Source organism: Benincasa hispida, chromosome 2, assembly GCF_027475165.1.
Source record: "Benincasa hispida cultivar pf3 chromosome 2, pf3_genome.v1.1, whole genome shotgun sequence".
Classification (NCBI taxonomy): domain Eukaryota; kingdom Viridiplantae; phylum Streptophyta; class Magnoliopsida; order Cucurbitales; family Cucurbitaceae; genus Benincasa; species Benincasa hispida.
This window is the reverse complement of record NC_143479.1, coordinates 6,991,763-7,135,941: the sequence shown is the minus strand read 5'-3', so window position 1 is coordinate 7,135,941 and position 144,179 is coordinate 6,991,763. Positions and strand designations below refer to the sequence as shown.

General features: G+C 34.7%; 4 protein-coding genes and 2 pseudogenes across 6 annotated transcripts; 5 read left to right on the top strand and 1 right to left on the bottom strand.

Annotated features, from left to right (window-relative positions):
- Positions 1–28,019: 28,019 nt before the first annotated feature.
- LOC120071055 (DNAJ heat shock N-terminal domain-containing protein) lies at positions 28,020–56,045 on the top strand. The gene is made up of 20 exons (XM_039023062.2): positions 28,020–28,501; positions 28,607–28,676; positions 28,863–28,905; positions 42,178–42,255; positions 42,325–42,409; positions 42,491–42,573; positions 43,978–44,035; positions 45,566–45,676; positions 45,893–45,950; positions 46,346–46,442; positions 46,800–46,835; positions 47,009–47,145; positions 47,365–47,435; positions 47,543–47,596; positions 51,639–51,781; positions 52,956–53,096; positions 54,265–54,486; positions 54,630–54,689; positions 54,963–55,247; positions 55,456–56,045. Exons 1-20 carry the CDS (start codon positions 28,348–28,350, stop codon positions 55,582–55,584), a joined length of 2,115 nt encoding a protein of 704 aa, XP_038878990.2. The 5' UTR covers positions 28,020–28,347; the 3' UTR covers positions 55,585–56,045.
- Positions 56,046–58,294: 2,249 nt separating this feature from the next.
- LOC120071830 (putative invertase inhibitor pseudogene) lies at positions 58,295–59,127 on the top strand (annotated as a pseudogene). The gene has a single exon (XR_016527864.1). The product of XR_016527864.1 is annotated as a putative invertase inhibitor pseudogene (transcript).
- Positions 59,128–60,714: 1,587 nt separating this feature from the next.
- Positions 60,715–64,776, top strand: LOC120071829 (protein NEN1-like). The gene is made up of 6 exons (XM_039024222.2): positions 60,715–61,481; positions 62,045–62,202; positions 62,756–62,802; positions 62,890–62,953; positions 63,381–64,120; positions 64,379–64,776. Exons 1-6 carry the CDS (start codon positions 61,202–61,204, stop codon positions 64,608–64,610), a joined length of 1,521 nt encoding a protein of 506 aa, XP_038880150.1. The 5' UTR covers positions 60,715–61,201; the 3' UTR covers positions 64,611–64,776.
- Positions 64,777–70,081: 5,305 nt separating this feature from the next.
- On the bottom strand, positions 70,082–75,866 carry LOC150037618 (uncharacterized; annotated as a pseudogene).
- Positions 75,510–80,647, top strand: LOC120070820 (Pentatricopeptide repeat (PPR) superfamily protein). Of its 2 annotated transcripts, XM_090310634.1 has the most exons (7): positions 75,514–77,453; positions 78,470–78,521; positions 78,844–79,562; positions 79,645–79,791; positions 79,871–79,901; positions 79,984–80,130; positions 80,210–80,647. In XM_090310634.1, the coding sequence occupies exons 1-2, from the start codon at positions 75,929–75,931 to the stop codon at positions 78,511–78,513; spliced, it is 1,569 nt and encodes a 522-aa protein (XP_090166760.1). In that variant the 5' UTR covers positions 75,514–75,928; the 3' UTR covers positions 78,514–78,521; positions 78,844–79,562; positions 79,645–79,791; positions 79,871–79,901; positions 79,984–80,130; positions 80,210–80,647. The 2 variants fall into 2 exon arrangements, with proteins under 2 accessions (XP_090166759.1, XP_090166760.1); XM_090310633.1 differs by lacking the exon at positions 78,470–78,521 and having other exon boundaries at positions 75,510–77,453.
- A 10,635-nt stretch (positions 80,648–91,282) lies between these two features.
- LOC120071442 (putative xyloglucan 6-xylosyltransferase 5) lies at positions 91,283–93,646 on the top strand. The gene has a single exon (XM_039023734.2). It carries the CDS (start codon positions 91,846–91,848, stop codon positions 93,223–93,225), a length of 1,380 nt encoding a protein of 459 aa, XP_038879662.1. The 5' UTR covers positions 91,283–91,845; the 3' UTR covers positions 93,226–93,646.
- The last annotated feature ends 50,533 nt before the right edge of the window (positions 93,647–144,179 follow it).

Sequence of the window (144,179 nt, the reverse complement as noted above, 5' to 3'; positions counted from 1 at the left end):
TTAACCTAAAATCTCTCTCAGATGTGCGTTAGTGGGAAAACAACGTCGATTATTGTAACTGAAGAATAAAAATGAAATTGGCTTTCATTTTGAGAGGTTCGAAAAAAGATCGAAGGTTTTTGCATTGGTGTGGAAACGTAAACGATCGCTTAAAGTTGAGAGCCTATACAATAATCGCTCAGCGCCTAAACTATTGCATACCTCGCGCCTAAACGATCGCCTACCTAGCGCCTAAACGATCGTATAGTGTGTTGTGTTTGCTAAACAATCACCTACCTTTTTCTAAATGATAATTCAGTAAAATCTACACAATCATGTAGTTTCTTCTAAACGATAAGCATCTACCTATGCGATAGCTTCTCATTCTCTCCAACTTGCTTATCGTCTACACGATCAATTCTTCCTTCTACCTCTATCAAACTCACCAAAGACCACGCTTTGGGTTCTCACTTCGAGAATACCTAGGACTTTTTTCTGGTGGTGTCGTCACTGCTGCATTCGTTTATTTGCGGTTGTTCGTTCTACTGTAGCCGACGTATCTGTTGGGCGTTTATTGATCGGGTAGAGGTCTTCCGCTGCGTTGAGTTCCATAGCTTGAAGAGCATCTTCAAATGGTATGAGAACTCTCTCCCTTGTTATTTTTGTTCAAAGCATGCCATTAATTATTGTATATTTGCATAACTGTATGTTCAAATGTATTTGGTATATTTCGGTCACGATGAAATTAAAGAGATCCGACAGCGCTCATGGAATTCTTCGTTAAGAGATCCTTCACATAGTCCAACTATGTGTGAACACCTCTCGGGCCAAAAGAAAGTGTGTGTATGACACCACATTGTTCACGCCCCTGGAATCAACCTTTAAGAGAGCTATCTATCTACTTGCCCTTACATCGGGGAAGGAGTGAATTCCATCTTGTGTAACTGAGTTCCCAGCTCCCAAATCAGACGAATCCCCAAAATGGTAGGTTTAAGTCAGCGAACTGGCCACTCCACCTATACAAATCAAAAGACATCCCTCAATGGTAGGAGTTCCCAACTCACTTAGGATTGAGGTCATGTTAACTATGATGATCCTAGTGAAGTGAAGTCTCTGTCATGAATGGTGTTATATAACGAGACGTTAATACTTTGTGGTCAGGTCTTATACAAACTCTTTGTATAGGACGCCCCCGCTCGCATGTCCCCTACATGAATGATCAAGATCAGACTATCTGTGACAAATCACAACACTTGTGACCTTTCCACAAAGCGGTCGCATTCGTAGTGTTACCAAGATAAGGTTTCCCTCCTATATCCATATACTACAAACCATTTTGGTTATCACTTAAGACATGATCCACTTGTATGTCACCACATACATGCTTAAGTTACATCCAGATAACCAGGGATTTTAGGTTTATTGGTTTGTGGTAAAGAAAATAAAACAATTAATTGAGCAAAATCAAGAAGTTGAAGTAAGATATCATATATTACATCACAAGCATTTGTACAAACAGTTTACAAACTACAGGACACGAGGCTTTAGGACATCAACCCCAACAAAGCAGTAATGAGGTGCCAATCAAGTTGGATAAATTCGATTTGTACAACCCCAAGAAAACCTGTCTGTCCAGCGTAGGGAATAATATGTTGATCAAATGGGATAGTATGTTGTGCAGATGCCTCCCTTCTCCGACAACTCAAAACTACGGTAGAAGAACTATTCCATATTGATTGTGAAAGATGCGTATTTTGTTGATATAGTTGTACAGGATTAGAAGGACCAGGCTCCATTACCTAAGAAGTTCAAATTAAATTACATAATAAAATCCATCATATAAAAGATATATAAAAAGTACAGAAAAAGATACAATTACATGAAAAATAAATTCATTACATAAAAAGTACAATTACATAAAAAAATACAAGTATATAAAAAATATAAAAAGTACATAAAAGATACAATTACATAAAAATATAAAAAGTACATAAAAGATACAATTACATAAAAAATATAAGTACATAAAAGATACACCTACTGACCCAAAGAAAAAACACCTAATATACGTTGCGGATAAGTACGTCTGTTATGTCCTTCTCTCTTGCAAATTGTACATCGAACTTTTTGGCTTGCCTCTTTTCAATCCATTTCATTATGAATGTGCGTACTTTTTGGCCGACCCTGTTCTCTTAGTAAGTCCGCATTCAGACGAACTTTTGTAAATGATAATTCTGACCAAAAATCTTGGTGTTCTATTGGATGGAAGCGACCTTCGTAACATCGCTTGAAATTGGAAAATTTGTAGCATTCATCAATAAGAGATTACTATGTCAAACGCATGTAATTACGAACTGCAAGTATATGAGAGCATGAAATCTTGAATGACTGCCACTTATTACAAGAACAAGTTCCTTCTTTCAAGCTCAAAACTTCTATGTGTTGTCCTTTGTAGGGATAAATCATACTTATGCTAGTTTATACTTCAAAAGTTTGACTTTCCCTGTCAATAGATGTCATTGTATGCGCAGATGCTTATTTTTCCCACCTCTTAAGTTTTTTCAGGGCATATTCTGTATACATGTCTCCATGTTCGAGTGTTTCACTGATCTCTTTCTTCGACGTTCAAAATATAGTATTGTGCGATAATGTTAGCCTAACCAAAGAAGTAATTGGTAACATTCTAGCACCTTTAAAAACACCATTCATGCATTCAGTTGCATTGCTTGTTATCCACCCATAGCGGTACCCACCGTCATGTGATTAGGTCCATTTTTCCAAGTCAATATCTGAAAAATATTCAAGGCATTCAGGGTTCAATTGTTTCAATTCTTTCATGCACCGAATGAACTTGCACCTTTAGTGTTGATTTCCTGCCTTAAATACCAAATCTTTTAGTTGCTTTGATTTATATTTCATATTGAAATTACTGGCAACATGGCGAAGACAATATCAATGGTACACTCTAGGTTCACTCCAACCAATTTTCTCATTATTAATTGCAACAATAATGCCCTTATGTCTATTGGAAATCAAGCAAATACCATCTCTTTGGGTAACATATTCACGCAATGCCCATAGAAACCATGACCAACTGGACGAATTTTCACCTTCAACAATAGTAAAAGCAAGGGGAAATATATGCCCGTTTGCATCAATAGATAAGGCGGTCAATAATTTCCCCTTATACTTTCCGTAGAGATGAGTTCCATCGATCTGAATTAATGACCTACAATGTTTGAACCCTTCTCTTGCAGAACCGAAGGACCAAAAAACTCAACCCAAAATAGTCATACCTGGCATATCAGACGGAAGGAAATACCAATCTGATCATGTTCCTAGATTGTAATAAACAAGAGCACTCAACCAGTACGGAAGCTCTGAATATGATTTCTCCCAATAACCAAACACAACAATCAACGCTTTTCTCTTGGTTTGCCACATCCGTCTATAATTAACATTATAGCCATCTTGTTTTTTAATTGCTTCTTGGAATAGGGCCACAAATACCCCAGGATCAGCTCTAACCAAATTTTGGATTTCAATACTCATAAAATTTGAATCAAGCCGTGAATGATCGTATGTCAATTCTGAAAACAAACATGAGTGTTCCCCTTGAAGTTTGATGATTTCAAACATCCCATGAGTTTTATGCCGACATACCCGTAACTCCAATCACAACCATCCTTCCATGATTTACATCTGACATACCAAAGATCTTGATTTGGTTCCACTACAATAATCTCGTAGTGTTATGTCATACAATATTTTTTTTTACAGGAAACTCTAAATCTTCTTTATTTCTAAATAACATTCCTTTCTGTATTAAACTACAATTATATACACATATACTCCTTTCCTCCAAAGTTGATCTTAGTTCATATGTTGAATTTGTAATTTTCCAATCTATTTGGGTGAACATATCCGACAGTACCAATTCAAGATCATGTTCCCCACTACTATCGTTTCTAAATAATTCATCAACTTCAACAACCATCATTTCCAGGTTTAAGAATAACTAAATTTTCAGGATGCATAGACATATTTATTATGATTTTTTCAACTGTTATAGTTGACAAAAAAATATATTAATATGTACCCAACAAAATCCAATTTCTAAGTTTAACATATAAGATCTAAATATTATACATTTAAATCAATGCAAATCTAAGATCCCTAAACTATACATTTAAATCAGTCCAAATAAAAACAAAATAGTATATCCATCAATCATACATTTAATTCAGCCCAAATGCGAACAAAATGATATATAAATGAAGCAATCTTTATTTTTATAAACCTATACATATATTTTCTTAAATTAACCCAAAAAATAGGCCAACATAATCATACAAAAAAAAATAGTCCAACAAAATCTAATTTCTAAGTTCAACATATATCCAAAAATAAACCATAGATCCATAAACTACACATTTAGTCCAGCCCAAATGCAAACAAAATTATATATATGAAGATTATATATTTGAATCATGGCTCCATAAACTATACATTTTCGAACTTGATCCTCATTTTTATAAACAAATAAATATATTGGGAAAAATTAAAGAAAAAACTTTACCTCAGTCAAAGAAAACACTTCGGATGAAGAAAACCCTTCGGTAGATCGACTCACGGTGGCAACCACAAGAGAAAAAGCTCACGGCTGGAGGAAGAAATGGGGCTACAGTGGAGGTTTTCGAATGGAGAAGGAAGGATTCGGACGATTTTCGGATGGAGGAAGAAGAAGAGGCGTCACGGTTTAATGGAGAACAAAGTCGTGTGTCCGGTACACGACTTGAGGTAATCGTGTACCAGGTACACGATTACCTTAGTCAAAGCTGCATGACTGCCACATTGACAGTCTGCGATGCTAGATCACAGGCACTCGTGTACTGGGTACACGATTAAAAAAACCTATTTTTGTTAATCTTTTCAACCCTACCTTATTTTTGTTAATATATATTAAAATAACATTATTTAAAAAAAATCGTAATTTGATTGCATGACATCTTGACACCAAATATGTCAAGCTATAGTGGGAATTTAGTGTCCAAAGCGGGAAAACCCCACTATGAAATTTATTTTCAAATTTTGATTGATTAAAACCAAAATTTTTATTTAATTTTCAATCGAATTTAAATTTAATTTAATTTTCTAAAAAATCAAATTAAAAATAAAATTGATGTAAATCTTTGAATTTTCATGAAAACTCCAAAATTCAATTTCAAATAAAATTAATCAAATAATTAATTTTAAATAAAATTTATCTAAATAATTAATTAAACAATTTAATTAATTAAAATAGTTTAATATCAAATATTAAATTATTATATCACCAATTTCACAATCATGAATCCCTCTTCATGTAAATAAACTAAATTTAAATATTATTCAATTCTCCAATTTCGTTTAATTCAATAACTAAATGTATAATTATATCATATATAATTACTTATTCCCTTAATTCAAATTTGAATGTTTCAAATTCTCTCATCACGCTATTCTAAGGTTTGATACGTTTGTGAGTTAGTAGGGGGACCTAATGGACCTACAAATCATGGGCTCCAACAATCATTACAAGAAAAAGAGGCTTTCCCGACACCTAAAACCACCGTCGGAAGATCCATCATCAAGAGATAAGGTCTCGCCCAACTACGTAAGAGTAGCGTCAAGAGTTAACAATAACTCCAACGTCATATATTAGTCATCGGGAGATATTTCCAATCTAGCAATAACTCCCGATGGCTAGACAATATGCGTCAGGAGTTTGTTAGGAACTCCCGGCAGATCTCTCGATGGCTCTCGATAACCGTTAGGAGATCCGATATAAAATTCCCAAATAGAAAAAGGAAGATCAGATTTGCCTTCTTCTTCAAAACCTTAGATCGGCCAGACGAGAGAGTGAGTAGGTCGTTGTTTTTCGTCTTTGTCCATTCTTCGTCCACTCGGCCAGCCCCGCCGTCGCCATTCTTCGTCTTCCATCAGTAATGTCTTCTTGCTATTTTAAACTTTTTCTTTCTTACTTTCACATAATTCCATATCAATTGTTCTCACATAATTCCATATCAATTATCATTCCATCCTTATTCTCACATAATTCCATTTCAATTATCATTTAAAACTTTTTCTTCCCATAGGTTCTTGGTTAAACTATCACAAAGCAATTGAGTATAACCAAATAAAAATGTATAGGAAAAAAAATCATTTTTTTGGTACGAAATTCTGGTTTTTGCATTTCATTTGGTTCATTAGCTTCAAATGGTTACACTTTTGATTGTGTATAATTCCAATTTCATATTAATTCCAAAAATATATTTTCTACAAGAATATATTAATTCCAACTTCATATCAATAATTTCTTCGACTTTAAATATAAATTTGGTCTCTATACTTTTAAAAATAACTATTTTGACTTTTATTCAAAGATTTCAACAAGATTTTATATATTTAAGAAGCCATTTCTTATAAATTTATAATTATATTTTAAGAAATTTAGTGAACATAGTGTCATGCTCATGCCAAAACTAAAAATTAATGCACCAAAATAATCTTTATTAAAAAGGAAAAAAAGAGGTCTTTGTTAAGAGTACATTGACATGAAGGCCCTCTCTCACTCAATTATAACAATAATTCCATTTTTTTTTTGGATTGTGATGTCATTTCGAAGGTGCAAATCCTAATTTGAAATGAGGAATTAAGATATAACGAAATAAAAGATGGCATGCTAGATTTTATCAATTGAGAACTTCTTGACTATATTTCAAAAGTTTTTAATACTTTCGATTAAAATTTCAAAAGTTCAAATCTTCCATTTATATATTTTTATAATAACAATATATCTAATAAAACATAAATGTAATAAAACTTGTTGAGAATTTATTTTAGATAAAATTTAAGAAAAATAAAAAAATAAAAAAAGGTTGGTATTTACTATCTTTCAAACTTTAAAGAATTAGAAAATAAAAAGATGCAGAGACGATATTCAAACCTTTGTGCTAATTGTAACTCTCCACCAATTTCAATTGTTTTCAATGTATGGCAGATGTGATGATATGAACTTTTGACATTTTAGTTAATACAGGTTATTGTTTTGGATAACAAGTTGGTCAGAAAAGATTTATTTATAAGGATGAATAAAAAATGGATCAAATTAAGAATAAGTTATTGGTGGAGTATAGAGAAGGAGTATCCCAATTTTTAGATGTGGCGAAGTTTCATGTTAATGATTCCAAACGAATAAGATGTCCATTCAAGAATTGCATGAATTTAAATTGGGAAAATTAGATGTAGTGGAACGCCATCTATTAACATATGGAATATCTCCCTTATACTGTGAATGAGTATATCATGGAGAGCCACTTAACTTAACTCATTCAATACATAATGTTGAAGTAAAAAGTATAGAGGGTAATGTTGTCAAAGAAAATGAGATGTTGAATCTTATAAACTATCTACAAGTTCCAATTGAAAAAGAAGATACAAATGAAGAAGGGATTGAGGATGAAATGTTATCTAATGGTCAAGAAATAGATACCACGAACTTATTCGAGGATTTAATGATCGAAGCACGTAATGAACTATACCCTAGTTGTTCACAATTTTTGTCCTTGAACTTTTTAGTGGAGTTTATGCATATTAAAGTTCTCAATGGTTGGAGTAACAAATCGTTTGACATGTTGCTACAATTGTTAAAAGTAGTGTTTCCAACCGGCACCACTGTACCTACTTCTTTTTATGAAGCTAAGCGAAAATTCATTTAGGCTTAGGTTATGAGTCTATTCATGCAAGAAAATATGATTGTGTTGATGGAATTGGTGTTCTGATTCTCCCAGTGGTCTCGTAGTTCGTAAACTTTGCACATACATTGTTATTAATAAAATAAGTGTTATTTTATTGCATTTACTCATATCTAATAAATTAAGATCCGTGTTATTTCATGTAACTTAAGCATGTATGTGAGACATACAAGTGGATCATACCTTAAGTAATAACCTAAATGGTCTGTAGTATAAGGATAAATGAGGGATACCTTATCCTGGTAACACTACAAATACGGTCCGTTTTGTAGATATTTACAAGTGTTGTAAAGTGCAACAAATGGTTCGATCCTGACCATTCATATGGAGACATGCAAGCGGGAGTGTCCTATACAAAGAGTTTGTATTGTTGGGGTTTGTGCCTTCAAGTCTTGTGTCTAGTAGTTTGTAAACAACTTTGTACGAACACTTGTGATGTATAATATAAATGATATTTACTTCACTACTTGACTTTGCACATTTAGATTTTACCAAAAACCAATAAACATAAAATCCCTGGTTATCTGTATGTGACTCAAGCATGTATGTGGTGACATATAAGTGGAACATGTCTTGAATGATAACCAAAAGGGTCTATAATATGTGGATATATGAGGAAAACCTTATCCTGGTAACGCTACGGATGCGACCCACTTTATGGAATGGTCACAAGTGTTGTAACTTGTCACAGATGGTCTGATCCTGATCATTCGTGTAGGGGACATGCGAGCAAGGGCATCCTATACAAAGAGTTTGTATAAGATCTGACCACAAAGTGTTAACGTTTCGTTATATAACACCGTTCATAACTGAGACTTCACTTCACTAGGATGACCACAGGTAACATGACCTCAATCCTGAGCGAGTTGGGAACTCCTATCATTGAGGGCGGTCCTTTGATTTGCATGGGTGTGAGTGGCCAGAACGCCGAATCAAACCTGCCATTTTGGGGATTCGTCTGATTTGGGAGCTAGGAACTCAGGTACACAAGATGGAATTCACTCCTTCCCTGAGGTAGGGGTAAATAGATAGATAGCTCCCTTAAGGGCTGATTCCAGGACTTGAACGATGTGGCGCCACGTACCTTCTCATAGCCCGAGAGGTGTTCACACATAGTAGGACTATGTTGTATTGTTCATTAGAGGGATCAATGGTACTTAAGGAGGAAGATGTAATTACAGGGGAAAAGCGGTAAATTGGCCTGCTGTAATTACGAACATCTGTGAAAGGTCATTGTACTGATGATTGGTTATATGCAATGGACATAGAAATATATCTATGGCAAAAAGAGTTCAACTGTCGGTCTTTAGTGGAATGTCTGGCAGTTAACGGATGGTAGATATCATGATTAAAGAGTTTAGTCAGCTATTCACATACCGTTGGAGCTTTGAGCCATAGGTCCATAAGGTCCCCTTGGTAGCTTAGATACAAGATAAGAGTCAGTTTTTGGGTCAATTTGAAATTTTCAAATTGATAAGAGGGATTTCGATTATATATGATATAATTGAACGAGTTAATTAAATATGATATAGTTTAAATTTATGTATGAGATACATTAATTTGGAGAAAATTAGATATAAATATGATTTATATCTAGTAGAGAAAAAAAATTATAATTAATATTTGATATTAATTTATAAGTTATGAATGTGATAAGATCACATTCATTGGACGGTTATAAAGGAAATGGGAAGGCGCCTCTTCGTTTAAAATAACAGATGAGAGCATTATAAATAGCAGACAGTGTCTTGATGTTGGGGTGTGCGGGTATTGTGTAAAAGATAGTGTCATCGTTTAGAAAATCAGTGCCTATACGATGACGACTACACGATCACTTACATATACGATATTGTTAAGCGATCGCATACCAATTACACCATCACGCACAATTATCTAAACGATCGTTTACCTTCTTACTAAGCGATCGTTTAGTTCCTGGTATTTACTAAATGATCGTATAGATGATCGCTTAGTTTTTCCTATACGATCGTTCGGACGATCACTCGCCCTTTTCCTACACGATCGTTTACCTTTTCTTATACGATCGTATAGACGATCGCTTGCTTTTACTACACGAGCTGCATCTCCCACTTATTTGATTGTTGTGTACGATTGCTCTTCCTCCTTCCCTCTATCAAATCCGAATAAAGCTCACCCTTTGGATTCTCACTCCAAGAATACTGAGCGCTCTAAGTGGTGTTGTCTTCTCTGTTTCCTTCTATTCGAGGTAGACGGTTAGGCTTCAGACTCGCTGTGAAGAAGAAATCTTCATCTGGTATGATTTCTTGATCCCTTTAGCATTATGAAAGTATGTTTGAATGTATTTGCAGTAATTCTGTCACAATGAATTGGAAAGATCCAATTTTCTGATATTCCAATTCATTGCTGCAAAAGAATTGCAAATACGTTCTTGGTAGGTGCATTTCTACACTATTTAATCATTAAATTGCTGTGGATGTGTGGATTTATGGATATTTTCGTGGATGTTAGCCTCGGTTTATTTTAATTCTTTTACATTTACGGTTGTTTGTAAAGGCCCCAGCGTTTTTGGGCATTAATAATCGTTATCGAGTCTGTATTCAAAGTCTGTTTGAGTTTTGAATCGTTCGCGAAGAAGATCGGAGCAAGTGTTGTGGTTCTTCGAGGAAGGTATGCGATCAAGTATTGATCGCATCGTGCAGACGATAGGGAATGTGATCAAGTGTTGATTGCATCGTGCAGCCGATGGAGTACGCGATCGCTGTTGATTGCATCGGTTAGACGATGGAGTACGCGATCGCTGTTGTTCGCATCGGTTAGACGGTGGAGTACGTGATCGCTGTTCATCGCATCAATTAAACGATGGGGTATGCGATCAAATGTTGATCGCATTGTGCAATGGATGGGGTATGCAATCGCTGTTGATCACATCGGTTAGATGATGGAATACACGATCGTTGTCGATCACATCAGTTAAACGATGGGGTATGCGATCAAGTGTTGATCGCATCGTACAGCTGATGGGGTACGCGATCGTTGATGATCGCATTGTGTAGACGATCGGGTAAGTGATCAAGGGTTGATTGCATCGTGTCAAAGATTGGTTACGCGATCACTGAGTATCGGGTTGTGTAGACGATGTAATGCTCGTGTATCGCTTAACACACGCGCGCACTGGATGATCGTTTAGGTCAGCAAGCTTCATCGCTCAGTAACTGGCTAAACGATTGCTTAGTAACGCAAGGTAAATCGTTTACCTGATGCCGCATTAAGTGATCGCATAGACGATCACTTAGCAACGCAAGTTAAATCATTTACCTATCACCGTGTTGAGCAATCGCATAGACGATCAGGCTTCGTTGCCTCGTTGTAGTCTACGTGATCGTTTAATTTTTCTCCTATCGTCTAGTTCGCGCTGAACGATCGTCTACCTACGACATTTACTACACGATGGAGTCCTCCTGGCAGTTCAGGACCCGGTTTGCTCGATGAAAAATGTAATAGATAGGGTTATTTCATTCCGATTTTGTAAAGGCTCATCCCGGTCCATTAATCCTTTATTTATTATATCCGATGTATGTTTTTTAATATGTCATATGGTATGCACATATAGATAAATCCCACCTTAGGTAATGCATATTCTTTTTATTATAAGTTATAATTTAGAGAAGCATGTTTTAATTTATATAAATGCATGCTCATGTATCATATAATATAAGGGTTATATTTATGTATGCTTTATTTATTTATTTGTTATATTTATATGCATTATAAATACTTCGTTATGTGGGATGAGTGTTTTAGTTGTTTATTTTATAAATGGTTATAAAATGAAACTAGAACTAAAATAATCAATAAAAGATTAATATGTAGCAAGTCTATCTATAGTAGACCTTTTGTTGAAGGCGAGTTCTGTCTAGGCTGGGGTATTTAAGATGACGGCAACAGAACACCCCTACCTGGGAACCTACCCGGAAAGGTAATTTAGATAGATTTGATGCATGCAAACTAAGGCCAGTCCATTAAAGAGTTTGATGTGACTACTTGGATTTTTTTTTTTTTATTTCAAAGACAAAATTTTTTTTTGAACAAACTTTATAAATGATTTAGATCATAATCAGTAGCCGGATTGTCTAGGTTAATAAACCCCTAGGTAGAACATTTAGTTGGAGGTTCTTAGGGCATTTGATGCCTCATTTTTACCTCTCGCGTTTCTCCCTCATAGTTCACACCGTGAGATCTACCCTCGGTCTCGAGGCACCTTTGGCGTGTCCCCCCAACAGATGGTGTTTGGGTAGGTAAATATCAAGGTGGATGGAGAAAGTGTTCATAGTAAGTGGGAGCGGGAAGTGCGACAGCATATCCCTCGGTCTCCCTCGTTGGATTGAATAAAGTTTCTACGCATCGCCTCGCAGCGCCCTGGGTGTGTTCCTCTATAGGATGGATGTTTTGCGCGTTTCTTTATTTGATCTCCTGTAAGAGGGTAAGGTTACTTAGTCTCTTGTCCTAATTTGTCTTTTCCCTACGGTGAGCACATTAGGGCGGAACTCTGGGGCCGAAAACAAGGAGTTATACTTACGCGGGATTGTTAAGGGTTAACTATTCTGAACCAAACAAATGGTGGCTATTAGGTTTAGTTCCAAGAGTTGGTTCTGCCTAATGGTTGATATTGTCTCATCCTAGTGAAGGGCCATCCGATCACCCCACCGGTGACGTTTGTCCTGCCTCACTGGGGCATCATTGCAAAATAGAAGTCTTTTCACTTAGGGTACTAGGAATCTGTTTTGCTAAAAATTAATTGGTTAATTAAAATGTGGTTTTTGGAAAGTCTTATAAAAGGTTATTCGTTTTTTAATGGCATTAGCCACTATCAATTTGCTTAGCACCGAAAAACTGAATGGCCAAAAATATTCAAGTTGGAAATATATGCTCACGACGATACTCATCATCGAGGATCTGAAGTTTGTCCTTATGGAGGAATGTCCTCCTATTCCACCTCAGGATCTGAAGTTTGTCCTTATGGAGAAATATTAAAACTATAGGTTATAAATATAATATAATAAATTGGTTATCATATTTATTTATAATATATTGATTATATGATAATTAATTCTTTTTCTTTAATAACCGATTAAGTTGAAGGTTCTTGGAAGTTTTATGGTAACCGTGAGATAAAAGGAAAATTGTTTTCCAAAAATTACAGAGTTGATTCATTTAGGAAATTCTCATGGAAAAAGGCTATCAAGTAAAAAGAGTTTTTTACTAAGCGATAGCCATTGAGAGTCTACACGATCGCTTAGGGTTGACTATACAATAGTTACTCAGCTAATCGTTGCTACATGATCGAGTTGCAAAGTCTATGCGATAGGCTTCCATTATCTAAATGATCGAGTACATCATCTATGCGATAGACAGTGTTCATATCTCCCACTTACTCGATCGCATAGGGAAATTGTTTTCCAAAAATTACAGAATTTATTCATTCAGGAAATTCTCACGGAAAAAGGCTATCAAGTAAAAAGAGTTTTTTACTAAGCGATAGCCGTTGAGAGTCTACACGATCGCTTAGGGTTGACTATATAATAGTTACTCAGCTAATCGTTGCTACACGATCGAGTTGAAAAGTATATGCGATAGGCTTCCATTATCTAAACGATCGAGTACATCATCTATGCGATAGACAGTGATCATATCTCCCACTTACTCGATCGCATACCTCCTCTTTTTCTCAATCCAAGATCATACAGAGCCTGCAACACCTTGATTCTCACATCGAGAATACCAAGGTAGTACTTGTGATGGTGTTCTAACTCAATTTGTGGATCGAGTGGGATTCGATTGGGTTCGAGGTTGTTCGTGCTGTTAATGTTCCATTCATTGCGTTCAATTGCTGTTATGGACACATTGGAGACTAATCGAGGGATACTTGAAGAATGGTTCTTAAAAGGTACGCATACTCTATCTCTTGAATCTTATTGTAGCATATTGTAATTTCGGTTTATGCATAATCTGCATGTTTCCGTTTGAGACTGTAATCGTTGTGTTCATTTTGTATGAAATTTGGAACAATCCACTTCCGCTGCTCATGGAGATCTCTGTTTGTGATTTCCTTCATGTGTATTGTATTGGAAAGATTTTGTAAATTTGCAACAATGCCTCACTTGTGGTGAATCTCGGTATAAAGTTAATGATGAAAATGGTAAAAAATACCACACAAGGTATTACATCATTTTCCATCGATACCAAGATTAAAGTGATTGTTTGCATCAAAAGAAGGCGCTTTCGACATGAGATGGTATTAAGCGATTTGAAACAAATGATGTGTTATGACATTCGGTTGATGCAGGGGGTGGAGAAATTTTGATCGTGAATTTCCTCATTTCGATTTAGATCCCCAAAATGTTCATTTGAGATTAGCTTCAAATGGGTTCAATCTGTTTGGAAATATAAGTACTACGTATAGTATGTGACATGTGGTGATAATCCTTTATAATTTGCCCCCTTGGAAATGCATGAAGGAAACAAACTTCTTCATGCCTTTGCTCATACCTGGCCTAAAATCTCCTGGAAAGGAAATTGATGTTTACTTGCAGACATTGATTGAAGATTTGAAAAAATTATGAACTATTGGTGTGCGAACTTATGATTCTATTACCGGTGAGTTTTTTCAACTATATGCGACCTCATTATGGACTATTAATGAGTTCCTTGCGTACGATAACTTATCTGGGTGGAGTACAAAAGGTTATCAAGCATGTCCCATATGCAAAGAGGATAATTCATCCTTCGAGATAAGAGGGAAAATATCATTTATGGGACATCGACGTTATCTTCCATAGAATCATAGTTGGCGTCGAAGTAGGCAACACGATGGAAAAGTTGAACGTAGACCTCCTCTAGTCATAATGAATGGAGAAGAGATCTTACAACAAATAAATATGTTGAACTTTCCTGTGCTTACATCCATCAAAGCAAGATAAAAAATAAAAATAAAAAAAAAAGAAAACGAATCCTAAACTGGACTAAGAAAAGTATTTATTTTCCAACTTCCATATTGGTCCATACTATTGTTACGGCATAAATTGGATGTAATGCATACTGGAAAAAAGACATGCGACAAGTTGGTAGGCACATTGTTAAATATTGAAGGAAAGATAAATGATACAACAGACACTTGATTAAATTTACAAGATTTGAAAATAAAAAATGAGTTGGACTTGATACAGGTCGATAACTGATGCGTATTTTATGCGGTGAAAATAGGGGATAAAATGCGGTGATGGAAATGCATTGAGCAACAAGCTTTCTCAATGGAATTCAAGTATAAACCCCACTGAGTTTCTTGGTAAGTCCAGGGTCGAACTTAGGGACTAGGGATAATGGTATGTGGTGGTAATTTTCAAGAAGACTTTGCGGTAACCAAGAAATCAAATAGTTGTTTTGGGTTGTTGTTTGCGGTAATAAAAATAAACACATACGGCGGAGTTATGAATAGAGTTGATATTACGGAAGATGCGATGAGTATGCGGTGAACGGGTTGAGAAGGGGTTCAGCTAACACTTCCTAGGATGTGTTCATGTTATGCGATCATGCAACACACATACAATAGCAAATCATCTCTCGACGCAGATGCTACGGCTTCTAGTATTAGAACGCATGCGATATATGCGATGAGACTATAAGACCTACACATAAGCCTCTGTTCTTATTTATGCGATGACAAAATGACACACACACAAGTAAAGCGACCACATAATATCATATCCTATCTCTAGGGTGCATGTGATGCATGTTGGCAAACAGAGCTTATCTCTAAGTCCCTATCTCTCGTTTATGCATATCTAATCTTGCTCTCTCGAATCTAGATTCTAACCTAGCTCTCTCAAGTCTTAAGTTATTTCTTTAGACTCTCTCTCGAGTAGCTCTAAAGGGGTGTTGGGCACAGCATAAAACAAGATAATCGCATGCAATGACTGGGTCATGTTAGCTCAGTTCTTCTCAACCCATTCGATAAATTTGGCTACTCATGCGTGCTTTCAAGAGAGTGAACAAATGTAGATAAAGAAATTCCATTGTATAGATATAGAGTTGAAATACAAAATAACAATGCAAGATGAGAATAAAGAGCCTAGTAGCAATCTATTGCTTCCCAAGGCTTTTATACTGTCTACTATGTTTAAAAGATAGTCTCGCTCTCACGAGAATCGGCCCGCTATCTGCTTTTCCACACCTTTGGGTTCTCTCTCGAGTTGCCCTGAGCGATCATCCGGCGTCTCTTCCCTTCTCTCGCTCCGGTGAGTCCGGTGAGTTACAGTTGGATGTATCCTATTGAAACAATTTGTATAGAACAAAGCACGTCCTGAGGGGTCTATAGCAAAAACATATGTAATGAATGAATCATGGAACTTTTATTCGCGAGATCTAAGTTGGATTGGAACGACATTCAATGGAGATGAACGGACTGATGATAATATTATCGATCATGAGATATTTGGTGAATTTGAATATTTAGGTAGAGGGTATGATCATTAGGGGCATCAACTTTACGGACACCATCGATGGAGGAACAGTGTATTGCACATTGTACATTCTCAACAATTGTAAAGAAATAATAAATTAGTGCAAGTAAGTTTCAAAATTTATAAATTTCTAAGTTCTAAGATAAATTCATTGATATATCTTTCTAATGATCAATTCTAGACAACACTTGAGGTTAATTCCTCGTGAAGCTCAAAGCGCCTCTGTCTAAGATGTGTTTTTATGTTCAAGTGTAAATGGTTTGACACAGAGAACAACAAAAGTAATAGGACACATGTGGATTTAGGATATAAATCGATCAATACATCGCACTTTTGGTATGTTGATGAGCCTTTCATCTTTGCTATCCAAGCACAACAAGTCTTTTACCTTAATGACATAGAATATGATAGCAATGGGAAAGTTGTTCAAACAGAAAAAAGTAAGCGAATATGAGATGTACCAGAAATGGATGAAGTTGAAAATAAACAACTAGATTTAATAGAAATTGTCGGTGGAGTTCAAGTGGATGAAACCATTGAGAATGTTGACTTATGCAGAGTCGACGTTGATCCTACAGTTGTGGAACGACCAATTATTCGACATGGCGATGATGACTTCATAAACGATTATGAAAAACAATTATCTCCCAATAACAGTTCCAATGGTGATGAATAATTTGATTTAGATGACGATGATGAGTAATCATGTATCTACTCAATTTTCTCTCTCTGTTTACACATATTTAATATTGATTTTATATTGTTTTATCTTTTTTGTGTTTTTATAGATACGATGTCAACCCCTAATAGGCAACATGAGGTTGATGAAGAATTCCGGGAGCAAAAAATATATCTAGACAACACGGGATCTTCTGTGGGTGATACTTCAAATTAGTATTCGTACACATCTTCGGTTGACTAAAATACATCCTAAATTGTTTTAAATTTTTTATTCCTCAGATAGTAGCTCTCCATCCACTCGGAGAAACCACGAGCATTTGCGGAACACCGAGTTAGAAAAATACGTCAAAAATCATGGGAGAATTTCAATCGTGATCAATGAGGGGGAGAAAAAGTCGATTTGTCAACATTCGGTACGATTTAGTAATGCGATTGGTGTCGCTGTCAGATTTGATTTTCCAGTATGATGTCGTACTTTTGTTGATGTTCCAAACGAATTTGTAGAATTGGCTAAAAATTAATTGTTGGTAAGTTTATAAGTTTGTTCTTTTAGATTGTCATGAACATCATATATACTAATTATTCCTTACTTCTTTTGTAGTCTCTTTTCGTGCTTGATTTATCCCATCAACCACTTGATAATTTTATAGAACATCAAATGCAATCGTTCAAAAAATTCAGAGCAGATTTGCACAGACATTACGAGAAATGTAGCAACCCTCAGCAAGCACGTGCCAACCCGCCTAGCTGGCTTAAGAATAGACCAGAAGATTGATATTTTTTGTGTGACTTCGAAAGTGAAGAGTTTTAAGCTAGAATAATTTAGGGTGTGTATCATTTATTTCATTTACTATTATAAAATATCTTTTTTTTTTTTTTATTCAAATGTAGAAAATTTCGGAGACGAACAGGAAGAATAGAGAGCAATCACTATTCGACCATGTAGGCAGATCAAAGTCGTTCCTACAAATTCAATCTGAGTTGTAGGAAAAGCACGATAAAGAAGTAGGATGTGTTGACCTATTTAGAGAAACACACTTTAAAGGTGGCAAGTTCGTGAATCAGGCAGCTAAGGATGCACATGTAACCTAATTTTGTTTTATTTTCATTTGTAAGTTCAGTCGCCCATACTTACACACTTAATTAATATGTGCAGAATTAAATGTAGTATTACAATCCAATCCCACTCCAGAAGGTTCCCAACCACTAACAACGGGTGAAATCTGTGAGATGCTTTTGGGTAGACGACCCGAATTTGTAAATGGCCTAAGTTGGGGCCTTAAACCTGATTAAAAAAGGGGTAACAACTCATCGAGTTCATCATCTACTCAAGGAACAGAAAGTAGGAAGGTGAGGGAATTGAAAGCCATCGAATAGTCTCAATCGAGGATTAAGGAACTTGAAGACATTAAAAAACAAACGAAAGAGAATCATGCAAGACAAATGGAAGAAATTAAAAGAAAAAAAAGATTGAAGATGTGATACGATCACAGAGAGGAGGGCAATCGAATTAGGTATGATTACTTCATTATCAAGTTGTCTAATATGTTGCTATCCTGCAATTATGGTAACAAAGTAGTTGTGTCTTACTAGTAGCTTTATGGTAAAAAAAATTGTTGGTTGTCCTGCAATTATGGTAGTCAACAACTGGATTTTGATGTGTTTTTTTTTTGTCGTTATTGTGTGTTTGTCGATGTTTATGAAGTTTGAATATTGTGGGGGGTGAGTTGAGTTTGGTTATAATTGTGTTGGGGGGAAAGTTTGAGTTTTTTGTGTGTTCGTTGATGTTTATGAATTTTGAATGTTGTGTGGGTGGGTAGAGTTTGGTTATACTCATTTTGGAGTTGAAGTTGGAGTTTTTTTTGTGTGTTTTTTTATGTTTATGAATGTCGGGAATGTTGTGGGTAATGGGTAGAGTTTGATTATACTTGTTTTGGAGTTGAACTTAGAGTTTTTTGTGTGTTTGTGGATGTTTATGAAATTTGAATGTTGTGGGGTGGGTAAATTTTTGTTATACTCATTTTGGAGTTGAAATTGAGTTTTTTTTTTTTTTTTTTTTTTTTGTATTTTTGGATGTTTATGAGTGTTGAGAATGTTGTGGGGGGTGGGTAGAGTTTGGTTATACTCGTTTTGGAGTTGAACTTGAAGTTTTTGTATATTTGTGGATGTTTATGAAGTTTGAATGTTGTGGAGAGAGGGTTGAGTTTGGTTATAATTGTTTTGGGGTGAAAGTTGAAGTTTTTTGTGGATGTTTATGAAGTTTGAATGTTGTGAGGGTGGGTTGAGTTTGGTTATACTCGTTTTTTAGTTGAACTTGGAATTTTTTTGCTTATTTCTGGAAGTTTATAATATTTGAATGTTTTTGTTTTGTTGTAAGATGTTGTTTGGAGATGAGGTTGGAATGTTGTTATTGGAGATGTTGTGTTACATACGTTGTTTTCATGTTCTTTCTTTTATGTATTTGTGAAGACATATTTCTTGACGTTGTTTTCATGTTATTTCTTTTATGTATTTGTGAAGACATATTTCTTTCGTAAACTATCTTGTAACTAGGGGTGGACAGCAAAACTGCTTAAACCGAACCGAATTGCAAAATCGAATTTTTCGGTTCGATGTGGTTTGTTGGACTGTTGAAACCAAATTTAAATGGTTCGGTTCTGTTCAAAGCTTGAAAACCGATTTTTAAACCGAACCGAACCGTTTAAATATAAATAAATATATAATATTAATATTTATTTAATAATAAATAACTTAAATTTAAAACTAAAGAGAAGACCTAGACCACATGACAACGCACGCAAGTTCTTCCTTTCTGTCTGGCGTCTGCTTTTGATTTCTTCCTTTAGAACTTCTAGGGTTTTTTGTTTCCGCTGTTGTCGATCCGAGTCCGACGCAGGATGCACGAAAGACTTTCGTCGTTCTTCTTTCGTGAACCAGAGGAAACTTTCGTTTGAGACCGCCAGTGAACCAGACCGCCGCTTCCGTTCGCTTCGTGCTCAGGAAAGGAAAATAACACCGCAGGCCGCAGCTTTAGTACATGTAAAAATTTTCTCCCTTGTTTAACTCTAGTACCACATTAATATTTTTCATTTAAGAATTCTTAAATACATGTAAAAATCAGGTGTTAATGATTTTATAATGAAATTTTAGGTAAATAAAATTTGGTTCGTGCTTAGATCGCCACCCGCAGGCCGCAGCTCGTTCGAGCCAGTCTCATCCGATTGAATTATTGAAATTTTAGGTAAATAAAATAAAATTTTAGATAAATAAAATAAAATTTTAAGTAACTAATGAAATTGTTAGGTAATCTTTATCTTATTTTAGCACAACTTTTGTTGTTGTTGTGTTTGAACAAATAAAATCTTATTGATGTTGTCTTGTTGTTGTTGGTTGTTGTTGTTGTGTTTGAATTTTTAGTTTAAGTAAATGATTTTGTTTGATGGTAATAAGTTCTCACTATTTTCCCCTTTATAGGTACCCTCGGTCTATCACAATGAGTTTGAGCAAGAGTAACGATTCCTATGATGATGTTGTTGTGATGCCATCACTACCACCACCACCATGAAAAAACGAAAGTGAGAGGACAGTTTCAAAGCATACAAGTGGACGAAAGAGGAAAAATTCATCTATGGTATGAGATCACTTTACTAAATGTTCTGAATATAGTGATGATGATCCGCATGCTAAATGTAACTATTGTGGTATGGTGTATGCATGTCATCCTAGAAGGAAGGAAATTCAACTATGAGAATGCATATTAAAACACTACTGTAAAAAAAATCCTTATCAGATTAAGAAGTCTAAGTTAGATGTAACACAAACTAAGTTTTTTTAAGAACGATGAGGGTATTGGAGATAATTCACAATCACATTCATCCCTTAGTTACAAGATGTTTACTATTGAGAGTGCTCGAAGACTACTTGCTGAGATGATTATTATAGATGAGTTGCCATTTAAATTCGTGGAGAACCAAGGGTTTAAGAGGTTTGTGAATGGGACTTTGACGTTAGTAGAACCTAGTTTTGTTCTTCCTTCTTGAAAAAACAATTGCTAAGGATATTTTAGGAACTTATGATAGCGCGAAAGAGATGTTGAAGGGCATTTTTTTAAAAAGAAAGATATAGAGTGTCACTGGATACGTGGTCATCAATCCAAAATATGAACTATTTGGTTTTGACTGCACACTTTATTGATAAAGATTGGAAATTACATAAGAGAATTCTTAATTTCACCTAAATTGAGAATCATAGAGGGGAGACAATAGGAAAAGAAGTTGAGAAATGTCTAAAACAGTGGGGTATTGAAAAGATTATGACATTGACAATTGATAATGGTTCGTCAAATGATATTGCCATTGCTTATTTGAAGAAGCGTTTTAAGCATGGGTTGGTGTAAGATGGTGAGTTCTTGCATGTTCGAACTTAATTGTATGCGATGGCCTAAAAGATATTAATGATTCATTGGTTCGAATTCGAGATGTTGTGAGGTTTGTTAAATTTTCTCCTGCTAGACTTGTTACATTTCAGAAGTGTATCACAAAGGAGAACATAGATAGTAAAAGTATGTTGTGTCTTGATGTTCCAACTAGACTGAATTCTATCTATTTGATGCTTGAGGCCGCTGTAAAATTTGAAAAGGAATTTGAGAGGTTAGAAGACTACGACACAGTCTACATGAATGAAGAGGAAAAACCAACCACCAGGGATTAGGAAATTGCGAGAATATTTACCAAATTCTTGTCAGTGTTCTATGAAGTAACTGTTAAACTGTCAGGGTCTTTGTATGTTACTTCCAATACAGTATTCCATGAGATTAGTATTGTTCAGAATTGCATCAGAAAATATTCAAGTGCAACTAGTCTTAATGATGTACTTTTGCAAGAAATGGCAATGAAAATGCAAGAAAAGTTTGATAAGTATTGGGGGAAAAAAAGATAGAACAAATTTATTCTTGTATGTTGTCTTCGTTTTGGACCCTCGTTATAAGATGAAATTTCTTTTGCATTGCCTAAATCAATTATTTGATGTTGATGTGGCAAAAGCCATAGGAAGTAAGATAGAGGGTGTTTTGAGAGCATTATTCAATGAATACAATTTGTCACTATCAGTTGCTAATAAGGGTCAGTCTTCATGTACCATTAAAAGTTCTCCATTTAGAACTTCAAGTGCAAGTGCTTCAGAGATTTTCCGTTTTGATTTTGAAGATTTGGATGAAGATGATTCGCAAAGTGTGGATTCAGAAGTTGATATTTACTTACTGGAGCCTCGTGTTAAACATGAAGATAACTTTGATATCTTAGATTGGTGGAAGGGGAATTCTTCTAGATATAAAATTCGCAAAATTGCACGAGATCTTTTAACAGTTTCGATTTCCACAGTTGCTTCTGAGTCCACATTCAGCACTAGTGGGAGAGTAATTGATCCTTTTCGTACCTCATTATCTCCAACCACTATTGAGGCACTTGTATGTGCACAAAATTGGTTACGTTCTGAACAAATTAGCACTGGTTTACGACAATACTTGGAGGAAATTGAAGATGAAGAGGAAGGTTCGTATATTCTAAACATATATATATATTTTAACATATATATATATATATTTTAACATATTTATTCATATATTTATTATAGTAACTACTAACAAGTTTATGATTTGTTTCTTAGTTTTCATAACGGGAATGAATGGAGTGGCAAATGCAAAAAACAAGGAGAAGGAGAATCATGATTGACAAGTGAACAAATTTTTTTGTATTGATTGGACTTTTGGAATTCAGCACTAGTGTTTTAGCTTGTTATTTGCTTTTATGTGACTTGTGTATTGTGTACTTCTACTTTGGAGAACTTTTTAGTTTTTAACTTTTTATTGTAGTCATTTGGATTGATATGTTTTTATGAGTTATTGTGGATTGATATGTTTTTATGAGTTATTGTGGATTGATATTTAAGAAATTTGTGCTATGTGTACTTTGGAGAACTTTTAGTTTTTAACTTTTTATTGTAGTTAGTTGGATTGATATGTTTTTATGAGTTATTGTGGATTGATATTTAAAAAATTTGTGTATTATGTACTTTGGACATGTTCTTATTGTGGATTACTGGATTGATATTTAAATTATGTTTAGAGTATAAAAAAAGAGAATATACAAATTTCAAAACAAGGAACAAGGAAAATAAAAGGTAATTTAAATTATATGAAAAATTGGTAAAATAAAAAAAGAGAATATACAAATTTCAAAAAAAAGGAAGAATGAAAATACAAGAGAGTGGAAGGAAGAAGGAAAATAAAAGGAAGAAGAAACAAAAAAAAAAGAATTCGTGAAACCGAACCGAACCGAATAGAACTGGTTCGGTTTCATGTCTAAATAAAAGCGGCTCGGTTCGGTTTGGTCTCCAAACCGAATCGAACCGAACCGATTCCACCCCTACTTGTAACTTTCTCTATTTTAATAAAGAATAGTATGAACTTTATTTATTTGTTTTATTTCTTATGTGAATATGTTTAAGTTGCTTAATAATGTTTTATAGGTTATTCAGATCAAATTAAGAAAAATTACAAATTACAAATTAATTTTTTAAAAAGAATTCCAGCAGTCGCGAGTTCAAATTTCAATTCAATAAAATTTGAAAATTACAAATACTGAAATTAAACTCCTGACGGCTAAACAACTCCCCACGAGTACGATATATGCGTCGGGAGTTTGTTCAAACTCCCAACAGTTAGTTTTCAGCATCAGGAGTTCTTCTCCCGATGACTGATACGTTATCGGGAGTGGATCTGCCGACGTGTTTTGGACCATTTGCTGGCGACGTTAAGCGTCAGGAAGATCCATTTGATAAATTGAAAATTTAAAAACCTTCTTATAATTTCCTACAAAGAACCATGAAGTAGAAATATTGATATGTGTCTCACAATAATGAATGAAATTGTAGTGCCCTTTACGTTCCAAGTCTTCTATAATATTGCCGCTCTTTAAGTTTGAAGTCAATTTGCAACTACTGAATCCAAAATAATCACCATTCTTAACACCCCTCATGAATTTTATCATTTATTTTCATATATGTTCTCCTCCCCTTTCCCCATTCAAACTCACTTCCATTTCTTATCTACCGACCCAATTCTTGTTTATTAGTGCTTCTTAAAATTTCTCCCAGTCGTCTCCTGAAAAAAGAATTTAAAAAAATAAAGAAAATGAAACTAAATTTCCTACGTAATCAAAATTTAAATATGAGAATAACAAAAATATTTGTTAGTGTTATGAAATAATTCTACTAATCGACATTGTATCAAAACTTAAACTTAAAGATACTATAAATGTTTGATTTTTTTTCCTCAAATAAATACGTTAATAAACAATAATAAAGCAAAATTTAAATTTGAAGATAACAACCACACTTTTTTGTCGGAGAAAATAAGTTTAGGGATATCAAAGCTTCATTTTGGCATAATCCAATATTTTCTTTACAAAAAACAAAAACTTCAATTATCATTTTACCTTTTCGTTGGAGAAAATAAGTTCCGGGATATCAAGGCTTCATTTTGGCATGATCCAATATTTTCTTTATGAAGAACAAAAAAAATTAATTATTATTTTACTATTCTTTCTATTATGAAATTATGAAAATAGAGATGGGGCCAAAGAAAACATGAAAATTTGGAGGAAAGTTTGCATTTATTCTTTGAAAAACATCTAGTTATTATATGAAGGGTTGTGTACTATTGGTAAGAGATGTGTCTATATAAATTTTGATTATTATATGAAAGGATATATCGAGGAAATTCCATAAAAGTCGAAAAGGTGTGATTATCCATTATTATGCGAAGTTAAAATCAAATTACATAAAATAAAGTAATACAATTTTTTTTTTTTTTTGTTATTGCATTGTTGGAAAGGTATATAATTGAAAAAGAAAAATAAAAAAATATCAACAAAATCTCCCAATGGCACCAAAAAAAAAATGTTATTAGTTATAAGGGGGTGTGAATGTATTTATAAAATTAAGTAAAATAATTTTGGTTAAAGATATTTATAAGTAAAATGAACTTTATTAGGGTGAGCCACCATATTTAAATGGATTGTAATTAGGTTAAGAAAAATAAGAATTAAAAGAATATAAACCCACAATAATTAGATACAAATAAATTAAAAGAACAAAAATTTAGTAAAACAAAAGAAAATGCACATTACAAAAAAGGAAGGAGGTTGAATATAAAATTAAGAATTACACAATTAAAATTTAAAAAATTAAACCAAATTCCTATACGATGTTCCCTCAAATTTTAACCTTTCTCACTATATCCCTTTATTTTCTAAAATTTTTTTTATATAAAAAGCAAATATATAATGACAAATCACCATCACCAATCGATCAAAATTCATTTTGCTCGAATTTTACTCTAATTTTACTATGTCCTCGGTTTAGAATGAACATATGACTAATTAAGTTGTGAAACACTTTGTTCAATTTATTTAGCAAATACTTTTCATTCAAATTTAAATCTCACATCAAATATTCTATATGTTTTTTTCCCTAATAGAATAGAATCCTGAAGACAAACCTATCACTTCAAAACTTTCTCAAAACACAATTTTGGGGTGGAGATAAAATTTTTAAAATAAAGAAAGACAAAAAAAAGATGAATCATCGTACCTCTTCATTAACTTGGTAAAATGTTTTCCTTAAAAATAAAAAAAAATCAATCTTCATTATTTTTAGAAAGATTTTGCTTCTCAGTCTTGTGGAGTTTGACATTTTACTATGGTAATGAATGCATTAGCCATCAATTTCTTTATTTTTATAGGTACATCACACACCTATACATTTGAAGAGTTATATCTCATCGTCATCAAACCCAAACAATCATGTCCCTTCAATATCAACCGACACATGAACTACTATTTAGTTGAAGAGCCATCTTATCGAGTGCAAGAAAGGAATTATTGAAATATGTGAGAGCAAAAGGGGAAGGAGAAAATTTTCCTCTTATAGCCCTTTCAAGGCCCATTTGGATTAACTTGAGAAAAAAGTATTAAAAAAATCATTTTTATTTAAACACTCTTGATAAAAAGTGATTAAAATACACTTGAAAACCTATTTTGAGTGGTTGGCTCAAATTTCTTCTATAATAATTTGTTTTTTAAATCAAACACTTAAAAATGTATTCGAAACACACAATAACATAATATAGATTTTCAGTAGTTTTGTCATTGAAAACAATTACACTTATATTTTTAGTCTACTTTTTCAGTAATTTAAATTCAATTTCTATATTTGTAATATATCTTAAATTTGGTTATTTTAATTTTAATAAATCTTGGAAGTAGTTATCTCATTTGTTTAGAGTATAAATATCAAAATAGAATGAAATTCAAAATGTAAAATAATGAGACCTAAATAACAATTTATATCTATTCCATTCAGACATAGATAGGATATTTAAATCACATCTGTTTTAAATTTTGTTCATTCTAGACAAATTATAGAAAATAAAAAATGAATAATTTACCATTCAACTTTATTAAGTTTTATCAATTTTCACCAAAATTTTCAATTTCATCCTATTAAAATCAAATCTTATACCCGCTTTGGGATATAATTTCCATTAAACCCATCACAATTTTTAACAAAAAAATTTAAAAAAAAAATCCTTTCACAAATTAAAATCTAAACTTATACATGTCTTACTACATTTCAAAATGTTACGTTTCTACATTTGTATTTTGACTTTATTTTTTATTTAGTCTCTAAACTTCAATATTTTACACATTTATTCTTAAATTTTTGTTAAGACTCACTTTTGGCAGTTCACATAGCAATAATTAGAAATTAGTGATAACTAGTTAATTATAATTATCTTAAGCTTTTCAAAGTTAATCAATAAATACCATGATTAAGGATAGAAAGTGAATATCTAGTAAAAATTTAAGGTTAAAAGTGTCGATATTAAAAATTAAAGACCATATAAAAACAAAATTCAAACTTCAAGATAAAAGTGTAACATTTTAAAATCAAGAAATTAAATTTGTACTGAAAAATAGAAATTAAATTTAAAACTAGAGTACTAAGAAGATAAATTTTCATATATATACAAAATGTCAAACAATTTAAAAATCAGTAAAAAAAAATACTGATAGACTTCTATTAGCGCCTATCAATGACAGACTTGTATCAGTATTTATTAGTATGATATCAATGATAGACTTTTATCAATTTCTATCACCGATAGATTTCTATTAGCCTCTGTCAATAATAGATTTGTATTAATTTCTATCATTGATAGTATCAATGATAGATTTCTATCAATTTCAATAACTGATAGACACTAATAGATTTATATCAGTCTCTATCCGTGATAGAATTGTACCAGTTACTATACTGATAGACGCTGGTAGATTTCTATCAACGTATATCTTTGTAGAACTCAAATTTAACATCCAATTTTAGGGGTAGATTAATTATAATACTACAACTTAATTTTAAGAACCAAATAAAATTAACCTAAAATGTTCAAAATCTCAAGCGACAGAATTGGGCTGCATGGATCTAAGTAGGGGTGTTTGTGGGTTGGGTTGGGTTGAAAGACTTTTTAGACCCGACCCAATTTTTTGGGTTGTAAATTTTTTCAACCGAAATAACCCTTATTAAAAAATGAACCCAACCCATCCCAACCATGAAATATTTGGATTGGGTTGGTTCGGGTCATTTATTTAAAAGTTTGTTATAAAAAGAAGTAAAATGTAAATAGGTAAAAATCTAATTTAATTATATTCATATATTGAATTAAGATTAATAATTCAATTTCAATTTATATAGTGGAAAATTTATTTTCAAAGTGCAAAGAAACTACTTTTAAGAGTTGTTGAAGAATAAATTATTCAAAAAAATATTGGAATTAAATAAAATTAAAATAAATATATGTATAAATATGTGTTATAAGTAATAAAAAAATACATTTTTAAAGTTACTAATAAATTCGGGTTGATTTAGGTTATATTAGGTGAACCCATGAATTAACCTAATCCATAAATTTTTTATTTATTTGAACTCAATTCAAGCAGTATGGATTGAGTTGGGTTATCGATTTTTAGAATCGAGTAAGAGGGAGAAAAATCGGAAAATCCCCTACTAAAAATGTATTTTTCCAACAAATTTTCAAAATTTTAATTGGGCCGGCTCAGCCCAGTCGATTATTGGGATTTCCGAACTGCATCTCATTTGCAACTACGCACAGGGACGATCATCATTTTCATTGCTCCCGCGTTGTACATACAAAAGCGCAATCCCGATTGCCGTAACTGCTTCAGTCTCACTGTTCCGGCGAAAGAATCCGGTGAAAGCCTATACGCCATCGTCTCCTGCGTTCCCGCCGAGGCTCTGCAGCTCAGATTTCGTAAATGAGTAATAAGCCTCCCGCGAAACCGGCGGTGCCGACGTCCTCAATGGCGTCGACTATCAAAGCCTACTCCGTGCCGCTAATTCTCTTTTCCGTAGCCGTATTTTACCAGCTTGTTGTTATTCCCATCTCCTTCCCTACTTCTCACTACGACGGTAAGACAATTTCATTATAAAATTGCCTTATATGATGAATATGCTCTGTAAATTTCATTTGCTTTTTTCTTATTCACTGATTATTTGATGGCCTGTACACTGTAGTTTTGGGAATTAAGAGGTATAGTTCCGTTGATGAAGTGAAAGAAGCATACGGAAAACTCTCGATTAAGTGGTAAATTGTGTCTTCACTTTTCTATTTTGGTGTTCTTCGTGTCATTGTGCATTCTGCTTGGTTTTACATCATTAGGCTAGACTGTCCGTTCACTTATCGTTGCGAATCTCAAACCTGATAAAGGATCATCTTGTGAGAAATTATGGTAATTACACAACAATATCACTGTATTTTTTACTATTTCAGGGAGTCAGGAATGGAGATTCCGGAGGCCATGGATTTTGTAAAGGTCAGTCGTTTCATTCGTAACTCGTTCTCCAGTAGTCGCATCCTAAATCATCCAAAATTTTAACTTAGGGAAATCCTGTTATTGATCCAATTTGATAATCCTTTTTTGTCGTGCATGTGCATGAAGTTGGATCTTCAGCCATTGCTTTTCTCCCGAGTGATTGGTCGTTTAATTTGCATTTTGTCTTTTTTGGTCACTGCGCTCCTAGAATTTTGAATAATATGTGAGGTGAAAGGACATTTAATTGGACAAACTGCAAATGAGTGATTAATTAATATTAGGTCTGCACTAGACTTGGGGTGGCTGATGGCATAAGTGGTCGGATTTGTGGTCGAGTATGGTGGGTTCGAACTAGGTCTATAGCGTAATTGTTCTTTTGAGTTCATTTATCCAAAATTTGTTATCCATTCAATCACGCCACCTCAGTCCAATTTTATGTAATCGAGTGTCATGTCAACATTCCATCAAAATTGCAAGGATAGTTCGAAGTTTAGGAACATAGATGAAAATTTACTCAATAGATAGAATTATAAAAGGTACTTGAATATGAAACTTAACTTTTTTTTGATAAGAATGTAACTTAACTTGATAGTACTGTCGAAGTTAGTTTTCATTTCGTAACTTGGTATGAAGAGAAGGATTACTTGTTCAAGTGTTTTCTCCTGATTCAAATGCAAGCACTACAATTTAACTTCTAAAACATTCCAATTAATAAGCATCGATTTAACTTCTAAAACATTCCAATTAATAAGCATTCCCGATGCCTGCATTTGATTTTTGCCGGAAATGTTAAGCTGTACTTTGTCTCTTCTACATATGATATAGGTTTGCACTTCATTATTGGAGAAACAAGTTATGCAATGTGATGAAAAATAGAAAGAGAAGGAAAATGGGGGCACACACAGGGATATGTGGAAAACACTAATACAAGGAGAAAAAACCATGATACAAGTTATGCAATGTGATGAAAAATAGAAAGAGAAGGAAAATGAGGCACACACAGGGATATGTGGAAAATCATAATACAGGGAGAAAAAACCACGATATAGAGTTTTTCTTATTAAGATTTGATACACCAGATACATAGAGGCTACATGTTTAAATAGAAAACAGGGAAACCCTAGAGTACAGTGAAAAGACAAAAATTCCCCTAGGGCCAAAATCCTATTTTCAACACTCTCCTTCAAGTTGGAGTGTAGATATCAATGAGGCCCAACTTGCTAATACATGAGTCAAAGATTTGTTAGGGAAGCCCTTTTGTAAGAATATCTGTAATCTATTGACTGGAAGGAATATAGAGAATACAAATGTTGCCACTGTCAAGTCTCTCCTTGATGAAATGCCTATCAATCTCCACATGCTTCGTTCTGTCATGTTGTACTGGGTTGTTCACGATACTTATTGCGGCTTTGTTACGACAGTAGAGTTTCATCGGACCGTCATGACCTTGATCAAGATCACTTAAGACCTTTTCCGACCAAATTTCCTCACATATCCCCAGACTCATGACCCTGTATTCAGCTTCGTACTTCTGGCAACAACTCCTTGTTTCTTACTCTTCCACGTAACAAAGTTATCCCACACGAAGGTACAGTATCCAAATGTCGACTTCCTGTCTACCATAGAGCCTGCCTAATCAGCATCCGTGTATGCCTCGATGCACTGTTTGTCGGACTTTCTGACATCAACCCTTTGCCCGGAGAGGTTTTTAAATATCTCAGGATGCGCTCCACTGTTCTCATATGTTCTTTGTAAGGAGACTGCATGAACTGACTAACTACATTGACCGCATACGCAATATCTGGTTTGGTATGGGAGAGATAGATTAGTTTCCCAACAAGCCGCTGATATCTTTCCTTGTTAACCGAAGCACTGTTACTCAAGTTACTGAGTTTAGCATTAACTTCCATACGAGTGTCCACTGGTTTACAACTTGTCATACCTGTCTCCTTATGTAAATCTAGAGTATATTTTCGTTTAACCGAAATCTCTTATTTCGACCGAGCCACTTCCATCCGAGAAAGTACCTCAATTTTCCGAGATCCTTGATTTCAAATTCCTTAGCCATTTTCCTCTTCAATCTGTCAATTTCTGAAGCATTAACACTTGAAATGACAATATCATCTACATACAAAATCAGAACTACAATTTTTCCGGATACTAATTTCTTTGTAAAGAGGGTGTGATCTGAGTGTCCCTGATTGTACTCTTGTGACTTCACAAAGGTAGTGAATCTGCCAAACCAGGCTCTCGGAGACTGTTTCAACCCATACAAGGACTTCCTCAGTTTACATACTCGATGATTGAATTGTTTCTTGAACCCTGGGGGAGGACTCATGTAAACTTCTTCTAATTCTCCACTAACTTCACGTCAAACTGGTGGAGAGGTCAGTCTTTATTAACTGCAACTGAGAGAAGAACCCGAACTTGTCCAGAGGATCCATCTCTTCAACGGGTATAAAGGCTGGTTGCAGTGCTCCAAACCTTATCCATGTTGGTAGTCGCTTGTCTTATGAGTGAATCTCGATCTATATCCATGGTCTATTTGATTGAAGCTGAAGGATGACTCAGAGAGATGGGCTCCTTTATCCTATAAGATATATGATTATATGATACCACCCCTACCTCCTTAAAAGTCAAATCTTCATATTTCTACGTGTGATTCTTGATCTTGAATAGGAATCCTACAGCGATGGATAGTTTGAGTTTGACAGAGGGCACCGGTTCGGAATAATGTTAGCCATGATCTACCTTTCCCTTATTAGATTCGGATTCGGCTTTGTAATCCTCTTCCTCAAGGAAGGAGTAGGAGTCGAGAGTCAAGTCAAGAGTAGCCATCAACATAGAGCGAGTTGAGTAGATAGCAAAGAGGGAAAGAAAGCACGGGTGAAGAAAGCCTATTCTATTTTATAGCCGTCCTCCAGAAAGGGCATATCGGGGAAGAAAGCCCATTAGAATCCAGAGAGCTTATGCAAGCTCTTATTCTCCTAGGTAGAAGGGAGGAGGACTCAAGGGGCCATAGCCGCATTAGCAGTTCGCGTAGAATAAAGGTCAAGGAAGTCAGCTCTCAGGGCGAATCAAGGTAAACATTAGAACACACATTCTAACTTGCCTAGAAGGATAGTCTTCCAGAGGGGACAAATACTTCTCTCCTTACACTCGAGCTAGCTGCTCAATTGTTGGGCTAGATAGACTTACAGGGAAGGTCAATGTAATTGACTGTCTAGGGATGGAGTTACAAGAGGGGTCCTATATTCAGTCGAGCTTCTTTAACTTTACTACTGGGGAGAAAGTCTCGGAGTAATCTATTTCAAAGGTCTGAGTGAAGCCTCTGGCAACCAATTTGGCCTTGTACCTATCAATCGTTTCATCGGGCCTATATTTAACGGTGAACACCCACTTGCACCCAATTGCCTTTGTGTCCCTTTGGAAGGGTAACATGGTCCCAAGTGTAGTTTTTCTCAAGCGCCCCCATTTCCTCTATGATTGCAGCTCTCCATTTAGGAATCTCCATCGCTGCATGTATATTGCTCGGTATTGTAACTGTGTCTAGGCTCGTAGTGAGGGCTTTGAACACGGGAGACAAGTTGCTATAAGACAAGTAACTCTGCAGTGGATACTTCGTGCAAGATCTCGTACCTTTTCTTAAGGCAATAGGAAGGTCAAGAGAGGCATCATGGTCTTTCTTCTCCTCTGACTCCCTACTGCATTCAGCCTCCTGCTCATGTGTCTTATCTTCTAACAGATCTCTTCAACCTTCAACAATGTTCTCTGCTGGAACAGGTTTTTCACAACTACCATCACTTGTATCAATCACATTCTCAGTACAGTCATTGGTGCTGTCATTGTCTTCTCTGTCTTTACTCACATCATTTTCAACACAAACATCGTTTTCAATATAAATGTTACCATTATCAGGGATAGGATTACTAGTACTTGGAACTGACACCCGTCCTGACTCATGGACTGGAGCCAGAGAAGTAACAGGCGGCGATATTTCCTTCATGAGATTCCTCCTATAGTACGTGATCCATGAGACTTATTTGGTAGGTAGAATGAGTTCGTTGATACTTATATCAGGAATAGGTTCAAGTAAGACTGACAGACTTGGACCCCAATTAGTCTCTTCACTAGTACTCTCCCCCTGAAGAGGACTAATGGGAAAGAAGGGTTGATCTTCGAGGAAGGTCGCATCCATTGAGACAAAATATTTCTGGGAGGAAGGATGGTAACATTTGTACCCACATTGATGAAGAGGGTATCCCACAAAGACACATTTCTGAGCACGGGGGGTAAACTTGGTTCGACTAGGACCATGGGTATGGACGAACACAACACACCCAAACACCTGAAGTGGAACATTAGAGATAAGTCGATTATCAGGATAAGACTCTTTGAAACAGTCTAAGGGAGTTTGGAATTTTAAGACCTTGGGAAGACATTCGATTTATCAAATAAGCTGCTGTTAGAACAACATCTCCCCACAAATAGGATGGAAGAGAAGTTGACAACATAAGGGATTGAACAACTTCGATAAGATGACGGTTTTTCCGTTCGGCTACTCCATTTTGTTGAGGAGTATACGCAGACGAACTCTGATGGACAATTCCTTTAGAGACTAAGAATTCCCAAAAGGAATTATTAAAAAACTCCCGATCATTGTCACTTTGAAGGATAGCGATTTTTGCATTGAACTGGGTTTCTATAGAACTGTAGAACTGTTTGAAAACCGACATGACTTCAGACTTATCGGTAAGAAGAAAAACCTAAGTTAATCTAGTGTGGTCATCAATGAAAGTTACAAACCATTGTTTGCCAGTGGCGGTAGTAACAAGTGACGGACCACAAACATCGTTATGGAAGAGGGTGAATGGTTTGGTAGGCTTATAAGGCTGAGGTTTTAGCGAGATACGAGGTTGTTTAGCTTGGACACACATATCACAATTCAAGTTAGAAAAGATTAACATTGCGAAACAGATGAGGAAACAAATATTTCATATAATGGAAACTAAGATGTCCAAGACGATAATGCCATAACATATAATCAGTTTCAGTGGTAGAAAAACAAGATGAAAGTAAACTAGTCCTATCACATATGCTAGATGAAGCATCTTTAGTAAGGAAATAGAGTCCCCCATCATGTCGGGCAGTGCCAATCGTCGTCCTCGAGTTCAGGTTCTGAAAAACAACAGCATCAGGTGAGAAAGTAACTCGACATCTCAAATCCCTTGTAATCTTGCTAACAGATAATAAATTATAAGAAATTTTAGGCACATGCAGCACATCTTGAAGAACCAAACCCTCAAAGGGTGACAAACGACATTTCTTGGCCATAGGGGCAAAGGACCCATCAACGATTCTGATCCTTTCATTCCCAGCACTTGGATGATATAAAAGCAAGTGGTCGGAAGAGCCAGTTAAGTGGTCTGTAGCCCCTGAATCTAGAATCCATGGCTTGCTACCGGTTATACTAACAAGACCAAAAGATTGAAGAGTACATGATAGGGTGATCACACTTACACCCACTGTACTAGAGTTACTCTGATTGGTTTCTTGATTCTGAGGTTGAGGACCTCCAGTTGCCGATTCGCCTGCCAATGCTCGTTCAGAGCCTGACTGACATCATTTACTATTAGGTGGACGGGCATGCAGCTTCCAGCATTGGTCTTTAGTGTGCTAGGGTTTTTTACAGTACACACAAGAGTTGGCTTGCCATTTTGCTTATCATTGGCAGGACCTGACGCTTTAAATGCAGTAGAGTTAGTTGGCGAAACCAGTGTATTATTCATAGCACTAGACCTGTTTTCCTCAAGGCAAACTTCAGAGCAAATTCCCATCAGGGATGGTATCAGATGGGTTCCTAGTATCCGACTCCGTACTGTGTCAAACTTAGAATTCAGCCACACCAAAAAGTTATAAACTTGGTCGGTCTTAGACTGGTAATGTAAGACTCCCCTACACGGACAATTCCAGACCATCTCTTGACATAGGTCTATTTCTTGCCAAATAAGAGATAGCCTTTTGAAGTACGCTATAACGTCCATTGTTCCCTACTTGCATTCATGGACTTGTTTGCGTAAAGTTGTTAAAATATAGAAGAAGAAAAGAGAATAACAACGCACAGTTACGTGGAAACCCTAGTACAGGGAGAAAAACCATGATATAGAAATCTTTCTTATTAGTTAATTTGATACACTGAATACACAGGAACACAACGTATAAATAGACAATAGGAAACCCTAGGGGCCTACACAATTACATAAATGCCCCTAGGTTAATAACCCTATTTTCAACACTCCCCCTCAAGTTGGGGCATAGATATCAACAAGGCCCAACTTGCTTACACAATAGTCAAAGCCCTGTCTTAGTAACCCCTTTGTAAGCACATCTGCAACTTGCTGATTTGAAGGAATATAAGGGATGCATATGTTTCCACCATCCAGTCTCTCCTTAATGAAATGTCTGTCAGTCTCTACGTGTTTAGTTCTGTCATGTTGAACCGGGTTATTTGCAAGACTGATGGCAGCTTTGTTGTCACAAAACAATTTCATCGGAAGCTCATTATCTTGCTGGAGATCTGATAACTCTTTCTTCAACCAGATTTCTTCACATATCCCCAGACTCATGGCGCTATACTCAGCCTCAACACTACTTCTAACAACGACCCCTTGTTTCTTACTTCTCCAGGTGACTAGATTACCCCAGACAAACGTACAATACCCAGATGTCGATTTTCTGTCAACAACAGAACCTGCCCAGTCAGAATCAGTGTAGGCTTCAACAGATCGTTTATTGGACTTTCTGAACATCAGTCCCTTGCCAGGAGTTCCTTTTAGGTACCGAAGGATACGTTCAACTGCTATCATATGATCCTCACAGGGAGCCTGCATAAACTGACTGACAACACCTACAGCATACGAAATATCTGGCCTTGTGTGAGACAAGTAGATCAACTTCCCGACTAACCGTTGATACCTCTCTTTATTAATAGGAACTCTATCATTTTTCTCACTGAGCTTCGCATTGTACTCTACTGGTGTGTCAACAGGTTTACATCCAGTCATGCCTGTTTCCTTTAGTAAGTCTAGAGTGTATTTTCGTTGAGAAACTGAGATACCTTTCTTTGATCAAGGCACTTCCATTCCCAGAAAGTATCTTAGCTTACCGAGGTCTTTAATTTCAAACTCTTCGGCCATCTTTGTTTTGAGCCTCATGATCTCGCATCATCATCCTCGGATAAAACAATATCATCAACGTAGACAATAAGAAGAGCTATCTTCCCTGATCTCGACCCTTTTGTAAATAGAGTGTGATCAGAATGTCCCTGAACATACCCCTGTGCTTTCACAAAGGTTGTGAACCTGTCAAACCAGGTCCTTGGAGATTGTTTCAACTCATATAGCGTCTTTCTCAATCTGCACACCCTGTTTTTGAATTGACTCTCGAACCCAGGAGGAGGACTCATATAAACTTCATCTTCAAGTTCCCCATTCAGAAACGCATTTTTAACATCAAATTGGTGTAGGGGCCAATCCTTATTTACGACAACTGACAAAAGCACTCGGATAGTGTTTAGTTTGGGCACGGGAGAAAAGGTTTCAGAGTAGTCTACTCCATAGGTTTGAATAAAGCCTCTTGCAACAAGCTCAGCCTTGTACCGGTCAATCGTCCCATCTGATTTGTATTTTATAGTAAACACCCATTTGCATCCAATTGTCTGGTGCCCTTCAGGTAGAACCACCTGTTCCCAAGTTCCATTTTTCTCGAGAGCTCTCATTTCTTCCATAACAGCAGACCGCCATTCTGATTTTCCCATCGCAACAATTATGTCATTTGGAACCATCTCAGTGTCCAGACTGGTAGTGAAAGCTTTGAACTCGGGTGCCAGATTACTATACGTCATGTAACTATGCATAGGGTATTTAGCACATGAACGAGTGCCTTTCCTCAGAGCTATAGGAAGATCGAGCCAGGCATCACGATCCTTCAACTTTTCAGGCTTCTCACCATGATCGGTTATCTGTGTATCAGGGATTTCAGTAGTATCCTCCATATCATCATTAACTAGAATCATTTCATTCTCAGCTGTCTCCTCTCCTGCCATACTTTCAGTATTACCATTTCCTTCGCCCTTATCTTGCTTGCATTTATCAGTCTCCATACACACATCATCATCATTAGTTTCAGGAATATATGTATCTGGATCTGATGGCGGGTCTGACTCATGTACTAGAGCCGGTAGTTCCGGTTCGACAGGTGACACTGCTTCCTTCTTGAGATTCTTTCTATAGTAAGTTTTCAAGGAACTTGGTTGGTAGGAAGGATCGGGTCGTCATGCCCAGAACTAGGCTTAGACGAAATATGAATAGGAGCTGACTCTAAGGGACTGGCATGAGAGGACCAGTTAGTCTCTTCACTCATGTTTTCCCCCTGAAGATGACTAACAGGAAAGAACGGCTGATCCTCGAGGAAGGTGACGTCCATGGAGACACAGTATTTACGAGATGACGGATGATGGCACTTATATCCACGTTGATGAAGTGGATATCCAACAAAGATACACTTTTGAGCACGAGGAGTAAATTTTGTGCGGTTTGGACCATGAGAATGAACAAAGGCAATGCAACTAAAGACCCGAAGGGGAATATCGGAGATTAATCGAGTGGTTGGGAAGGACTTTTTAAACAGATCCAAGGGAGTATGAAGGTTGAGAACACAAGAGGGCATTCGATTAATGAGATGGGCGGCAGTAAGAACGACATCCCCCAATAGATATGACGGAAGAGTGGCAGATAACATATGAGACCGGGCTACTTCCACCAGATGACGATCTTTCCGCTCGGCTACTCCATTCTGTTGCGGAGTATAAGCACACGAGCTTTGATGGACAATTCCCTTAGAGACAAGAAAATCCTTGAAGGAGGTGTTGAAGAATTCTCGCCCATTATCACTCCGTAAAATTCCAATCTTCGCATTCAACTGAGTCTCGACAGTTGTATAAAATTGTTGGGAAATGGATGACACCTCAGATTTGTCAGTGAGGAGGAAGACTCAAGTAAGGCGAGTGTGGTCGTCTATAAACGTGACGAATCAACGTTTACTGGTGGAAGTGGTAACAGGCGAGGGACCCAAACATCACTATGAACAAGAGTAAAAGGACTTGAGGGTTTATAAGGCTGAGATTGAAAAGGAACACAACTTTGCTTGACACGAATACACATGTCACAATTTAAAGAGGAAGTATTAATATTGCGAAATAAATGCGGAAACAAATACTTCATATATTGAAAATTTGGATGTCCTAAACGGAAATGCCACAACATAAAAGTCATTTTTAGAAACAGAAAAATTTAACGACATAAACCCAGTTTGATGATCATCTCTAGAGGAAGCATCTTTAGAAAGGAAATAGAGTCCCCTATTGTGCCGGGCAGTGCCAGTCGTCATCCCCAATTTCAGATCCTGAAACAAAACGGAGTCAGGTGAGAAAATTGCCTTACACTTTAGATCCCTTATAATTTTACTGACAGACAACAAATTATAAGAGATTTTAGGCACATGCAAAGTATCACGTAAAACTAAACTGTCAAACGGGGAGATATGACCTTTCCTTGCAACAGGGGCAAAAGACCCATCTTCAATTCGAATACGCTCATTTCCAGCACTCGGGTCGTAAGAAATGAATAGATCTGAAGAATTGGTAAAGATGATCTGTGGCCCCTGAGTCCACAATCCAAGATTTTTTACCATTTATATTTTATACTAATAAGGCCAAACGAAGAAAAATTACCTAATTGTGCAATAGCACTCACTCCAACCGTACTCAAACTGTTCTTACTGTCAATAGAAGACTGCTTCTGAGTATGTTCATCTGCTGAGTCACTCACTAGGGCACGAACAGTATTAGATTTGTCATGAGACTGTCGTCGCTTGCTGTTTGGAGGTTTCCCGTGCAATTTCCAACACTTGTCCTTTGTGTGCCAGAGCTTTTTACAGTGCTCACACACAGGTGGGGTTTCTTTTATCACCATCAGCATTGGGCGACTTTGCAATGAAGGCAACTGCATCAGTTGTAGTAATAAGATTATTCATGTCGCATGACCGATCCTCTTCTAGCCGTATTTCGGAGCAAACTTCTCTGAGAGAAGGTGTAGGACGTTGACCCAATATTCGACTACGGACACCATCGAATTTAGGATTTAATCCAGCCTAGAAAACACATGGTCTGCTTCTTCAATTTTCAAGTATTGAGCCCCGTCTTGCGTGCAGTTCCAGACAATCTCTTGAGATAGGTCCATCTCTTGCCAAAGTATTGATAATTTGTTAAAATATGATGTAACATCCATGGACCCTTATTTGCATTCATGGACCTACTTGTGAAGCGTATATAGTCGAGAGGCATTCTGTCTCTTTGAGTACAAATCCCGTGCAACCTCCCAGATATCCTTGGCGGTTGCAGCATACAATAATGGTCTGCCTATTTGAGGTTCCATACTATTCACGAGGACAGAGCGTAACAGCGAATCTTCCACTTTCCAGATCCGTTCTTGAGGATCGGTACCAAAATTTGTGATGCCCTTCCAAGGCTATCCTGATTAATTGGGATCAGGAGAAATAATTCTGGCCATTTAATTTTTCTCCTACAAGAAATCCTGCATAGTTGCCCATCGAGCCAGATAAATAAGAAGCATTTGGCAAAATAGAGAACGAATTTACCGGATTCTCTGAATAGACTGGTTGAACCGGTTGGGGATTTGCGCCGAATATCCTATCTAAGTCTGAAATCTGTTGTTGGAGATAGTCAACTGTTGTCTAACATCATCTGGGCATTGGGTCGAGCCACAAGTGGCTGGAAAAGGAGGAGCCACCGACTGTTGGAAAGATGTAGCTCGTTGCTTTAGATGGTCCTCGTATCTGCCCGACGCACGAGATGGCACCAGCCGGTTGGAATGCTCGAGCGAAGTGCTAGGCGCGGCTCCACGACAATTGATCTGACCGGCGCGAGCACGATCAGCGCGGATGGCAGCAACCCACGGCTGGGCTCGACTGGATTCGTCTCTGTCCGATCGTCGAAGACATGGCTGGGCTCGATCGGATTCGTCTCTGTCCGACTGTCGAAGGCAGCGCCGCTCTGGTTTCGGTCGCCGATCGTGGCTTCTTTCTGGTGCGGCGGCTCCCATCGACTCTGGCTCTCCATCGACTGCAGCTGGATGGTGGAAATCAACTCCGGTAGGGCTGCTTGAAAACACTCCTTCACGGCCGATCGAATGGCTGTCTTCATGTCAAAACTTGAAGTTCCATCGGCAGAAGACGACTGTGGTTGGTTCTCTTCCATAACGGCTAGGAGTTCGTCGCCTAGCTCTGATACCATGTTAAAATATAGAAGAAAAGAGAATAACAACGCACAGTTACGTGGTAACCCTAGTACAGGGAGAAAAACCACGATATAGAGATCTTTCTTATTAGTTTAATCTGATACACTGAATACATATGGACACAACGTATAAATAGACAGTAGGAAACCCTAGGGGCCTACACAATTACATAAATGCCCCTAGGTTAATAACCCTATTTTCAACAAAAGTATAGAGTCAGGAAGCATTCTGCTGTTTGGAGTAAAGCTTTTGTATAGCCTCCCAAATGTCCCGTGCAGTGGCAGTATATGGTAAGGGTTTGCCAATTTGAGGCTCCATACTCCCTGCTAGAATAGATCGAAGTAAGGAGTCTTCTCCCTTCCATATACGTTCTTGAGGGTCACCCGTTCTCGGTTTCGATATCTTGCCCATTAGATATCCGAATTTATGACGACCCTCGAGGGTCATTTTTATGGATTGAGACCAAGAAAAGTAATTATGACCATTTAATTTCTCCCTTACAATAAAGCTAGCAGAATTTCCTATTGCCCCAGAAAATAAATTTGCTGTAGATAAGGTAGGGAAAGAGGACTTCCTGAGTAAGCTGGTAGACTAGAGGGGAGTTCTGATCGGGCATCAGAGGTAGCTCCAAGAACCTCTCCAAGGGTAGTCATCTGTTGCTGAACTGACTCATTCTGCTGTTTAATCTGGAGTTGAAGTTGAGCGAATTGTTCCTGGATATAGTCAATTTTTTGTTCTGGATATGACGAAGACGCGATTCACCTATCTCCAATCTGCCACTCACGGGAATTCCTTGGCTGAAACCGCTACCCACACTTAGTTGGAAAGGAGGCATCGCGGCTGGAATAGGGAAAACTGCAGGTGCGACTGGGCAAAGAACGCGGCTCGGGTCTGAAGATTCGCGGCTGGCTGGGATGTCAGCGCTGGAGCCGAATAGCTGGGTCTGCACTGGAATTGAGCGGCGGCTGGGGACAATCGGACGTCTGCGCTCGGCTGGAGCCAGTCCAGAAGGCTTCGATTGGGTGGGCCCCGGATAGATTGCTTCTGTCTTCGATCGGCTGGTTGCTGCTTGTGGAGCTTCTGTAGCCGCCGTCCTGTGGCTGATCCAATCGGTCGGCTGGGTCTGTTGGTTTCTGACCCAATCGGCTACCTGTCCTTCGGGTTGGGTTGCTCCAATCGACTGATGAAGATGAGGTAAGACCGTCTGAAAGTACCATTCTATGGCTATTTGTACGACAGCTGCAATATCCATGGTTGTGGTGCCAGATGGCACTTGTGATTCTCCTGTTTGATTTTCCTCAACGGCGGCCAGGGTTTCATCTCTTTGCTCTGATACCATGATAAAAAATAGAAAGAGAAGGAAAATGGGGCACACACAGGGATACGTGGAAAACCCTAATACAGGGAGAAAAAACCACGATATAGAGTTTTTCTTATTAAGATTTGATACACCAGATACATAGAGGCTACACATTTAAATAGAAAACAGGGAAACCCTAGAGTACAGTGAAAAGTTAAAAATGCCCTTAGGGCTAAAACCCTATTTTCAGCGCAATGTATCAAACAATTTATGCTTAGCTGTTTAGGATCTTCTTTAGGCCTTGGGTCTTGACCCTTGATCTGTTTTTAACTTCTATATATTGTGTTATTGACGATTACCTTTGTTTCCCCTCCCCCCCACTCCCTTTTCTCTTAACCCCAATATTGATCGTTTGGCATGAACTATGTCTGTTAACAAAAATTTTGTTGTTGAAACTGTCATAAGTAATATTGTTTGATCTCCGTCATGATTATTAACTAATCATGATATGTTATACTATGTTTCTCCATGTACATTAGCTAGTTGTCTTATGATGGGTTATCTGCAGTAAGTTTTTAACGAGGCCATGATTTGCAGATTCAATATGCTTATGAATTGCTAAAAAACAATTTATGGAAACGCAACTATGATCTTTTTGGCATCGACGAACAATGGGTGAGTAGTTGATATGGTATTTCACCTTTGTTAAATTTGTTTCCTTAACCATTAACATCATGGATGCAGGGTGTTCTAGAAAAGGTCAAAGTGCAATATGCCAGAGAAAAGTTTTCGGAAATAAGTCTCCCATTGTTAGATGAAGTTCCATTAAGTGAGTTCCATTCACAATAATAACAAAATCTAATAGATTTGCTTTTCTGAATTGCTGATATACATGCCCTCAATGGTGCAGATACTGAAGATCACAACCTTAACTTCATAACATCCAATGATGTTCAATCTATTTTTAATGATGATAAGCCATCACTAATTATGGTAAAATCCTACTTAAGAATTTTGCAGTGCATGTTTTCTAGTTTGTACACTATAAGTGGAGTTTTTCTTTTGTATCCCTGCTTTTTTCTAGGAAGGTCTTCTAGTTTGAGATTCCTAGATAAATGAACGGTATTATATTTCACTCAAGATCATGTGATTCCTTTTATATACTTTTCATCTTATTATTTAAGGATGTAGAGTTCATTAGTTATTACACTTTTTGTTTTACATTATAGACATTATAGACTAGTATATTTCATTCTTAAAATAAAGTTCTCTAAAATATGTAAATGCGTAAACAAATGAAATGACCAAAAGAATATCAAAAACAGAAAACATATGTTCTTAGGCTCAAGATTTAAATGTGTTGGACCTTGGATTATAGGGGACTTGATCGGGATCTTCCCTTGAAAATACAAAATAGCATCTAATTAGGGTCTATTGGAAATGCTATTATTGCTTTCCAAATTCACTTATCGAATATTTCAATAGGGTGTAAGGAAATACAAGGAAAGATGAAAACATTCTATACTCAAACCAAGAAATAATGAAAAGAAAATTTAATTGGCTTGGATAAAAGAAGAACCATAATCACAAAATGTTAGACAAAAAGTATGCAATATACTACGAACTTAACATCCATGTTATGTAGGAAGGTGTATTTATGAGCTAGAAGGATCTCAAAGGTTTAGAATGGGTCTATAAATAGGCTTTTATTTGCTTTTGGAGGACAATATATTTTCTCAACAGGAAGGTAGCTATATTTCATTGATAGAATGGAATTTACTGGGAAAAAGTGTATAAAAGCAAAAGGAGGTACAATACGCCGCTCTATGGAAAAGATTTTAGGGAAAGAAGCAGAAACAGTATTTTTGCCAGTCTCTCCCATTCAATGGTCATAATTAACCACTCTCTCCATACAATAACTCCAATTGCTGCACAAGTTGAGAGGAACTGTTTGTAAAGCAAGATACTTAGAATTAGTGTTATTCTAGTTTTACGATGTACTGTAGGCAATTACAGTTATCCTATCATCTCTATTTATTACTCATCTAGAACTTACACTGTTATTATTTTGAAGTGATCATTCAAGTTGTTTGCTTGTTTTCTTTCCACTTTTGAATTTTATCCATTCTCTATTCGTGTTCTCTCTTTCCCCATCCGGTTGTTGAGTTATTTGGTTGAATGTGTTGACTTTTTACTTTTTCAAGTTCCTGACTTGGTAATATTAGAGTTAAAACGGTGTACCTGGCCAATGTATTGCAATATTAGTTTCTTGAATTGGGAGCTTTTAAAATCTTTGAGAACTCCCTAATTTCTTTTCTTTTCAATAAGTAAAAGATTATAGTGATAATTACGTAATAGTTTGGGTTCTAAATTTCTGATTGTTGAAATTTGTTTCAGTTGTATTCATTTGGAAGCAAACTCTGCGTTCAATTTTCTGATGTATGGAAACAAATTGGTTTGTACTTATCTCTTCTTTATCTTTGTGAGAGATCATAATATTCATTTAACTTCCTTTTTGGTCTTAATTCGTCTATTCTATTTTTAGTTATCAAGTCCAATTATCTTTCTTCCGAATGTTAGTTCTCATTCTTAGTTCTTGGACGTTTGTGAATTCAAATACTATTGGGAAGTACTGAAAAGACACAATCAGGGTTGCTTGGCCTCTTCCATTATTTCACCCTTCCCCTCTGATTTCTGTTCACTTCTGACTTCAGACCCTGTCCTTGCCCATTACAACCATTTATTAATTAAATAGCACTCATGGTCGGCTCATGTACTCTTATGCGTTGAAGATTATCTTTTCCCTTTAGCTCCTAATGCTATACCATTGTAATCGTTGCCTTAGTAGCTTAGCACCCAAATGGAGAATGCAACTGCTCTATTAGTGAAAAGCATGTGAATAATTTAATTTCTGCAGGTAGGTTAATTAGTATTTGAGTTTGATTTAGTTTCAGCTCAACTTCTTAAACCTTTTTTTTTTAAAAAAAATAAATTCACGATGACAGAAATCCCTGGTCTTTTGTTATTAATTGTTTTCTCTACCAAAATGTAGTTCTGGATAAGCCTGAATTGGCTACTCTAGTGTGGGCAGTGCCATTCAATATCTATTGAGCAATTGTGAGGGTTCATGTTTTGTGTTTGTATTGCAAAAGAATGAGTTATGACCATTGAATGTCTTTTTAATCTTTTTATTTTTATTTATAAGAAACAATTTCATTGATGTATGAAATTTACAAAATGGATATAAATCCTTGGAACTACAATAAGTTTCCCCAATTCTTAAGAAGGGAAGCATTTGTATAATGTATATGAAACAAAAAGATTTGAGCTTTTTACACCAAGAAATAGCATAGTTAATGGCAAGGTCAAAGAAACTGTCAAAAGGATGAGCCCTATCCATGAAGATTTTGTCCCTTCGGGGACATCCGATAAAATTGGAACTATCCATGAAGATTTTTTGGTTTCTTTCCTTCCACAGTACTCAAAAGAATGCACATGAAATATGCAGCCATAAAAGAGCTTGGATGTTCTTTTAAGGGTGATCCCCAAGAGGATGGAGCTCGAAATGACATAACTTGCAATTGCTTAAATATTATTTATTTTTGATATCCAAAAGAGTACGGGCCAGCTTATGCACACCTTGACTAATCTTACGGGACAACCCGCCTGACCTACAACATTTGGATGTCAAAGAAATTCATAGGATATTAAATCCTAGGTAGGTGGCTACCATGGATTGAACCCATGACTTCTTAGCCCTTTGTCAAAGGGATGTTCCCTTATTTACCACTAGACCGTTGCTTAGATATTATTTATTTAGAAATGTTAAATAAGCAGACAAAGATATACTGATGCTAAGAAGAAATTCCTTCCCTGTACGTTCCCCCTACCTCCTTGGGCAAACGAATATACTGGCACAAATGATTCACTACTTTGAGTAGATTGAAGTAAAATTTGTTATCTTTTCATATATGTTCATTCTCAGTTGCTTTGCTGGATGGAGTTGCTAATACTGCAGTGGTGGAGCTTGGGGAAGCTCAACTTGCTGCTTATCTTGCAGAGAAAAAGCCAACTGGACAACCATTCTTCAGGAATGGTAAGTTAAATTTTGTTTCCAAGTCCTAGATTCTTTAAAGGTATGGAACAGTGTAAGCTTGATTAAACTCCTTTTTGTCCTCAGAGAACATCTATCTTCTATGGTAGACATCTTTTATTAAATCTAAATGGCCCTTAACTGTACAATCAATTTTGGTTTTGATTTATCTTGGAGTCTCATTCAGCTTTGTATGTTCTTCATTGGATAATTATGCAGGACTACCGTCACTTGTTGCCTTTCCTCCCGGTTGTAAATCAACTGATTGCATTAATAGGTGAGTGAGGTTTCAATGGGGTTAAAATTTCAAACTAAACAAACTTAGATTGTAGTTCAAGTGCAGAACTTTACCGTTTTGGAAAACAAACAAGTATACTAAAGAATTGAATAACCCTAGAGAGCTAGGCTAGTTGAAAAAGCTTCCAGCTGGCCAAATCAACGAGGGATATGTAATTATGTTTAGTGTTGAAAGTTCAAATGTAAGCATTTAACTTTGTTTTTTTTTCAAGAAAAAAGAAAATATTTATTTATATATATAGCAACAACTTTCATTTAGAAAAAAAAAAGAAAGAAGAGTCATACGTTGTTGCTTTTTCAGAAGGTTACTTTTAATTTCCTCCTTACGCTTTTATTACAAAATTTTTCTAAATATTTGAACATATTTCTTCCTAGGTTCGATGGAAAGCTTTCTTATGATGATATTACAGATTGGTTTGCAACAACCGTACTGTATCTACCTCGAATCCTTTACTACTCAAAGGACACATTGGTAATATTCAGAGTCTCACGGTGTTATTTATGTTTCTTTTTTCAATGGTTCAATGTATTGTCTGGGCATGGTATTCTGTGTTACAGTATAGCAATTCTTGCACATAGGCTGTAGCGTGGGGCCAAATTGGGGGGCGGGGAGCATGGTAGGTTGTGATCTGTAATTGTAGTGCTGTAGCCCTTTAATCTCAAAAGTTTGTAATTTTTCATGCAAGAGAGGCATAACTGGATATATTGTAATCTCTTTTCGGAATGACCTCTTACCCTTTACACATTGCTCCTTCGGTTTGTAACTTGATGGTAGCAATTTCCTTAATTATTCATATTAAAATGAATTGTGTATCTTGTTCACTCTCAGGGACATAAATTTTTGGCAAAGAGTAGTCCCCATAAGGTATCATTTATTGCTTACCATTCTTGGCCTCCTTTTTTTTTTTTTCTTCCAACAATAGACGTACTATTTACATGTAATTGTTGCTAATGTATTGATTTGAGACCTGCTTTTCTTGAGTTGCAGTGAGTTTCTAATTAGCTGATATAAATATACATCTTTCTACTGGCAAATAGGTCAAAGTTATTATTTTCTCAGAAACTGGAGAACGTGCTGCACCATTCATACGGAAAACTGCAAAGAACTACTGGGATTCAGTTTCATTTGCCTTTGTGCTATGGCGAGAAGAGGATTCATCCATCTGGTTGGACACGTGAGTGCATGATCCTCTCTTTAACTTTGATGCACAGTACAATGTATGCTTAGTTATAGTTCATTTATATTAAGTTAATTTTATTTTTAACTGTAATCTTCATCCTTTTTGGTTACTTCTCTTAGATGGGTTCGCAAGCATTAATTAATTTATTATTACTTTTTTAAATGGGATTTTGTTTCAATCAGAATTTGATGGAGATTTTGTGTTTGGACTTAGGTTTGGGGTGGAACTTGCACCTGCTATGGTATTCATGAAAGATCCAGGAATGAAGCCTATTGTGTACCATGGCATGTCACTTCTTTTTCCATGGCTTATTTCATTTGTGTGCATTTTCCACTCTATTCTATGCTCTGTGCATTGTTTGACTAATCAAACGTGCACTTCTTGCCATCAGGATTTGTTAACCGTTCCTCGTTTGTACAGCTCATTGAACAGAATAAGCAACAAGGTATTATAGTTTCTTTAGATTCTCCTTTTAAGTCAATTATTTGTTCTTTTTAATCAATACTACATTGCTGCTCTTCTTGAGACTATTGTAAAAGAACACAGAGGATTTGGGCCCAGAAACATAAAATTCAGTGGCTTCTGGAGGGTGAGGAAAACTCGAATTTCTTTCATAGATGGGTCTCTACTCGGAAAAGTAAGAACTTCATTTCTGCCCTGGAAAGTAGAGAGGGTCGGATTCTCCTTAATGAGGACGAGATCGTGGATGAAATCTTAGATTTCTACACAAACCTTTGCGGTGCTAAAATTCCCCACCCCTTTACTTTTGAAGGGTCGAATTGGAGACCCCTCAGCACTACTGATTCTTTATCCTTGGAGGCCCCTTTTGAAGAGAAGGAGATTGGAGACACATTTTTGATTTGGGGAATCTCAAGTCTCCTGGCCTTGATGGCATGGCAAGGGAGTTTTATAAAAAGTCCTGGAACATCTTGAAGCTTGATATTGTTAAGGTGTTCCAAGAGTTTTTTAAAAATGGTATCATCAACAAGCATTACAATGAGGCGTATATTTGCCTCATCCCAAAAAAGAAGAAAGTCACTGGGGTTAGCGACTTCAGATCCGTAAGTCTTGTGACTTCTCTTTATAAGATCATTTCCAAGGTTCTTGCTAATAGGTTGAAGAAAGTTCTCCCCTCCATTGTGTATGAGTCTTAGACGGCTTTTGTGGAGGGTTGTCAAATTCTAGATGCTATTCTTATTACTTCTTAAGTTGTGGATGAGTGGAACTTTTGTGGGAAGAAAGGTGCTCTCTTAAAACTAGACCTCGAAAAGGCTTATGACAAAGTGGACTGAGCTTTTCTTGATGTTATTTTGTAACCCAAAGGGCATCACTAAGAACTCATAGTGTCCCTCACGTGTTCTATATGCTGTCTTATGAATGTCACAAGTACGTACTCGAATTTGATGGTAACTAGACTTCAAATCTATTTTTGAGAAAATAATGGCACCAAACAGCTCATCCAACAACTTGTCGATCACAGGGATGGGGTATTTATCTAGCACAGTTGCTTGATTAAGGGCTCGATAGTCCACACAAAACCGCCAACTGCCATCTTTCTTCTTAACCAATAGAACTAGGCTGGAAAAGGGGCTTCGACTAGGCTGAATAATCTCAGCCATCAGCATTTCACGAACCGTTATTTCAATCTCGTCCTTCTGGAATTGAGGATACCGATATGGTCGAACATTGATAGGAACTTGTTTCGGGTTCCAATTGTATTGCGTAATCATGGTCCCTTTCGGGTGGTAGTGTAGTTGGTGCCACAAACACTTGTTTATACCATCGAAGAACGGCTCGAATAGCCTCGGGAAATTTGATCACATGCTTCTGGAACTCAACATTGCTGTCTTCCTTCACCTCTGTATCCAAAGCATTGAGTTCCACTAACATCCCTTGGTCTCCCTCCCCAAGTGTCTTCATCATAGACTTTAATGAAATTTGGGATTTTACCAGACTATGATCTTAGTGACTCGAGGCCTGAACAAACATGAATTGCAACTCTTTCATTCTTGCACTGGTGGCCAAAGCTAAATTTATCATCACACTTGAAGTAAATGCCCTTTTACTTTTTAGCTCTCATCTCTTCTTCCGTTAATCGTCGGTAGGGAAGAGTATTTCCACTCTTTGTTGTTGAATCACGGACCGGCGTAATAGTGGTTGATGATGTCGTAGAATTTCGGTTAGGGCTAAAATGAAAAAGACCAGGCACTCGACCCGCTTCCACTACTGGAACCCGACCCACTAGTTGTTGGGTTCATTTTTGAACTTGGATTGCTACTCGTGCTAACCTGTTGAAACCTATTTTCTTGGATCAATTAATCTTCCTCAATCAATTGGGCCATTGTCATTTTTGCCTTTAGGCCTATTGGATTCATCTTTCTCATCTCAATTTGAATTTCCTTTTTCAGCTCACACACAAACTTGCTCTCTAGGGCTTGTTCACCAAGCTCTTTCAACCCAGCAGGATATTGTTCAAATTGTTGGCAATATGCTCTCACCGTTGTCTCCTGTTGAAGTTTCATCGGTCATGCATATCGATTAGCTTCATTCGTTGGACGGAACCGATCCAACAATAACTCGTGAAATCGCCACCCACTACCCATCGGTTGCCAATCATCTTCGCGTTGATACCAGTCTAACGCTTCTCCCTCCAAACACAGCACTACCGCATCCTTGTCCTCCCTCCAAACACAACACTGCTGCATCCAATTTGTCCTTCTCTAACAAATGATTCACCACAAAAAAAGTTCCGCACGGTGCAACTATGGATCGGGGTTCTCACTCTCTTCCCCTTTGAATATCGACACCTCTAACTTCCTCAGCCTCATGTTGAACAGAGGAACTTCTTTACTGCTAGATGTGTAAATCCCACTCTTCTCTTTTCCTTCCATCTTCGAACCAGTTGGCGATGAATCCACCAGTTTTTTTCCTTTGTCCGACACTGTTCTCTCTGTAGATGTCGATGCCCTCTCAGCCATTAACACATCCAAGCACGATAAAACTAGACTCATTTGCCCATTCATCACTTCAAACCTCTCGTTCTCCACCTTAGTTTCCAACGACAATCGCTTCTTACCCACTTCACTCAACTTCTCTTCCAAAGCTACTACCCTGCCTTCCATCTTACCCATCATATCCAAGTCTTACTTCTCTGATACCAAAATTGATAGGCCTCAGCCAAACCAATTTATTTATCAACACAGAGGGAGAATTTGAGAGCTCCCTATTCTCTCCCAAGTCTCTCATAGAAGCTATTACAATCAAGAAAATACCAAAAAGATAATCCTCTCTACAGTCTCAACGGTATGCACACTTCTCTCTCAGGCCCCTAACTAACAATATTCCTTTGGGCCCACACAATCTCACAATTTCTCTCACTGTATCACATACCCAACTCTCCCTCTTTTCTCATTTGCTTACGTACATACACCTTAGTGACTCGAGGCCAATAGGCTTCAGTTAGCTTAAGCAAATTAAAGTGAAGACATCAATATCTTGAAACTTCAAAGCTAAGAAGCATAAATACAGATACGGGGACACGGATACGACACGACATGGACACGGTGACACGCCATATATTAAAAATCTAGGACACGAAACGACAAGGGTGCTTATTAAAATATACATTTTTAAAATTATATGCCATTTTTATACCGAAAGAAAATTTGAAGTAAATGGGTTGATGCATTTATAAGCTTTAAAAAAACTTAGTTTGATGTATTTCACACTCAAAAGTTGTTATTATTGTCGTATATGTGTCTTTAGTCTACTCAACAAGTATTCTATGCATGTCTAACACAATTATTGCACTAACAAGTGTCCGATATATGTCCAATAAGTGTTGAAGTGTCCGACATGTGTCGAACATAGACAAGCTTGCCAAACTAAAGTGTTCACGCTTCTTAGCTTCAAAATATAATTCTTTTCTCCAGCTGTTGGCGTCGTTAGAATCTTTCTACATATTTATAGGAGATTAATGGTTACATAAAACATTAAACAAGTGCATAGGAAATTAAAGTGGAGGAATATTCCAGTGTATGGTGTTCCAATCTTTAAAAAGTAAGTCGATAAGTCAATAGTTTTCGGCTTGGACAGCAAAATCTTATCTTAAAATAAACATATTTCTCCATATCATATTAACAAGTCCCTGGCATCTCCGTCCGTATTGATTTAGCATTTCTTCTTTGTACAACAGTTTTAATTTCAGATCTTAAACATTACTGAAGATGTATATTAAGTTGATTAACATTGACTCTCACTCTCTCTCTCTCTCAAACTTTTCTTTTCTTTCCCCGGTGAATATAGTTAGAAGAGATTTGAAATATGATTTATTTCTATGTTATTATTATTTGTTTTGTTACTGGATTACTCATAGAGTTTAATTCTTAAATTGTTTTATACTTAGTTTCCCCTTGATCCTTTTTCTCGTTCTACTTTTCTTCCATCTTGGTCCTGATTGATTTGGGTTCTCATATCTTCTCTTTAAGAACTTCCTCAATTAAGAAGTCGGACATCAATGGAGCTGGGATGTGATGCTCGTGGTTATTCTCGTGCTGGATCCGACACATTAACATGGTACTGTGCAATTGTAGCTGGAAGGCTGGGTGCAGAACTCAACAAAATGCGTGAAGTAAGCTTTTTTCCTATGATTAATTTTCATGTAGCAGCGCTCTTAGTTTTCTTGTCATTTTTCTAGTTGGTCCTGCATAGTTGTTCGCAGATGTTAAAATTGAAATGATACATTTTTTATTTTCATCATTTAGTCAGAATAGGCTACATGCAGGTAGTGTTAGTGCAGGGTCATTATATTTCTGGGTTATCCTATGTAATAGTATTCAGATGAGCAAAGTTCTGTCCTCGGGGTGGGGGGTGGAGTGATTGCCTTGGTTTCGTCCACCGTGGAGACAGTATAAATTTGAAATGGTAATTTAGTTCAAGTATTTATAATTACAATTGACTTAGATTTGGTTGTCAACTGTGGGATTTCAGGGGTGGTCTAGTCATTGCCTTTTAAAAGAGTTTAAGGATAACTTTGCTTACTAAATGACAAATTACCGTAGTTCTAAACATGTTTTATCTAATTTGAGATAACTTTTGTGTTAAATACCAATATGTCTAATTTGAATATTGCTGAAGTTGTAGAACACTTTTTAGTTTTTATCATTGTATAATTGATTCTTTAAAAAGTTAGGGTAGCTTTAGGACAATTATTGATGAATATGTTGTCAAATTTTTCTGAGTAAATTTAGTTGTAGCATAATAGCATCTTGAGTCTGTTAGGCGTAGGCCCCAGTTGTAGTTACTTAGGAGAGGAGGGGTAGTAAGGGAAATGCACACCAGACAAGTGGCTGGTGGGACGTGGTTTCTTTTATGGGCGGGGGATGCGAAGTTTATAGGCTGTTGCTGTCGGCCTTTATTTTCATCTGTTTAGAAATTGAACGGTGCTTCAGAAAGGTTTCCCAGCCCTTTCGAATTGGCTGGAGGTTTCAGTGTGTTCTTGTTGTTTATCTCGGAACTCACATTAGAAATACAATCACATCGTGAGATACAATCCTTGCATCTAATTCTAGTTGCATTTTCTTATATCTTAAAGGACTCTTTGTGGCAAAGCTAACTCCTTCTCCCACCTCTACATAAACTGTACATCAAGCCACAGTGAATATATTTATTTTGATTTACACTATAAAAACACATAAATCAAGTTGTTGTGACAAGGTTTTTTTTTTATTTTAAAAAAAATATATAAATATCAATGCAAACTATGTATTTTGCAATTTAGGAATGGTGTAATTGTGAAAAGTTAGACAATGCGCAGGGTGAAAGAAACTTTAACTAGTGATAGTGAAGCTTATGGAGCTGATGAAGACCCAAAGATATCTCCAGCTGTAGTCGCACTTAAAAGCAAACGTTTGTCCTTCACTTGGCTTGACGGTGAAGCCCAGAAGGTAACTCCCATTCCTTGGCATATCATTAAATTATTAACTGGAATGTGAGAAACAGGGTAGCGGTGAACCTAGTGGTCAATCCTTGCTTTGGTATGCTCATCTGAAATAGAAGTTTTGCGTTCTTCCAGCTGAGCTATGAGCCATCTATGCTTTCTCAGTCCATTTTCTTCTAGTCTTTTTATGTTTAGTTTTTCGTGATCTCTTTATGTGGTACATGGGAAGTCTAGTCACATTAGAATATTCTGAGATTATCTTCGAAAACTCAATACTTGATTCTTGAATAACCTCAAAAAAGAATTTGCTCTATAGATCTGAAGAGTTTCAAATGATCACAGTTCACATTAGCAATTGAGCACTCTTGGATGGGTTTAGTACTTTTTTCCCGTTCTTTATTTTTCAACTCGATAACATGTGTTTAGAGGGAAAGAATTTATTATTGAATACTGAATAAACTCAATTAAGAAAGTATTACAGCCCTCAACTGTAAATAAGAAAGTAAACAATAATAAGAAAGTAAATAATAAGAAATTAAACAATAATAAATCCTCAGGACTTTAACGAACAGATAAATAGAAGGATACAAAACTGATTAATTCAGTAATACTTGATAAGAATTTGAAAAGACAAAATCTTGTGTAAGGTATGCCACTCTCGATATCTTCCAATATGGTGGAAGAAGTTTGAATAAATTAAATTCTATATACTTTGGAAATAAATGTTTAAGCCTGAATAACCTCAAAGACTATCCCGGGGGGATAAAAGACCATAATATTTTACAAGAAAGCCCCCAATTTGAAGCAATTAACGATAAAGGATAGCTACAAAATCTTTTCTTTCCTATCGGTTCTATTAGTTATTAATGGTTTTAGCTCTTTGATATAAGTATTTTTTATCGATTCCTGATGGAAAAACTGCCATGCTTCAGTAGTTTTGTCTATATTCTCTACAAAAAGATGTTCTCTGTATTCTTAAGAATGTCCTCCTGTGCGTATCTCCAGTGTGTCAGAAATTAAAAAGTAGTAATAAAATGTATCATACACTCCATTCCCAATGTTCGATGCTTGAAACTGATGGTGTGATAATTAATGTCAACACTTGTTTAGATAATGTCCATGATTCTTCCTCTTCTTTCCTCTCTCTCACTGATACATCCTTCATTTTTCTCTAGAAATATTGTTTCTTTTACATTAGCTCTGAATCTAGCTATGAAACTTGTGGACCAATGAGAGATCTCAGTGACGTGCCTCGATTATTTATTGTGCGGTACAAAAGGGATGCAACTAAAGCTAAGGAGGTGAAGCCAAGAAGTATGTTTGATACATCATCCGATGATCTGGATCTTGCCGCACAGCTTGTGGCTCTTTACAATGGTTCATCTGAAATTTCAGAGGTTCGAGTCTTTTCCTAATGCTTCATTGACCTAATTAACCACTGCATGTCACCGATATACGTTAAATAGCTTGTATTGATGCTTTGAACATGGGATTTCAGTATACTTCTCTTACTAGTGAAATTTCTTCTCTTCTTTTGTAGATTGTTCAGTGGGTCTCAAAAATAATCGAGGATGGTGATTCGAGGGATCTGCCCTTTTATGTAAGAGAGTTTAAAGGGCTTTATTTTATTTATTATTATTAATTTAATTTTTTAATTTTTTATCAAGGCATTTATTCATAACTCTGATACTTCAAAGGCTCTTATTTCGTAGCTTCAGGGGTGAGGGGTTTTCTCAACCCCTTGTCCTTAGGTTTTCTTGGGTTCCCCCTTTGTTAGATCATTGTTTATTATTAAAAAGAAATGAAAATAAGAAGAAGAATGAGGTGTGGGGACTAGTTGACTGAAGTGCATCCTCGTGTTTCTAAATGCCAGAGAGTGAAGGCTCCTGAACTTGTTCATGAAAATCCGGAGCATATGATTTTTGGAAGTGCTGGGAGTAGTTTAATTACCAATGTGTTGAAGTGGATTGAGCACATCAAAGTTGGAATCTACTACCGGCTAGACGACCCAAGGATTGGTCCAGTCTTGTTTCTTGCTTCATTATTGTCTTTTGGTACAATATGGCTACGGACATCTCAGCCCACTCCCCCATCTCGACCAGCTAGGCAACCAGACCTCCCAAAGGAATCCACTCAACCAAGTCAATCAACTACTAAGGTAACTGATTGAGGACTCAAGAATGTTCCTTTATAGTTTCTTCAGTAGTCAGCCTAAAAGAATGCTTAATGGGCTTGTGTTTTATGAATTGGAAGACCATGTTTGGATAGCCTTTATAATAAATGTATCTTATGGTGGAATGGAACCTATGATGATCTATATATGGATCTTTAATATGTCAATGTTTTTGCGACATGCTTCTTTTCAGGAAGGAAGCAAACCTAGAAGAAGAAATCGTTCGAGAACCGCATCAATTGCTGACGTACCTCCTTCCATCACTGATTATGAGCCTCCAAATGCTTATCAGATGCATCTTTCGGGTTCTGATTCCGAATAGTAGGGGAGGGGTATATTCAGTTCATCATAGATATAAACTTTATATTGCCAAACTTTCATCTATAGCCATTATTTATTGCAACTTTCCCGGCTTTGATTAAGATGATTGGCTGTTGCTAGTACTGCGAAATGGTGGATACAATCCCCTCTGCTTAAGCAGGTTGAACGGGGAGCCCCATCATCTACTTGATTCAGGTAGAACTGGAAACTTACCCAGCTGTAAAGTTCCGTATCTTATTATCTGATTGAACTGTTGCTTAATAGTCATAAAAGGAAATTAGTGGTCTCTTAAGCTTTATTAGAGTGCTAGTTTAAAAGGTAACTGTACAACATTTTCTAATTACTGTTCTATTTGAATTCAGATTTGCACATAACATTTGTTCTGATCTGAAGTCTGTTAGAACGTGAAGATGAATTACCTTGTTTGGTAAATTAATAAATTTGTTTTAAATGCGTTTTAAATTCATTGTGTTTTTCAATCTTAGAGGAACTCGTGATTTTAGATTTGACTATTAAGCTACAGTTCTAATCTAATCTAAAATGCAAGTCAACGTTAGAAAAAGGAAGAGGGTAAATTGCATTTTACCTCCGCTGGCCCCCTTTTGCACTTAACTTCTCGTCGCTTGTTTCCCTTTTTTGATACATGAACCTCTTTCTCTTCTTTCCCAACTCTCCTAAAATTTCTATACATCCCTTTCTTGATTCATGCCCTTGTTCTCTTTATATAATAATTCTAATATATATAGTTGGTTTAATTTGTGTCATGTTTCAATAACTAGTGCCTTTTTTGAATGATTTTCTAAAGTACGTACGTAAAATCACTTCGTTTGCACTTAGAATGTGGTCATTCTAAACAGTTTATAGTTCTATTAAGTTCAGACGTTTTTGTTTTGTTTGGATATTTCATTTTAGTCTTTTGTTAAGATTCATAATGACCTATCACTCTTATTTTTAGAATTTTGTATTACATCAAAACTAGGCCAACTAAAAAGACAGTCTGCAATGGTACACTATAAATGGGAAGTAATAAAGGGTGGAACGACTTTTTTACACGAAATTATAAATCAGAATAAAATATTTAAAGATTGAAATGAAGAGACATGAAAATATAATTATCTGTATAAACTAAATAATTTGCACAAGGTGGAAGAGAGCTTGTTGGAATTGAAATAACTAGAGTAGAAGCAAATAATCCCAGAGGCGCCGGCTTCGGTGTTGGCCCTGGCCTCTGACTTTTGTGGATCTTCTTTTGCTTCTAAGCTAAGACCACGTAGCTTTGCAATAAAATTTAGTACAATCAAAGGTACTTTTCAACCACATTTTTTTTTTCTTTTTCTTATTTTAAATTTTATTTTGGATTTTTCTTTTGAAGAATTTTATTACGGAAAGATGGCCAATTGATTACATGAATTCTTTTCTTTCTGTATCTTCACTAATATATATATATATATATATTTTAACCTGAATTCGGATATCTGATGTATTCTCGCAAAAAAAAAAAAAGAAAAAAAAAGAAAAAAAAAAGAATACTTGATTTTATATTTTCCAGCTAATGCCAGCTACCTTATATTGTTATAGTTTTTTCTTTCTTCTTCTTTTTTTTTTTTTTGTAACATTCTATAAACTTTAATCGTTCTTTAATGGGTAATTGCAATTGATAACATTTTTAGGAATAATAACTAAGTGTATAACACCATTTAAAAAAATTTGCAAATATAGACAAGTCTATCAGCGATAAACTTCTATTGTTGATAGACTTTGATTTATCACGGATAGATTCCTATCAATAATATTGTCTATTACTGATAGATTATTTAAATTTTGCCATATTTGTAATTTTTTTATATTATGTTATATCTGTTAATACTTTCAGTCTATTGTCTATATTTGTAATTGTCCCTTCTTTAATTTATATACTCTGATACTAGTGGTGTAGTTTACTGATGAAAAAACCATAACGATTTAAAAAAATTACATCGAATACCTTCTAGTGCAATGCAACGGTAGACCGCGAAAATGAGTGATGGAGAGGATCCAAATCTCATGCAAAAACCAGGCCAACTTTCTGTACATGTAATGCAAAGTTCCCATTTCATGGAAAATTCTTGTTTTTATGCAAGATTCTCGTGCACAAAATATAATTTTAAAGTTTAAACGTATATATATGTACACAAAAGTCTCGTTTCCAATTCCATATATACAAAATTCTAAATTCATGATTTTATCCTATCATCGGGCATAAAAAAGTAACTTTAAAACATATATAGTATACCTAGTGCAAAATTCTCATTTTTTTTCCAAAAAAAAAAAACACAAAGGATTGTTGTTTTAAATGAAAAAAATGCTAAAAATATTTTTAAATATAACGAAATGTTACTTTCTATCATTGATAAACATTTAGACATCTATCATTGTTAGTATCTACCTCGATAGATAATAATAGATGTCTATCAATATCTACCAATGTTAAACAGTAACATTTTGCTATATTTATAAATAAGTTAGTTCAATTTTCGAAATTTGAAAACAAACATTTTTAAAAATAGTATCTTAAATTCTTTAGAAATCGCCAAACTTTACTTTAAAATAAATTCTTTCCCACTTTCTGTTTTTAAAATTTAAAATAGTAATTAAAAAAGATTCACACTCGCTAAATCTAGTCTTAGAAACTATCCAAGCATGGACCCACTCCCATCCCCGAAATTATAAATGAAAGCTCATGAGCTAAATGGAAGGATCAACAAAAAAAAAAAAAAAGAAAAGAAAAAATAGATCCTTCTTTCTAAACTATTAGCCAAAGAAAAAGAGTTATGATCATGATTTCTACTTCCCATCTCTTCTCCTTCACTGCTTTCCTTTTACTTATTTTTTCCTCCTCCTCCCATGGCTCAAACACCCACAATATTATTCAAGAAACATGCAAGAAATCAGCTGAGAGTAGCCCAAATATCAGCTACAAATTTTGTGTTGCTTCTTTCGAATCCGACAACCGCAGTCGCTCGGCAAATCTTCACAAACTTGGCCTCATTTCCATGGATTTGATGCGACACAACATAACAAGCACTCGACGAGAAATCAAGAAACTGTTGAGGAACAAAAAATTGGAAGAATTCATTAAGGGTTGTTTGAAGGATTGTTTAGAGCTTTATTCTGACGCTGTTCCAACGTTGAAAGAGGCAAAAAGAGAATACAAAGAGAAGAAATATAAAGATGCAAATGTTAAGGTAAGTTCAATTATGGAAGCTCCAACAACTTGTGAAGATGGGTTTCAAGAAAAACAAGGAACCATTTCGCCATTAACGAACAACAACAGTAATGCGTTTCAATTGGCAGCTTTGACTCTCTCCATCATCAATATGAATATGCATCTCCAATAAAATAATCATTATATATTTCTTTATATATTTCTTTTCCTCATAAAATTTATCTCATTGGAGTACAAGATATATTGTTTCTTATGTATTCCACTTTTTCTGAGTTTTTTTCCCCTCAATATAGCAAAACATATAGCAAAGTAATAAAAATGTGTGTGAGATTGAGGAAATGTTTTGGGGGTGGGTATTAATCTTAAAAGGTTACTTAGTTATTACGTGTGACAATTTTTTTTCTTTTCAATTTATTATTATTATTTTTGCTATGTGATTAGGGAGGATGCATAAAGATGAGTCGCGTGGTTCACTCACATGATCTTTTTAAGTTGAAAAATACCTATGTGCTTCTTATGTTTTTGTGCATTCTATTAAGTTGTCAAATTTTTCTTATTTTTTTTTTAAAAATATATAAATTTATTTATTTGTGTGTTTGTATGTGATGACAGTGAGATGCATAAAGATAAGTGCACATTTTTTTTTTTTTTTGTAGTCCGTATAATCATTAAATAAAATATTACATATATAAATGTCTGAAATGGTAGTTGAAAAATTGGGTGAGCGGGAAATTGAAAGTCGTGATTACTCTCTTTGTTCACATTAAAATAGTAAATAAATGGAAGTAGTATAAAAAATTTTACTCTAGCGTTCAAAAAGCTTGGAAAAAACACTTGTGAATAGTTGTAAGTTGGGTTTGATGGAGAAAATATGGTAGGTAACCAAAACGTTGGTAAACATAAAACATAGCCTTTGTTGTCCTTGCCTTAATCCAATATTCGTATTAATTATTTAGGCTAAATTACCAGTTGAGTTTATAAATTTATAAACTTGTGTTTAAAAACCGCATAATTGATGGTTGAATTTTCAATAGGTCATTCAATTTGAATATTTCATAAATTTTCAAATATTTAACTTTTTTTTTTATTTAATAAGTAGTCTATAAATTTTAGAAAGTATAGAATATGCCAATAATCTAATAATATAAAAAAAGTCATTGGACTCGAAATTAAAAGTTTAGTACGGTTTATTAAATATTTTTAAAGTTGTTAAATATCAAATAGATATAAAATTGAAAATTTATAAAAAAGAAAACGTGGGAATGAGGAGAAGACGTGATTGAAAGTTGGGGTTTTTGTATTTTACACATAACTTGTCTTTTAGGAAATGACTTTCCCAATCTTGCCCTCCAAACTTTGGTATGGGATACCTGTCGTATCCTATTCCTATCTATTCACCATCAAACTTCACCTTTTTTTATTATTATTATTTATTTTTTTTTTAATAAAAAAATATATCACTAAAAAGAGAAAATATGAATTCAATCCTTCTAATTCCAACTTATTTTCAAGTTAAATCTTGCAAGTTCTCATTGTCATTACCATATTGAATAAGACAATAATAAATAATAAGCAACGCATTTCTTTTTACATGTTCGTAGATATATAAAAATGAAGTGATATGTTTTTAAAACTAGTCAAAGGTTTGAAATCTTACAAAAATAATATGATTTTGTCTAATCTTATAAAAATAATATGATTTTGTCTTGAAAATGTCACACTTTTGCTATTTACATTTGCAATTAGTTTATATTTTTCATTTTAGATGATTATATTAGCATACTAGGTGTTTAGAGTTTAGTAAAAAAATTTGAGAGAACAAATAAATTTACGGGAGTTAATGATAATTCAAATTTTTTTTTTAATATAGTAGGATCAAACCTTTAATTTTTTTTTTTTTAAATGTCATGTCAATTATTGTTGAACAAATTTTAACAACTTAAAAGTAAAATTGGGCTTAATAAAAAAATATGAGCTTTAAATCTCAAAAAAAAAAGAAAAAAGAAAAAAAAGAGAAGAAAGTTTGCATAACCAAGTCTTGGATGATTTAAAAAGTTGAAAATGAGCATAATATGAATCTGGCCGATTATTCAATATAAACAACAACAACAATAATAATACTGATCATCATCGTCGTAAATTATTTTAGAGAGATTTTAAAAAATAGAAAATTTTAAAATATGGATTATTTAATTTAGAAATTGGAATGAGAATGAAGGGGATGATCCGTTGATTGGAAGTTCAGTGCAGGAAGCAAGCTCTTAAAGCCAGGGCGGTCGTTAACGTTATAATAATATCTTCACCTCTTCCCGCCTTTCTTCTTGTTCTTCTTGTTCTTCTTCTTCAATCTCGTATAAATCTACTAATCTTCTTTCTTTTCCCTCTGTTCTCTTCTTTGATTGAAAATTCCATTATGGGTTCAACGGAGGATCGATCGGAGATTGCCTTCTTTGACGTCGAGACCACCGTTCCCACCCGCCAAGGCCAGAGATTTTCAATTTTGGAATTTGGAGCCATTCTGGTGTGCCCTAGGAAGCTGGTTGAGTTGGAGAGCTATTCCACTCTCGTTCGACCTTCTGATCTCTCGCTCATTTCCTCCTTATCGGTGCGATGCAATGGCATTACTAGAGATGCCGTCATTTCTTCACCTACTTTCGCCCAAATTGCTGATAGGGTTTACGATATCCTTCACGGTGCTCACTCCTCTCTCTCTCTCTCTTTTGATTCCACACTAATTCTCTACTAGGGTATTTGAAAGGAAGCGGCGAAATGTTATCTATACATGTCCTTCTTTTTGATGTATTATGAATGTGGATTGATTGTTAAATTTATGTGGAAGTTGAATTGGGTGCCTTCTGATGGGACTGGGAGCTGGTTTCTGTTAAACAAGAGATTTTGGCCCAGAATTGTGTTCTTTTTTCTTCTGAACTTCAGACGACATTTCCTTAGTCAGGTTAGTTTAGTTGAAGGATGGTAACATTTTTAGGGACCCAAGTTTGTGTAAGGTTCGAAGAGACGAACATTGGTCGGGAGGCTTCTCAGACACTCTTCTTTGACTTCGCCCTTTTTTTCCCTACCAAATCTTTTTAGCAAGTGTGTATAGGTTTAAATTCAGATTACATTTCTCGGTTAGATGATCATTTCAGTTCTAAGATTGTACCATGCACTGTTGGGTTGAATGTTCCTGCTTCTTCTAGTTTAATTCTATTATATGCCTGTGTTTGAGTTTCCTCTGCTGCGATACTGTTTCCTGTAGGGCGGATATGGGCAGGCCATAACATACTCAGATTTGACTGTGCACGAATAAGGGAGGCTTTTGCAGAAATTGGGGTCCCAGCACCGGAGCCAAAAGGTACAATTGATTCATTGGCATTGTTGACTCAAAGGTTTGGAAGGAGAGCTGGCGACATGAAGGTAATGACAGAATTCTCTCTCTGTTGCATTCTTGCTATGTTTCTGCTTGTGTTCATGCAAAATTTCAGGGCTAGTCTCCATTAGACGGTACTTTTGTCAAATTTGTTTAGAGCTTTCAACATTCAGAACTCAAGCAGGAAATTGTAGAAGTAATTGAAGTTTTGGGATTTACCTCTCTAATTGAGACTTAAACCATGTTAACATTTGGCACTATGATAGGATTATATTACAAATGTAACATTTTACCAATTTAATATATCATGGTTAAATCTTATGCGAACAAGGGATGGAAAAACCTCTTTTTGGGGAAGATCTGTAATGATGAGGGATTAAGATTTGAAAAATTATGCATAAAGTGGTGAGAATAGGGTTCTTGTAATGATTTTTCTCTTCCTTGCGCTGAGTTTCTCTGGTAAATTCAACCCCATTGTCTTGGCTTTATATAGTTATCTTCATGCATATTCTGACTTTGGGTTTTGGTTTCTAGAAGTTATTGTAACTCTTTATTTATTTTATTTTATTTTTGTTTTTGACGTTCCTTTTCTCCCTGTAGATGGCTACTCTTGCTTCCTATTTTGGAATAGGACAACAAACACACAGGCAACCCTTCCAACTAGCTAGTAATTTTTTTAACTTAAATTAAAGGAGTGGTTCTAGTTATCTGACTTTGTCTGTGTAATTCTCCAGGAGTTTGGATGATGTCAGGATGAATCTTGAAGTTCTAAAGTATTGTGCAACTGTCTTGTTTCTGGTAATGTATAAATTTAAGATGTCGAACATAACTAATATGTTCATGTAAACTTGTAACTTTGTCTGTCTACAATTCATTAATTGTTTGGAGTTTAGACCATTGCCGATGATTACATGTATGGAATTTTTGTTGCATTATCTGAATATTGACCACTTGGATGTATGCCCGTGATAACCACAATTCTTTCTGAATTTAGATCATCAATAGGCTCCAAATGCTTCATTGTCAGTTTTTGCATCAATTGACAATACTTGTCTCCATTTTGCCTATCTGCCATGTGGAGACATTCTTCTTGTACTTTTTCTCTCTCTTTCTTTTTGAAGTAAAGTTTATTTGACAACAGCATAGAATTAGTTTTGCTCTTATAATGACCAGTTTATATATAATATAGTATGGTGGGTTAAGTTGAACTATTGTCTGGCTATAGGAATCAAGTCTACCCGAAGTTTTCCGAGAGAACAGTTGGGTTTCTCCAAATGCTGTTACTAGGCGCCGCACTGCAAAATCATCTCCACAGGGGAATAGTTCGAATAATGATACTCACTCATCAAGTTCAAGGATTGGTGGTAATCCCATATCTCTATTAGATCAAGGGGAAACTCATCCGATACTATCCCTCGTAACTTGCAGCTCTGAGGATGGAGCCTCAAATCTGGCTGAATCTAGAGCAACTGAATCAGATTCTTTTAACATGCGCACTCTCAGCGACCAAATAACTGGTGAATCGCTCGAAACAGATATCAGCATGGAAGAAGAACATGCCACAGTATCTACTGAAGCATCTCCCTCAGAGGATACTTCCACAAGTCTCAGCGCTACTACTGAATTTTTGGAGCCTGATCAGGTGTCTGTTTCATTCATCACTGCATCTTTCGTTCCATTTTTTCGTGGGAGCCAAAGAATACAATTATCGCACAAAGATGACTGTTTGCAGCTTCTTTGTAATAATCTGAGAGTTCGGTTTGGCATAAGCACAAAATTCACTGATTACGCTGGCCGTCCAAAGTTGAGTTTCGTGGTTGATGTACCACCAAGTTTATGTACGGTTCTTGAAGCATCTGATGGCGTGGCTCAGAGATTATTCTCTGATTCCGGGAGCGGGTCTGAATGGAGGCCTGTGGTGATGAGAAAGAATGATTATTTCAACTACCCGACAATGAGATTACAGTAAGTCATACTCCCATCTGATAGTTTGACATATTAGTTAACTACTATCTACAAATATTTTGATGAATTGAACTATCAAATGTGGGAAAAGGAAGAGAAAATAACAGAGAACATCTAGTCCAACGTATTATCCGCAAGCTTGCTTCTTTGCTTCAATCTTTGGTTTCTTGCCATTCATATCGATTCATCTGCTCTGTAAGTTCTTAATTTCCACTTCTTGGTCAGTTTCTAAAGGATATTAAATTTGTTTTTTCACAGCATTCCAACTGCAGTAAGTGGAGATGTGGCGATTTATGCTACAGAGATGTACCAAAAAGAATCATCAGGCGCTGCACAAAGGCTGATATTCAGTAAATTCGATGCTGCAGAGCTTGATAGCTTGATCAAACCTGGAGCCATCTTAGATGCATTCATTTCCTTGGATACATATGACTATCAACAGAGTGCAGGCATAAGATTGGTAGCTAAAAGGTTGATCATCCATTCCTAGTAATGGGTGATCAAGTTGTCCCATTATTGAAGTAGCAGTGAATACTGATGTTATGTTATATTATAGTTAGCTTGCTGACTAACATTCAAATTTCCAATTAGAATAATACTAAATTGATACAAGCTCCCGGTTCTTTGAAAGATCATTCAGTTATTTGTGTTTCTAATCAACTGTCTATACTACTTATGAACACATTAGACTTGATACTTTTCTAGAGACATTTCTGACACTTATAGGAGTGAAAAACATTTGAAATTTGTGGACAAACTATATTATTTTGGTTCTTGAAATAATATGTTTAGCAGCTGCTGCAATCTGCTTAAAATATTGTAGTTAATTTCAGGTTTAATTGGATTATTTGAATTGTTATTGAAATCGGAGTAGGGTTAAAGTAGATTTGAAGTTAATTAATTTAAGAAATTTAGGGCTGTTTGGTTCATAATTCGGATTTTGTTTTATGTTTTCAGATTCATTGAATTCAGTGAATATGTATTTGGTAAACAACTTGAGTTCTGTTTCTGAAAACAGTTTTTAGATTATGCGATTTAAATAGTGTAAATTTTGAAAACAACATTTTTATGTTTTCATTGTATCAAGAATTTGAATTTTATAATTTAAAATACAAAATTATATTAAATAAAATAAAAATATTTAGAAATATAATATGTCATGTTATAAACTCAATTCAATAGTTTAAAAATTAAAATAAGTATTAAATAGTATATTATAAATTAGATTAAATTCCAAATTTGATCTTATGGTTTTGATAAAATGAAAAGTTAGTCCACATGGTTTTAAAATTTAGAATTTAGTTCCTATGGTTTGATAATAACTTCATATATACTATTGTTAAATCCTCTTAAATAGTCCTTACCCTAGGGACTATTTATGAAGCTTTTATCGAACTATTGGTCGTAGATTTTAATTATAAACTACCAGACCTAATTTTAACTTCTTCCAGACCATTGAGATAAAAAATTTTAATTTATCCTATAAATTATTTAATATTACAAAATAATAATTATACAGTCCTTTTAACATAAAACCATATTTGTAAATAAATTAATACTAGTTTATTGCCAACCAATATTTAGTGGGTGACTACAACTAGTTTGCAATTGTTTATATTAGAATTCATGCTACTAAACACATATCTCAAAACATGAAATACAACTCAATTTTCGTTTAATCCATTGCTTTCAAATTTCTGTTTTCATATTGGAAGGTTTTCAAAAATAATTAAAAAGCCCAAATTATTTACATCAATAGCAAAATTTGAACCCAACCCAAAATGAATTAAATAAATGGAAGAAAAGCCCAATCCACAGTAATGAAATACCAAAAATGTCCCCAACCCACACGCAGATAACCTACAACTCGACAGATTAATTACAATTAATCAGATTACCCATCAACTGGCCCGATATCGCTCACGCCCGCCTCTTCTTCTTCCCACATCTTCTTCCAACGACTTCTTCTTCATCAAACAATGCTTGATAACAATCTATTGTCATGTATCTCGCTGGTGGTTCTTCTTCTGTTACTTATCCTTCTTCCGTTGCTTCATCTTCATCTTCTTCTTCTTTTTCTTCCTATGTCGCCACTGCTCAATTTACTTCTCCTATTGCTGTTAAATCTTTCGTTGCTTCTCCTTCAAGGTTACAATCTATTATCAAATCAATTCTTTAAGGTTATAATCATTCTCTTTTCTTTTCATTTCATCAACTCTTCCATTTAATCATAGTTATTAAGCCTTATCAAACCTAATTTTGTTTAAATAGATGGTAAGCAAAAAAAAAAAAAAAAAGTGGTCAAAGCTGAATCATCAACTAGCAAAGAAAGCAAAGGAAAAGGAAATAAAATAATGAAAGTTGAATCATCAATAAGCAAAACAAAAGTAAACAGAATAAAATCCAAAGAAAAAAAGAAGGTAAATCCAAAGTAGTTGTGATAGAGAGTGATAGTGTTCTATCACAGATAGAGAGTGATAGAACCACTAAATATTATGTTAATTGTTGATTGCTGATTGTTATGGGTAGATAGTGTTAATGGTTTGCACTCTCTAAATATATATTTGTTGTTGTTGGTAGATAGTTTTATGTCTTGTTCATTATCTAGTTCATTGTCTCTCTCCATGTATCAATAGAACTTTAATATCAATACATACTTGTCTATTTGAGATATAAAGAGATAGAATACTATCTTTATCTATCTACGATAGATAGAGACTAAGATAAAAAGAGATAGAATACTATCTATGTCTATATGAGATAGATAGTGATGGAGTTCTATCATTGTCTCTCTGAGATAGACAGAGATAAAACTAAACAGTAATATCAATTTGTATAAGGTTTGTGCTTTATATTTTTTTGTTGTTGGTAGATAGTTTCATGTTTTGTTCATAGCTTATTTAATAGATAAATGTTTATCTGAGTGTATCTATTGATAATTTTAAATTGAGATAGACAGAGATAGAGTACTATCAATGTCTATCTAGGATAAATAGTGATGGTCCTCTATTAGTCTATATCTAAATAGATAGAGATAGAATACTATTTTTGTCTATCTGAGATAGAGACCGATAGAGAATTATCACTATTTATCCCAGATAGATACCAATAGTACTTTATCTCTGTCTATCTCAATTCAAAGTCATCAATAGATACACTCAGATAAACAAGTATCTATTAAATAAGCTATGAACATAATATGAAACTATCATTGTCTATCTCAGATAGACAGAGATAGAATACGATCATTGAAGGAAATCGGACACAAGGATTTCCATGAGCAACAGAAGGATCTTTCCAAATTTCAATCGTATATGAATTATACAATTATAATCACAAAAGGAAACATGCGGTTATGCATAAAATAGAAATTACAACATGCTTTACTATAGATCAAGGGAAGAATCAACAAACCTTTGTAGACTCATCTTCAAGTTTCTTGATCACGGACGCTCGATCATAGAAACACAGCAAGACACGAACGTTCATCCAACATGACCGCTATACTGCATGATCATCGCGCACTCAAACTAAGTGATCGCCAAGGTCACGAACAACCCGAACACTGCGAACGGTCTCCACAGAACCTCGACAGTGTCGAGTTGAGTAAGACACCACCAAGAAGGTTACCTTGGTATTCTCGATGTGAGAATCCAGAGGGTGGGCTCTGTGTGGACTTGGTTTGAGGCAGAAAACCGGAGGAACAACAGTCGTGTAAACGATTGAGCCAGTGGGGGATAGAACAACCTATCGTATAGGTTGATGCTCAATCGTTTAGGAAAAACTATGTGATCGTCTTGGAAAAGCTATGCGATCGTTTAGCTCATCGTCTAGTTGAGTGTCTATCGTGTAAGAACACTCCACGATCATTTAGCTAACTTCAAGCTGTCACTTAGTAAATCTGATTTACTTGACAACTTCTCCGCGAGAATTTTTCGAGAATGGAATTCTCAAAAACACAATTTTGCAAATCTATTTCTTTTCTTACTAAAATTAGGAAAATATTTTTTCTTTTATCTCACGGTTACCATGAAAAACCACCAATAACCTCCCACTCAATTGGTTATTAGAGAAAAAGAGATAATTATTCAATAATTAATATTATTATAAATATAAATGATAACTAACTTACTATAATATATTTATAACCTATAGTTTTAATATTTCATCTCATGAAACATATAAACCATAGCTCTTTTTCTATTCCATGACATTTAATGTAAATCTCATTTAAATTAATCCTCCAGTTGATATATCTCATACACCATACCGATCATATCATATATGGTCGATTTGCCTTTTGTCAATTTGAATATTTCAAATCAACACCAAGAATTGATCCTCAACTTGAATCCATTGAGCTACCAAGAGGACCTTATGGACCTGTAGCTCGAAGCTCCAACGGTACGTGAATAACTGACTAAACTTTCTAGTCACGAAATTTACCATCCGTTAACTACCAGACACTCCACTAAAGACCGACAGCTAAACTCTCCTTACTACATATATATTATGTGTCCATCATAACTAATCAACAGTGCAACAACCCTTCACAGATCGTTTGTAAGTACAGCTCGGCCAATAACCGTTATGCCCCTGTAGTTACATCTAACTCCTTAAATACCACTGAATCCTTTAATGAACATAAGTCATAGTCCTACTATGACTGAGTTCTCTCTTCCAAAGAGAAGTTATGACCACTATGTTCAAGCCCCAGAATCAACCCTTAAGGGAGCAATCTATCTACTTACCCCTGCTTTGGGGAAAGAGTGAATTACATCTTGTGTATTGAGTTCCCAGCTCCCAAATCAGACAAGTCCCCAAAAAGGTAGGCATGTTGAGTTGGAAATCTGGCCACTCTCACCCATAATAGTCAAAGGACCGCCCTCAAAGGCAGGAGTTCTCAAATCACTCAGGATTGAGGTCGTGTCACCTATGTTCATTTAGGTGAGATGTAAGTCTCCAGTATCAACGCGTTATATACAGAGTCTAGTCATCTCGTGGTCCGGTCTTATACAAATTCTTTGTATAGGACACCCCCGCTCACATGTCTCCACATGAATAGTCAGGATCTACCATTTGCGGTAGTTTACAACACTTGCAAACCTCTACAAAGCGGGTACTATCCGTAGTGTCATCAGGATCAAGTATCCCACCTTAATCCTTATACTATATACCTATTTAGGTTATCACTTAAGGCATGACCTACTTGTATATTACATATACATGCTTAAGTTTACATAAGATAACCATGGAGCTTTGTTTATTGGATATAAATAAATGTCAGAATGAAATAATAATTATTTTATTCATAAAACAATGTGTATAATTACAAACAACGAGACCCCAGGAGCATTAGGACACCAATCCCAATAATCATTATTTGACTTAGATAAACAGAGATAGGATACTATCGGTGTCTATCTGAGGTAGATAGTGATAGACTTTAGTGAATGAGTTTTTAAATGATGGGTGACTTCAATGAATGATAGAATTCTATCATTTAACAATTTGACTTAGAAGAGGGGAGAACGTAGTTGCAATGAATGTGTGATGTACAATTAGGAAAACAATCACGATCTGTATATTTAGTGATACACAATATTGCAACTATCTGCATTTATCAGAATCTATCTACTGATAGATTCAGATACATGTCATAATTTATATACACAACGATAGACATAGATAGTTATCTATCTATGTCTATTTATTAAATTTCTTGCTGAAGTTCACCTACTTGATATCAGTAGATAGAGTCAGATAGACACTGTATGTGCCTATTACTGATAGTTTTTGTGCTTCTTCCAGTTCTTGTGCCTTTCACTGATATATAATGACTTAAAAATAAGATACTATTAAAACATTTACAACTCAAGAATAGAATGAATCAGAAAATATCATTCATAAACTCTAATGTCTCCATCTGTCTATACATGTATTACAATGAAAAAATAATGATTACATCATTTGATTAATTGGTTGAAGTTTGTAAGTTCTATTATTGTGACTTTTACGATTACAACGAGTATGTTTTGATGAACTTTTAAATTTACCTACATATGAAATTCTTTGTTTTCTAGGTCTTCCAGTTTGACGTTTAACAGTAGGAGGTAATATTTTCATTACATCATCTTTAGCTCTCCAATCCGAATGAATTCCAATAGGTCAAACACAACCACTGTATGCTGCTGACAATGTTCTTCTATAATAAAAGTCAGCTACATAAGGATAGATATCTAAATTAAGCATTCAGAGAACAATAAGTGCATGTGCACATAGAATTTCCTCAAAATCCCATACATGACAACTGCAAGATCTCAAGTCTAGTTTCACTATGAACTATTTATCTCCATCAATTATCTTGTATTCAATGTTGTTAATGGGATCAACATAACAAATAAATAAGAGAAAGGTAATTAGTATTAACAACTATTCAAGAAAAAAAGTAATCACTGTTTATCTAAGATAGGCACTTTACATATTTGTCTACTGATTCTACATATTAATAACTTCAAATTGAGATAGATAGAGATATTGTACTATCAGTGTCTATCTAGGATAGATAGTGATAGAGCTCTATCAATGTCTATTTGAGATAGATAGAGATAGAGCACTATCAGTGTCTATCTGAGATAGATAGTGATAGATAGACAATAAGAGAAAGACAGAATTCTTAGCAAGAATCTTCTTGACTTTTCGTGTTCTCGTCGTAATATGTTCTCAGCCCAAGAAGTCAAAAGAGCTTTCATTGCAAAATCAGCTTTACTTTGATCATAAAACTACTTTTGCAATATATCTCTGATTGAACTAAGCAAGCTAGCCACAGGTAATTCTCTAACATCTTTTAAAACTGAGTTTATACTTTCTGCAACATTCTATGTGATGGAATGTATAATCATGCAATGGAAGCAATAAAAATCAATAAGCACTCTAATTACATTTAATTTGAGTTCTAAAAGTATGTAAAACATATTTTTTTGAAAATTTCTCAACTCCAAATCTTCAGTGAACCACCAAAAGATCTTCTCTACTATTCTCAGCCTTGAATTTGAGTGGATGAACTCACAATTGAAGTGAATTAGGTGAGGAAGTTTAGAGGGTTTGAGAGAAGAAAAAAAAAATATGTAGCAAAAATTTTGAATTTTCCAGTAGACAACCCCACAATCTCTAAAATTGAGAGGTTTTATTCATTAAAGCCATGCAAAACCTGAAGAATTTGGTCAATGCCACCTCAAATTGAAGTTGCAAGTGGGCTAGGTGTTTGTTTTTAGTTAAACCACATTGAATTTTCCAAAATTGAAAAATTCCACTTCCTAATTTCAATTTTCGTTTTAGTTAATTAAAAATTAATTAAATTCAAATTCAAAAACTAATTTTATGAAATTTGAATAAAATTGAAAATTAAATTTTATTTTAATTAATTAAACAAATTTAATTAATTAAATAATAATTTAATATCAAATATTAAATTAATCAAACACCTAATTTTAAACATGAATCCTATTCATGTAATTAATATTTAAATATTATAAACTCTCAATTTAATTTAATTTCGATAAATTCAACGTTAATTATATCGAATATAATTATACAAACCCTAATTTGCAATTGAACAATTCAAATTCAAACCCTAATTTGCAATTTGAACACTTCAAATTGAAACCTTAAATTCAATTTGAACATTTCAAATTGAAATTCAATTTGAACACTTCAAATTGAAATTATTTCAAATTCACTCAATTTATTAATTCAATATGTCATGTTTTACTAACTAGTAGAGGGACCTTATGGACCTACGGATCATGAGCTCCAATGATTTGAGATTAATTGGCTAAAACTCTTTAGTCCAAATTAATCAGTATTTGTTAACTACCGAGTCACACCACTATAGCTCGATAGTTGCACTCTCATCACTATAGATATATTTGTGTCCACTTGATTTTAACCATAATCAGTAATTCGACGCTTCACGGGTTGTTTGTAATAACGACTAGGTCAATATATTGTTTTACTCCTAAAATTACATTTTGTTCCTTAAGTTCCACTGATTCTCTAATAAACAATTGGTTTGTGATCCAATCACTAAAACGACTCCATCTCGGGCCAATGAGACGGTGGGTGTTGGGGATGATGCCCTAAACTCTCGTTAGGTCCTGTAGTTTGTAAACACAGTTTTGAACAAATGCTTGTGATGTAATAATATTTGATATTTTTTTTACTTTTGTCTATGGAACATTGGATATTTTAATTACTTTACCACAAACCAATAAACTAAAATCATTGGTTATCGTTTGTAACTTAAGCATGTATGTGGAGACATACAGGTGGATCATGTCAAGTGATAACCAAAATGGTATGTAGTATATGGATATAGAAGGAAAACCTTATCCTAGTAACACTACGGATACAACTCGTTTTGTAGAATAGTTACAAGTGTTGTGACTTGCTACAGATGGTCTGATCCTAATCATTCATTTGAAGACATGCGAGCAGAGGCGTCTTATAGAAAGAAGTTTGTAAAAGACCGGACCACGAAGTGTTATAATCTCGTTCTATAACGGCATTCATGACAGAGACTTCACTTCACTAGGATGACCATAGATAACATGACCTCAATCCTGAGTCAGTTGGGAACTCCTGCCTTTGAGGGCGGTCCTTTGATTTGCACGGGTGCAAGTGGCCAGATCGCTGACTCAAACCTACCACTTTGGGGATTCATCTGATTTAGGAGCTGGGAACTCAGCTACACAAGATGGAATTCACTTCTTCCCCGAAGCACGGGTAAGTAGATAGATTGCTCCTTTAAGAGCTGATTCGGGGGCTTGAATGATGTGGCACCACACACCTTCTCATGGCCCAAGAGGTGTCCACACATAGTAGGACTATGTTGTATTGTTCATTAGAGGGATCAGCGGTACTTAAGAAGTTAGATGTAACTATATGGACAAAACGGTAAATTGGCCCAGCTGTACTTACGAGTATCTGTGAAGGTTATCATACTGTTGATTAGTTATATCCGATGGACACAAAAATATATCTGTGGTGAAAATATTGCAGCTATCAGTCTTTAGTGGAATGCCTAGCAGTTAAGGGATGGTGGATTTCGTGGCTAAAGAGTTTAATCGGCTATTCATATACCGCTGGAACTTCGATCCATAGGTCCATAAGGTCCCCTTGGTAGCTTAATGAATTCAAGTTGAGAATAAGTTTTTGGGTCAGTTTGAAATGTTCAAATTGACAAGAGGGACTCGATTATATATGATATGATTGAACTGGTCAATTATATATGATATAGTTGACATAATTTTTTAGATACATTAATTGGAGGAAAATGATATAAATATGATTTATATCTAGTTGAGGAGAAAAGACTATGGTTCATATATTGTATATGATGTAATATTAAACCATAGGTTATAAATATAATAAGATTATATTTATTTTTTAATTTAACAATTATGGGATAATTGTGCCGGTTTTTTCTCTGTAACCGAATGAGTTAATGGGAGGTTGCATTCAGTTTTCGTAACTGAAGAATAAAATGAAAATTATTTTCATTTTGAAAATGATCAAACATTCGTTCACCGAGTAGTACATTGCCTATCCATAGCAAATCGAGAGCATACACGACAACCCAAAGTTTACTAAACGATTGTGTACATGCGCGCCTTTTTCCTAAACCGTCGCATAGAAATTACTAAACGATCTTCTAGCTTTTTTCTATGCGATCGCACGACTGAGCATTTTTACTAAACGATCGTCTATACGATCTCGCCCCTTTTACTACACGATCGTGTACCTCTACCTAAACGATCAAGCACGTCTATACAATAGACACCCGAGATCTCCCACTTGCTTGGTTGTGGTAAACAATCGTCTTTCCTCCTTCCCTCTACCAAATCCAACAGAGCCCACACCTCTTGGATTCTCACTCCGAGAATACCGAGGGTTCCGAGTGGTGGTGTCTTCCCTGCTACCTTGTTCGTGAGGAGTCTATTCGTGGGTAGACGACATCGATTTGGTGGACGACTAGTTTGGACAATCTTAGCGAGAGCGAGTTTGGCTTCCTGGACGAAAGCAAGTTTTCTGTGAAGAAGAGTTCTTCAACTGGTATGTATCTTGTTCTCTTGTTGTTGTTAAAGTTCAAAGTATGCCTATAATTTTTTATTAATGCATATCTAGTCTGTTTGATTGTGAATGCGGTAATTCTGTTACAATGAGTTTGAACGATCTTGCTTCCGATCAGAGGTACTCTTTGATAAGAGTTCCTTCAGTGGGACCCTTTGTTCAAGACCTGGATTTAGCACTTAAAAGACTTATTGAGCCGGCGTTGTTGAGCCAACCCTCACCTTTGCAAATCTAAGGATAATTCTGAATACACAGGAGTTCATAGTTAGCTCAAGATTAAGATTGAGTTACCTAGGTCATCTTTGCGAAATAGTCAATCTTAAACAGTAAACAACATTATGAAGTAAGAGTGACTTATTTCTTGGTCCGATCTCACGCAAACTCATTGCATATTATACCCCTACTCCTCATGTCAATACATGAATGAATTAGGATCACTTCGTTTGTAACACCTTACAACAAACTGTAACAACTATAGAGTGAGCCGCATTCGGTAGTGTTATCAGAATAAGACACCCAACCTTATTTGTATACTACAGACCGTTGTTTTGGCTATTAACTCGAACTGATCCATCTTTATGTCTCCACATAATGTTCAAGTATTCATATAATAGTCATGGATCTTAGTTTATTGGATTTAGTCTTTACAAGTGTAATTTACAAATTCAATAACAACTTTATTGAATAAATGTCGAATAACATTTTTATTAATAATATTTAATTTTACAAACTGCGAGTTTTAAAACATACAACCTAACACGATGTCATCATTCTATACCTTCTTCTTCGTGAATATGCACAAAACCACTTCTCAAACCCAACATTACTAAGATAACTTTTAACATATTGACTCCATGCATCTCATGTGGTACTCAAAGTCATCAGTAGTGTAGGCATTAGCACAACTAAAAAAATAATTATCAAGCAATGGATCCTAAAAATGAAGTTTCAAGTTTCTTAAGAGATGCTCAATACTCAATATTAGCATACACTCTTAAAACTTCTTAAGGAATGCTAAGATGCCTATTAGAAACAGTGACTAAATTCTCTCATTCCCCAAAACTACTTAGTATGTCTTCAATAAACCATGTCAATGATGCGTCATTTTGAGAATCTATGATACCAAATGCAAGGGGAAAATTTTGATTGTTACCATCCACGATTACCTAGTCAACGCTACATGACTTTCCATGTGGCAGTCCACGCATGCCAGGTCACAGGTAATCGTGTACCGAGTACACGACACGATTTATTTTTAATCGTGTATCGAGTACACGATTAGTAATCATGTACTCGGTACATGATGACACCTATTTTTTACAATATTTTCCACCCAACTCTATTTTTGTTAATAATTATTAAAATAACATTATTTTAAAAAAATCGGAAAAAGGGAAAGAAAGAAAATAAACAAACACAGGTCATCTTCTTCTCCTCTCGCAACCGTCGTCCCCAACTCGGTCTCGTTCTCCGGCGATCACATACTACGAGCGGCGAACCTCCGACAAGCAGACGGAAACGACCCACGCCGGTTTTTCTTATCCGATGACCCGTTACTTGCTTGCGAGTTTAGACCCACAACTTTGTGCCTGAGATTGGCGGCGTTTTTGCACATGCAGTCTTCTCCGTCTCCGGCGACTCTACGAACCCACGTCGACGTCGACAATTACGTTCCTCATGCGATTGATGCGAGCAGACACCCATGCCAACACCTTTTCTTTGAGTAGGTTTTTTTTGTGCATAGCGATGCACGCACGCCATATGTTCGATGAAAGGTCGCTGAGAAGATGCGTCTCGTTGCTGAAGTTAAAATGGGATAGCTTCGTTGTGCAACCCATCTGTACGCAGCATTGCTTTTGTTCTCTTCATTCCACCATAAACAACGGAACTTCTGTGTTAAAACTCTGTGAAGTGATTTCATTGACGATCGGTGGGTTAAATGAATTGGAATCCAGTTTGAACAAATGTACAATACCATTGACATCTTCACTCGTTACCCAGGTTATTGATTCTTTTAAAAACGAAGTTCACACTAGAAGATTGCTAAGGTTTTTCTTGTGGTCCCTCAAGAAGTTAAACCACGATTTAGAAGATGAAGCTTTCAATTATGCCATCCGCTTCTTTGCTCAGAAGAAGGACTACACGGCCATTGATATTTTACTTTCTAATCTTAAGAAAGCCAACCGCGCAATGGACGGCCAGACCTTCGGTTTTGTGGCTGAGGCTTTAGTCAAAATGGATAGAGAAGATGAAGCATTGGGTCTGTTCAAGAACTTGGATAAATACAAATGCCCACATGACCAATTTACTGTCACTGCTATTATTACTGCTCTTTGTGCAAAAGGGCATGCTAAAAGAGCAGAAGGGGTTGTCTTGCACCACAAGGACAAGATTTCTAGCACAATGAGTTGCATCTATAGAAGTCTTCTATATGGATGGTCTATTAAGAAGAACACAAAAGAAGCAAGAAGAATACTCAAAGAAATGAAGTCAGATGGAACCATGCCAGATTTGTTCTGCTACAACACATTCCTCAAATGCCTTTGTGAGCAGAATCTTGCGAAAAATCCTTCAGGTCTTGTGCCTGAAGCCTTGAATGTGATGATGGAAATGAGATCCTACAGAATTGCTCCTAACTCAATCAGTTATAATATATTGTTGTCTTGTCTTGGCAGAACTAGGAGAGTGAAGGAATCATGTACAATCCTCAAGACAATGAAACGATCTGGTTGTCAACCCAATTGCGTAAGCTATTATCTCGTGGCAAGAGTGTTGTTCTTGACTGGAAGATTTGGGAAAGGGCGCGGAATTGTGGATGAGATGATTGAAGAGGGGCTGATCCCGGATCGAAAATTCTACTACGATTTGATTGGTGTTCTGTGTGGTGTTGAGAGAACAAATTATGCACTTGAGCTTTTTGAGAAAATGAAGAGAAGCTCATTGGGGGGTTATGGGCCAGTTTATGATGTGCTTATACCAAAGCTTTGTAGAGGAGGAGATTTTGAAAAGGGCAGGCAACTGTGGGAGGAAGCCATGGCTATGGGTGTTGTGCTTAGCTGCTCAAGTGAGGTTTTGGATCCTTCAATCACAAAGGTTTTCAAGCCAACAAGAAAGATTGAGAATAAAATTCTTGAAGAATGCAATAGAGCTGAGAAGCAGAACAAGGCTGCAACTGAGAAACCAAAAGAAAAGAGAAAGAAAAGTAAGAATCTGTCCTGGAAATAACTTCTTGAATTTCTAACTTTGTCAAATTAAATCATTTCATAGGCCTCCTTGTTCAAGATTTATATAGTAATTGAATGATACCATGAGATATTTCTATACGTGACATACTCTTTTAAGCAAATCAGTTCAAGGCCTAAACGATTTTGAATGGACATTTGGAAGGTTTTCATTCTAAGATTTTGAGCCTCCACAGGTCGAAAATAAATCATTTCACTTTGGTGATTGAGTGAATTTTGAGTTCAACAATTTATGGGCAGAGGATTTGAAACTTTGACAGATCCAAAGTATACACTTCATGCTAGTCGTGATCCTTCATTTGTTGACTTTAAATTTGTTTTGTTTGAGATATAAAATACAGATTGAGTTAGACTTTTTTTATTTCCCTTCTTCTAACCATTATGTAAATGAATAGACTTTTTTTATTTCCCTTCTTCTAACCATTATGTAAATGAATGGTTGAACCATCCACTTTCCTAATGATAATTTTGTTCCATATCCATTGAATAAAGATCGAGTAGTTTTAATTACACAAGACTTTGTTAATAGGTTTTATACTAGGTTCAAATGTAAAAAAAGGCCAAAATTTTCTAATATGATTATACTATGAACAATGGCATATCCAAAACTTCAGGCTAGGGGGCACAATTTCATACAAAATTAGAAACTTAGCCCATGAAACTCTAAATTGATGTCTATATATGATCCCTAAAGGAAAAATTTCACAAAATGACCCAAAAAAAAAAAATAAAAATACCAATGAGTTCTTTCTAAAAAATTTTCTATCACTGACCTTTTGTTCATGCGATATTCCAAAGTTACCCCCAATTTTAAAAAGCTTTCAGACCGTTTGGTATCCGCGCGCCTCTACGAATACTTTATAACGATAAGTCTCTTCGTTTCCTTCATTTACTTCTCAAAGCATTTCTCTTCCAAGATTTTTCTCTCGAATTTACTTATGTTTTCTTCTGAACTTCAATCGAGCACTCGTCGTAGGTTTCTCACCGGTCGTCTCTACGAACTTGCCACCGTCGTCGTGATTTGAAAGGTACAAGACTCTTCTCTATGTTGATATTCGAGGTTTGACTATCTTTTAGGGTTTAATCGCGTATTCGTTCGTAATCGATCGTTGAGAGAATACTAGCGATCACATAGAGAATGATAAGCGAGTGTTTAATTATTACTAAGCGATCAGATAGAGATTACTAAGCGATTGTTTAGATATTTATTGTGTGATTGTTTAGGTTTATATTGTGTGATCATTTAGCTATCTGTTATGTGATCGTTTAGCTAACTGTTATGCAGTCATTGAGATATCTATTATGCGATCATTTAATTTTTGTTATGCAATTGTCTACTAATTGTTGTAGTGTACACGCCAGTCAGATTGGTAAGATGGACGTCCCTGCTAAGAAATATTTCCCTGCTACAGTCTCTTTCCAAGTCCACAAAACTGCCTCTGTGATTAAGAATAAGTTGACAGAAGGACAGATGAGATTGTATAGGAAAACTATCTTTGGTCTACTGTTGGATGTAGATCTTGTTTTTAATGAACAACTTTTGCACAACTTTCTGTTAAGGGAGGTAGCGGATGCAAACCTAGACATTATATCGTTCAACATTCTAGGGAAGAAGGTAACATTCTCCCAAGACGATTTTAACCTGATAGCTGGGTTGTGGCCGACTAGGGAATAGTAGAAAGAGAAACAAGCGATGAAAGGCTGCGAGAATTCATTCTTGGACCAAAGGACTCAAATGAAAAGGATAGTTCTTACAAGCATGTGGAGATCGCATTCGAGAAGTTCAATTTTACTAATGACGAACTATCAAGGTTGCATTAGCACTATTCATCAAAACGGTGATGATTGGAAAAGACAAAAAAACCCAATTCGATGTGAATATATTTGGGATTGTCGATGACCTTGAAGTCTTTGTACATTACAATTGGTTTTTTTCTCTTCTATAAACGTAGATTGAATAACATGAAGACTATCATGCGCGGAAGAAGGAGACATATGATTCAAAGAAAGCAAAAAATGATCATCGTGCCTCATATTACTGTGTAAAGGGATTCACACTTGCATTCAGGGTATGTACTTTTGTTTCTTATTCACTTTAATATACATTGAACCTGTGTGTTATGTACATGTAACAAAGTTCCCATATCGTAGGTTTGGGCTTACGAAATTTTGTCCAAATTAATTAAGTTCATAACCACCAAAGTCAGCAAGGTTGCAATTCCTAGAATTCTTAGATGGACTTGTTCTCGTGCTCCATCTTACCAATCATTGAGAAATAATATTTTCCAGCCAAAAAAAGTAAGTAACCGATCGCTTCTGACTTGCTCATTTGTTTATACTTTCATGCATTTTGATTTGTTAAGTTGTTTATGTACAGGCTAGTAAAGGGATTCACACTTGCATTCAGGGTATGTACTTTTGTTTCTTATTCACTTTAATATACATTGAACCTGTGTGTTATGTACATGTAACAAAGTTCCCATATCGTAGGTTTGGGCTTACGAAATTTTATCCAAATTAATTAAGTTCATAACCACCAAAGTCAGCAAGGTTGCAATTCCTAGAATTCTTAGATGGACTTGTTCTCGTGCTCCATCTTACCAATCATTGAGAAATAATATTTTCCAGCCAAAAAAAGTAAGTAACCGATCGCTTCTGACTTGCTCATTTGTTTATACTTTCATGCATTTTGATTTGTTAAGTTGTTTATGTACAGGCTAGTATTCTGTCGAGACTTGTACCTAGCATAAAGGAGATAAAGTACAAGGAGAACCGACTGGAAGGACTTAATGTGGTTCATGTTGTTGGAGAAAGAAGAATCGAAGGGGTTGAACACTCTATCGATACTCACGAGTCCTTTAGGGGGCACGAAGAGCATGAACCCCATGTAGATCAATTTGTAATATGCAACATATAGAGCCGGAACCATGTATGTCGGTTCAGACTAACCTCTGAAGAGCAAGAGGTAGCAGGTGTCCTCAAGATATCATCATTCCAAATCCTACAAAGTCTTTAGGGAGAAAATTAAAGAAGTTCGCAAAGATTTGGCGAACTTGACTACCATGGTTCGTTAGATGAGAGATACATTTATTGTCCAACATCATCTGATGGGCCAACAACTGAACGAAATAAAGATGATAGTCCATCTTTTGAATGAGATATGTAGTTCTGTGTAGTCCTTTAGATATTCTCAAATGGTAATGATCGTTTATATAGTCTTATAAGATTCTTTAGATAATCTAAATGATCACTTATATTTTCTAAACGATCGTTTTGATAGTCTTAAATGATTGTTTAGAAAATATAGACGATCATTTCGGATTATTAAATGATCGTTTAGATAATTTAAACGATCGCTTATATTTTCTAAACGATCGTTTACATATTCTTAAATTATCGTTTAGAAAATAGAGACGATTGTTTAGGATCATTAAACGATTGTTTCGATAATCTAAATGATCACTTATATTTTCTAAACGATCGTTTACATATTCTTAAATGATCATTTAAAAAATATAGACGATCGTCTAGGATTATTAAACGATCGTTTAGATAATCTAAATTATCGCTTATATTTTCTAAACGATCATTTCCATATTCTTAAATGAGCATTTAGAAAGTATAAACGATCGTTTAGGATTATTAAACAACTGTTTAGATAATCTAAACGATCACTTATATTTTCTAAGTGATCATTTACATATTTTTAAATGATTGTTTAGAAAATATAGACGATCGTTTAGATAGTCTAAAATGGGATTTTCTAATAATAGTCTTAAAGATTATTAAATGATCATTTGGATTTTCGTTTAGGATAGTAATAATATAAGGATCATTTGGATTTTCGTTTGATTTGTTCAGGATAGTAATAATATAAGGACTCATCATGATGAAATGGACAATAATGAGGGGATTTTTCGTGATGGTAATAATGATGATGGTCACAATACCCACAAAGAACATGGAAAAGATCTCCCTTAGACTAGTGTACATGAACATGTCAATGAACGATCAATGAAGGGTCCAACTGTCAACGAACAACCAGTACATCAAACTGTTGATGAAATACATGAACTCCCCCACTCAAGCATTCAATCTTATCAAACTGTTTTATTCTAGAACTACCAATCACGAAGCTATTGGAGCATATCTGTGAGTGGCTACAAGGTTGGTTTTATGTTCGACGTACACATGCAATGACATGCATAAACATTGTAACTGATTACACAATGAGTATTCTTAAGGAATCAGAATTAATGTCTAGAACATATCATGTTTCCCCGATCGACATGCATATAATTAATGTGGATGATGGATCGGAACTCCGTTTATAGAGTACCTTTGAGCGGAAGCGGATCGTCCAAATCCCATTGTTTTGAACGCATACATTTACAGTCATACAGAACAAATTATGCATAAATTTAAATTACAACATGCTTTGAAATAAAAACAAAGGATCAAGAGACTATACCTTTGAAGAACCCTTCTTCAAGATAATCTATCGAACGTACTCGTTCACGAACGCTTCGAACAAGCAGCAAGCAGCAACTCAATCCTCGAACCAAATAGGACACTGCCACTTGGTGACCTTGGTATTCTTAGTGTGAGAATCCAGAAGTAGTGGGATCTGGCTAATTCTGGTTAGAGGGAAGTTTAGAGTTTGAGGAAGAAGACGTTCGAGTAGATGAACAACACTATTGTGTAAACGAATAAGTCTATCGTATAAATAAGTCTCTCGATCGTTTAGATAATGAAGCTATCGTATAGTCTCTCAAGCAATCGTGTAGCAACTTGATTGTGTACTCGATAGTATATCTAATATCTTGTGGAATAATTAGAAAACCATTTTCATTTATCTCATTTTTCCATAAAACCAAATAACTACCCACCAAGGGTGGTTATGGAGAAAAAGAATTTAATTATCCAATAATTAATAAATATAAATAAATATGATAACTAACTTATCATATTATATTTATAACCTATAGTTTTAATATTGCATCATATACAATATATAAACCATAGTTATTTTTCTCTATTTTATGACATTTAATATAAATCATATTTATATTAAATTTAATAACTATGAATCTTATTCATAGAAAATATATTTGAATCATATTCAAATATTTGTTCCTTCAATTAAACAATAATGTATCAAATACATTATGTCAATTATACCATATATAATTTAATTAATTTAATTATATCATATATAATCAAATTCCCTCTTATTAATTTGAACCTTTCAAATTAACCTAAAAACTGATTCTCTTAAATCATTGAGCTATCAAGGGGACCTTATGGACCTATAGCTTGAAGCTCTAATGGTATGTGAATAACTGATTAAACTTTTTGATCACATTATCCACCATCCGTTAACTGTCAGGCACTCCACTAAAGACCGACAGCTGCACTCTTCGCACTACAGATATAGTTTTGTGTCCATTGGATATAACCAATCAACAATACGATGATCCTTCACAAATTGCTCGTAAGTACAGCAAGGCAAAATTATTGTTTTACCCCTGTAGTTATATTTAACTCCTTAAATAACACTGATCCTTCTAATAAACAATAGATCATAGTCCCACTATGACTAAACCCCTCTCGGGCCAAGAGATGGTGTGGTGCCACATTGTTTAAAACCCAAAATCAACTCTTAAGAAAGCAATCTATCTACTTACCCCTGCTTTGGGGAAATAGTGAATTCATTCTTGTGTAGCTGAGTTCCTAGCTCCCCAATCAGACGAATCCCTAAACTGGTAGGCTTGTTGAGTCGGCGATCTGACCACTTTAACCCATGCAAATCAAAGACCGCCCTCATAGGCAGGAGTTCACAACTCACTCAGGATTAAGGTACCCAACCTTATCCATATATTACAACATTTGTAATACCTACAAAGCGGGTCATACTCGTAGTGTCACTAGAATAAGGTACTCAGTCTTATCCATATATTACAGACCATTTAAGTTATCACTTAAACACGATCTACTTATATGTCTCCATATACATGTTTAAGTTACAACGATAACCATGATCTTAGTTTAGGTTTATGGTTAATGCAACTAAAATATCATATATTACATAGACAATGTGAAGAAAATATCATGTATTATAAATCATAAAATGTTTGTTCATACAAGTGTTTACAAACTACAGAACCCTACGAGATTTAGGACATCAACCCCAGCAATTTGGGAGGTTGGCTGATCTTTGTTCATAGACATATACTTGTATGGAGTTTAATTGCATCGAGATCCCGTGTTCCCACGCAATATCTGCAGCGACCCTGAGAAACATTAATGTACAAACATTATATCCAAAATGGTTTACAGTTTAGTGTCTGCTTGCTGCTTACGTTGAACCAATCTTCCTAGTTGGACATAGACAAGAATAGATTCGAAGACCAAATTTTGAAGACTTTGAAATTCTACCACCACGAAAGGTAGCAAGTGTCGGTCGACGTCAAACCGTTAGGATACCTTCTATTGGAGAGGAGCCATGTCAAATACATAGGTGTACACGATGTGGTTAGAGAGGACATAACAAGGAAACGTGCAGACAAACATTAATAACACCTGGCACTGGCCCATTTAGGCTCAACGATATGTAATTTGTATGCCAAACACATAGTTATAAATGGGCGATCGTTTAGTTATTCATGGGAAATCGATTAGTTACTTATGGGTGATCGTTTAGTTATTTATGGGCGATCACTTAGTTATTTGTGGGTGATCGCTTAGTTATTTATGGGCGATCCTTAGTTATTTGTGGGCGATCCCTTAGTTATTTGTGGGTGATCGTTTAGTTATTTATGGGCGATTGCTTAGTTATTATGTGCGATCATTTACTTCAATCTATGCGATAGCTTAGTTATTTCTATGTGATCGTTTATTATCTGTATGAAATTGATTCGTTATTTGTATGCATTATTGTAATTATTATGATTCGTTTATTCATATATGGGTGATCCTTAGTTAGTTTTGGGCGATTGCTTAGTTAAATGTACAGTGTAATTTGAATTATATTATCATAAATATTTATTTGCCCACAATTGGGCAACATACTATTTCCAATACAATACTATATTAGCATGTGTTAAGCTAGCCCTATTAACAAAATATTCTATAAATTTTTTAGCACAAAAATTGTCACAGTCTAGAGACCTGCCCTCTTGGAAGGTCACCTTCAATCTCTCCACTTCCCATTGCCTATACTTGAACCTCCTATGTTGAATGTCAAATTGGACAAAAATCAATATCGAAGGTATTGCTCCGGCCACGAGCTGAAGATAACCATCAACTATGTCGCTATCGATGTAGTTCAGCATGGAGTCAAATACAAAGATTGTGCACCTCTCCAGATCGACGGCAAGCCTAAACTAGTGTTGTTTGATGTTGATTGGCCCAAAGAAGTCAACATCCATCCATGTTGGCTTGTATTCTTCATATTGTCCAAGCATGTAGTCAGTGAAGAAGTGAGAGTCCGTCTAAAACCTCATGTGTGTTTCATGATCCAACTAGTCTGCCACATTGCCATCCTCCATTTTAGGACCTTCTGACCAAATCTTAGAAGCAATTTCCTCGGGCTCCATCAAAACACCCTGGGAAAGGCAAGATGTAAATACACGGTTGAGTGAAGAGTAGTTTCAACAAATATTTGAAATTTCCTTACTGTGAAGCTCGAATCAACCACCATGAATCAGTACTTGCACAGGTCAAGTTTTAAGTGCAATTTCGATGCTCGTGCATCAATAGGAGATCCATAGTCTTGTCCAACAAAGAAAAAAATATAATTATAAATACTGTAAATTCTAAATGAACATGTAGAATTATCTTAGAGATCGTGTATTGTATAGAAATACTCATGTCTCCAAGCACCCATGTGGTCTGCTCAAGTGTTTTGAAGAAATCCTTGGTCCTAAAGGTATATACTACCGTCCACTCCTCACTTTTGGTTTTAGGATGACTTTTCCATTTTTCGTATGCATTCCACAGAACATCTGAGACTGGGAAGCATAGGTGATAGGAATTAACGGTCCTTATGGGAAAGTCAGGTACAAGGACCAAGGGGTTGGATTGATAACACTAGTGGTCGGTTTCAATCCCCTTACAAGTGGTTGAGCTTCTTGAGATTCGGGTTGAGAAGATTTTTTTTAAGATGAATGAGGTGGTTGAGGATCACTTGAATTTGGGGGTTGAGGATCACTAAAAAGAGAATCTCCCATTTTCTCCCTTTTCACATCCTCAGGTGTGAACTTGGTTGGGTTTTTCCTTTTTTGGCCCTCGCGGTCGATTTTATCCTACATTTAAATTATAAGTCAGTGACAGTACAATGTTAAGATAATTAATTCATGCAATAGCCTTACCTTGACTTCAGTGGCATCCTTTTTAGTTAAAGTCCCCACAACCTGAGTTGAATCTGAATCGAAATGACCCCTAAGATTTAACGCTTGAGTGAGGAGTTCATGTATTTCATCAGCGGTCTGATGAACTGGCTATTCGTTGACAGTTGGACCCTCCATTGGCTGTTCGTTGACAGTTGAACCCTTCACCAGCTGTTCATTGACATGTTCATGTGCATTGGTCTGAAGGGGATCTTCTTCATGTTCTTTGTGGGTATTGTTACCATCATCATTATTATCATCACGAGAAATCCCCTCATTATTGTCCCTCTCATCATGATGAGTCCTTATATTATTACTATCCTGAATAATTCAAACAAATATCTAAACGATCGTTTAATAATCCCAAAAGATTGTCTATATTTTCTTAACGATCATTTAAGAATATGTAAACGATCACCTAGAAAATATAGACAATCGTTTAATAATCCTAAACAATCGTCTATATTTTATAAACAATCATTTAAGAATATGTAAATAATCGCTTAGAAAATATAAGCGATCGTCTAAACGATCGTTTAATAATCCTAAACGATCAACTATATTTTATAAATGATCCTTTAAGAACATGTAAACGATCATTTAGAAAATATAAGCGATCATTTAGATTATCTAAATGATCGTTTAATAATCCTAAACGATTGTCTATGTTTTCTAAATGATCATTTAAGAATATGTAAATGATTGCTTAGAAAATATAAGCAATCTTTTAGATTATCTAAACGATCATTTAATAATCCTAAATGATCGTCTATATTTTCTAAACGATCATTTAAGACTATCTAAACGATTATTTAAGACTATGTAAACAATTATTACCATTTGAGAATATTTAAACGACTATACAGAAATACATACCTCATTTAGACGATGGACTATCATCTTTATTTCGTTCAGTTGTTGGCTCATCAGATGATGTTGGACAATAAATGTATCTCCTATCTGACGGACCATGGTAGTTAAGTTCCGAAATCTTTGCGAACATTTTTAATTTCCTCTCTAAGGACCTTGTAGGATTTGGAATGACGATGTCTTGAGGACTTTTGCTACCTCTTGCCCTTCAAGGGATTAGTCTAAACTAGCATATGTGGTTCCGACTCTATACGTTGCACATTTACATGTTGATCTACATGGGGATCATGCTCTTCGTGTCCCCTAGAGGACTTGTGAGTATCAATGGAGTGTTCAACCCCTTTGATCTTTCTTTCTCCAACAACATGAACCACATTAAGTCTTTCCAGTCTGTCCTCCTTGTGCCTTATCTCCTCTACGCTAGGTACAAGTCTCAACACAACAATAGTCTGTACATAAACAACTGAGCAAGTCAAAATGCATGAAATTATAAACAAATGAGCAAGTAAAAAACGATCGGTTACTTACTTTTTTTTGGCTGGAAAAAATTATTTCTCAATTATTGGTAAGATGGAGCACGAGAACAAGTCCATCTAAGAATTCTAGGAATTGCAACCTTCCTGACTTTGGTGGTTTTGAACTTACTTGATGTGGATAAAATTTCGTAAGCCCAAACCTACGATATGAATACTTTGTTAGACGTACATAGCACACAGGTTCAATGTATATTATAGTGAATAAAAAACAAAAGTACATACCCTGAATGCAAGTGCAAACCCCTTTATATAATAATATGAGACACGGTGATCATTTTCTGCTTTCTTTGAATCACATACCTCCTTCTTCCCGCACATGATAGCCTTCATGCTATTCAATGTACGTTTATAAAAGAGAGAAGACCATTTGTAATGTACAAAGGCTTCAAAGTCATCGACAATCCCAAATATATTCACATTGAATTGGGATTTCTTGTCTTTTCCAATCATCACCGTTTCGATGAATAGTACCAATACAACCTTGACAGCATCTTCGTCATTAGTAAAATTGAACTTCTCGAATGCGGTTTCCACATCCTTGCAAGAACTATCCTTTTCATTTTGGTCCTTCAGTCCAAGAATGAGTTCTCGCAACCTTTCACCGCTTGTTTCTCTTTCTACTATTTTCTTGGTCGGCCACAACCCAGTTATCACGTTAAAATCATCTTGGAAGAATATTACCTACTTAGAATGTTGAATAATATAACGTTTGGGTTCGCATCTGCTACCTCCCTTAACAGAAAGTAGTGCAAAAGTTATCCATTAAAAACAAGGATTATATCCAACAGTGGACCAAAAACAGTTTTCCTATACAATCTCATCTGTTCTTCTGTCAATTATAACAGGAACGTCCATCATACCAATCTGACAAACGTGTACATTACAACAATTAGTAAACAATCGCATAACAAAAATTAAACGATTGCATAACAAATATCTCAACGAATGCGTAATAGTTAGCTAAACGATCGCATAACAGATAGCTAAATGATCACACAATAAATATCTCAACGAATGCGTAATAGTTAGCTAAACGATCGCATAACAGATAGCTAAATGATCACACAATAAATATCTAAATGATCGCGTAACAGTCAGTTAAACGATCGCATAACTGATAGCTAAACGATCACACAATAAATATCTAAACAATCGCGTAACAGTTAGCTAGACGATCACATAACAGATAGCTAAACGATCGCACAATATAAACCTAAACGATCACACAATAAATATCTAAACGGTCACATAACAAATAGCTAAACGATTGCACGATATAAACCTAAACGATCGCACGATATAAACCTAAACGATCACACAATAAATATATAAATGATCGCTTAGTAATCTCTATTCGATCGCTTAGTAATCTCTATCCGATCACTTAGTAATATCTAAACACTCGCTTAATATTCTCTAAATGCTCGGTTAGTATTCTCTATTTGATCGTTTAGTATTCTCTCAACGATTAATTACGGACGAATACGCGATTAAATCCTAAAAGATAGTCAAACCTCGAATATCAACATGCATTCTTTAAGGAGAAGAGTCTCATACCTTGCAAATCAGAACGACGGTGGTAAGTGTAGAGACGACTAGCGAGAAACCTGTAAGAAGTGCTCGATTGAAGTTCGGAGAGAAAACTAGAGCAAATTCAAGAGAAAATTCTTCGAAGAGAAATACTTTGAGAAGGAAATGACCTATCATTGTAAAGTATTCGTAGAGGCACGTAGATACCAAACGATCTGAAGGTTTTTCAAAATTGGGGGTAGTTTTGGAATTTCTGGGCAAAGGTCAATGGTAGAAAAGTTCTTAGTTTTTGGGACATTTTGTGAAATTTTCTTTTTAAAACGTATATAATAGATCGTTAAATTTTTTATTTTGTGTATAATAGATTTATAAGGTCTTAAGTTTATATTTACATATATATTAAAATATGTTAACAATTAATTGTTATATCATATATAAAATTTAAATGTGTCTAATAGTCAATAGGTCTGATTGGACATTTTTGAGGAAAAAAATCAGTCTACTATTTATGATTAACTAAATTGAAATTTTAAGGTTCAATTAGATACAAAATTATAAATAAGTTCTTAAAAATGTGGATATACTGAAACCTATTGGATATAAAATTGAGAGTTTATGAATATGTTCATTTTTAAGAGATTTGTTAGATACAAAATTAAAAATTTAGAGATTTATTAGACATAATTTTAAATATTTAGAGAATTCATATAAATATAAAACACATTAATGTAATGTCAAAATTAAGTAATATTTTTTTTTAAAAATATACAATAAATTTTGAAATAGTTGTAAAAGTTTCTTAAAATAAAACTGAGTTAAAACCATTAATTTGCTTAAACTAATTTTTACTTTAGGTTCTAAATTAATTAATTAGGGATTAAAAAGTATTTATGTATTGCATATGTATATATATGGGATAAAAAATAAAAATAATAAAAAATATATATAAAAATTGTAATTAAAAGAAAATCTATAGTTAGATATTGAAAAAAATATACCTTTTTAAAAAAAATTACAAAATAATAGAAAAACAAATAAAAACCATGCTATTTGAAAACGTTGAAAAGGATGAAAATATGAAATTAAATGAAAATGAACCCCAACACAGATGGGGGCACCGCATAGGTTTTGCGATAATAATTATCACTCAGCTAATGGTAAATTTTAATATCTTTAGTGAATCCGCTAAAACACATATATAATACTTTTATCAGTTGAGCTGGCACGTGTCCCTTGCCCTCACGGGCTCTATCCCTGACTATAAAATCATTAATTTATTCTTATAGTGTATGTTATTTAATTTATGATATTGGATTTTTAATTTTTAATTTTTTTCAGATACAATAAAAATTAGTATGAGAGTGAAAATTCAAACTTTGATTATCAAGTCATTAATATAATGTTGCCCCTTGAACTACTGCACTTGCGCATACCTTTTCTTGCAAGGAACTACGCGTTCTATGAAACGAGAAGCAAGAAAGAGAAAAAGCTATTAAAGTGGTTCAATCCTCCATTCAATCTGAATCTTGCTGCATGAATGCACAGTAAGACCAGGAATACCCTATTTGATCTCTTCCTCTCCCATCGAGTTCACCCGCACTAGCACTAGTATATGGTGATATTGACACTTAGCGGAATTGTGGCCGTGAGGCTTTCCTCTCGTACCATGCCTGTTTCAACTTCTTTTCCTGTAAACAGAAGACTAGCAGACATGATCAATAGCTCTTACAGAAGGCAATGTAATTGACGAGGAAGAGTCGACAGCGATAGGGAGAGGAATCGAGGCATGATCAGGGGCGGGATTTGACTCTTCAATGGTACCAGCTTTAATGAGTTGAGTTACAAGTCGTTAAACTTAGGCAAACTAGTTTGAACTTGGATAAGATTTTCAAAATCTTTTGATACCATATGTATGAAGCACACAAGGTTTACATACTAAAGACTTTATTCAATTTCATAGTTTTACATCTTTATTATAGTTTTTTTTTTATTCAAACTTTTTCCATCCAAATCTTCGCATCTTTTAATTTCAAATACCAAACCTTCCAAACTTATGAAAGTATTACCTTATTAAAAATATCATGTTATTGTGAGAAGAGAGAAAAATAACAATAATATACCGAAAATGAAATAGTTTTGCCAACATCAACATGAATATAGCCCAATTGATACAAAATTTCACAAGGGTGAATGACCGATTCTCTTAAAAAAAAAATAAATAATAATAATTTACTATTGAAATTTCAACTAAAGAATTATTTAAATATTGAAAAGACAGACATTAACTAAATAAAAATTTAAGGGTGGTATCCAACTAATATGTACTATCGCCATTTGACAGGAGGCAGGAAGGTAGGAAATTTTTTAATAATTTTTTTCTTTTATTTTTAATTTAAAAAGGCAATAATTATCCCAAAACAATAGATCCAATCACATATCAGACAAATGCATAAGATATTTACTTAAAATCCATAAGGATTATAGTTGTTTCCATTTTTCCTATTTGAAACACGGTTTTTTCTTTTTCTTTTTCTTTTTCTTTTTTGAATATTATTTATTTATTAATTTTACATTATACTTCGAATAATAATTCAAAGAAGGAAAGTGCTTCAATGGTTCAATCCCACACAGTCGGTAGTACTTCCTGAGACAGCTTTCTCCTTCTTCTCCAACTCTTTCCCTTTCGCCTCTTCTTCCTTTCTTAGCTGTTCCTCAAAACCTCAACCTATCATCACCATGAATTGACCATTACCCACTACCACTCTATTCTTCTCCATATTTCTCCCATTTTCTACCCCATCTCTTCGATTTCTGATCTTCTTCACATAATTGAATTGAAGGTGGGGGGAGAATTGGAGAGAGCTGTTAATTACAGGGAAATAACCCGTTTATCTCATAACCCATAGCTTCAAAATCTGATAAGAGGATAAAGAGAAGAAGAATTTAGTCAGATCTTTCTGTATACGAGTGTTCCTCCGGCGAGGGTGTACAATTTTTTGTATAGAGAGAAGGGAGGGAGAAGAGACATGGGGATAGACAATATATTAGCTCAGAAGAGAACCGGCAATGGAGGGAATAGTTTACCCACCACTGCAGCCACCGCCAACGGCAGAAGAAGCCGTGGGATCCCCGGAATTCCCCGTGGCCGTCAGATCCAAAAGACTTTCAACAATATCAAGATCACCATTCTCTGTGGCTTCGTCACCATCCTTGTTCTTCGTGGCACCATCGGCATCGGCAACCTTGGTAGCTCCGAGGCTGACGCTGTGAACCAGAATATCATCGAAGAAACCAACCGGATCCTTGCTGAGATTCGATCGGACGGCGACCCCAACGACCCGGATGATCCTGCCGAGACCCAAATCAACCCTAATGTCACTTACACGCTCGGACCCAAGATTGTGAACTGGAATCAGGAACGAAAGGTTTGGCTCGATCAGAACCCAGAATTTCCTAATTATGTTAATAAAAGAGCTAGGATCTTGCTTGTTACTGGTTCTCCCCCAAAACCCTGCGACAACCCAATTGGGGATCATTATTTGTTGAAGGCAATCAAAAATAAAATTGACTATTGTAGGCTTCATGGGATTGAAATAGTATACAATATAGCTCATTTAGATAAGGAACTTGCTGGGTATTGGGCCAAATTGCCATTGATCCGGCGATTGATGTTGTCCCACCCTGAAGTGGAGTGGATTTGGTGGATGGACAGTGATGCTTTATTTACTGATATGGTGTTTGAGATTCCTCTGGAAAAATATGATAACTATAACTTGGTTGTTCATGGTTACCCTGATTTGATGTTCAACCAAAAGTCCTGGATTGCACTCAACACAGGAAGTTTTTTGTTTAGGAATTGTCAGTGGTCTTTGGACCTGCTGGATGCATGGGCTCCAATGGGACCAAAGGGTCCTATTCGAGAAGAGGCTGGGAAGATTTTGACTGCAAACTTGAAGGGAAGGCCAGCGTTTGAGGCTGATGATCAGTCAGCTTTGATATATTTATTGCTTTCTCAGAAAGATCAGTGGATGGATAAGGTGTTTCTTGAGAATTCATACTATTTGCATGGTTACTGGGCTGGATTAGTTGATAGGTACGAAGAAATGATTGAGAAGTATCACCCGGGATTAGGCGACGAAAGATGGCCGTTCGTAACGCATTTTGTCGGTTGCAAACCTTGTGGTAGCTATGGAGACTATCCAGTAGAAAGGTGTTTGAGTAGCATGGAGAGGGCTTTCAATTTTGCTGACAATCAAGTTCTCAAACTGTATGGATTTCGCCATAGGGGCCTTTTGAGCCCCAAAATCAAGCGGATTAGGAATGAGACAGCCACTCCATTGGAGTCGGTTGATCAAAACGATATTCGGCGCCACGTTCTGCATCGAAGCAATGCACCTCCAACCTAGTGAGGAAAACACTTCCTTGTGTGATTGATCTGTAGGTGATGTTATACATGAATTCATAGCAGATAAAGGCTGGTAATAGTTCATACCCAAGTCTGTCCTGTTCCTTTTCTTGTCATTCTGATACTGCTTTTGAGAAGGATAGAGTGGAATTCTTTCATTAACTTAAAAAGAGATAGTGTTTCAGTAATTGAGTATAGGTATTTTATTTCCTGTTCTTTTTGTTTTGATCTTCTTTTGAGGAGTTGAAGCATTACTATTCTTGCTATGTATTTAGACTTGCTCATATTGATATCAATGTCGTGCATTCAAATTTAGACCAGAACTTTGATAAACTGCGAAAAAACTGGTCTCTATATTCCAGTTACAAAGGAAATAAGATAGAACTCTCCGATCCACATGGTTTGGATAATTCAAGTGCTAATGAAAACATTTCTGATCTTGGGGAACTGCAATTTCTTGTTATCTTTGCTGCATTTTTCTTTATATTCTTTGCAAATTGTTGGTCTGCAAATATTGCAGGTACCGAAGTAGCCAGCATAGAACAACCCCTTGATTCTTCCCATCACAGTTGATTGCTTAGAAACTCTTAGGATTTTGATATTCTAAGCAGACGTGGCATTTCAAAACATACTGTTGTTTTCTACTTTTCATCCTGCACTTTGGTTGTTTGAAAGTTCTTAGATTATAATATTTTAGGCAGTTGGTGGTTGAGGATCTCATGTCGGAAAGATGAAGAGACATTACAATCTTGTAAATTAATTTAGAGATGGAATTTTATGTTTATCTAATATGATATCAGAGTCTATGAAATTCAAATGAGGATTCGATCCAAATTCGAGATTTGACACAAGAATGGTGAACTCGAGGAGGTACTATTTTGATAGGGATATATTGAGGATCCACATCTTAAAAATAGAGAGGCTTATTAATTTTTAATCTATCAGTTTTGAGATAGAATTTCATGTTTTATTTAATAATGATATTTTTTCAAAGTCATTTTTAATTTTAATCTGTCTTCTTGCCACTATGCAGACAAGCAATATTGATATTGTCTTGCCGTGTAGCCTTGACAATGGACCATTGTTTGTGGTTACTTCACTTGTAAATTTTAGCCATTTCCGTTGGTCAGAATTTTTATTTGAGGAGTGGGTTTTGTGAGTGAATATAGAAAAAGTGTGAAGCCATCAAGAGCTTCATTATAGGTTTTGAACCCAAGGCTTTAAAACTTGTACTTTCAATTTTGTCACCCTCGGCTTTAAACCAGTTAGAAACTTTAATTGAATACGAAATAGGAAAATGATCAAAACCTATAAATAAGGTAGAGAGGGACATGAACGATAAGTAAGTTCTTCATCCAACATCAAATACTCTTAGTATCCTCCAACCTTCTTATTTAAGCATCAGAGTGGTTGTGGTTTACACCATACCTGTGTCCAGGTATCTCTTTGCTTGTAGGCGAGCTCTCTTCCCCTAAAATACAAATTTACGGTTGTTGCCCCATGGAGAATAGGTACACTTGTTTAGTTAGAATTTGACATCAACAGTTGGCGTCGTTTTTAGAATGAGTCAAAGGTGCATAAACATGAATTTGATAAGAGATGAATCTGACCAAGATTACTACCATCAACAAGTCTAGAAGGAATAAGCTCCTCGGTCTCGACTAGAGGATGAATCCGTGAAAGATGAAGAAGATGGTATCGATCAAGGTCGTCACCCATTAAAGATTCAAGGCAAAGAATCTCTTCGGCCTCCACCTAAGGAGATATTTAAAGCCCAAGGATAGGAGATGGGCAAATTAGATCCCCACGACCTGAGACTAGAAAAGTTGAAGATTTTGAAGTTACTTGTTGAAGCAATGGACAAGGAAGGCAGTGAAGGGAACAAAATGGAGCCAAAACATGTTTGTTCGGTCGAGGACAAGGCCGAGGCCGACCATTGGACTTTTAAAGAAGAAGATCTCGGATAAAAAAGGATTCTCGATTGCTCCATAGAGAAAAGAAACGACCAGTCTCCCAACTAAAGGGAAAAGGTTGAGGTCGAGGTCGAGATCGACCCAAGGAATTTCAAGATGTGAAGACCCAAATCGGAAGAAAATCTCAAATCCTCAAAAGAAAGAAGGAACGATCGAGACCAACGAAGGAAGCCAACTAGCAGAAACTTTGGAACCAATCTCAATCACCATAGAGGAAGGATAAGAAGGTAAATATTGGAACTAGAATTGGAGCAAAGCAAAAAGAAAGCTTGATCAGATTTTTAAGGAATAATGTTGACATATTTGTTTGGTCAAATAAGGATATGCTCAAAATTGAACACAACATAATAGTACATCGCCCTAATGTGGATAGGGATTTCAAACCAGTAAAGTAAAAGCGAAGAATGTTTAATCAGAACCGGAGCGAGATCTAGCAAGTCTTGTAGATGATTTGTTAAAGGCCAAATTAATTAGATAAGTCCATTACCTTCAATGGTTGTCAAATGTGGTTTTGGTGAAAAAAGCAAACAGTAAGTGGCGAATGTGTATAAACTTCACTGATCTTAATAAAATTTGTCCAAAAGACAGTTTTCCTCTTCACATGATAAATCAGTTAGTAAATGCAACAGCTGCCACAAGACGTTGAGTTTCATGGATGCATATTCAGGGTACAACTAGATTAAGATGAACGAACCAGACCAAGAGAAAACTTTCTTCATTACAAGCAAAGGTACATACTGTTACATGGTCATGTTGTTCGTGTTCGGGTTGATGTCCTAAATCTCGTGGGTCATGTAGTTTGTAATTGTAATGTACAAATGATTTATTTATTTAATAAAATCTGAGGTATTTTATTTGACATTTAGTTGCATTAACCCACAAAACCAATAAACTAACATCCGAGGTTATCTTCCGTAGCTTAAACATGTATGTAGAGACATACAAGTGGATCATGTTTAAGTGATAACCTAAATGGTTTGTAGTAGATGGATACGACTGGGTACCTTATCATGGTGACACTACGAATACGATCTGCTTTGTAGATGTTACAATTGTTGTAAAGTACTACAAATGATCTGATCCCGATCATTCATGTAGAGGCATGTGAGGGGGGTGTTCAAAGGGATTTGGATAAAACCGGACCACGAAATGAATAGTCTCATAATATAACACCGTTGATACTAGAGACTTACATTTCACCACAATGACCATAGGTGTCATGACCTGAATCCTAAGTGAGTTGTGAACTCCTACTTATGAAGGTAGTCTTTTGATTTGTATGGGTGAGAGTGGCTAGTTCGCCGACTTAATAAGCCTACCATTTTGGGGATTCATTAGATTAGAGAGCTGGGAGCATAGCTACACAAGACGAAATTCACTTCTTCCCTAATGTTGAGGTAAGTAGATACATTGCTTCCTTAAGGGCTGATTTTGGGGCTGAACAATGTGGTACCACACCCTCTCTTGGTCCGAGGGTAGTTTGGTCATAGTTGGACTATGACTTATTGTTCATTAGAGAGATTAATGGTACTTAAGGAGTTAGATGTAACTATAGGGGTAAAACGGTAATTTTGGCCCAACTATACTTACGAGCAATTTGTGAAAAGTCATTGAACTGTTGACTGGTTATATCCAATGGACACAAAAATATATTTGTAGTGCGAAGAGTGCAGCAGTCAGTCTTTAGTGGAGTGATCGGCAGTTAATGGATTTCAGATAATTTAATTAAAGGAGTTTAATTAATTATTCGAGTACCATTGGAGCTTCAATCTATAGGTTCAGTCCCCTCTATAGCTCAACGAGGATTATTGAGAATTAATTTTGGATTAAATTGAATTGTTCAAATTAACTGAGGGAATTAATTATATGTGATATAATTAATATAATGGGGTTTTATTGTTATATTGTAGTTTTGAAAAGTATTTCGATTTTTGGGTAGTTTTAGAGATTCGAGGTGGGGAGAGAAAGTGAAAATTGGTGCTCTTTTTCACTTCCTCTTTTTTATTCATTCTCTTCTTCTATTTCGTTTGAAATTGTCCCCACACTTCTCCCTTGATCACAAACTATACAGATTTGTTCATTCACTCTACTAGATTTCTATTTTTAAGAATAATTATAAATTTCTTTTTTGTTCTTATATTATTATTTCTTTTATATATATAGTTTTTATTGCTGTTCAAAAAACAAAGATTCAAAAAGAGGTATACGTTTGAAGGGAAAAAAAAACTACAATCGAATTTGTGAGTTGAATTTTAATTTTTATTTATTAGTAGTTTTTTGTTTTTAATATTTGTTTATGTTAAATATATCATTTTTATTCTTTATATTGATGTTAATAATTTTTTTAATATTAGTAGATATCTATATTTTGCTGAATTTAATAATATTTTAGATATATCATGTTTATGTTAGTTTACCATGTTAATATTTTAGATCTTCCATGCTAGTCTCAATTCAATAATAGTTTTTAAATAGTCTGAATTCACTAATATTAATATAATAATATTAGTGTTAAGGGTTTGTAGGATTTATTGTTGTTTTTGAAAACATTAGATTTTAGGTATTATATTTTGTTTTTTTGTTTTTTGTTTGTCTTTGAAAACATGTTAATTATATTTTCTCTACATTTTTTTTATTATTTTTTAATTGGAGATTTAGAAGTAATTTTATTTATTTCTCATTTTTTATTTGATATTCTATATTTTAGTATTTTTTTTTAGTTAACAAGTTTACTATTTTGTTTTTTTAATAAAAAAAAGTTACAACTTCGACTTTTTATATTTTTTATACGATTTAATTTTTTTAGTATTAACTTTGAAAAAATAGTTTTAAAAAGTTTAATATTAATTTGAAGTTTAAAGTTTTTTTAGTATAATTTTTTTTTTATTTGATTCTTCTTGTTCTTAATAATTTTGATGTTGAAGTTTAAAGTTTTTTTTAGTATAATAAGTTTTTTATTCGATTCTTTTTGTTTTTAACAATTTTGATATTCAAACTAAGTTTTTTTTAATATTTTTTAATATTTTTGTTTGTTTTTTCTTTCGTTTAAGTTTGATAATTAGTAATATATTGTTTGTCTTTTTTTTTTTTTCTAGAAAATGGTGGACAAATATGTGGGATTTATGTTGTTTACAAATGTAATGTGATTGATGGTGTTGATGGAGTTGATTATAACCAACTATCATGTAGGGGTTTTAGCATAAATGTGAACAGTGAACTTATATTTGAACAATTCATTGAAATGGTAGGGATGCCACTTGGTGTAGATATGATAACAAATTAGTTAGGAATAATATATAGACATCCTAATATAGCACCATTAGGATCAATAAGGTTTATGTCATTCCCTATTTCGAATGAACAAGCAATGAACTTGATGTTCTCAATCGCAATGTCAGTCCCGAATTTAGTGCATTTATATGTTAATGTAAGTAGCGTAGGATTGGATATAAACTTGAATGCACCCTCTAGTCAGTTTGAAGATCTAACTCAATGTATTGATCCTAATTCGGAATCAGTTGCATCGTCATGTGATGATGAAGATATGGTGGCTAACAATCAGTACAAAGATTATAGAACAGAAATGGACGACGAATTTGAAGAGTTGGATTTTGATGGTCGTGAACATGAATTACCTTCTGATACATTCAACGATTTGTTTATGAATGTAATAGATAGTATCCGAGAACACGACCTAATTGTAGCCCCCGTGGATGTTGACAATACCCAAGTGTATAAGGGGATAATTTGTCAAGACAAAGAAATGCTACAACACACGATCAAATTTTTTGCTATTAAATGTCACGCACCATATGAGGTTGTAGAATCGACATGGACAATTCGGTGTAAGAAGTGTGAAGAAGGTTGCAAATGGAAACTTCTTGCAACAAAAAAAAGTTGCATGGCTTGTTTGAGATCACTAAGTATGCTGAGCAACATACATGTTTTTATTCAGAACTGAGTCAAAGTCATGTGCAGTTAGATTCATCAATGATTGCACTAGAGCTTTATGATGCCGTAAAAGAAAAACCATTTATTAGTGTGGCACAACTGCAGTCCGACATAAAATCAAAATTTGGATATCATATTCTTTACCATAGAGTGTGGAAGGGCAAAAGAAAGGCGTTGGCTAAAATGTTTGGTGACTGGGACGAGTCATACAAATTGTTACCCAGGTGACTGTATAAATGTTTAAACAGACCAATTCTGGAACACGTGAGGAGTGAAGAGTGAAAGAAACGCCAACTGAAGACCATATTATCCTAACTTCTGTATTTTGGGCATTTCGTCCTTGTATAGAAGCATTTAATAAATGTCGGTCGGTGATTCAGATAGACGATACCCACTTGTAGGGCAAATATTGAGGAAATTACTGATTGTTACATCAATTGATTCAAATGGGAATCTTCTTCCACTTGCATTCATCGTTGTAGATGAGGAGTCTATAGACTCATGGGGATGGTTCCTGAAACACCTGAGAGAAATTGTAACACAGGAAGAGGTGTGTTTAATTTCAGATCGACATACTGGCATCATCGCAGCAGTGAACAATCCAACAAATGGTTGGACGGGACCAAAATGTCACCATCATTTCTACTTATGACATATCGTCAACAACTTCAATAAAAAAAATACAAATTTATCACATTAAAAAATTATGTTTATCATCGGGTATCAACTTCAAATTTGAAAGTTTAATAAAGCCATTGAGGACATTAAAGGAATAAATTGAAGTTGTCTGAATTTTTTTTTTTTTTACAACATTGGTATAGAGTAATGGACTCGAGTACACGATGGAGGGTTCAGATACGGGTGAATGATGACAAATCTATCAGAGTGCATAAATGGCATCCTCAAAGGAGCTCGAATGTTGCCGATAAATGCTCTTGCTCAAATAACATTCTTCAAGTGCATAAATTATTTCGAAAAAAAGAAGAAAAGAAATAAGAACTGCTTTGGAAAGTCAAGATAAATACACCCGATAATATTAACTTTTTTTATATAAGTTATTAACAATTTATTTCAAGCATATTTATAATACTAAGTGGAGTAAACATCAGGTATGCACACGAAAAAAATTAATAAATGGGTTGTAAGATCTAGTAAACATGAAGTACAATCATACGATCGATATAAAGGTGTATGTGAAGATCGGACGTCACAGCCTCAATGCTAAAGGAGGAAATGTTCAAATATTGAGGCTAAATGGGTCCAAGCGGTACTATTCATGTAACAAATGGCAAGCCTTCGGCATTCCATGCTCGCATTTTATGGTAATTTCCTCACATTTTAACATGAACTATGAAGATTTTATTAAGGACTACTATAAACTGTCAACGTATGTTGCATGTTACTCTCTTCAATGTCAACCTGTAGCACATGAAATTTACTGGATCACGCACCCTAATACGCCTGTCTTACATGATGACCCATCGTTGTTGAGGAAATCTGGTAGACCAAAGAGTTCACAATATCCTAACGAGATGGATTGGACAGAACCAAGCGCTCGACTACGATGTGGGTTTTGTAATCAATTAGGTCATAATTGAAGGAAGCGTTTTTCGTTACTAAGATAGGCTCCAGACAGGGATTTTTATTATTAATATTTTTATCTTGTAAATAATAATTTTATTGTATAGTTAATTTTTTATTATAATTTATTAAGTTGTACACTATTTTTTTTAAAAAAATTAAGTTGTACATTATTTTTTTAGTTAAGTTGTACTTTATTTACTTGAGAAATAAATAATTTTTTTTCTTTTAGATCATGACTTTAAATCCAGGACCTATTGATCCCGATGTTCTGTATGATCAATCAATTCATCGATCATTAGTTATATGACAAGATCGTACCACTGGCAAAATGTCTTGTAGACATCGAGAGGCAGTTGTTCAGCGCACTATCTCACTCCACCCTCAAATACTACCATTACTTTGTACATCTAGATTTATGGAGTTGTCAGATTGAGATTCAGCTAGATTGGCATCTCACACAACATTAGTCGAGAGATGAAGGTCTGAGATGAATACATTTCATATGTCCATTGGAGAGTGCACTATCACTCTACAAGACATAGAAGTGTTGTTCGAGTTACCTGTTGATAGTGAGTCGGTCTCCAAAGTGATGTATGACGACTGGTTACAAATTTTCAACTATACCTCGATGTGACCCCACCTGTCGATAAAATTAAATGATCGAGGTTAAGTTTGATATAGTTAGAGACACAATTCCGTGAGCTCGCTGGTGATGCAGACGAGAAAACCGTCATATATGTGAGCATATATGACAAATCAAGTCATTTTGTTCATTTGATGTTCCTGCCACTGTTAGCTAACCTCTATGATGTGAGACGGTATTCTTAAGGTGGAGCATGTTTGGCATGGTTGTATAGACAGCTGTACAAAGCAACAAAACCTAAAGTTCACGAGATCATTGGGCCTCTGATACTTTTGCAACTATGGGCTTGGGAACGATTTCCAACAATGGCTCCACAGCTTCAACATGTAAATCACGCTCAGTTAGTTGGACGAGCCTACGGTTCTCACTATGTTATTTTAATTCAATTTAATTTTTATATGATTGATCTAGTTAATTCAAAATCTAAATTATTAATTTAAAAGTTTAGGTGGAGAAACAAATTTTGTGTGACTAGGACAGCCACACATGTAGTCAGCCTAGATACATGTTTGATCTACTTCAACCTGATCAGGTACATTAATACTGAACCAAGTTGAATTTTTTTATACAAATTTTTATTGTATTTGTCTTTAATATTTTTCAATATAATATTTTGTGTTTCAGATTATTTGAGAGCCTTACAAAGTTGTTATAGACTCTTTACCCAATTTCTGTACAAGCGGATAAAACATATGGTGAACGATAAGTCCTCTCACATATTTTCACATTGGTGAGTGGCATCTTCCTGACAGAGTAATGGGACAATTCAGTTTTCAGCAGGATGTCTCATCCCCTTGTAATACTGAACTCTTACTACATGACATCGACTAAAGAACTCGAGATTGGTCCGAAAAAATTGCACATTTGGCAGGCGATGGCACTATCGTGCAAGGTTTATTGCAATGGGGGTTCTATTGGGTAGTTTTATAGAGATGTCACTCAAAACTACATCAACTTGTATAATAATACTACAAGGCGCTACGTTACTTGTCCGGGAGTAGTTGTGGGTCATCTGGTATATAAACAAATATTATCTAATTATTTTTAATTTAAATTTATTTTAAATATTGTCTAATTGTTTTATAATTCACAAAGATCGAACAACAATAGACTTTGTGATATTGCAAATGATCCGAATCAGGTTCTTATTATATGTAGTGACAATAAGAGCTATATAGAGGAGATATATTATATGTACGATATACCTATTGTTCCTCCATCAGTTCCTAAATGTAGAGGACCTATTTGAGAAGAAAAAGATGAGTTTGATGAGGTTGCCCACAATGTGTAAGAATTTTCCCCTGTGATGAAGATGCATAACCAAACTGATTATGTTAGTTCGATGATGATGATGTCAGCATTTGGTTCAGGATATTATGATTCAGAGGCTAGTCCATCGTCTACATACGTGCATGAACATGGTCGCAGTCGTGGAGAGCATAATGAATATTTATATTATGAAGTGCCTACAGAAGTACCGGAGCAATATCAAGAGGAACCAGAGTAATCTCAAGTTCGAAATCGACGACGACAACAAGCTCGAAATCGAAGACGTCAGCCTTGTAAAATACATTGAATATTTTAATTATTTTTAAATAAATGAGATAATAGTTGTATTAATATGAATATTTTAGTTTACATTTTATTATTTTTAAATTATGGAAGGAAACGTGAATGAGATATTATTTTCTACGATATTTCTTAGAGGTTAAGAAAATGGTGGCCGAAAATAATAACAAAGTGCGGTCGAGTATAATAAATAATAAAATGAAAAAAGGAGATCGAATATTAAAATAATAAAATGAAAAATGGAGAAAATGAAAAAAATAATAAAATGGGAAGAAGTTGAAGTGGAAAAGGGAGAAAATAAAATGGGAAGAAGTCGAAATCGAAGACGTACTCTTGTTGAGTTTTGAACACTCGACTTCCTTTGTTGAGTTTTCAAAACTCGACATACTGAATTAAAATATATATATAATATTTTTCTAAATTCTTTTCAAACAACCATATTTTTCTAAATAATTTTAAAAAGAACGATATTTTTCTAATTTTACCATTAATATAATGTATTTGATATATTATAATACAAAGTTTGTTTTGAGAGGAATAATATTTGAAGGTGATTCAAATACTAATTATATGGATGAGATTCATATAATTAAATTTAGTATAAATGTGATTTATATTAGATACCGTGAATTATTGAGGGGATTCAAACTATAGATTATATTATATTTTATATAATGTAATCTATAGGTTATATGTTATATTAGATATAACATATAGTATAATATATTTGTTATATATTAAGGTGGTTAATATATAATCTTATATATGAAATAAATTACAATTGGTTTTAATTTATTTTCATTCTAAATTTTATTTTTGAAATTTAAAGCCTCCCCCTAATTTCTCTCAAGAGGAACGTGGAAGTTGGAAAGATGGGAGCTTTTCTTCGTTGTTGGTTCTGGGAATTCAGTGTGTGAAAATCACATAACGTCTCCCCTGCAAATTCTCCCTCTCGATTATTATTCTCTCTCCCCCAAAATCATTCAGAGCCTACACACTCCTGCTAATTCTCAACCCCTACAGAGAATATAGGAGGTTCTCTTGTGGTGGTGGTCATTTGGGTTGTTGCGTGTTCTTTGAAGATCGAAGTGTTCATGATCGGATCAAGGAGGAAATTCGTGAAGATCTAAGTTCTTCAAGGGTAAATGAATTTTCTTTCCTAATCCTCATGTTAAGCATGTTGTAACTTTTGTTAAAATGCATAATTTCCGTTCTTCTTTTTTTAAATTCTGTGAAATATTGAAAAGTGGGAACGATCTCGCTTCCACATTGAACCTCATGGTTCCTTCAATTGGTATCAAAGCCAGGTTCTTGGTCTCAATTTTATTTTTCCAGAAATAATTTATAGATTATGTTGGGTAGCATTCTGAATTCTGTTCATGTTGATGAATGTTGAATGGTTTGCGATTTATGGATATTTTCGAGATTGGTCTATAGATTCGTTGCTTTAACTTTTACAAATTGGTTTGTAAGGCCCAGTGTTTTGGGCATTAATTAAAGCTATCGAGTTTGTAATTTGTTGTTTGATTCGTTAGTGAGTTTTTCAACGACATTCTAGTAATTACGAGGCCCAAATCGGAACAATTTCTATGGAAATTGCGACTGTATAGTAGCGTTGCAACACGAAGGCTGACATAAATTTTTTCCGTAGCGTTGCAATGCTCCAATACGGAAACATCACGAGATTCACAAACAGTTTGTGAAGTCTAACGATTCAGTGGTCCAGTTTGTGGGCGGTTTGAGTTTTGGACGGTGTGGTTCGTGTTGGGTTGTATGTTCTAAAACTCGTAGTTTGTAATGTTAAACATATTCTATTATCAATAAAGATGTTATTGACGTTTATTCAATATAATTTTTGTTGAATATATGAATTGCACTTGTAAAGTCTAAATCCAATAAATTAAAGATTTATGGCTATTATTTGAATACATAAACTTTATGTGGAGACATAAGAGTGAATCAAGTTCAGTAAATAGCCAAAACGGTCTAAAGTATATGAATAAGGTTGGGTATCTTATTCTGGTAACACTATCGGATGCGGCTCACTTTGTAGTTGTTACAATTTATTGTAAGGTACTACAAACGAAGTGATCCTGATTCGTTCATGTATTGACATGAGGAGTGAGGGCATCCTATGAAATGAGTTTGCATAAGATCGAATTAAGAATTAAGTCACTCTTACTTTATAACACTATTTGCTGTTTAAGAGTGACTATTTCAAAACGATGACTTAGGTAACTTGACCATAATCCTGAGCTAACTATGAACTTCTGTTTATCCGGGATTATCCTTAGATTTGCATGGATGAGGGTGTCTTAACAACGCCGGCTCAATAAGCCTCCCATTTTAGGGGTAAGACTGGGTAGATAGCTAGGGACATAGGGTGCAAGACGGAATTCACTCATACCCGCTTTTAGGTATAGTTGAGAGGTTGTTCCCTTAAGTGCTAACTTCGGGTTTTGAACAAGGGGCTACACCCTCTCATTGGTTCGAGAAGAACTCGGTTTAGTGATTGGATCACAAACCAATTGTTCATTAGAGAATTAGTGGGACTTAAGAAGAAAGATGTAATCCCGGAGGTAAAACAACTTTTGACCCAGCCGTTCTTATGAACAAACTGTGAAGAGTTAACTTACTAATCATAGTTATATTGAGTGGACATAATATATCTATAGTGAGGGGAGTACAACTATTGGGTTTTAGTGGAGTGACCCGGTAGTTAATGAATGATGGTTAATTAGGTTAAAAAATAGTCAGTTAATCGCGGATCGTTGGAGCCCATGATCTATAAGTCCATGAAGTCCACCTATTAGCTCATATCGGACTAAACCTTAGAACAGTGTGATGAATAAATTTGAAGTGTTCAAATTCAGCTTTTGGAGCAAAGCGGTAAATATATACTATATATTTAACTTAATGTTTAATTGTGAATTAAACATATAGAGAGAGAAAATAGGAGATATTTAAATAAGATTTAAATATCAAGATTTAGGGATTCATATTCATTGGGATTAGTGTTGGATTTAATATTAAATTAAATTAATTAAATTGTTTAATTAATTATTTAATTTTAATTTAATTTTAAAATTGATTATTAGAATTAATTTTGAAATTAAATTAAATTGATCAAAATTGCATTAAAAGGCAAATTGTTGAATAGGTTAAAAATGCAATGAAAGTCAAATTTGTTAACTTTGGACTTTGAGAGTCAAACTTTGACCCAGGTAGTAGAAAGATCCAACATTTGTGAGTGGGAAATATCATTCTTTTACATTGCTAAGTGTTATCTTCATTTAAAAACACTTGTCCCACTAAATCCCACTTTGAGTTAACGAATTTTTTAGTATCAAATTCTCATCAAACTAAAAGGTGCATGTTTTGCATGTAATGGTCTTTAAAAAGAAGAGTTTATTGAATTTCAAAGACTCTTAGCTATAGTGGAATTTGATGAGATTATGTGATAATCTCATAACAATTTTCTCTCAAAGACGTAACCATTTTCTCTCCAAATTAGTCACTCACCGGATTCTACCATCTCGCTCTAAGGTTGAAGAATAGTCAGGAGGACTCTCGTCGTGGTCTACGAACCGTTCGTGAAGAGATTGGAGCTAATTTGGAGAAGATTCAAAATCTACAAAGGTTGTATTCTTTTCCCCCTTTTATTTGTTTCATTTGCATGCTTATCTTTGTAATTAATCTAATTAGAGTACTCTTGATCCATTTTTCTTCCGTTGTGCATGTGTTCGTTCCATCACTTTGTGCAATTCAAGGTCTGGTTCACCTGTTTTGAACCGGTTTAGCTATTATTTGATGTAATAGTTAGTTTTTCTATTAATTAAACTAATACAAAAATTATATTAATTTAATTAATGACTTAGGAGTCCAATCCCGGTCCATAAATTGTTATTTAAATTATGCATTTGATATACGGTTTAATTTTATTTAATATATGTCATAATGCATGTCATGTAGTTAAATCCCACCATAGGTTATGCATTAATCATGCATCATGAATATTATATATGTTAAAATATAGTTGCATGATTTATTTTATAGCATACTCATGCATCATATAATATAAGTGTTATAATATATGTTTGCATGTATAATAACATTATCATCCATCATTTATATTATGAGAGTTATAATATATATTGGGATGTATATATGAATATTATTATTTAAATTCCATTACTTTAATATAGAAATGTTATGTATGTTTAGTAATGAAATGGAGATTATATGAAACATGACATTACTTTAGATAATTTTATAATTGTTATAATTTTACTAAGTAGATCAATAAATAAAATGTGTAGTTTTAATTTGTTTCATTTATTTTATAACAGTTATAATTAAGTGAAATTAGAAATTAAACTCGTTAATTCAGAATTGTATGCAAACTTAGGTAATAATCATTTTTAAATAGTTTAAAATATGATTCACATAGACCTAAGTTCATAACATTTCTAGTGAGATTAGAAATTATTATAATCTTTTTAATCAGTTTAATAGGATTAATTGGTTTTAATAAAAAATTAGAATTGTAGCAAATGTATCTATTAAAAAAAACCTTTGTCTAAGGCTAGTTCTATCTAGGCTAAGGTATTTAAGCTGACGGAAACAGCTTCTACATGGGAACTGACCTGGAAGGTGAATTTGATAGATTTTCTACTAGCATACAATTGTTGATTAAAGTTTGTTAAAATTTTTAAAAATCAAAATTGTTTAACTATTCAAAGTAAGTGTTACTTTTGGGCAAATTTAAACAATCACTTAGTAAAAAATGATCAGCCATATTTTTCTAAGTTAAATTAACTCTAGGTAAAATACTCAATCCGAAAATGGGGTATATGTGTTGGGAATGTCCTAAAACTCGTTGATCGTAAATATTATTAATATATTCTATTTCTCAATAAAAGTATTATTGAGTGTTTTATTCAATAAATTGTTATTGATATTACATTTTGTTATAAAAATCCAATAAACAAATCTATGGCTATAATCTAAATACTTTAACTTTATGTGACAACAAAAAAAGGATCAAGTTTTAGTATATAGCCAAAATAGTCTATAAGTATATGGATGAGATTGGGTACCTCATCTTGGTGACACTATTGGATGCGGCCCATTTTGTATACTGATACAAATGATGTGTTCCCAAAATCATTCATATGGAGACATTGAGTAAGGGCATTCTATGCAATGAGGTTGGATCAGACCATTTAATCACTTTTCTTTATAACGATCATTTACGGTTAAAATTGACTATTTCAAATTCAATGACCTAAGGTAACTCGATCTTAATCCTAAGCTAACAATGAACTCCTGTTTATTCGGGATTATCCTTTGATTTGTATAGGTGAGAGTATTCCAACATTACTACTCAATAAACCTCCCATTTTTGGGATAAGTTTGGATAGATAGCTGGAGACATAGTTCTGCAAGATGAAATTCACTTCTACCCAACTTAGAGTTAGCAGATAGGTTGTTCTCTTAAGCGTTGATTCCTGGTCTTGAACAATGGGGCCCCGCCTTCTCATAATCGAGAGGGTCGTGGTTTATAAGTTGGACTATAAACCAATTTTTCAAATGGAGGATTAGTGGGAGCTTAAGGAGCAAGATATATTTACATAGGTAAAACGGTAATTTTGACTTAGCTATAAATATGAACGACCGATCGACTTACTAATTATGGTTAAAATGGCCAGAAATATATCTACAGTGAGAAGAGTACAACTATCGAGTTATAGTGGTGTGTTTCGGTAGTTAACGAATATTGATTAATTCGGTCTAAAGAGTTTAGCCAATTAATCTCAAATCGTTGGAGCTCATGATCTGTAGGTCCATAAAATCCCTCTATTAGCTCGTAAAATTATCTTAAATTAGTGAATTAGCGGATTTGAAAAAGTTCAAATTCAAAATTAGAGTTTTGAATTCGAAGTATTCAAGTTCAATTTAGGGTTTGTTTGATTGCATTCGATACAATTATACGTTTAATTTATCGAAATTTAATGTGATCAGAGAGATTATAATATTTAAATGTTTGATTTAATTATAAATTACATAAATAGGATTCAAATATCACTTAGGTGTTTAATTAATTTAATATTTGATATTAAATTATTATTTAATTAATTAATAAAACTTGTTTGATTAATTATTTAAATAAAACTTTTTCATTTTAAAATTCAAATTCAGAATTTGGGTTATCTAAATTTAATTTATTGAAAATTAAATTTGTAAATAAAAAAAATTTATAATAAATAAATTAAAATTGTTTTAAATGCATAAGTGGATTTATCCAACCTCTCAACATTAATTGAGGTGGATTAATCCATTTTATTAGACCTAAGCCCACTAAATCTTGTAGCTTGAGATGTCCCAAATCTTACATGAATCTGTTTGATAAATACTTAAATTTTCTAAAATTGGATTGAATCATGCAAGTTTCCATATTTTTTGGTTTTTCTCTAAAACCCTTCCATCTCCCTTCACACATTTGAGCTAATTTAGAGATTCCACCTCTCAGTCCAAGTTAGAGGATAGTAGAGAAGCTCCTTTTGGTGGTCCTCTGGTGTTTTGAAGACCTAATTCGTGGAGGGAAGCTGACATTGAAGAGAATCTTCAAAGGTATTGTGTTCATGAAACCCTTTTCTGAAATTTTGTTTCAATGCATGTTTTAAACTCAAATTAAGTGTAATTAGAGCGCTTATTGATTCTGATTTTTCCGCTGCATGTTAGTTTACTCTATCAATATGATACTTCATTTTTTCTTTTCACGTTTCTTCCTCGTAGTTCACATTGTGAGATCTATACTCAGCCTCAAGGCACCTTTGCTTGTGTCCCCCTTGATAAAGTAAACATGCAATACTCGGAACCCAACAAAATCATTAAGCACTCTAATTACATTAATTTGAGTAACAAGCATGCAAACTTAAAGTTTCATAATCATAAGGTTTCAGTTTGAATACCCTTGTAGATTTCCACTAATTCCTTGCAAGTTCCACGAAATTAATCTTCAATATCTTCAGTAGACCACTAAGAGTGTCTTCTCTACTAATCTCAGCCTTAAATTGAGTGATGGAACTCCAAATTGAAAGAAAATTTTGAGTGGTTTGGAGAGGGTTTGCTTAAAACTGTTTTCAGCAAATTTTTTCTGTAAAAATCAACTGTATCCCCTTCAAACCAATCAAAATTGAAGTATATATTCAACTTAACCACGCAAGCACCCATTAATCAGCCATTTGACACTTTAAAAAGTAATATGAAAGTGGACTAGGTGTTAAAATATGGATAAATCCACTAAATATTTGGGATAAATCCACTAATCAATTTTTCAAACTTTAATTTAATTTAATTTTTGAATTAATTAAATTAAACACAAAATCAAATTTTGAAATTGAATTTAAAATTTGAAATTTAATTTAATTTAAATAATTAATTAAATAAAATTAATTAATTAATTAATAATAATTTGATATCAAATATTAAATTAATAAAACACCTAATTCAAACATGAATCTTATTCATCTAATCAATATTTAAATCATTATTTAAAAATATTGAACTCTCCAAATACGTTTAATTTTAATAAATTTAAACGTTAATTATATCAAATATACTTATCCAAACCCTAAATTGAATTTGAACATTTCAAATTCACTCAATATTCTAACCCGAAGTTTAATATTTTACGAACTAGTAGAGGGACCTTATGAACCCACAGATCATGAGCTCCAACGATTTAAGATTAATTGGCTTAACTATTTAAATCGAATTAATCAATATTCGTTAACTATTGAGACATACCATTATAGCTCAGTAGTTGCACTATTCTCATTGTAGATATATTTCTATCCACTTGATTTAATCATAATCAGTAAGTCGATACTTCACCGGTCATTCGTATTTACAGCTAGGTCAAAATTATCGTTTTACCTCTGTAAATACATCTTGCTCCTTAAGTCTCCACTGATCCTCTATTGAACAGTTGGTTTATATTCCAACTAATAAACCATATCCCTCTCTGTCATAAGAGGGCGAGGCTTCTTTGTTCAAGACCAGGAATCAGGAAACAACCTATCTGCTAACCCTAAAATAGGCAAAAGTGAATTTCATCTTGCAGAATTATGTTCCCAGCTATCTATCTAGTTTTATCCTCAAAATGGAAGACTTATTGAGCGGTGATGTTGAACCACTCTCACTTATGCATATCAAAGGATAATCCCGAATAAACAGGAGTTCATAGTTAGCTCAGGATTAAGATCGAGTTTGTAAAATCCGAGTTTTAATTATCTTACTTAAGTATGTTTAAGGAAAGGACTAGATATTACTAAGGTTTAAGGTCGATATACTATTGTGTTCAGTTAGTGTGTAATTGTAGGAAAATGGGTAAAGAATAAGGAAATGAAGAGGGAAATGTTTAAGTATGGGAAACTTGGCTCTCGGGTGCGTAATAAACTAGCCTTGCAAAAAGAAATTTTGGCTAAGTGTTGGTCATGAAAAATGGTGGTTGAGCATCGAGTAAATACCATCGAGCATCGAGTATGTATGATCGAGGAAGGATCATGCATAGAGTATATGTGTTAGGGGAAGGATCACGGGTCGAGCAAACCATCGAGCATCGAGTTTTTACATCAAGTATTTTTCAGAATACCATTGAATTTTCCATCGAGTATTCCTTCGAGTATCGAGTTTTGCACGAAGTGTTCAACTTTAAACCCTAATTAATTTGAACAGTTGGCTTAATCTTGGCCCTTAATATCCACTAGTGGGTGAGGTGGCTTAAGGAGATTTCATGCAGAAGGCTAGGCAATGGTATAAAAAAGAAAATGGAACTTCAAGAGCTCGTTTTGGACGATTCTTCTAGGAAAATCAAGTGATCTGGTACCGTTGGAAAGCTTTGAGAGTCTAGTTTCTAAAGCCAAGCCACTTAAAGGAAGTCTCACCGGAAGAAGGCTGGAAAAGGAAGGAAGTAACGAAGGGTTTCATTTTTGGGCGAATCCAGGTCATTGACGAATCATTTAAAATCTAAGCCGAACCATATAGAATTTCAAGCTAAAATTTTAAGGTAATATTTTTATCAGCCTTATAAGTAAGTTTGTAGAAGGAACTTTTACAAGATAAGATTTGGGGTTTAAGTTACATATTTTGGAAGTTAAACCTAAAAATCGTTATATGAGCAGGTAGCTACTTGAATTAGGGCCAATGGTGAAGATTTGAATCTCCAAAGCAAACCACGAAAATTCTTAGGCTGAAATTTTGAGGTAATGTTGTAAACCCAATTCTAAGCAAGTTTTTTAGAAGTATTTTTCTTCAGATAAGTTCTGAAATTTTAGTTATTTATATAAACCCTAATGCGATAGGATTAATATGAGCTTAATTCTGAAACTGAGTCTAAAAGGGAGATCATGGCTAGTAACTAAAGTATATTGATATGTTCACAATAGTGACATTAATAGGAGAAGCTCTTCAATCTTAAAAGGATTTCCCAAAGACTGTGAGTGACTCTAATGTTTACAAATGTTTATGAATGATTTAGCAAGTCATGCTTTAATGAAAGTTACTTATTGATAGTCAGCCTTCAAACGTTTGCCAAGTTATTTACTTTACTAATGTTTATGAATACTTGATAGATTAATAACTTATAAAGTATGGATAAGTATGGTTCAGACATGATGTTCTTAAGTAATTAATATCTAGTGCTTATGAAGTATGTTGCCCTAAGCAAAGGCTGAATGGTTAACGCATGTTATTAGGGAAAGCTAAGTCTATAAGACAAAGCTAAGTGTGATGTTTATATGAAGGACTCCTAGTAAAGTATGTTTACCTCAATACTTTGAGGTGGTAATCAAGCTTAGAAACGATTGATGGGATCCTAGCTACGTACACGTAGGGCCAGTGGGACTGGGAAGGTGATGGACAGAGGAGCCACAGCCCAAGAGATGAACTCAAGTTTTAGTAAAACTTGTTAATGAAGAATGCTATGTGTTGAGTTAGTTCCGCATTAGCAAGAACTATGAAGAATGATAAACATGCAATTTCAATGCTAATTGATGATAAGTTTATATGTTTTCAAGCAACTAAGTTTCATGAGATTTCTTATCATTTTCCTCAAGTATGTACTTGTTTTATCGCATGCCAAGGTGATATGTAAATTTTATTTCAAATTTATTCTATGTTGAAGCATGCATTTTAAAGACTATAGCTAAGTTTCTACAAATTCTAAGCTAAAAGTTATGTTCTGAAAAAAATCATAATATGTATGATTTTAAAGCATGATATATTTTTAGTAAGCCGGATACTGAAAGTATGGAATGAAGAAAATCAGATATGAGGATATCTATGAGCAGCGGAATGGTCGTTTCAAATTCCATTCAAAATTGAACACCAACAATTACAGTCAAGAAACGGAAACTTACGGGTCATGCACAATACGACATTACAGCATGCTTTACAATAAGATCAAGGGAAAGATTATACATACTTTTAAAGACTCATGCTTCAAACTCCCTCGATCACGAACATTGTTCAGTCTCCAAGATAGCAACACAGGAATGTTCGAACACAACAACCGTAACACAGCACGATCAACAGCAACCACCACACAAACACCACGAACGCACAACGAACAGTCTCCAAAACCCCGAACTCAATCGAGTTGAGTGAGGATACCACCACAGTGGCTACCTTAGTATTCTCGGTGTGAAAATCCAGAAGTGTGGGCTCTGTGTGGACTTGGTTAGAAGAAGAGACCGAAGGGATAATATTCGTATAAACGACTGAGCAAGTGGGAGATGAGAAGGATCTATCGTATAGACGAATGCTCAATCGTTTAGAAGAAGGCAGCCTATCGTATAGGTAAAGCCCTACGATCATTTAGCTACGACCAACTAAGTGAACTATTGTATAGTGTCACACCACGATCGTTTAGTCTCTCTTTCAGCTATCATTTAGTGAATCCAATTCACTTGACAACAAACCGTGAGTTCTTTTTCTAGAATAGCAACTCTTCTAAATTTAGGAAAATATTTTTTTCTTTTTATCTCACAGTTAGCATAAACTACCAATAACCGGCCACTCAATTGGTTATTAGAGAAAAATAGATAATTATCCAATAATTAATATTATTATAAATATATATGATAACCAAATTACTGTATTATATTTATCATCTATAGTTTTAATATTTCATCTCATAAAACATATAAACCATAGCTCTTTTCCTATTTTATGGTACTTAATGTAAATCTCATTTACATTAATCCTCCCCTTGATGTATCTCATACGTCACACCAATCATATCATATATAATCGAATTTTCTCTAGTCAATTTGAACATTTCAAATCAATATCAAGAATTGATTCTCAACTTGAATCCATTGAGCTACCAAGGGGACATTATGGACTGGTAGCTTGAAGCTCCAATGGTACGTGAATAGCTGACTAAACTCTTTAGTCACGGGATCCACCATCCGTTAAATTTCGGACACTCCACTAAAGACCGACAGCTGCACTCTCCTTACTACAGATATATTTTGTGCCCATATCAACCAATCAACAGTGCGACAACCCTTCACAGATCGATCGTAAGTACAGCTAGGCCAATAACCATTATGCCCTTGTAGTTGCATCTAACTCCTTAAGTACCACTAATCCTTCTAATGAACATAAGTCATAGTCCTACTATGATTGAGTTCTCTATTCTAAAGAGAAATTGTGGCCACTAGGTTCAAGACCCGGAATCAGTCCTTAAGGGAGCAATCTATCTATTTACCCTTGCTTCGAGGAAGAAGTGAATTTCATCTTGTGTAACTGAGTTCCCAACTTCCAGATCAGACAAATCCCCAAAAAGGTAGGCATGTTGAGTTGGCAATCCGACCACTTTCACCCATACTAATCAAAGGACCGCTCTCAAAGGCAGGAGTTCCCAAAACACTCAGAATTGAGGTCATGTCACCTATGGTCGTTAAAGTGAGATGTAAATCTCAAGTATCGACGACGTTATATAAAGAGACGAATCATCTCGTGGTCCGGTCTTATACAAACTCTTTGTACAGGACACCCCCGCTCGCATGTCTCCACATGAATGGTCAGGATCTACCATCTGTAGTAGTTCACAACACTTGTAAACCTCTACAAAGCGGGTCGTATCCATAATGTCATCAGGATCAGGTATCCCTCTTTAATCCTTATACTACAGACCTATTAGGTTATCACTTAAGGCATGATCCACTTGTATATCTCATATACATGCTTAAGTTTACATACAATAAACATGGAGTTTTATTTATTGGATATGAGTAAATGTGAAATAAAATAACGTTTATTTTATTCATAACTATATGTAAAGTTTACAAACTACGAGACTCTGGGAGAATTAAGACATCAATCTCAATATGGAAGGTATCCAGAAAGTATCTAAGGTGTTGACGATACTTAGTAACTCCACATGCATGTAAAGAGTTCTGAAGGAGAGGCCAAAGTATGGGTCTCCTAGGCCATATTTCAGTAACCTGAGGCTGAACTATAGGTCTCTTGACCTGATACAGATGTTGGGAGCTTGAGCGATGAATGCTCATTCTCAACTAAGATTCAAGAAGTATTCTCAGAATGTTATAATGTTTTATGCTTTAGGTTTTATGGAAGTTGTTTGATGAGTTATAGCTAAAGACATAAGTAATGGTCAGAAGTGACACATCTTGACTAAGGTTATAGTTGAAAGTTGGGCCAGAGGGTCCCTCTCTCAACCAAGTTTTAGTTCAGTAAGGTTATGCTCAAGAGCAGACCAGAGGAGTCGCTCTCTTGTAAAGATGTTTAGTGTGGAACCTGAGGTTTGAGGGCCTCCCAGAGCTAATGTCTATGATGCCTATATTATGTTTAGCTACGTGTAGAGAAGGTGTATGTAAATACTTGTTTGACTAAATTCTCAGTTCTTAGCTACGATTCCCAGTTCATGATTTCTATGGTCAGTATGATTATCATGTTTTTGTTGTATGTTTCAAAGGTTAGTCACTCACTGGGTTTTTAGCTCACCCTGTTTAAATGTTTCTCCACAGGTAGTGGTCACTCCCCAAAATACGACCCTGTTGTTGCTCTGCCACTCAAGACACAAATTGTTAGAAAGTCTAAGTGTGGGTTATGTATAAGTAGTACACATGTATTATGTCTTATAGAGACTAGTTGAGTGTTAGGCTCATTGGTTATGTAATATATCTAAGTTGTATTAATGACAGTAATGTAGAACTCTATTAATGAATGTTATTGTCTTAAGTATATGGTTGAGTATGTATGCATTTCACAGTTCTAAGTCAGGTTAAGCAGGTTAGTAGGTAGTAAGTGCCAGCGAGAGGGTTGGTAAGTGTTGCACTCACATCTCCTTTGCAGGTTTAGAGGAAAATCTGGGAGGGGGTGTGACAGAGTTACCTTAGGTCATCTATTTGAAATAGTCAGTTTTAACAGTAAATAGTTGTTATAAAGAAAAGTGACTATTTTGTGGTCCGATCTTATGCAAACATCTTTTGTATAAGATGGCGCCACTCGCATGTTTTCACATGGATGATTTTTGGATCACATCGTTGTATCAATGTACAAAGTGGGTTGCATCCATAGTGTCCCCGGGATGAAGTACCCAATCTCATCCATTTACTTATAGACCTTTTTCGCTATATACTAAAACTGTCGAATAAATACAGCATGCATAGTGGAGCAATTGATCAATAACGCTCTAATTACAACAATAAACTAGGATTAAGCAAGCAAGAAGGGTTAGAAGTACAACCTTTATAGTTTCCACAAGAATCTTCCTCTCCATGAGCAATCGGCACCACCAATGGAAAATCCTTGCTATTCTCTAGTTGAAGAACACGGTTATGGGACCGGATTTTTAGTTAAAAAATAGGGAATTTCACTTAATAATTTAGAGAGTAAAAGAGATTTTGTGGAAATATAAGGTCAAAAATCAAGGAAGCATTAGTCATTTGCATTTGAAAAACAAAACCTATTTATAAACCAAAAACATGCAAAAACTCTTCTTACATGGTCGCCACCTCAAACTCCATTAGCATGAAAAAATTAGGTGTCAAGCTTTGCACGAGCCACTTCAAAACCCACTTAGTTAGTGGGAAAATCTAACAATTGGATGTTTCCACTAACCAATTTTTTATTAAAAAAAGAAATATATTTTTCATATTTTAGAAATTATTTTAATTAAAATAAAATAAATAAATAATTTAATATCACATATTAAAATATCTTTGACACCTAATTTTGATTAATCACATTAATCAATTTTTAAAAACACTTTCATGCTAATATTTTATTTAATCTCTTATATAAAATATACTCTCCAAAATAAAAGTAATTAATTATTTATTTAATTGTAAATTATATCTAATATAAAATAATATTTTTCCTAAAGACCGAATTTGAACATTTCAAATTCTCACTTCACTTAATTTTTCAATTTTGTCCGTAGTGAGCTAGCAAGGACACCCAATAGATCTACAGATCATGGGCTCCAACGATTCGAGACTAACCGGTCAAACTCTTTAACCTAGTTAATAAACATTGTTAACTAACAGGACTGTCTACTATAGCCTATAGTTGCACTCCCCTCACTATAGATGTATTTTGTGTCCATTTGATATAACCGTCATCGAAAAGTTAATCCTTCACAAGTTGTTCATAACCTCAGCTAGGTCAAATATCGTTTTACCCCTGAGTCACACCTTTTCTCCTTAAGTACCATTGTCCCTCTAATGAACAATTGATTTAGGATCTTAATCACTAAATTCATTCCCTCTCAGGCCAACGAGAGGATGAGGCCCCTTATTCAAGACCCAAGATCAGCTCTTAAAGAAACAACCTTTCTACTATCCCCAAAATGAGTAGGAGTAAATTTCATCTTGCAAATTGTATGTCCCCAACTATCTACCTGGTCGTATCTTTAAAATGGGAGGCATATTGAGCAACACTGCTGAGCCTACCCTCACATATGCAGATCAAGGGATAATCCCGAATAAACAGGAGTTCACAGACAGCTCAGGATTCAGATCAAGTTATCTAGATCATCAAGAAGTAAAATTAATCAGTGTTAACACTGAATGGTGTTAATACGTAACAACGATTATTTCGTGGTCAGTCTTACATAATCTCATCGTGTAGAACACCTCGTCTCATATGTCTCTACCTGAACGAACTGATCACATCGTTTATGACACTTTACGACATTTGTAACAATTTTAAAGTGGATCGTATTCAATATTATCTCCAGAAATAGGTACCCGACCTAATCCAAGTACTATAGACTGTTTAAGCTATTTTACTCGAACTTGATCTAATTTATGTCTCCACATAAAGCCCAAGTATTCATGACAATAGCCAAGAGTATGTAGTTTATTAGATATAAAGTATTTAAAGAATCAATTTATTTTCATTCAACAACATTTATCTAAATAAACGTTATATTTGTTTACTGTTTACAAATTACGAGTTTTAGGACATACAACCCAACAAAAACTTGATCTTCTTTTATGTCTTTACATAAAGTTAAAATATTCATACTATAGCCATGGGTTTGTTTATTGGATTTTATAACATGATGCAATTTCAATAACACTTTTACTGAATGAAGTCTCAATAAGACTTTTATTACAAAATAGAATATGTTTAAAAGTAATGACCTGCGAGTTTTATGACATTCCCAACAATCTCCCACTTCGACTAAAACTCTAGTAAGTTACAAATATATAAAAATAGTATACAATGTTGAGAAACAGAGAGAAAATACAATAAACTAGGGCATCTATATACCCTTGACATTCTCCCACTTGCCCTAGATTTATGAAGCTCGTAGTCCCAGTCCTACTAGGTGACCCTCGGACACTTTATCCGTGAGGGCCTTCGTAAATGGATCAGTAAGATTATCTTCAGAGGCTATTTTCATGACTATCACGTCTCCTCGATATACTATTTCCTTGATGAGATGGTACTTTCGCTCGATGTGTTTTATGTGTTTATGGATTCTTGGTTCCTTTAAGTTGGCAACTACTCCACTGTTATCACAATATAGGGTGATTGGCAGATGCATATTTAGAACCACTTCCAAATCTGTTAGGAATTTTCTTAGACATACTGCTTCTTTAATTGCTTCACATGCAGTTACGCATTTAGCTTCCATAGTGTAGTCAGTAATTCAACTTTATTTGATGCTCCTCCACACTATAGCTCCTCCGTTTAGAGTAAATACTTATCCTAAAGTAGATTTCCCAAAATCTACATTAGTCAAAAATTAGAATCAGTGTATCCCGTAAGGATTAAATTCTTAGGACTATACACGAGCATATAGTCCCTCGTTCTTAGAAGATACTTGAGGATGTTCTTAACAGCAGTCCAATAGCTATGTCCAGGGTTGGACTGAGTTGGATTGAAACCTGCTGACTATTCTAACTGCAAAGCATATTTCTAGGAGTGTGCACAACATAACGTACATCAAGCTCCCGATTGCTGATGCATAAGGAATTATTTTCATTTCCTCAACTTCTTGAGGTGTCTTAGGACACTGTTCCTTAAACAAATGAATTTCGTATCTAAAAGGCAGCATACCTTTTTTGGGATTTTACATATTATATCTTGACAATATTTTATCAATATAAGATGCTTGAGATAGCGCTAGCATTTTGTTCTTGCGATTTCGAACAATTTTTTTTCCAAGAACATATTGAGCATCTCTTAAATCTTTCATTTGAAATTTCGATGCTAGCCATTTCTTTACATCAACAAGGAATCTTGTCTCATTCCCAATGAGTAGGATATCATCAACATAAAGTACAAGGAAAGCTATAGTCTAGTTGACTATTTTCTTGTAAACACAAGATTCGTCAACATTCTGTTCAAAGCCATAAGATTTGATCGCAAGGTCAAATCTTATATTCTAGGATCGAAATGATTGTTTTAACCCATAAATGGATCTTTTAATTTTGCAAACTTTTTGCTCTTGACCCTGTTCAATGAACCCTTCTGGTTAAAACATATAAATACTTTCATCAAGATGACCATTCAAAAAGGCTGTCTTGAAATTCATTTGTCATATTTCATAATCATAAAATGTAGCAATGGATAAAAGTATTCTAATAGATTTGATCATGGCAACAGGAGAGAATGTTTCTTCATAGTCTACCCCCTCTCTTTGGATAAAACCTTTTGCCACAATTCTGGTTTTATAGGTTTGCACTTTACCAATTTGGTCTCGCTTTCTCTTGTAGATCCACTTGCAACCTATAGGTTTTACCCTATCTGATTGATCTACAAGCTCCCAAACGGAATTGAAGTACAATGACTCCATTTCTAGGTCCATGACTTTTATCCATTGATCTCTATCTACATCTTCCATTGCCTATTTAAAGGTCAATGGATCCTCTAATCCATCATCAAGTATGATGACTTGAGTTTTTGTTAAACCCATGTAGCGGTCAGGCTGTTGAACAACCCTCCCACTACTTCAAGGCATTCTCAATTCATGAGAATGATGTGATGAACCATTTTTTTGAAGGACCAGCTTGATCAACAACTTCTGTCGATTTATCTGTAGATTCACTAAACATCTCATTTAATACCTGTTTACTGTGAGGTTGATGATTTCTTATGTGATCTTCCTCTAAGAATGTAGTGTTTGTTGATACAAATACTTTATCTTTTTTAGAATCATGAAAGAAACCACCTTTTATTTCTTTAGGGTATCCTATAAATAGGCATACTTTTGAATGTCGTTCTAATTTCTTAAGGTTTTAAACCAACACGTGTTCCTGGAATTTCCAAATTCTAAAGTGACGTAAACTACCTTTACATCCTCTCCATAACTCATATGGTGTTTCTGAAACACTTTCTGAGAAAACCATGTTCATAATATATACGGCACCTTGTACTGCATACCGCCAAAAGAACTGAGGTAACTGGGCATTGTTGGGAATGGTGTCCTAAATCTCCTTGTATTCTCGTAGTTTGTAAATTCTGTATAAACATATTGTTGTTAATAAAATAAATGTTATTTTATAAGCATATACTCAATCCAATAAACTAAGATTCGAGGTTATTTTATGTAATTTAAACAAGTATATAGAGACATACAAGTGGATCTTGTTTAAATAATAACCTAAACGATCTGTAGTAGATGGATAAGGCTGGGTACCTTATCCTAGTATCACTACGGATACGACCCGCTTTGTAGGTGCTACAAGTGTTGTAAAGTGCTACAAATGATATGATCCTAATCATTCATGTGGAGACATGCGAGCGAGGGTATCCTATACAAAGAGTTTGTATAAGACTGAACCACAAAATGATTAGTCTCTTTATATAACGCCATTAATAATAGAGACGTACATTTCACTAGAATGACCATAGGTGACATTATCTGAATCCCGAGTGAGTTGTGAACTCTTGCTCATGAAGGTGGTCCTTTGATTTGTATGGGTGAGAGTGGCCAGATTGTTAACTCAACAAGCCTACCATTTTAGGGATTTGTCTGACTGGAGAGCTGGGAACACAGCTACACAAGACAGAATTCACTTCTTCCCCGATGCAGGGGCAAGTAGATAAATTACTCCCTTAAGGGCTGATTTTAGGTTATAAACATAGTGGCCACATCCTCTCCTGGCCCGAGAAGAACTTGATCATAGTGGGACTATGACTTATTGTTCATTAGAGGGATCAATGGTACTTAAGGAGTTAGATATAACTACAGGGGCAAAACGATTTTAGCCCAGCTGTACTTACGAGAAATTTGTGAAGGGTCATCGCACTAGTGATTGGTTATATCCAATGGACACAGGAATTTATCTGTAGTGCAAAGAATGCAGCTATCGGTCTTTAGTGGAGTGACCGACAGTTAACAGATGTCAGGTAATTTAATTAAAGAGTTTAATTATTTATTCGAGTACCGTTGAAGCTTCAATCTACAGGTCCATAAGGTCCCCATTGTAGCTCAACAGGGATTTAATCTTTGGATTAATTTGAAGTGTTCAAATTAATTGAGGGAATTAATTATAATGTATTTGATACATTATATATGAGAGGAATTTGAATATGATTCAAATACCAATTATATGAATGAGATTCATGTACTTAAATATAAATATGATTTATATTGGGAGAAATAAAATATTTGGATATGATCAAAATATCATTTATATGAATGAGATTCATATGAGTAGATTTAATATAAATGTGATTTATATTAAATGGCATATATAGTTAAGAGAGAATAAAATTTATAGTTTATGTTGTATTTGATGTAATATAAAACTATAGGCTATATGTTATATTTGAGATAACATATAGTGTATATATATAACAAAGTAGTTATTATATATTCTATTTTATTAATTTATTTGAAATTAATAAAAGAAAAGGAGTTATAACTTCCCCCATTATTCTCTCAATAACTAACTTGTGATAAAAGAAGTTGATGGATCATCTTCTTCAAAAAGAATTCTTACAGAAGAATTTACAATCTGAAAGAGAAAGGTTCTCTGAGAAAACTTCCCTCTCATCCTCTCCTTCTCTTTCCCTCTTCCAAGGATTTAAGCAAAACCCACAACTCCTGCTTGAATCCTTTAATCCCAAAAGAGAATACATAGGGTTCTCGCTTGGTAGTGTCCGTGTTTGAAGAAGGAGATCCACGAAGAAGAAGTTATGTTCGTGGCAAGTACGAGAGATTACTTGAAGATAGGTTCTTTAAATGTGAGGTTTCTTGAAATCTGTTTTCTTTGTAAAAGCATGTTATAGTTTAATTTAAATGCATATCTATTGTATGTTTACTGTAAATTTTGTATTCAATAATGAATAGAATTTGGACGATCCGCTTCTGCTCAAGGATCTCCTCATATTGAGTTCCCTTCAATTTTATCTATAATTTAGTATTTCTTACATTCAAATGGATTACATACCATTTTAGGAAACATATGAACCATTTGAGAAAAACGTATCTACCAAAGTCAAGCAACCAAATATGGTTACAAGATAAGCATAATCAAAGATATATTTCTTGGATACGTGACCACATCGTCCTTCACCTATTATGATAACTTATTTTAGTTACGTTATGAATGGCATTCGCTACAATACAAAGCATTGTGACGGTTTTTGTAATGTGTAGACTAGTAGTGCGTATTTAATAGCGAGAATGATGCAGATAGCTAGTGCAAAAGATAAAAATCCTATAGTGACAAACATGACGTTCTACGGTGTGATCCAAGAGATATGAGAGTTGAATTATATTAACCTTAAGATTGTAATGTTTAAATATAATTGGTTTGATAGTGCTAGCGGTATCAAAACATATGAGTTGGGGTTGAAATTAGTTAATCTCAAACATATTGGACATAAGTTAGATTCTTTTATCCTAGCATCACAAGCAAAGCAAGTATTTTTTATCGAATACCCAAGTGATTCTCGATGGCATGTTGTGTTGCATCTTTTGAGTCTGGAGTACGAAGATCATATTAATGAAGATGAGTTAGGGGACATAACTTTAAATTGTAGCAGTTCTAACAATGTGTTGGATTTTATGTCCTAAAACTCGTAGTTTGTAAATTGATAAACATATTCTATTTTGTTTTTCGATAAAATTGTTATTCAAATTGTAATCTTGAGTCCAATAAACTAAGGTTCTGAGGCTATTTAATGTAGACTTGAACTTTATGTGATGACATAAAGCATGGATCAAGTTCGAGTATATAGCCTAAAATGGTCTATAGTATAGGGATAAGGTTGGGCGCCTTGTTCTGGGGACACTATGGATGCGGCCCACTTTGTAGTAAGTACAAACGATGTGATCTTGAATCGTTCATATAGAGATATGTGTGTGGGGGCATCATATGCAATGAGTTTGTATAAGACTGGACCACGACTTAGTCACTTTTGCTTTATAACACCGTTTACTATATAAAACTGACTAATTCAAATTTGATGACCTAGGTAACTCGATCTCAATCTTGAGCTAACTATGAACTCCTATTTATTCGGGATTATCCTTAGATCTGCATGGGTGAGAGCAGCTCAACAGCGCTGGCTCAATAAGCCTCCCATTTCAGGGGTAAGACCGGGTAAATAGCTGGGGACATAAGGTGCAAGACGGACTTCACTCCTACCCATCTCTAAAGGTAGTAGATAAGTTGTTCCCTTAAGTGTTAACTTCGGAATAAGAACAAGGGGCCCCACCCTCCCACTAGGCTGAGAGGGATAGGATTTGTTAGTTGGACTACAAATCAATTGTTCTTTAGAAGTTCAGTGGGACTGAAGGAACAAGAAGTGTTCTCGGAGGTAAAATGGTATTTTGACCTAGCCAAAACCATGAACAACCTGTGAAAGATTGACTTACTGGTTATGGTTATATTAGATGGACAGAAACATATCTACAGTGAGGGGAATGCAACTACAGGACTTTAGTGGAATGACCCGTTAGTTAACAAATATTGATTAATTAGATTAAAGAGTTTTACTAGTTAATCTTGGATTGCTGGAGCCCATGATCTGTAGGTCCATTAGGTCCCCCTACTAGCTCATATGGATTAAACTTAGAACAGTATGTTGGATTAATTCGAATTGTTCGAATTAGGAAAAGGGATTAAAACCGACAAGTATAAGCAATATCGTTATCGGTTTCTTTTATGGCGCTCTGTATTCAAATGTGATTTGAATTTTGAAAATATGAATGCGGATTCATGTTCGAAAGGTCAAAATTAGTCAAGATGGTCAAAACTCTAAAAAGTCAAAGGTTGACTTTTTCACTAGGGAAAGTCAAAGTTTGACTTTGACCAAATGGAAAAAGACCATTCTGCCTTTGATTAGAGTTAGTGAAATTATTCAACATTTTTGTTGGATAATCCCACTAACTTAAGTGGTCTATGTGTAAACATTATAGAATGACACATAGCCCACTTTGATTTAGTGCTTTGTGAGGTGTTGATTTTTTGTGAATTTTTACATGCATTAGATGCATGTAATTGTTTTATAAAAAATGAAGTTTTATAAAACAAATTTCTTCTTCTTTTCTCTTGGAGAAGCTTTTTTTTCTATAATTTTTTGTTTTCAAATTCTCACTAAAAAATTCCCTTTTTCTCACATTAAACTTGAACCACTATTTCTTCCCCTTTTCATTCCTTCATTCACCAGGTCCCACAACCCGGTTCTGAGTCTAGAGAATAGCGGGTAAACGCTAGTGGTGGTTCGGAAGAGTTCGGGTCAAGATTCAGCGAGAAAAAACGTTTTTCGGGAGCTACAAAGGTTGTATTATATCCCTTTTAATTTACTGTTTTTTCCTTTATTTGCATGCTATTTTCCTTTTAATTAGAAGCAATTAGAGTGTAATTAGATCCTTATTTCACTGCGTATGTCTCGTGTTCCACCATGTGGTATCAGAGCATGCTTTAATTACGCTCAATTGCTTTTGGTGGGTAGATCTTTCTTTTCTATTCAAATGTTGAATGAAATGTGCACTAAAGTGGATTTCTTATGATTTTGGCATTGTTTTTCTTTAAATTTCTTGTGAAAAAATGTAATTGCTTACATGTTTATGAGCATTAATGTGTGAAAAATGATTTATAAATTGGTTAGAGTCATTAGAGTTGAAATTAGGTTGTAATTGTTCGATTTCGGGAGAGAGAACAGCTTCAAAAATTGAAGAATCTTTGCTTCCAGACCCGTTTCAGCCACAGACTCGACGACCCGACCACCAGCCCGAGATCCGACCCGGTTCGAAGTAGCCCTGCGCGCCAGCTGTCGACGAAGCGCTCTGGCCCGTTTCGCGACCCGACTCGATTTCTCCGCCCGCTCCGTTCCGACCTGGTACGAAGCTGCTTCGCGTGTTTTCCCGCCTGTGACCCGCGGCGCCCGCGCTTTCCGTTCAACTCGACCCGTCCGCGCTTCCGTTGACCGCGCCAGCGCGCGTTGACCAGCCTATCCAGACGGTTTGGATCGGTCCGTTTGACCTGTTCAACTTGGTTTTTGGTGTTTTTGGGCCAGTTCGAGTGGTTTCTAAGCAGTCCTAGATGGTTCAAAGTGTTTGAAGTCAGTTTCGGGAAGCTGGTTGCTGATTTCTGTAATAAATTAGTTATTTGTTTGTTTTTAATGCTAAAATCGATCCACTTTAGTGTTGTTTACCTATTATGCATGTGATGTATAATATTGTTTGATTATGTGTGCATATAGTATGCCATATAATTTTAAAACCCCACCATAGGAAAAGCATGTGACATGCATTTGTTATATGTTATAATTGTTATAAAATATATACTATGCATGCTTAGTTTTAATATAAGTGTTATATTAAAGCATGTTTGTTTAAAGGAAGCATGTTATAGATGAATGCTCTAGGGTTATAATTGTTATAGTTTATTTTATAATTGTTATAAAATAACCTAGACTTCTAAAATCTATAATACAGATAAGATGCATGCTCACTTAGGGTTAACCGCCATCGAGTAATCCCAATTTTCATAGAAAATAGGTCGATATCTTGTAAAATCGAAGTTACAAGAAAACTCACCCGACAAGATCTTGGCAAAAAGTCAGATAAGATGATTAAGATTGAAGGTTTTTAAGTTGACGGTTCACAGAACACCTACTACCTGGAGATCGAGTCGGCGTCTAAGTTAGGTTAAACCAGTTTTAGAAGCATGTGTGAGCGGTGTGAGATAATAAAATTTGTTTATCACCTAGACATCGTAAGTTAAAAATCAAATATAAAAGTTATACTCTGATGAATCACCTAGACTTAGGATATATTTAGCTAGCCAAAATGTATCGCTAAGTATTTTATACCCTAACCAGCTAGAACACTTTAACTAGAGAGAAGTAATGTACTGTTAGCCTTAGTGTCCCTAAAAGTTCACACCGTGAGATTCATGCTTGGCTTTGGCTGCCCTGGGAGCGGACTCCATTCGGAGAGTGTTTGCATGAGTCAATACCAAGGTGAATAGGGGAAGTTGTTCATAGTAAGTGGGAGAAGGAAGTATGTCAACACATCCTACAGTCTCTTCCATTAGGTCGCACCGTGAGATTCCTATAATGCGCCTGCATGTCTGCCCTGGAGCGACCTTACCAATCGGAGGGTTGTATTATAGGATTCGAAACTCCGCGAACTCTAGAAATTGATAGGGTCTCTCAGGTCCGTTTTCATTCTTGTCTTTCCAACTTTGGGAGCATAATGATTCCGATCTTTGAGGTCTAAAAATGGAGGGTCACACTTACAAGAATTACTGAATGTTAGTAAATTCTTGACCAAAGTAGCGATAACTAAGTTACTACAGAAATAAGAGTTATTCTGGTGATAGTATCTAGTCAAGATAGACTTGGTTCAATGGAGCAATAGTCGATCACCCCTCGATGAAGGTTATTCTAAACCGTTGAAATATCGTTGCAAATATAAATAATGATGGGTACGTTATTTTTTGCTAAACGTGATTGGATTTAAAAGATTATATTTTTTACTAAAAATGATATGTTTTTCTTTTCAGCATGACTAGCTCTTTAGTTCAACTATTAGCTTCTGAAAAACTTAACGACGACAACTACTCAACATGGAAAACAAATCTGAATTCAACACTAGTAATAGATGACCTGAGATTTGTCTTAACTGAGGAATGTCCTCAGGCCCCTACCTCGAAAGAAGCACAAGGTAAATATGATTTACTAGTTGCTGAAACATGTTTAGTGGAGTATGATACCTTAACCTGGATATTGGATTTAGAAGCCACTAATCATATTTCCTTCTCTTTTCAGGAAACTAGTTCCTGGAAAAAGCTTGAAAAAGGCGAGATCACCGTCAAGGTTGGAACAGGAGAGGTTATCTCGGTCGAAGTAGTGGGAGACTTGAAGTTGTTTTTCAACGATAGATATATCATACTTAAAAATGTTTTGTATGCTTCTAAAATGAAACGGAATTTAATATCTATCACATGTATATTGGAACAAATGTATAAAATGTCTTTTGAAGTTAATGAAGCGTTCATTTTTAGAAAAGGTATTCAAATTTGTTCTGCTATACTTGAAAACAACTTATATAAATTAAAACCAACTAAAGAAAAATTTGTCTTAAATACTGAGACGTTTAAAACAGTTGAAACTCAGAATAAAAGACAAAAAGTTTCTTCTAATGTCTATCTATGGCACTTAAGACTTGGCCACATAAATCTCAAAAGGATTGAAAGATTGGTTAAGAATGGACTCCTAAATCAGTTAGAAGACAATTCTTTACCTCCATGTGAGTCTTGTCTTGAGGGAAAAATAACAAAGAGATCTTTTACTGGAAAAGGTCTCAGAGCCACAGTACCCTTAGAGCTCGTACATTCGGACCTCTATGGACTGATGAATGTCAAAGCTCGAGGTGGATATGAATATTTCATCAGTTTTATTGATGATTATTCAAGGAATGGTCATATTTACCTAATGCAACACAAGTCTTATTCTTTTGAAAAGTTCAAAGAATATAAGGCTGAGGTTGAGAACCAGTTAGGTAAAACAATTAAGACACTACGATCAGATCGAGATGGGGAGTACATGGATTTAAGATTCCAGGACAATATGATAAAACACGGAATCAAGTCACAACTCTCTGCACCTAATATGCCTCAGCAGAACAGTGTATCTCAAAGAAGAAACAGAACCTTGTTGGACATGGTTCGCTCCATGATGAGCTTTGCTAAGTTACCTGATTCCTTTTGGGGACATGCATTAGAAATTGCTGTCTATATTTTAAATAACGTTCCCTCTAAAAGTGTTTCAGAAACACCTTATGAGCTATGGAAAGGGCGTAAAGGCAATTTACGTCAATTTAGGATTTGGGGATGCCCGGCATACATGTTGGTGTAAAATCCTAAAAAATTGGAACGTCGTTCAAAACTATGCCTATTTGTAGGTTATCCAAAAGAAATAAAAGGTGGTCTATTTTACGATCCTCAAGAGAATAAGGTATTTGTATCGATAAATGCCACATTCTTAGAAGAAGACCACATAAGAAGTCATCAACCTCACAGTTGACTAGTATTGAATGAAATGTCCAAAGACACTAAAGATAGAACTAGTTCATCTACTAAAGTAGTAGATAAAACTAGTACATCTGGTCGGTCACATCCTTCTCAAGAGTTGAGAATGCTTCGACGTAGTCGAAGGGTTGTTTATCAGCCTAACCGTTACTTGGGTTTAACAGAAACACAAGTTGTCATACCTGATGACGGCATAGAGAATCCATCGACTTATAAACAGGCGATAAAAGATGTGAACCGTGATCAGTGGGTCAAAGCCATGGACCTCGAAATAGAGTCTATGTACTTCAATTCTGTCTGGGAATTTGTAGATTAACCAAATGATATAAAACCAATTGGTTATAAGTGGATCTACAAGAGAAAACGAGACCAAGTCGGTAAAGTATAGAATTTTAAAGCTCGACCTGTGTCAAAGGGTTATACCTAGAGAGAGTGAGTGGACTATAAAGAAACTTTCTCTCCCGTTGCCATGCTTAAATTGATTAGAATACTCTTATCCATTGCCACCTTTTATGAATATGAAATTTGGCAAATGGATGTCAAGACAGCCTTTCTAAACGGCGATCTTGAGGAAAGTATCTATATGACTCAACCAGAGGGGTTTATTGCACAGGGTCAATAATAAAAAGTTTGTAAAGCTTCAAAAATCCATTTATGGGTTAAAATAAGCTTTTAGATCTTGGAATATAATATTTGATACTGCGATCAAATCTTATGGCTTTGAACAGAATGTTAACGAGCCTTGTGTTTACAAGAAGATCGTCAATTCTACTATAGCGTTCTTAGTTTTATATGTTGACGATATTCTACTCATTGGGAATAAAGTAGGTTAACTAACTGACATCAAAAAATGGCTAGCAACGCAATTCCAAATGAAAGATTTAGGAAATGTGCAGTATGTTCTCGGGATTCAAATTATTCGAAACCGCAAGAATAGAACAATAGCCATGTCTCAAGCAACTTATATAGACAAAATGTTGTTTAGGTATAAGGTACAGAATTCCAAAAGAGGTTTGTTACCTTACAGATATGGAATTCATTTGTTAAAGGATCAATGTCCTAAGACACCTCAAGAGGTTGAGGATATGAGACACATTCCTTATGCTTTCGCAGTAGGGAGCCTAATGTATGCAATGTTATGTACTAGACCTGACATATGCTACGCGGTAGGAATAGTCAGTAGGTATCAATCCAATCCTGGATATGATCATTGGACTGCCGTTAAAAATATCCTCAAGTATCTTAGGAGAACGAGGAACTACATACTCGTGCATGGTACTAAGGATTTGATCCTTACTAGATACACTGACTCTGATTTTCAAATCGATAAAGATGCAAGAAAATCTACATTGGGATCAGTGTTCATTCTGAATAGAGGAGCAGTAGTGTGGAGAAGTGTGAAGCAAAACTGTATTGCGGACTCCACAATGGAAGCTGAATACGTAGCTGCATGTGAAGAAGCAAAGGAAGCAGTATGGTTGAGGAAATTCTTGACAGATTTGGAAGTCGTTCCAAATATGCATATGCCTATCACCCTGTATTGTGATAATAGTGGTGCAGTTGCATATTCAAGAGAACCAAGAAGCCATAAGCGCGACAAGCATATTGAACGCAAATACCATCTTTTCCGGAAGATTGTACATCGTGGAGACGTTGTAGTGACCCAAATATCTTCTGAGCAAAACATTGTTGATCCTTTTACAAAGGCCCTCACGACTAAAGTGTTTGAAGGTCACCTACAGAGTCTAGGTCTACGAAGTTTGTAAACTAGGACAAGTGGGAGAACTTTTAGGTATATGCCCTAGTTTATTGTATTCATATGTTTATTGTACTCATATGTTTCTCACTTAAATTCAACATTGTGATACTCCACTAGGAGTTTTAGGCTAAGTGGGAGTTTGTTGGATTTTATGTTCTAAAACTCGTAGTTTGTAAATTGATAAACATATTCTATTTTATTTTTCGATAAAATTGTTATTGAAATTGTAATCTTGAATCCAATAAACTAAGGTCCTGAGGCTATTTAATGTAGACTTGAACTTTATGTGATGACAAAAGCATGGATAAAGTTTGAGTATATAGCCTAAAATGATCTATAGTATAGGGATAAGGTTGGGCGCCTTGTTCTGGGGACACTATAGATGCGGCCCACTTTATAGTAAGTATAAACAATGTGATCCTGAATCCTTCATATAGAGATATGTGAGTGGGGTCATCCTATGCAATGAGTTTGTATAAGACTGGACCACAACTTAGGCACTTTTGCTTTATAACACCGTTTACTATATAAAACTAACTAATTCAAATTTGATGACCTAGGTAACTCGATCTCAATCCTAAGCTAACTATGAACTTTTGTTTATTCGGGATTATCTTTAGATATGCATGGTGAGAGCAGCTCAACAGCGCTGGCTCAAGGGTAGTAGATAGCTAGGGACATAGGGTGCAAGAAGAACTTCACTCCTACCCGTCTCTAAGGGTAGTAAATAGGTTGTTCCCTTAAGTGCTGACTTCAGAATAAGAACAAGGGGCCCCACCCTCTCACTAGGTTGAGAGGGACTGGATTTGTTGGTTGGACTACAAATCAATTATTCTTTAGAGGTTCAGTGGGACTGAAGGAACAAGAAGTGTTCTTGGGGGTAAAACGGTATTTTGACCCAGCCAAGACCACGAACAACCTGTGAAAGATTGACTTAATAGTTATGGTTATATCAGATGGACAGAAACATATCTACGGTGAGGGAAGTGCAACTACGGGACTTTAGTGGAATGACCCGTTAATTAACAAATATTGATTAATTAGGTTAAAGAGTTTTACCGGTTAATCTCGGATTGTTGAAGCCCATGATCTTTAGGTCCATTAGGTCCCCCTAATAGCTCATATGGATTAAACTTAGAACAATATATTGGATTAATTCGAATTGTTCGAATTAGGAAAAGGGATTAAAACCGACAAGTATATGCGATATCGCTATCGGTTTTTTTTTTTTTTTTATGGTGCTCTATATTCAAATGTGATTTGAATTTTAAAAATATGAATACGGATTCATATTCGGGAGGTCAAAATTAGTCAAGAGAGTCAAACTGTAAAAAGTCAAAGGGTTGACTTTTTCACTAGGGAAAGTCAAAGTTTGACTTTGACCAAATGGAAAAAGACCATTTTGCCCTTAACTAGAGTTAGCAGAATTATCCAACATTTTTGTTGGATAATCCCACTAACTTAAGTGAACTATGTGTAAACATTATAGAATGACACGTAGCCCACTTTGGTTTAGTGATTTGTGAGGTGTTGATTTTTTGGTGAGTTTTTACATGCATTAAATGCATGTAATTGTTTTATAAAAAAAATAAGTTTTATAAAACAAATTCCTTCTTCTTTTCTCTTGTAGAAGCTATTTTTTTTTCTATAATCTTTTGTTTTCAAATTCTCACAAAAAAAATTCCCTTTTTCTCACATTAAACTTGAACCACTATTTCTTCCCCTTTTCATTCCTTCATTCACTAGGTCCCACAACCCGGTTTGAGTCCAGAGAATAGCGGGTAAACTCTAGTGGTGGTTTGGAAGAGTTTGGGTCGATATTCAGCTAGAAAAAGCATTTTTCGGGGGCTACAAAGGTTGTATTATATCCCTCTTAATTTACTGTTTTTTTCCTTTATTTGCATGTTATTTTCCTTTTAATTAGAAGCAATTAGAGTGTAATTAGATCCTTATTCCACTGTGTATATCTCGTGTTCCATCACAATATTGCTACACATGCATTTGAGGAAATGGACGACGAAGATGATTCAATCTACATTTGAACTAACCGTGATGGCATTTGGATAGTCAATGAAAATGAAGAATAAATGGTATAACTTATGACTGTTGGGTTATGTCACTTTTAGTGAAAGCCCAATAAAGGTCCAATGGGGCTTGTTCTAGGATTGTTTAAAAATAATACATCAGTCATCGGTCAGTGGGCAGAACATTAATCCAGAGATCAAAAAGGGCAAAAAATTAGAGTTTCTTTGGCAATCCGACCAGCAACATTTTTCAACCATTTGGGGATCGATCTGTGTTCAGATCGAGCTGAAATTTTGACAGTGTATTCTTGACACGAGGGTCTTCAATCTGGACGGTGGAAATTTCGTTTAGAGCTACCTATTGTCCGATATCGTGGATAATTGTTTACCACTTCAAGTGAGACATTTCTAATTTTATTCTTCTCAATTTGTTGTCGTTTTGTTGCCAAGATTGTTATCTTGAGATATTTAATGTGTATGCCTCTAGTTGTGACTAGGGAGAACTTGTAACTCATTATTGATTATAGTGGAGATTTTAACTTCGGTCCGTGGTTTGTTACTCCTCACATTGAGGGGGGTTTTCACGTTAAAATTACTTGTGTCCTTACTTGATTATTATTGTTGTTGCTAGTTAATTAGTATTCTATTAGATTCACACAAGAATGGGATAATTGATATGAAGAATATAGTGTTTATCCCAACAATGACAAGGCCAACTCTAGATGACATGAAATTTTTACTTACATATTTTTTATAGTTCAACAAATATGATATTTTAGTTTTATGATAAAATTTTCTTATTACCTATTTATGTTTTTAGTTGTTAATAATATTTATTTTCATTGCATGATAATTACTGATGAAATCTAGTAGTGATGACCATATCTCACTTCGTACATATAGTGTGCTCAACAACCAGGTAGTACGGAGTGTGTGTACTATATTATGAAGTTCATATGCGACATAGTAAAACACATGAGCAAAATAATTACAGAAGTGGTATACCTTTTCATAGACTATCTTCTTTACTTATAATGTTTACACTTGGTACAATTTTGTTAATAAATATATTTATTTATTTATTTGCAGTTGACGAAACAAACATCTTACATTTAATTGGAATTAGATGTTGTGAGGGTTGAGTACTGTGACTTTATAGGACGTTACATTTGATGAATCTTTATTATATGATGCATCAATAGTTTAGTGCTATGAGTTTACAATATGAGATATGATGTCAATTTTGGTAGGGTTAGGTATTATATGATCTTATTTTTAGATATCGGTTGTTTGTAAAAACATTGTTTTACTGGTTTATTATTGAAAAATACTCGGTTAATTCATTGGATAGTAAGTTTATTATATATGTTACATGTTTTAATGAGATGGTCTGATGATATGAATTTAGATATGTGGTATTGAATATTTGGAGTTGTGTATAGTTGGTGGGTTTGCGGATGTTGAGTGAAGTTATGTAAAGTTGTTTTTTTGAAGTTGTTTGAAGTTGTTGGTTTGTAGTTGTACTACTAAAACTTTATGTAAGTGATATAGTACATTTTATTGTTTGTTTATAAAGCGCAAGTTAGGTACCATGAGTATAAATGCAAATTTCATATTAAAAGCTTGTTTTGAATCAATTACAGGTTGCATATTAAAGATCTCAATGACCCTTTTTTTTTTTTTTTTTTCAATTTGATATAATTAACGGGTAAAAAAAGTTAACAAAAGTGTATAGTTAACGCTTAAAAACCATCGATAAAAGAATTTTCTTGACATTCAAAACATGTCAATAAAAAGGGTTTTCTTGGCATTCTTAAAAAATAGATCATGGACAAAAAATGTCGATATTATCTTACTTTGACGTTCAAAGCATATCAACAAAAGTGTTTTTCTTGACATTTTTTTTCCATATAGTTGATTGGCAAAAAAGGTCAAAGTACCCTTTCTTGATGGCCAAAACGTCAAGAAAGGGTTTTTGGTGACATTTTTTTTTACCAGGGCAAGTTGTCTTGATGTTGGTTTTCTTAACCTTTTTTGCCCATCAACAAAGGCTAAATTTGTAGTAGTGATACTTATTTTGTCTACTTTGAAAATTTCCTTGCACCATATTGACAGATACAAGAGTGGAAGATAAGGATAGACCAAACATCCAGACTTGATAGCTAGCTGATATTCCAAGCATTTTCCGTATGAAAGAAGATCTGACTATATATCAGACCATCGTACTCCACTTCTTGTAACATCCCGAATTTCAGGAAAATTTAAGTTAATTATCTAAAATTATTGAGTTTAAATTTCCCTTTCATTTGGAAATTGGGGTTAAATTAAAATAATTGAAAGGTTAAAATGAATTTAATTGATTAGATATTCGAATTGATTATCTTGAAAATATTGAATCTTGTTTCTCTTTGATTTTGGATTTTAGGGCCAACTTAAAAAAATAATAATAAATAATAAAAATAGATAATTAATTTCATGTGGTTTTGAATTGATTTAAATATTTGGAAGGATTTAATTTGTATCAAACTGATGGATCTTATGCCTTTAATTTTGGTTTTTGAAGCTTAAGATAATTTGAAAAGTTAATTGATTTCTAAATTTAATAGAATCTTTGTAGATTTTAGAGATATTGTGATAAAATAATTTATTTATCTTTTCAAAATTTGGAAGAAAAAAATAAAAGAATTGAGATTTTTTTCGAAATTAAATGGGAGTGAAAAGAGGTCAAAAATTAGGGAGAAAGCAATTCGATTCTTCAACAACTTTCACAAAATTGTCGATTGCCAGAATTTGAATCGTTGGATCGTGCTGAAATTTGATTAGCCTATGTGAGACATATAGAGTTTCATTTTGAACAGTTGGATCGTTGTCTGAAGCTCTAGTTTGTTCGTAATCGCTGCTGAATAAAATCTGTAAACTAGAATTTCCCCTTCTCTTCCACTCTCGCAAACCCTCCTCATGCAAGACCTTCACTACCAGCTGCTAGCCTAAACAATTTATATCGTTCGACAGCAACACACGCTACCTATCTATGGTAGCCACAAGTCAACACGCCGTAGGCTGCCATTGTCCCGATCTTTGCCAGAATTTTGAGGAAAACCTTGGGTAAGACTTATTTTTTCCTTATAATTTGGGAGATAAAGTTCACCCTTTGATTTTGGGTTAAATTAGTAACCTCTCTTTGGTTTGAAACTTAGATTCAAGGTTTGAAAGTTTTGAGGCATTGACCATCAAGCTAGATACCATTTTGTTTTGCAGAAAAGGTAAGTTTTGTAAATTGTTGGATGGTTATTCTTTTGGATTGAGAGTAATAGTGGGAAAATTAAGTTATTGATTTTGGATTTAATTCATAATCAGATTGGCTAATTAAATTGAGTATTGGAATTTGTCTTGGACCAAGCCACAAGGTTGATTCAAGTATGCTAAAGAAGTTTTAAGGAGATTTTGTTTTGCGTTTTTTTTTAAGTTGAGGTAAGTAACCTTACTACTGGAACCGTCTTTGTGTTGATAAATTTATGATTTATGTTGAGGATTGTAAGACTACTTACCAGGATAATTTTGACTGTTCTGAGATTTAATGGACTGTTTAGAAAAGTATATGAGCATGTGATAATATGTCTGAAACATGTTAATGTATGAGTATGATTTAGAATTTTATGAGATATATTAAAAGGACGATTGAGCATGACCCTAAATTATGAGTTAAGCAGCACTACTACGGGAATGTAGTTAGGTAAAAATTGGAGCATTTTGTTGATGTGCTTATTTATGTGATTTATTATGAAAGTGTGTAAGCTATATGATGTATTATGAAATTTCAAATGTTTAATTGTTTACATGAGTTAGTGCATGAAAGTGATGTACTAGAGTGGATCTATTAATACTAGATTAGTTACGTATGTTGAGGTTAATTAATATGATCAAGACCTTGATCAGGAGATTTTAGAGAATTCATGATTATGTGAACGTTATACGTAGTATGAAGTTAGATGCAATATCTTCTCCTTTCCAGACTATGTGACTGCATGAAAGTGATGCACGTCCAAGGGCGCTAGTACATGAAAGAGATGTACTAGGGCTGGTGTGTATGAAAGTGATACATATCTAGAGGGCACTGAGGTGTACAAAAGAGGTCCATACTCAGTGGGTTATGTGTATACAAAAGAGGTATATACATAACTATGTGTACGAAAGAGGTACGCATCCCTACATTTATAGAGAGGATATGGGGTGTACGAAAGAGGTGCATACTTAGTGGGTTATGTGTATACGGAAGAGGTGTATGCATAACCATGTGTACGAAAGAGGTACGCATCCCTACATTTATATAGAGGATCTGGGGTGTACGAAAGAGGTACATACTCAGTGGGTTATGTGTATACGAAAAAGGTGTATACATAACCATGTGTACGAATGAGATACACATTCAGTGGGTTATGTGTATACGAAAGAGGTATATGTAACCATGTGTACGAAAAAGATACACATAAGTGGGTTATGTGTACATGAAAGAGGTGTATGCATAACCATGCGTATGTAAGAGATTGTGCTTTCTTCGAGATTCACCAGAGGTTGTGGGTCCTACGGGACTTACTAGAGATAGTGGGCATACTTAACTACAGTATGATAGAAATAATAAGTTTTTCATGTATGTATGTGTCCCATGAGGACTAGAGCAGTTTATATGTTCCACCAGAGGTAGGCATCTAAAGGACATAGATGCCTAGTCTGACCCCAGTAGTGGGTTATTTACTGAGTATTTTATACTCACCCTTTCTCATGTTGACGCGCCGGCGAATGACAAGCGAAATTTGTGAACGAGCCATTGGGACCAATTTTATGCTTCCGCTCATGAGATTTAAACTTCTTTTCACGTTTTTCTTAGTTTTCAGTGTTGATGTTTAAAACTTACTATTTAGAATCGCTTCCAGATTTATTTATTATCATTTATGATTTATGGGTACCCTACTGTTGTTTTTAATATTTGAAATTAAATGCAAAGTCTTTTAAATTTACCTTATTTAATTAGCATTTATTTTACCATAACAAAGTGTCGTTTTAAGTTCCATGCATGCATGTGTTTAGTAACGGCCTAACTTAAGTCTTAAGGGGTCGGATTGTTACACTTCTCCCTTGAATGGTCACAACAATCAGGTTATATACCTCATCGAGTCCTGATAGAACCTGTGACACAAGATCATTAGTAGAGATTGGACTTCCCGCATGGACTGAACACCTACTAATTCTTGAGCAGCTTTCCACAGGTCTTTAGAGGTTTGGAAGCCTTGCAATCTTTGGAGACATGGAGTTGTAGAGCCACCCCAACAGCAACCCAAGCTTCATAATCTGGGTTGGGTTGTTGCTCTGTGATCATAGGTGTTGTTGGGTTTTCTTTGCCATTCACATTTTTTGTGATAAAAAGATTAGGGCATGGTTTTTCACCAGTCAGATACTCTTCGAGCTTGTAATTCTTAAGAATAGGCCAAGCGAGATTTTTCCATAAGAGAAAATTTGATCGATCCATCTGGATGGATGTGACCTGGTTGAGGAGCTGGTTTAATGATAGTCCAGTCATGTTTCCGGAGGTGGTCAGATGAGGCAGAATAGCAAAAGAAGATGATGATTCAGTATTGGCCATCGTCTGGCTCTGATACCAAAATACATTTTAAAGGATGAGGAAACATAGATGAATTTGAGAAGATTTCTCTCTATGATGTGTATTATTTCTTGCTCTCCTTCTTCACAAAATAGGGAAAAGGAAATAACAGAAATAGCATTTAGAAGGGATTTCGATGTAGGACAGAGGACCTCCCACATCAGCTGTACAATGGCACTGATCTGGCTGTTGACTCTCTTCATCCGTAATAGTGTCGATGTCCTCAATGTCGTGGACGATCAATGCCTTTTTACCATAGCCGGATTATATCAGACCTTATGTTGTTCTTCCTATCTCCTTCCCTACTGGAATTGAAGTTCTCGAGAGTGGCGAATAAATTATTTGCATCCTTCTTGTCGAATGCTTCAGATCTTTACTAATGAGTGGAAATCCTGTTACCTATTATATGCTTGGATTGGTTGGAACATCTTCTTCTTCTTCTTCTTTTAAAGAATCAAAATTCTAATGTGATGTTGATAGTATAAACTCTCTAAAAAAAAAAAAAAAAATCAATTTATGTCCTTGGACTTTTGAGTTATATCCATTTAAACCTTAAACTAATAATTATATCAATTAATTTAAATATTGAATTTTAGATGTTGTATCAATTTAAACTTAAACTAATAATTGTAACAATTTAAACTTTGAACTTTCCTAGGTATATCAATTTAAATTCTAGACTTATATACTTACAAAAGTTCAGGGTTTAAATTAATTTTTTTGTTGAAATTTAAATTGATACCGTTATTAATTTAGAGTTTAAATTGATACAATCCCAAAATTCGGAGTATAAATTGATATTTAACAAAAAAAACAAAAATTAAAAATCTAATATGTTTTTTCATTTCTTTCATTTTTTTCAAAAAAAAATTGATATATATATATATATATATATATATATTATATATATATATATATATATATATATATATATATCTGTATATATATATTATAAATCATAAAATATTATATTCTTTAGTTCACACTTTTTTCCCTCCAAAATCTTCGAACCATACCATTTCTGAAACCCTTCCAAATCCTTGCAAATTTTTCTTTTTAAAAAACAATATTGTCCGGAGAAGCCAGAGGAAAAAAGAAAAAATAGAAGGCAATTGGAGTGAGTAAAGTATAGTTGTCATTTACCTTTTTTTATTTAAACTAAAAAAAATTATTTCATCAACATTAAAAATACAAAAAGAAAACAAGAAAACAAAAATTTTAGAAAAATTAAAATTTCTTTCTTCTTTTTTTTTTTTATTTAAGATGCGAAGGAAAAGGGAGATTTGATCCTTTAGAATAGTTTGGAATATATTTTCAAGTTTTTAAATTAAAAAATAAGTCATTTTAAAGGAAATTAAAGTGTTTGACAACCACTTAAAATAGTTTTTCAAACATACTTTAATAAGCATTTTGAAAAACCTTTTTTTCGTCAATCCAAATGGATCTTTAGAATATGATATATACTAGTCATTTAGAGGCAAGACTTTAGAATTTTTGTAATAAAATTTGGTAGCAACAAAAAAAATATTATATTCATTTCCAAACGAACATTTTGTCTTTTTCAAATTAAATCCAAACTAATTAACTACATATATAAAAATCTCCCCGAATTTACTAATTTTAACAAAAAGAAGAATAAACAAGTCCTTTACACTACCATTGAAAATATGTTTTATAATTGCTCAATGGCATAAAATAATGTATACTCTTTTTGAAACAAATTTAAAATAAAAATTCGATTAAAGGTTTATATATATATATAAGTCAATTGAACTTATTTGACCATAAATTTAGTGGTTTGAATCTCTACCTTACATTTACATGTTGAAAAATAAATAAAGCTAAAATTTTCTTTTGATTTCTATACTTTAAATCTCAATTTCACTCATGTTATTGTTCTTTAATTCAAATGTTAAATTTTAACATAAATCTTAAAATTAACCTTAGTTTAAACGTGTAAGTTAATTTTGTTGGATAAAATTTTTTATAATCTATATTAAAAAGATTTACCCCTACAATCATTTATGTTAAATTGTCAAAATAAATAGCATATCAAATTTCATTGCAAGATTGATGGTAACTACAAGGTGGTTATTATCTTCGACTTAACCAAAACTCCCTATAACTAATATAGTGGAGTCTCTCTTTAGATGGGATTATAGAGACGGGATGTGTATTGTTTTGATATATTGAGGATCATAGTCCTAATATAATAGTGTTAGACGTATTTAAATAATAATAACATGTTTAATTAAAGTATGAATTATGTATGTGGATTAATAATTTATCAAATTGGATTATTTTATTAGATTAGATCATATTATGTGATCTAATTAATTAAGACTCTAGATTCCTAATTGAGTATAGTCTTAATGGGTGAGTAGAAGCTTATTCCTAATTAATTAGGATTTAATAGGAACTTAATTGAGAGATCTTAGGGTTATGGTCCCCAATATACCAAAACAATAAACACCCAGATTCGGAGTTTTGGTTGAGAAAGACTATAGTTATCTTAAAGTAATCGTCATCTTGAAACTATCATCAATCTCAATGGAATCCGTTATGTTATTTATTCTTGACAATTTGACATGAATGATCCTAGGTTTATCTATTAAATATAGATATAAGGTAATTATGCTAACAAGGGGTATCAAAGCATGATTTTCATATTAAATTATTGGTTTACGTTTGTTTTCCATTGGGATTTGATTCAATTTTGGTTTTTTTAAAAAAAGTGGATTAAAGAAATAAAAGAACCCTTTTTATAAAAAAAAAAAAAGGTATATGCACATATTGGGCATATTACATGACTGCAACTGAAAGTCTCGCCGGTAGAACACCATATCAATACTGCAGTCGTAAGTCCCGCTAGATGTAGGCTTAGTTTCTTGCAGTCAGATGAATTCAGTACACAACTTCATATATATATATATATCAGAGGATGGACTGAGGATAGATTTTTTTTGTTTTTTCTTTTAACAATGAGATCACAATGGAAAAGTAAGGAAATTATAATTTATGAGCTAATTAATGTTCAATTCGATTTTTTTTTTTCAATTGATTGTAAATCTTATGTTTGTCAAGAATTAATCGATCGGATTTGATCAATCATGTCATAATTCCTATTTAATTTGGAATTGATTGATAATTATGTGCATCTAAGTTCTATTTGATTGATAATCTTGTGAATCCAGTTTAATTTTGATTACTTATGAATTTAAGTTAAATTTAATTCATCATGTTATGGATTCAAGATTAATTGACCATGTTGTGGTTTAAATTTAAATTTTATTGGTATTTTGGTGGCTTTAAATTTAAATTTGATTAATGATATTTGGTGATATTCACATATCACATGTTTATGTTGCTTTAATTGTATTATGTGTATGCAATTATTGGGTGAATTTTGGTAAAGATTTATTTGGTGTTATTTTTCCATCATTTCTTTACAATAATCTTGTTATATTATCGTGTCTTATATTTTAGACTAGATTGGTCAAAATATTATGTTACCAAAGTAGCATTTATTATCTAGATTAATTTAATTCTAAAATATAATATGTGCATATTCATAGATTTATACGGATAATTACTGGATCAAAAGAAGATAAGTATTTGGCCAAATTGTGGGTATGCATGTGGTAATGAGCATGTGAAAATTATAAGAATTGCACGTGTGAAAAATAGTCGGTCCAAAGAAAGGCTATTTTTTTTAGAGAGTTTATTGTCGGTACTTTGATTATGCATTAAAAGTATCATTTGGAGTTTGTGTTTTTGTCTAAAGGCTGGACATCAATGTTGTTGTAGGTATCTTGTTAAAAGGGCTCACCACATATGTGAAATTATTTTGAAATATTTTAATTGTGAGTATATGTTTTGATATTTATTGTCTCAATTGGTCTTACTCAAATATCTGGAAATCTGAGTTCAATTCAACTAAGATTTGGAAGGAAAGCCTAGAGATACTTCTTGGGTGTATGGATTTGGACCTTGCATTAAGGACCGATAAACCTACTTCTACTGACAGTTGAATGCTTATAATATAGAGAAGTGGAAACCATCAAATCACATGTGTCTGATGATTATTAGGCACTCCATTTCAGAGTCTTTTCGGGACTCTATCACGAAAAGTGAAAATGCCAATAAATTACTTCTTAAATTGAGAAATATTTTGTTAAAAATGAAAAAGAGGAAGCAAGTAGTTTTTTTTTTTACTTCTTTAACTTCCATGATGTATAAGGGTAATGGGAACATAAGGGAGTACATCATATACATCATGGAAATGTTCAATTTCGCAGGTAAATTAAAGGCACTTGATGTCGGAATAAATGAAAATTTACTCGTACATATGGTCTTATCTCTCTTCTTGCACAATTCACTTGGTTTAAGATAAGTTATAATACTCAAAAGGAGTATTAATGAGTTTATCTCACAATATGTACAAGAAGAAGATAAGATTAAAAGAGAAATGACAAAAAGTGCTCATTTGGCAACTGACTCTTGTGATAAGAAGAAAAAAAAATCTACAAGTGCTATAGACATCTCAGTAGAATAAGAGAAAGAAACAGGCTACTGAAAATCTTTGTTTTTTCTACAAAAATGAATGTCACTTCAAGAAATATTGTCCCAAATATGCCAAATGACGTGTAAAGAAGAGTAAACTTCTTGCTTTTGTTTGTTTTGATGTTAATTTAACTTCTATACTTACAAATATTTGGTAGGTAGATTCTGGTGCTACTATTCACATAAGTATACCAATGTAGGGTTGCCTAGAAAGCCGGCCACCATCTATGTAGGCGATAGCAAAAATTTTCTAGTTGAAGTTATTGGAAATTTTAGATTACATTTAAAAATTGGTTGTTATTGGGATTTGAATAAGACTTTTATTGTATCATCATTTAGAGAAAAATTAATTTCTATTTCCAGTTTGGACAAATTTGGTTTTTCTTGTTTCTTTGGAAATAATAAGTTAGTCTTTTTCAAGATTCCAAGCTTATTTGACCGATTCTCTAATTGATAATCCATATATGTTTGATTCTTTTGCTTTATTTAACAAAATCCTATTATCTAATTCATGTGGTACAAAGCATAAATTTAATTTAGAATTTCGCTATGTTATGGCACAAGCATTTAGGTCACATCTCTAAACAGATAATTTAAATACTTGTGTCAGATGGAATTCTCGATTCCCTTGATTTAAATAACTTTGACGTTTGTGTGGAATGTATTAAGGGAAAACAAACAAACATAAGAAAATTAGGTGTCAACAGATGCTCAGATGTCTTAAAACTAATACATACAAACATTTGTGATCCATTCCCTACGGTTTCTTGGAATGAGCAACAATATTTTATTTCGTTCATAGAAGACTATTCAAGATATGGGTACCTATATTTAATTCTTGAGAAGTCTCAAACTTTGGACGTTTTCAAGTCTTTCAAAGTTGAAGTCAAAGAAAATCAAGGCTATCAAATCTGATCGTGGTGATGAATACTATGGTAGATATGATGGATCAGGTGAACAACGTCTAGGACCCTTTGCCAAATATCTAGAGGAATGTGGAATCGTTCTGCAATACATTATGTCAAGAAAACCCAGCATGAATGGTGTGGCAGAAAGGTGAAATAGAACACTTCAGGATATTGTAAAAAGTATGATTAGTCATTCTTCTTTACCAAAATCCCTTGGGGTGGGGCACTAAAGACTGCAGTATATATCCTTAATAGGGTACTTAGTAAAGCAGTAGCTAAA

Coding starts and splice junctions, on each gene's coding strand:
- LOC120071055 (XM_039023062.2), top strand. CDS start 28,348: ATGAGTAATAAGCCTCCCGCGAAACCGGCGGTGCCGACGTCCTCAATG. Junction 46,836..47,008: donor CAAAGAGTAGTCCCCATAAG/GTATCATTTATT, acceptor ACTGGCAAATAG/GTCAAAGTTATTATTTTCTC. Junction 53,097..54,264: donor TTGACGGTGAAGCCCAGAAG/GTAACTCCCATT, acceptor ATTTTTCTCTAG/AAATATTGTTTCTTTTACAT.
- LOC120071829 (XM_039024222.2), top strand. CDS start 61,202: ATGGGTTCAACGGAGGATCGATCGGAGATTGCCTTCTTTGACGTCGAG. Junction 62,203..62,755: donor GGAGAGCTGGCGACATGAAG/GTAATGACAGAA, acceptor TTCTCCCTGTAG/ATGGCTACTCTTGCTTCCTA. Junction 62,803..62,889: donor ATAGGACAACAAACACACAG/GCAACCCTTCCA, acceptor GTAATTCTCCAG/GAGTTTGGATGATGTCAGGA.
- LOC120070820 (XM_090310633.1), top strand. CDS start 75,929: ATGCGATTGATGCGAGCAGACACCCATGCCAACACCTTTTCTTTGAGT. Junction 77,454..78,843: donor AAAAGAAAAGAGAAAGAAAA/GTAAGAATCTGT, acceptor TAATTGTTGTAG/TGTACACGCCAGTCAGATTG.
- LOC120071442 (XM_039023734.2), top strand. CDS start 91,846: ATGGGGATAGACAATATATTAGCTCAGAAGAGAACCGGCAATGGAGGG.